Below are 144,179 nucleotides of genomic sequence, written 5' to 3'. Positions count from 1 at the left end.
GTGGATTAAGATGAGATCAGACTGAGTCCTGTCTGTAAGATGGGACTGGATCTTATCCTGTCTTGATGTTGGGTCTTTGTTAATAATAGAACATAGAGTACGGTCTAGACCGGCTCTGTTTGGAGAGAGTCTGAGGATAACGTTTGTTGTGATTTGGTCCTATATAAATAAAGATTGATTGAATGATGGAGGGCTCCAATTTTTAAAATGGGAGGAGTTGGAGGTGCAACATCTGTATTTGTATATATCCAATCAATGTCACATGCACAAAACCTCCACATGCATCAAAGACACACAGGTTTGCAAAGATTAGACTTTTTATTTTAATAAACAAACAGTTCCTCTCCGATCCAATAGGCGTATTTTCTGCCGGAGTTCCCTCGTATATCTGGAGCCTCTTTTTCTCACAGCTTCCTCTGTCACATCCAGAATCTTCTGACTGACATCAATTGGACCTGACCTCTTTACAGCCACTCTGCGAGCTCACAAAGCGAGACTTTGACTCTTAAAAGAGAGATTTTGTGTAAAGCACCACTTAAAGCTGCAGTAATGTCAGCGGCAGACGTGCGTACTGTGCTCTGCTGAAAGAGAGACAGAGACGAAGAGAGAGAGAGAGAGGGACAGAGAGAAAGAGAGAGAGAGAGAGAGAGGACCTCGATATCATGATAGCTGAGGGGCGAGCGTTCTGTCGCCCGTCCTGTCCTGTATGACAAGCAGCGAGTGTTTTGAAGCCGTTGATGGCTAGTGATGTATCCAGATCAGGCACTCGTGTTGTGCTGATCCCAGCGAGGCCCAGATGGTAAAACGCCACGCTCTGCTGCTCTCGCTGTCAGGGAACGCCTACTGGCCCTTTCCCCGGCTCGGAGACCTTAAATAAATGATAATAAGCGATGGAATCAGGCCTAGTCATATCAGGGCTGTGTTTGTGACGACTGGAGAGTCTGGGAGATTGTGTAGGAGTGAGAAGTGGGCGACTTCACCTGCCAAATGGGATCAATGTCTAATAAAAAGCAATACTGTAATCTGCTGGCTCCCAGAGGAGTGTGAGTGCAGGCGGGGAGCGAGGGAGCGAGGTCCAAGAAGAAGAAAGAAAGAGTGCAAGCGTGTTTGAAAGACAGAGCACTGCTGTGTGTGTGAGTGCTGAAAGAGCTGCACACTCTCTCATACGGATACGGTAACCCTGCCTCTGACTCATGAGCACCTGAGGGCTTCCACCTGGCCCTCCTAAGGATGGGCGACTCTTTAAAAAGCCCTCAGCACCGTGGGCAGCCCTGCGCGGTCTGAGCAGAGTGCTCCGTCGTTCATCAAACATTTACGAAAGCGGTCCCTCCTCGACACCAGAATTACATTTGAAATCCCACCAGTTACATCACAGCCTCCTAAACATGGCAGCTGGAGCTTTAAATACCTGTGTGTGAGGAGGAAGAGGAGGAGGAGAAGGAGGAGGAGGAGGAAGGGGGCTTCCATCTGCAAGAGCAATTGAGATGAAATTTTCCAAGATGTGTTCTTGAAAAAAAGAAAAAGAGCTCTGCTGGCTTTACGAGGTGTGAAACTGGGATTTCATCACAACAAGACGGGAGCTTCAGGTGATGCGTTCACAGCCAAGATCACGTTTATGTACAGTACCATCTGCCACACTCACAAGCCCACCCACTCCAAACCGTAACTGTGGAGTTTTATAACCGACCGGGGCTTTCACAGCCTGATCCAGCTCTTATGAAAACTCCTGAATGCAGCCGTACAATCTCAGAGGAGAAGCGTGTTTCCTTCCCGACACAATAAGATGCAGAGCGAGTAAAGAGGAGGAAAGCTAAGCCTGTTTGCAACGTGACAGGGTTTTTTGTTTTACTCTGGGCAAATCCAGATAATTAATGCCTAAAAGAGACTAATGCACAGGGATTAGAGGAGGGAGCTATCACAGGGAGCCTCTGGTTTCAATTTATATCCAAACAAAGAGAAGGAGAAAAGTTATTTAAGATCAAATGTCTTCCTCCTATCACACCCGTTCCCTGCTTTCTCTCTGTCTTTATATATTCAAAGCTTCAGTATGAAAATATTACAGACGTTAGGGTGTAAAAGTGCACCCAACCATTTCAGTACGTTTCAGTGTGTTTACGTATTTTAGTATTGTATTGTATGCTATGTTTGTCATTTGTGCTGCTTTTGATCTGTACAGCACTTTGGTCAACCCCGGTTGTTTTAAACGTGCTCTATAAATAAAGTTTGAGTTGAGTTGAGAGTACGACCCCTCTTAATCAGTGCACATGAATCTGAAGACTAAAGGCTGATTTATACTTCTGCGTCTCCCCTACGCAGCAGGGGCTGACGCGGACATGAGCCCCACATACTTGTGCGTCGGTGTGTCCGTGTCGCGCAGCAATTCTCCGCCGAAACGCCTGAGGGCAGTGCGGTCTCTCTGATAGCCGGTCGCCTGCTTCCGGTCCCGCTACGATCTCTGTTTACTTTTCCACAGAGATTCAGAGCGTGTTGTGTTAATCTACAGCTGATACATGTTGCTGTTTATTATACAGACATGATTACATGAAGAATAGAGAGGAGGAGATGAAATACACGGCCGATGTGCGGCCGATGTCCGGGATCCCGGAAGTGTTGTAAATGCGGGAAAGACAAAGCCGCCGAGCGGACCAATCACAGGGCTTGAGGTCCGCGTCGGCTCTACGGGGAGTTACATTTTGGAGGAGGTGCACGTCAGCTACGTGCGTAGGCCTCGGCGTAGGTACGGGAGCTACGCAGACCCCCGGCGTAGGGTACGCCGTTGATTCAACGCAGAAGTATAAATCAGCCTTAAAGGTGCTTCAAAGACAAGGTCCCAATAGGGATGGGCAATGTTTTCAAATATTCGAATATTCCTTCACTTTTAAAAAATCTAAGAGTTACTTCGAATAATTTCTCATTTTAAAAGTACAATTTTTCAGCGATTTCACCGGTGCCTGGTTGTAATCAAGCGGCAACCTCCGGTCTAAAATTATGAGTCCAATGCGGAAGTGTTAAAAGCTGCAGTTCATCGAGGATCCGCTTGAGGCTGGCTCCGGAAGTACCGGAAGTCACATACACATGAATGGGGAAAAGACGATCTTTGCAGCGTTATGAAACATGTTTACAGCCTGGTACAAAAGATGAGTGTAGTCTGAATAGCTAATTTCTCGATGTCCTCTCACTGTGAGGGGGGTGAATTTTTTTCTAATTTGGTAATTTAGAAGATATTGAGATTACTAGTCTTCCAATGAGAGGCACAGCTGCCTGTGGGAACACTGCAGCTGTTGGCTAGGAGGCTCAAAGCCCGCCTCTTTACGTCACACTGGCTCGACAGAAGCAATATGGCTGCCGCAGCCGATTGGTCTCAAAACAGCTCTTCAGAAACAGATGGGTGACGTCACGGATACTACGTCCATATTTTTTACAGTCTATGGTTGTAATATAGTATTCCTGCCAGACGGTGGCTATAGAGCGTCTTAAAACTGTTTGCTAACTGCATTAAATAGCAAAAGAATAAGAAAACATTAGCGACAGTCGCGGCGATTTTCTATTTCTACTATTCAAATAATTGTCGAATAGATGCCAATAATTATCGGATCGTATTTTGGCTTGAAATGCCCATCCCATGGACCAGGAAATGGGAGCACACCACACACTTTCTCATCAAATCACCTAAAAACCATAAATAAATCCGAAATCTTAAAGGCATTCAAACTTGGAAAAAAAAACAATAAAATCAAAGTTAAAATTAAATAAAATCACAAAATAAAACCCTCACTGGAATTTCTCTGAACTGTCAATCAATCATCTTTTTAAAATCAAAACCAATGAAACTGAACTTCTCAGATAAATAAACCCTTGGACATAAATCAGCATGAGATGAAAGTTTAAACCCATGTTCCATCTGTTAGAATGGAGGAGGCAGGATTTAAGATCTATGCTGAAGCCATAGACTGTATAATAAATGGATGTAATATCCGTGACGTCACCTATCCATTCCTGAAGCGCTGTTTTGAAGCCAATCGTCAGTGGGTGCCATATTGGAAATGATGAACTCAACCTTACTTCGTCCGAGCTAGCGTGAAGTAAAGAGGTCATATTTCAGGACTGGAGGTTGCCACTTGCTGAAAACACACTGATTTTTAACTATTTGAACCTGTGATCAGTTTTGGGCTGTGAGCTCAAACAGTTGTCACCTGTGATCATCAGTGTGTGTGCAGGAGGGGCTGTACGGAGCATTAATCAAGCATAGAAGAACATACATGTCAAGCCTCTTGCAGGGCCATAGAGGACAAACTTAAGTTAGCAGCCCTGCCATAAAGTCTTGACCCTGAAAACCTGGTTTCAGCAGGGTAGCTGTCGTCCGGTGTAGTAAACACTGGTGTGAATTTGTCTGTGTGTGAGCAGAGGAGAATGAGAGAGAGAGAAGCTGCAGCTTCACCAAAATGGGGCAAAAACTCAGCTAAGTTATTTTAGTAACGGGACTATTTTGGTGCCAACATTTACCCCTGAAGTGGCGAACAGCCCTCAGAAATTTACTCGCAGAACGGAACTTGCTACTTGCTTTTTTCATTCAATGCTCTGAGACTTCAAAGAGGGATTCACTAAGAATGTGTTGCAGCTGCCAACAGCTCCAGAATCTGCACATGGATTACTCCCACTGTCTGCTCCGTCTCAAAGTCTGATTCACAAAGAATATCGAGCTAATGAAGTCCACTTCTGGGTCTTACTGAGCTGTGCTGTGTCCTCTCATCCTGACAGAACCTAAATCTGTCCACATATAAATGATAGTCCGACTGGTGTGTCCCTCTGTCTTTATGGATCACCATTCATCAGCCCAAGCCCACTATATATGGGGCGCCGTTTGTAAAGTTGTGCACACCGAAATTAACAGCAACATTTCTCCACATTTAGCTCCAAAACGTCATAAAAACGTCGAGTGATTTTTTAAAAGTCACTTTTTTATCACATTTAGAGAAATATTTGTGATCTTCTTCACATTTAATTTTGTTGTGAAAAATATATTAAGTTGAAATAATTGTTAAATCCAATGTTAAATCTAAATCTAAATGCTAAATCTAAATCTAAATGTTAAATATAAATCTAAATGCTAAATATAAATCTAAATGTTAAATGTTAAATCTAAATGTTGCTCTGCGATCCTAAATATTTAGCTGATATGCAAATTCACACTGCAGCCCAGCGGAAATACCAAAATTAAAAGCTTCAGAAAGAGATACAGACTTAGCAATAGCAACTTAGCTTGTTCGTACCATAGACTGGGTTAGTTCTGTCTCTGAGCGTTGTGAAATCCCTTTATAGCCTCCAAAACTGCCTATCCAGCATTTTTACAGCGGGCAGTCCGGCTATAACCCGTAAGAGTCAGTACTGACAGAATATGGTTAGGATATATTTATCAATTTTTGAAGCTTTTATTTTGGTACTAACAGCGCCCAATACAAATTCACACTGCCGCCCGGCGGAAGTACCAAAATAAAAGTTTCATAAAGCGATACATATATCCCAACCATAGTCTGTCAGTATGACTCCTACGGGTTACTAGCCGGACTGCCCACCATAAAAATGGTGGATAGGCCGTTTTGGAGGCTATAAAGGGATTTCACAACGCTCAGAGACAGAACTAACCCAGTCTATGGTACGAACAAGCTATGTTGCTATTGCTAAGTCTGTATCTCTTTCTGAAGCTTTTATTTTGGTATTTCCGCTGGGCTGCAGTGTGAATTTGCATATCAGCTAAATATTTAGGATCGCAGAGCAACATTTAGATTTAACATTTAACATTTAGATTTAGATTTAGATTTAGCATTTAGATATATATTTAACATTTAGATTTAGATTTAGCATTTAGATTTAGAGTTAACATTTAGATTTAGATTTAACATTTAGATTTAGATTTAATATTTAGATTTACATTTAACATTTAGATTTAGATTTAACATTTAGATTTAGATTTAATATTTAGATTTACATTTAACATTTAGATTTATATTTAGCATTTGGATTTAACAATTATTTCAACTTAATATATTTTTCACAACAAAATTAAATGTGAAGAAGATCACAAATATTCCTCTAAATGTGATAAAAAAAGTGACTTTTAAAAAATCACTCTACGTTTTTATGACGTTTTGGAGCTAAATGTGAAGAAATGTTGCTGTTAATTTCGGTGTGCACAACTTTACAAACGGCGCCCCATAACTATATACTTATCTAGGCATCACCTCTCCCCCTTTAATCTATTTATTTATCTATTTTTGTTGTTTGCTTTCTCTCCCCATCTCTCTCCCTTCATAGTTCACATATTTATATCAATCATAATCAGACATTAACGATAAGCACCCACAATCTAATATTTATTTTCTTCCTTATAATCTTCCTTATAAGCTCCGACAAGATATGCACTCTTCAAACCCCCACACACACATTGGCTTTCTCACGACACAAAAAATTATGTTAAACCTCTGGGAATTCATACGTACCATTAGGGCGATAATTCGATAACGATAATTATTGTGATATAATTTTTCTTTATATAAATACGACAAATGTTCGATATAAATAAACTTGTAATTACACCTCCCAACCACTGGAAAGGGAGGGGGTGCTAATGAGCCTTAAACACTAGTTGCCTCCCAACATTAGACAGAAGAAGAACCGCCAATCATGTTGCAGATTTGCCTGTGGCTGTTTCCGAAACGGCCTGCTACATACTACTTACTAATGTAGTAGGCAGTAGGTATTGCCTACTACATACTGCGTTTGAATTTAGTATGTAGTATGACTGTTCTGTCCGATCTGTCATGCAGCATGCTGAGCCAGACTTCGCTAGATTTCCGGTTTCGGAAAGCGGAAGTAAACAACGGCGAAGCCGATAAATAAAATGCTTATTTAGCATCCATTTATGATTTAAAAAGTTAGGAAGTGGTTTATATGTAATTTGATAACTTTCACAGCACCCAAAAACAGATTTCCTCCCGTCAAAAAATGAGGAAAAAGAAAAAGCAGAACGAGCGCTGTGCATTATGGGAAACAGTACGCGAGGCAGACTGGTCCGATGTACACTGAGATATTTTCCCGAATCAGTAGACATCCGGGGAGTTTTGGCATACTGCAGATTTTGCTCTTGTTCACATACTACTTACTACATATTGAATTTTGGACATATCAGTACGTACTGCTAGTATAGTAGGCGATTTCGGAAACAGCCTAAGTCTTAAGAGATAAGATAAGATAAGATACTCCTTTATTCGTCCCACAACGGGGTAATTCATGGAGTTACAGCAGCAAACAAGAAGGTGTACAGAACAAGAATTTCAACAAGAATATATATAGAAAAGAAATGTTTATCAAAGACGACAGATTGGCCATAATTCTCCTGTCAGCCACCACCTCCACAGGGTCATTCGACCTTATCTGTTTCTTTATTATTACTACAAGGATTATTTATTTGTTTCTTTTATTTGTACTATTATTATGATTATTTATGTATTTCTTTTCTATTATTCGTCCATTTTATTTATTCATTTTATTTCTATTTTCATTATTATTATGAATATTTATTATCATTTTTATTATTATTATTTATTTTATTTCTTTATTCGTCATTAGGTAACCCCCTTTTCTTGCAAAGCACATTTCTTGCACAACATATATTTATATATAATTTTAAAATGATAGTAGGGACGTCAAAGTAATATTCACAGACTTTATATATCATTTTATGTCACCCAGAGGAGAAATGTCGATCATGGAAAGTTAGAGTCTAAGTAGTTCCTCCTGACTTCCAGCAGATGTTAAAAGTTCTCTCTAACTGCAGCTTGACTGTTCTTGCTTGTGTTTGTGAATAAGACATTTTTTGCAATGAGCCTCATTTGCGTAGAAAGAGGCTTACTTCTCCCTGCATGAAAGCGTAATGGCTCATTTGAATACCTGCAAAGCATAAAGACGCTACTTGCTCTGCAGCGCAATTTCTGCAACATTTAACCCTTTGTGAATCAGACAATGTGTTTTTGTCTCGTTCACACAGCGGGTGCAAAAAGCTGCACAATCCCATTGTGACTCGGGCGCCGAGACTTTAAAGTCACAAAATGTGCTAATTTACTTCGACATTTTATTCCATCTCTTCCAGACATACAGGTTTTTCTTGCATTCACAAACTCAGCTTAATGAATGCGGCTCCTGCTCTGCTCCATGTGCATAAAGGCCACAAGTTATCATTAGTCTCAGCCTTCTGGCAACTGTTGCTATGTCGGATCAGAGTTGTGTTGCAGTTTCTTGGCATCAGGTAATGTGGCTCAATAAGAGGACAGCAGTGACTCCAGTGCTTTATTAAAGCATCTTTTATAAACGAGGCAACAGATGAGTCAGTGATTGGAGGCTGAATCCAAGAGAGAGGAGCCACACGCGCTTTAAAGACCCTGAAGATGACCTCACATTAACATTGATCCCAGCAAAGTTTCTTCTCTTCACATTGGAGTCCTTGCTGTCGGCTTGTTGAGATGTGTTGCCTTACTTTGGACTGTAATGTTCAAATATGTGATTAGATTGTCTGATGATCTCAGTATAACAATGACAGCACTATCTTAGCCCACAATATTCCTTTATTGTGATTTTATCCCTATTAATTTCATTTTTTTAAAGTTATATTTTGGGGGGTTTGTTTGCCTTTATTTGATAGGATACCTCAAGATAAACAGTACACATGGGAAGCAGAGTGTTGGGGAAGAGTCAGCAAATGGTCGCAGCAACCCCTGCGACGAGGTTTTATAGCCTCTGTTTATGGGGCCACTTGGACCATGGGGCCACCAGCGCCCCTTATATCTATAATGATTACATCTATTATTATTTTGTACCAATATAAACCCATGTGTCTGAATTAAGTCATTAAGTATCCAACACACACTACAGCACCTTGGTGAAAGGATCTTCATGACTCCTTGTGTTCTGTTTTGGGAACAAACTGAAGACATGTCTTCAACACAGTCAAGGAATCAGTTGTCGCTTTGAGAGAAACTTCAGCTAACGTCCTAGAAGTTTGTTTTTATGTACAAGAAAGGCTAGCATAAAACATATTAAGCTAACAACAGTTAAGAGTCAACTGACACCTCTATACTTGCCTATGATAGGGAGTTTAAAATGGCTACCAAAACGCTCGTCACAGAGTTACTGTTTCAGAAAAGTATCAAATGTAGATGTTAGGGCCTGTGTCCACTAACAGCATTCTTTGCACTGATGCACCTATTTTCTAAACAAAAACCAATGCAGTTCAACTTTGCTGCACCTGTCAATGTCACCACCTCATCTCCGACATTCAAAACCAAGGAACAGGACTCTATATGGATATCAACTTTGCTAACAACAATGGCGGGAGTTTGTAGTGAGGAGAAACTAATCACAAGGGTACAATTTGAAGATCTAGCACTCAGGTGAACGGAACAAGCATCGTCATGTTTCTTTGTGTTCTGTTTTTTTTTTTAAGTTATATTTTTTGGCCTTTTTGCCTTCGTTCCATAAGACAGATGAAGAGAGACAGGAAGTATGGGGAGCACAGAGTAGGGGAAGACATGCAGGAAATGGTCGACCGGTCAGGAATTGAACTGGCGACCCCTGCGACGAGGACTGTAGCCTCTGTATGTGGGGCGCCCAGACCGCTAGGCCACCAGCGCCCCATTGTGTTCTGTTTTAGGGATGACTTATAGCTCCAACATAATCAGGGAATCAGTTGTCGCTTCGAGAGAAACCTAAGCTAACATGTCAGAAGTTTCTTTTTTGTACAAACAAGCCTAGCATAAAAAATATTTAGCTGACTACAACAGTGAAGATTCAGGTCGATTGACATCTTTCTACTAGCCTAACTGTTTTTGGAGACTGAGAAAGATGAGACTTACACAAGAAAACTTTATCATTATTAGACCAAAGCACTTGCTATTTCAGAATAGTACCAAATGTAACAGTTAGAGCCTGTGTCCACTAACAGCATTCTTTGTATTGACAGCACCTATCTCTGAACAAAAAACAATTCAGTTCAACTTTTCTGAACTTGTCAAAGTCACTACTTCATCTCCAACCATTCAAAATCAACTTTTCAACAACAATGGAAAAGAAATGGTGAGAAACTTATCACATTTGATTTTTAAGGGTACAAATTCAAGAACTGGAGCTGCGACACGATTTCCATCAGTTCTTTTTACATGTTTCTTGTTGAATATAAGAATATTTGAAGCAGACAAAGCAATTTGAAACAGATTTAACATTCATTATAAGGGCCCTCTCATTTGGAATCATCTACCAGTCAGGGTCCGGGGGGCAGACACCCTCTCCACTTTTAAGAGTAGACTTAAAACTTTCCTTTTTGATAAAGCTTATAGTTAGAGCTGGATCAGGCTTGGACCAGCTTTTGTCATGCTGCTATAGGCCTAGACTGCCAGGGGAACTGGCGCACTGACACACTGGGATCCTAGCTCACCCCCTTCCCCCCAACCCCTTCATCACTTACTTTAACTCTGCCTGTCCCATTAAAGTTACTAACCATAGACCTTTCTGGAGTCCCTGAGCTCCCTTGTCTCGTAGATTCCTCTGAGCTGCCGTAGACGTCCTCCTGCTGCGGATGATCTGGACTCCAGCTGATACGGACGTGCTGGACTCCCGCGGCAACAGCTTCTACTACTCATCTCATCACTATCACTTCTCTCTCTTACTCCCCTCTATCTGTCTTTCCAGACCCAACTCGGTCGAGGCATGATGGCTGTCTAACATGAGTCTGGTCCTGCTCAAGGTTTCTGCCTGTTAAAAGGAAGTTTTTCCTCACCACTGTAACTAGCTAAATACTGTGATGTGCAATGCTCATTGTGGATTAAGGTGGGGTCAGACTGAGTCTTCCCCTGTCTTGAAGTTGGGTCTCTGTTCATAATTTGACATAGAGTGGTCTAGACCTCCTATGTTTGCAAAAGCGTCTTGAAATAACGTTTGTTGTGATTTGGCGCTATACAAATAAAGATTGATTGATTGAAGGGGAGCAAAGTGCTGCAGGAAAAGTGCTCTGAAATTGAGATTGTAAGTGGTGCCAGGGCAAAAAAATTGCCATTAGTGGACACAGGCCCTAAGACTATTTTTTCTTTTTTTACATTTTCTGCCATTTATTTTAATTTCAAATGATTCAATTTTAATAATAGCCTCTGTATTTTCTCATACACCTGTATCAAGAACTAGTGTATTAGATTTGTAACACCTAAAAGCACATTTTCACTCATTGAGCTCCCTCTGAATGAGTGAAAATGTGCTTATCAGAGAATAATACACATTTTTGGTTGACTTGGGAGTATTGACCCTCACATGGTTAAAGCCAGCCTCCGTTCAGCCGGCTCCACATGAGCACTGGTAGGGAGAAAACCCTCTCAGCGAGAACCCCTCCTCACCTTCCTGCCTCATAGAGTCACCGAGGTCCTGACTGCGGCGTGGGCGGTCGCTCCCTTCATGTAACCTCACCTAAGCCCATTAGCTTGACATTTAGCCCTTCAGCATCAGAACAGGTTTTCTCTCCGTTAATGCGGTGGCGGTTTTCTGTGGAGCTCCGCCTAATAAAGAGGTCCCCTTGGTAAACAAAAGGTGCATTAATGAACGGCACAAGCTCGTCCTGCAGGGAGGATAACAGCGGATCAATAAGGTCAATGGAGTCTGAAGAAAACTCTAAGCTGCTCTGATCAATCCACCTTTGAAGCACCTGAGACACTCTTTAACTCGCAACGATTTTCTCAGAGCCGCTGTGTGTGTGTGCGTGTGTGTGTGTGTGTGTGTGTGTGTGTGTGTGTGTGTGTGTGTGTGTGTGTATTTCTGTGGCATGCTCAGGGGGAACTATCTCCTATAATGAACTAAAGGAATCCTGATTCTCTGAGCGATAGTCCCATCACCAGCAGTCCATGTACGTTTTACAGCAGAATCACAGGGCTCGAAATTAACTTTTGTACTTGGTAGCATCGATGCTCCCTGCTTCAAAAAGTTAGGAGCAACACCAAAACTTTAAGAGCCCCCCCACCCAACATACAAACACTTCATTTTATCCTGACGAATAAAACCTTTAAGAAGCAAACCTGATTCTGAATCCGTCTTTGACTCACATTGATCCCAGCATTTCTTGTGTTTGGTACTCTGCTTTTTGTCAAGCCTAAAATACGTGGCTATTATGGTGAAGGCAGTGTCACCTGCAACCTCCGTCCCCCAGGCTTTACAGTGAACGCATTGCATTGTGCTGTTGCGATGGCGAAGTATCCACATTCCCCACATCAGTACCACCATCACTAACTTGAGGAATTTATTTTCAGAAACGTTATGCAGCCTCAGCATTCTCTTCTTCTCTCTTTAGCTTTTCTGATTTTGCGCTAGTTATCTCTTTGTTACGTGACCATGAAGCACAGTGAGGAGAGTGACTGCAGGCTTATAATAATCAATCTAAAATCAGCACTGAAAGTTATGAATCTAAAGATGACGTTTGGCTGGTTTTGTAAACATCGGATTGAACAGAACGGTGTCTGCTAAGAGGCACACTGATGTCACAACTCAGTCTCTTAGCAGCCATTACTAATCAACCGGTCACTGTATGAATGGACAAACAGAAAATATAACTTAACGTGGATTGTCCTTTTACTTCCTTTTTTTTAACCTTTTTTTTTACCTCTGATCTAATAAAAGTACATTTTAAAGCACCCTTTAAAATAAAAGCAGGTTTTTTTTATCATTACAAAATAGTGAAACACATACGCAGAACACTAAAACACTTCACATCCTGGACGAACCTGAAAAATATGTCATACCCACCCTTATGTCCGAACTTGAAAAAAGTCTTCATAACCCCCCTTACATAAGTAACCTGAAAAAAGTTGTCTTGAATCCCCTTACGTCACAAAACTGAAATAAGGCATCAGACCCCCATCTTACGTCACAAACCTGAAAAAAGTCGTCATAACCCCCCTTGCGTCACAAACCTGAAAAAAGTCGTCATAACACCCCTTACGTCACAAACCTGAAAAATGTCGTCATAACCCCGCTTACGTCACAAACCTGAAAAAGTCGTCATACAACCCCCTTACGTCACAAACCTGAATAAGTCGTCATATACCCTCCTTACGTCACAAACCTGAAAAAGTCGTCATAACTCCCCTTATGTCACAAACCTGAAAAAAGTCTTCAAACCCCTCCTTATGTCACAAACCTGAAAAAAGTCTTCAAACCCCTCCTTATGTCACAAACCTGAAAAAAGTCTTCAAACCCCCCCTTATGTCACAAACCTGAAAAAAGTCTTCAAACCCCCCCTTATGTCACAACCCTGAAAAAGTCGTCATACAACCCCCTTACGTCACAAACCTGAAAAAGTCGTCATACAACCCCCTTACGTCACAAACCTGAAAAAGTCGTCATACACCCCCCTTATGTCACAAACCTGAAAAAAGTCTTCAAACCCCTCCTTATGTCACAAACCTGAAAAAAGTCTTCAAACCCCTCCTTATGTCACAAACCTGAAAAAAGTCTTCAAACCCCCCCTTATGTCACAAACCTGAAAAAAGTCTTCAAACCCCCCCTTATGTCACAAACCTGAAAAAAGTCTTCAAACCCCCCCCTTATGTCACAAACCTGAAAAAAGTCTTCAAACCCCCCCTTACGTCACAAACCTGAAAAAAGTCTTCAAACCTTATGTCACAACCCTGAAAAAGTCGTCATACAACCCCCCTACATCACAAACCTGAAAAAGTCATCATACATCCCCCTTACATCACAAACCTGAAAAAAGTCGTCATACACCCCCCTTATATCACAAACCTGAAAAAGTCATCATACATCCCCCTTACATCACAAACCTGAAAAAGTCGTCATAACCCCCTTACGTCACAAACCTGAAAAAGTCGTCATAACCCCCTTACGTCACAAACCTGAAAAAGTCATCATACACCCCCCTTACATCACAAACCCGTAAAAAGTCGTCATACACCCCCCTTACGTCACAAACCTGAAAAAAGTCGTCATCCACCCCCTTAACGTCACAAACCTGAAAAAAGTCGTCATAACCCCCCTTACGTCACAAACCTGAAAAAAGTCGTCATAACCCCCCTTACGTCACAAACCTGAAAAAAGTCGTCATAACCCCCCTCATAGATCCCAGACCTTGAAAAAGTCTTCATACCTTCACTTACGTACCCAACCTGAAAACAGTTGTCATACCCCCTCTTACGTGCTAAACCTGAAGAAGTAATTATACCGCCCCTTACCTCCTGCTCCTGGCCAAAGCCATCATCCACCCTTACATCCCAAACTTTAAAAAGCTACGTCATAAGCCTGAAAAAACAGCTAAATAAATCAGCACATAAAACCTGATAAAAATGGTCTAGTTAAATCACCATCGTGAATTGTATCGTGAGTTTCACAAATACTCATAAATCTTAATAACAGAGGTGTCATCTGTCCTTAAGGCACAGCCAACGCCAGAAAGAAAGTATATTCAAAGGACGGTCTCTCAAAGAGATATCAAATTATCAAGTTCCAAATTACAACACTCAAACTCCTCCATAATGTGCTTTTCCTCAGATATTCAGAAATCTCCGTCTTATTCTAACCCTCAAGAAAAACTACCGCCATTAAGACACAAAAGAGCTCAGCAGAAAGACACTCCTAATAATCAACTGAACATCTTCAGTGCCGTCCACAGCAATCAGAGGGATGAAGGAGAGTGGTTATGCAAAAGATGAAAGCAGAGGCACAGAGGGGGCAGGAGGTGAGATGGTTAGTAATGTGATGGAGCCATGTCAGATCTCTGAGGGAACCAGGCACAGCTACGGTGGCGAGCTGGTGTCTTAATTAGGCTGAATGACTCCTTCAAAAACTCATTAATGCAGCCACTCAGCATGACCCCCACTGGGCCTCCTGCGGTTTGGACCCGCCGCATGAGATCAACTTGATCTGTTGGTTTACCCTCTTTTTTTCCAGTGCTATTGAAACGAGGGAGGATAAGTCACACCCACAAATACATCCCAGGTAGTAAAGAGGGATGCAACGCTGGAGACAGGAAGTAGGAGACACAAGGGAATAAAATGAAAGCTGTGTTTGAACTTCTTCAGTTTTAAGCCGACAGCCTCAGAATTAACAAGAGGAGGCTGAGTTAAGTGGAAATGTATGAAACAACAGGTGTGATTAAAGATAGATAAAGAATAATAACACAGTGGAGAATGTGATAAACAAGCTGTACCTGAAGACACTGCACACAGCCTCAGAGCGCCTCTCTGCTCTGAATCTCCCTGGTGACACAAGTGTTGTTTTAATCATTCTGGTCTTGTGTTCATTACACAGTGACTCAACCATTAGCTGAAAGAAAGCTGCAATCTCAGCATCAGAGGGGAGAAAACATTAGATAATACTATTCAAGAAATTATGAACGTGTTGACTGTTCAACTGGGGAAACCTCCGTCAACATCAGATTGGTGCACGTTGGAAAAATACCAATGTTTTTGCAGCAGGTTGGTTTGTTAGATGACTTACTGAATAGATGTTACTGCTTCTGTACCTGTTGCATTAATTATTATTCCATGTCTTGGTTGTGTAAAGTCAGATCTGTGTCTTATTAATTCAGTGAAATGTTGTGATAAACTGGTAATGAATAACATCTCCTGATACAGCCTCTGTGATCCCTTCAGGATATTTACCTCCTGACACCTTCAACGTGAGAACAATCAACAGCCACAACTCAGACGGGAGAGAAGCGGGTGTGTGCATTGTTGTCTCATCTTTCTTATCTGTGCATCAAACTCTCAGAGGTTTGGTTTGTTCTGCAGGGCTTTTCACAAACATATGGAGTAGTCAGCCAGTGGAAAAAAGGAGCCAGCTAGAGGGATCTGGGGGGTTGACCCTTAAAGAATAATTTAAGCTGTACAAGCCCAAATTTCATTAAAAAATATTGATTTCAAATTTCTCTTACCAGGTTGGTCCCACTGCAATTCAGAATATATATTTTTTTATTTCTAATCAGATTTTTCAAGGGATGGTTAGGGTTAAGGCTGATTTATACTTCTGCGTCGCCCCTACGCAGCAGGGGCTGACGCGGACATGAGCCCCACATACTTCTGCGTCGATGTGTCCGTGTCGCGCAGCAATTCTCCTCCGAAACGCTTGAGGGCAGTGTGGTCTCTCTGAAAGCCGGTCGCCTGCTTCCGGTCCTGCTACGATCTCTGTTTACTTTTCCACATCGATTCAGAGCGTGTTAAGTTAATCTACAGCTGATACATGTTGCTGTTTATCATACAGACATGATTACATGAAGAATAGAGAGGAGGAGATGAAATACACGGCCGATGTGTGGCCGATGTACGGGATCCCGGAAGTGCTGTGAATGCGGGAAAGACAAAGCCGTCGAGCGGACCAATCACAGAGCTTGCGGTCCGCGTCGGCTCTACGCGTAGTTACATTTTGGAGGAGGTGCACGTCAGCTACGTGCGTAGGCCTCTGCGTAGGTACGGGAGCTACGCGGACCTACGGCGTAGGCTACGCCGTCGATTCGACGCAGAAGTATAAATCAGCCTTTAGGATCATAGACTGTAAATAAAAATGGACAGCGTTGCTCCGCCTCTTCCCGTTGTACGGTTCTGAAGCCAAAAAATCCCTCTCCTGGGCGCCGCCATTGTGCAGCCAGAGCCTTTGAAGCCACTGTAATAAGCTCCGCCCTACAGCGTGACGTCACAAGACGCTGTGTGTCCTTTGAAGTTTCACTCCACGGCGGCTGTGAATCAAAGGAAACAGGAAAAACCCCGTTTTTTAAACTCTAATAACTAACGAAAAATAAACTTTTCAGGAAAAAGAGGCCTTGAACACAAAACACTCAAATACTAACTACATATCACCACAGCATACAGCTGTGAGAAACATTCATATGACGTGTATTAATTTTTTTAAGTTTGACTGCCATTCAAATGAATGGGGGAGATGGATTTTTTGACCTATACTGCAGCCAGCCACCAGGGGGCAGTCACACTGCTGAAAGCCTCACCACCAGCCACCGGAACCTCTCCCTTGGTTAGGATCAAGGGCCAAGACAGTCAGCAGCAAAGTCACACACACTAAAATCTGTAATAAAAGAGAAGCTATAAGAGTAACATCGGGCTTCAACTAGATCCTTTGTGGTCCGGCTCCGTGATCTTGTCCATCAACACCCACTAGCTGCAGCCCGGAGCAGGACCGCTGGACAGCTGGAGTCATGTGACCAAGGTTTTCCCTTCAGTTTTAATTACTGAATCAAGGATTCTCCTCCTCCTCCTTTCCTCATCCATGTTGTCTTTCTGGTCCTCTGAAAACCTCTGACCTGTTGACTCCAGGCCTGGCTCCGCTCATCATGACTTTGGTTTGTTGTTGTAGTTAAGTGAAATACGATCTGGTGATAACACAGAGTGTTTTATTCTGAAAATTAACCGGATGTTTTCATTTTGTTTTGGTGAAACCTGACTCCCTGTCCCGCTCCATCTGCTCTGTTGAGATGGATGCGTCAACCGACCTGCCGGATCAGAGATGGAGCGGATCCAGTGGAAGCTAACACACTGACTAGAATAGAAATCGATCAGATCAGGTGCCGTGACGGATCAGAGACTGGTGGAATTTGTTATGAAAGTTCTGAAACCAGGAACGCTAAAACCATCAACGTCCACTAGAATCTGCTTCAGGTCACCAGAGATGCCATCAAGCCTGGTCAGTGGCTTCTAGCACAGTTAAATACCACTATTCAATCACATACACTGATTAATGTTTGTACCATTATTGCACATTTTTGTGAGTTTGTTATCCAAATTCCAAACATGTTTCACAGTGTACAGATCATGAGACTGATTGGCCAATTTAAAGTAAAACGTCATATCTGCGATGATGTTTTGATTAGTTTGGATGTCTGTCTATTACTGAAAATGGATCTTAAGACTCTGAGCTGCAGCTAAACAATGACACAACTTAAGCTACAAACTAACTACTCTAATGTTTAATTTAGTGAGGACTTTAGACCCTAATTAAGGACACATTGCATGCAGAGCTGGTGCAACACTCCCCTGATTTTTAAGCATGTAATAGTGTCTGTTTTTGCAAATTGGCGACATTAAGATGATGATAAATGAGCCGACAGCAGATCCTCTTTCAACAAACCCAGAAACTACCACTGGTTCCCTTGATACTGAAGTAAAGATTAAATGCGTGATGATTTTTAGGCAAGTTCTGGAGTTACAATAGCATCTCTTTAGAAACTTTAATCACAGATAATGACATCCCAGGGCAGGGAGAGCCAGACTGTTATGAGTAATAACTCTTAGGAGGAGAAACTTTGACACAAATTGCAGCGATTGGGTCCGGCTGGTTTTTAATGGGGTGTCACAGCCACTGATGGTGTCCTGACCGTATTGTTAACCCGGCTAAATCAGCATCCTAAAGTATAAGAACGAACTGTTTCACACATTCACACACACGCACCTCTTTTTCTCCTCAGCAGTATCTTCCCCTCTCATCTCTCCCACACTCCTCTTCTCTCTCTTCTCTCCCACACTCTTCTCCCTCCTCTTCTCTCTCCCACCCCACCGAGGAGCCTCCCCTCACAGTTGGAAACCTCTGGTGTAAAATATCCGAATTAGCCTCGGAGCAGCCGTACTCAGGATGCTGTTTAATTTAAAGATCACTTTACAGAGTTGGCAGAATGTAGCACCGCGGGGACCTGACCAGCCGTCACACAGACAGGCAGAGGTCTGCAGATTCTGCTGTCAGCACCAACCAACCACAGCCAGCGGTCAGCAAATGTTTGGAGCTTCTGACATCAGAGGAGTGCCGAAACAAGGGGAGGGGATCCTGTGAGCCAGAGGAGGAGAGACGATGGGAAAACAGACGGCCAGATGAAAGATAGAGTTATAATATATCAACTCTAAAGGACTTAAATGTCTGATACTGAAGTCTATTCATCCGTTGCATAAACCACTTATCCTGATTAGGGTTGTGGAGAGCTGGAGACTATTCAAGACGTCGTTGGGTGAGAGGAGGGAAGAGCTAATCATAATAATGATGATACTTTATCTATATAGCACTTTTCAATATAAGTAAAGTGCTTCACATGGGGCAATAAACAAAAGTGGATGCAAAGAAAAAAATGAAGCAATAAAATAAAACTTAAAATCATACAAATGTAGTCAAAAAAAGAATAAAATCAAAGTAAAATTGAATAAAATCACAGAATAAAAGCCTCTCTGGCGCCTCTCTGAGCTGTCAATCAATCATCTTTTAAATCAATTAATTCATTGAAACTAAACCTCTCAGAAAAATTATCATGTGGACATAAATCAGCATGAGATGAACTAACTATAATGACAAAAACATATTTGTGTTTTAATTTTTGAAGTTTAAACCCATATTCCATCTGTTAGAATGGAGGAGGCGGGGTTTAAGACCTATGCTGCAGCCATAGACTGTGTAATAAATGGACGTAGTATCTGTGACATCACCCATCTGTTTCTGAAGCACTGTTTTGAAGCCAATCGTTGGCGGGTGCCATATTGGAAATGCTGAACTTCATCTGAGCTAGTGTGAGGTAAAGAGGCGGGCCTTTAGCCTTTTTTGCTAACAGCTACAGTGTGACCCCCTGTCCATCAAGTCAGCCATGCCCTTATTTGGGCAAAACCCATAAGTTTAATATCTTCAAAATAACAAGTTATGAAAAAATTTGACGCCGTACAGTGTGTGCTGATAGAGAAATAAGCTATTCAGACTAAACTCATTTTTTTAACCAGGCTGTAAACATGTTTATTTCTGCTGTAAAGATCGTCCTCTTTGAATGGGTGTGTATTTGGTTTCTGGTGTTTCTGCAGCCAGCCTCAAGTGGACGCTTGATGAACTGCACTTTTGAGCACTTTGGCATTGGGCTTCATATTTTAAGCAAGCGGCAACCTCGGTCTAAAAATGAGTCCAATGTGGAAGTTCTAAAAACTGCAGTTCATCGAGGATCCGCTTGAGGTGAGCTGCAGAAACACCGGAAACCACATACACACCCATTCAAAAAAAGACGATCTTTACAGCAGAAATAAACATGTTTACAGCCTGGTACAAAAAACGAGTGTAGTCTGAATAGCTCATTTCTTGATCGGCACACACCATAATTTCAAAGATATTAAGTTTACGAGTCTTCCAATGAGAGGCACAGCTGACTTGATTGACAGGCGGGAACACTGTAGCTGTTGGCTAGGAGACTCAAAGCGCGCCTCTTTATGTCACAATCGCTAAACAGCAGCAATATGGCTCCCTCCAACGATTGGCGCTTCAGAAACAGATGGGTGACGTCACGGAAACTACGTCCATTATTTATACAGTCTATGATTTTAAAGGTGACATATCATGCAAAATCGACTTTTTAATGGTTCTCTACCTGAAATGTGTCCCTGTCTACAAACCCCCCGCGAATGAAAAAAATCCATTCTGCCCCTGTTCTGATTTCTCCACCTTTCTGTAAATGTGTGTGAAACGAGCCGTTTCAGACTTCCATGTTTTTGTTACGTCACAAAAATATCCGGTCTGTCACGGAGTCAGAGCTCGGAGCTTGTTCAGCCCATAGACTGAAAAAATACAACTCAACCCCTCCTCTGTTTTTCATTACCTGCACACGTGTGCTAACAAGGAGCTTAAGAAGGAGGCATGCTAGTTGTAGGCTGTCTTAATAAACACAAAGGTCGGTTTTACTCCCCACGTCTGCAGATTTGAAGATCTAGTGGATGATTTTTATTTGTCATGGAAAAGTGCTAGCGCTAGTTAGCATAGCCACATAGCTACATGTCGTAGCTGTGTACCAAGACACACGTCTACATACTGACAAATAAAACAACAAGAAACACTAAATCTGTGACCAATCCTTCAGAAAGGTCCTGCTGCAGGTGCCTCTCCGTCAGGATCAGATTCTGGATCAGATTCAGAGGGTTGAAGTAACGCAGGTCTGTGAGCAGCCGTGTATATTCAGCCAACATGTAAACATTAGATCAACGTGCTGGAGAGCCAAGGCCACAACCACTTCCTGAGGGGGCGTGGTCAGAGAGAAAACAGAGTGTTCTGAGCAGGGCTGAAGAAGAGGGCTTTTCAGGCAGACCAAAATCTGATTTCAACGTGTTTTTTTGAGCATAAACTTTAAAGACATGTTTAGGGGACCTCTTAGACCAATATATGTTGATGAAAAAGAGCCTAATATGTCACCTTTAAGAACAGATGTTGCCACTTGGCTGCAGCCGGTCAGCAGGGGGAGCTCTAGATCTTTTGGCTTCACAGTCAGTGAACACTTTGGGCGTCTGTTTTAAATACACAGTGTATGGATAAACTACATGTACAGTAAGTGTGATTGTATGCATCTTAAATTAGCATTCTGACATCTAATGGACTAACAATCAGCTCCTACGTGAAGCTGGAATGTAGTTTTCCCATCAATAGTTTCACACTAGTGCAGATTCCAAATTAATGGGTATAACTGTGAGTCTAACAAATAACTAATCAGGCATTTTAAGGCACATTAATTCAAAAAAGCCTTCAAAATCCATTAAGGGCTGAACAATTCATTGAGAAAATGTATTAATCATCATAAAAATGATCATTAGTCGCAGCCTTTTCTCTGGATTTAACTCCAACTGTTATTAATCAGTGACATCCTCATCCTCTTCTGTTGCTTTCTCTGCTCCAGCTCACAGTTGCGTCATCCGTTTGTGTGTGTGTGTGTTACAGAAACACCAAAAAAACGTGCACACAGAATTCCTCCTCTGCTCCAACAACTCCGTCTGTCTCTTTCTTCACCTTCCTCGTGGAAAGTGCAACATTGGCTGTGACACATCGACCGGCCTCTCAGCGGGTCAGCGTCCGGCTTCAATACAGCCACATCACAACACGTCAATTCTTCGACGGGATACACTTCCTACCTTTTGTGCCCAAAGGTCACAGCTATCTCTCCGCTGTGGACCGCTCAGATCAGATGACAGCTGCACAGATGTGAACACCCACATTTTAGTGCAGAAACATTCAGTGAAAGCCTCCAAAGGTCCGCCTGCCTCGCTGTTTGCCGTCCAACGCATGCAGCTTTAACTGCGATCTGTGTTCGACTGTGTGTTTGTGTGTTCATCATCAAGGCCGGGTGATGAAGAGTGATAGGCACTCATCAGTCAAACGTCCGGAGCGCCGCAGCAGCAGCAGACTGGGGGGATTTTCTTCTCACTGATGCACAATATTGGACTTGAGTTAATCAATCTGTCAGTTCTCCTGCTTGACTTCACACGTGATGAGAGCGGAGATGGTTTGGATTTATTGAGTGAAGGAGGGCTTTCACTGAGGGATGGGATCTATCTAGAGTGAATGCCTCAGTAGATTTAGAGGCATGCAGAGACATCGGAGTGGGGAAATAACACCACATACTACATCAGGGCTGTAAAACCACGTTTGTTTCTTTGGGTTTAAATAATCAAATGAAACACTTAAACACAGGGTTGTTGTTCAAGGAGTTAAAAATACACCGTTCACTTTGTTTACTTTGTTTACAGATCCAAGAGAGACACACAGATGGCCGCCTTGGCACTGTGCTCTCTGGTTCTGTCTCAGGAATATTTAGTTTCTGTTTTAGGGGAATTCAACTTTCTGAGTCAGGACATTGTGAGAAATATGAATAGTGTTTTTAAACATACCTTGCTAATAAAGCTGATTCTGATCCTAATATGTTTCGTTAATTATATTAAAGGTGACATATCATGCAAAATTGACTTTTTAATGGTTCTTTACCTGAAATATGTGTCCCTGTCTACAAACCCCCCGAGAATGAAAAAAATCCATTCTGCCCCTGTTTTGATTTCTACACCTTTCTGTAAATGTGTGTGAAACGAACCGTTTCAGACTTCCGTGTTTTTTTAATCATGTCAGGTCGCTCGCAGTCATGTTGGAATAATTTTCCAGGACAATTCGAGATTTTCCAGGACATTTTACTTCTTCTCCCATTTTCCAGGTGTTTTCCAGTACTGGAAAACTGGTCAACTGTTTTCCAGGTTTTCCAGGACGCGTGGGAACCCTGCATATTACACGACAAGAGACGACACAACACGACACGACACGAAATGTCACAATGCGACGCGACACGACACGAGACAAGACGATACGTCACAATGCGATACTACATGACGCAACGTGATACGACCAAGCGGCAACCTCTGGTCTCAAACTATGAAGCCCATGCAGAAGTGTTATAAACTGCAATACATCAAGAATCCACTTGAGGCTGGCTGCAGAAACACAGGAAACCACATACACACCCATTCAAAAAAGACAATCTTTGCAGCAGAAATAAACATGTTTACAGCCTGGTTCAAAAATCGGCTTGGCCCTACAAAGCTAATCTCTCTATCGGCACACACTGTATGGGGGGTGAATTTTTTTCTAATGCGACGGTTCAGGAGATATTAAGATTACGAGTTTTTGCCCAAATAAGGACATCACTGACTTGATTGACAGGCGGGAACACATAGCTGTTGGCTAGGAGGCTCAAACTCCGCCCCTTTATGTCACACTCTGCCTGGTTGAGTTCCACTTTTCCAACATGGCTGCCACCGTCAATTGGCTTCAAAACAGCACTCAGGAACAGATGAGTGACGTCATGGATACTCATCCATTATTTATAGTCTATGGATACAACGCGACATGATACGACATGATGCAATACTCATTCCACAACAAGAAACGGTACGACACGACTTTAACAACACTTTATTGTTCCCTTGAAGAAACTTGTCTTGAACTTAAGTGCTGCACACGCTCAACAGTCTCCACTATAGTAGTGTTACAGTATAAAAACAACAATCCACAAGCAGACTGGGAAAGAGAACCACAATATCTGCAGCCACCAGGTCTGCCAGGCTGGGCGTTGTATAGGGTCAGAGAGAGAGAGAAACGTCTGAGGGAAAGACAGCTGAGGAATAAAGTTTGGATCGACTAAAACTCACTTCTGATGAATTAAAAATGTAATGTACGCTCATCGCTGCATCACACTATCACATACTGACACTCCTCTGTGAGAGCTGACTTTGATATATTCCTTCATCACAGGTCATTTTTTTACCGTGTTCTTTCTCCGCCTGGACTCGACATAAAGCCAGAAATAAAACACGACTTCACGGTCCTGTGACTCACTTCAGAAGCATTAAAGAAACGTTGCTGCAATTTGTCAAAACAGTGCCTCTGCATCCATACCACCACAAGTTCCCATATGCTGGGTCACATGGGTCAGAGCGTCCGCATTGTGTTTGCATGCATAAAACGCTGCACTTTGTAAGAAATTATAAATGACTCATAACTCGTCTCTGAAGGGAGGAAAGCTTTTCTTTCATGAAGCCGTCATTTCATTTCAACAGAACAATTATTTTGTCCTGTTGGTGGCTTCCTCACTTTGGACCAAACATCTTCAAAGACTCAGATCTAAAAATGGTTAAGGTCATTACCAGAGCGACTTCTTCTGTTCAGTCATTATCAGGCTTTTATCTCAGAGACATGTAGAAACACAACATCAGCTGCTCGGCTTTAGGTCAGTGGAAACATAGAACAGTCCAGAAGCTCTGTGCTTCTGTTCGGGACGTGTGGTCATGAAGAACTTCGTGCTCCAGATGGAGAATACGGGTTCTAAAACTACAGAGGGGTAGATCTATCAAATATTACAGTGTCTTTAAGCAGACAAACACATCAACATTTTCAGCATATGTCATGATTTCACACTGTATTCAATAATTAGATCCACTCTGATGGTTTAAGAAGTACAGGTGCTTTTAGAGATTACTCAATAACTGGATTTATTAATCCATCAAAGGTTTCACAATCTTAAATTTGTCCGTTTTCAAAGAAAAGATGCCAAAAATCTGAACCATGGAGCTTTCCATTCGATGATGAGAACTTGCAGACTTTATTTATTTATTTCTGTAGTTCTGGACAGTTAACAAGCATTAATAATTATATAAATAACCCACAAAGACATCGACATAATAATCAATAATGAAAGTAATCGATAGTTGCATCCATTTGATGCTCTCCGTACTTTCCTTGTACAAGAAACCCAATCTAATAACCCTGATTTTACAAAATATTAATGTCCAATTTCTGCATTTTATTGACTCACAGTGACAATTTTCAAAGAGAGCAATCTGCAGAGAAATAGAAATATTAATAATTAAAAGATAAATGTGAATTGCTGTCCGACACTGACGCTCTTCTTGGCGCTTGTGGAGCAGAAACACTTAAAATGTGCCGTCTATTCATAGATAGATAGATAGATAGATAGATAGATAGAGTCATTAAAGTCGCTCCTATACACAATGAGTAAGAATATCAAATAATATTAATAGAAGAAGTAATTAATAAGATATAAATACCAATACAATGAATATAATGATAAAAGTATGTACAGAAGACAAAATAAGCTATGTAGAAAATACATGGTTGAAGATTTAGATAGATAGATAGATAGATAGATAGATAGATAGATAGATAGATAGATAGTCATTAAAGTAGCTCCTATATACACAATAAGTAAGAATATCAAATAATATTAATAGAATAAGTAATTAATAAGATGAATATAATGATAAAAGTACAGAAGACAAAATAAGCTATGTAGAAAATACATGGCTGAGGAGTAGATAGATAGATAGATAGATAGATAGATAGATAGATAGATAGATAGATAGATAGATAGATAGATACTGATGTACTATAACAATAAGCAGGAGTGGAGAGGATGGTGCCCAAATCGTAAAAAAAAAAAAAAGAGAGAGAGAGAGAGAGAGAGAGAGAGAGAGAGAGAGAGAGAGAGTAACCTGCACTTCCCAAACCCTCCATGCTCCACCTCCCAACATCAAATGTCAAAAACCCGAATCTACAACCGTGCTCTATTTATTCCCAGCCACTAACAGTGTCTATTCCCTGGGTTAAAAGCATCAATTCCCACAGCTCTACATGTGGCAGCAGTATCAGAGCTCAGAGATGTGACAGTACAGTGGAGACATGACAACTCTGACCTCCATCTGGCCATCATCCAAAGGCAAGCTGCTGCCAACCGACGCACAAAATTAGCTGTTTCTCCCTCCAAGTCCTCAATTCAAGACCCTGTGTCATCCTTTAACCAACGCTGCTGATGATACAAGGACAGAACTGCTTTCATTATAGCCTCATATTAATGATAATATAACTATATTTGTGTGACAGAAACAGGCGTGTTGTTTTGAGTGTTACAGGAGTGTGTGGTGCGTTACTCTCCTCCACATCCATCCACTGGTGACTCCTCATGGAGTGTGACATACAGCACTACATAAGATCAGTTTCACACATGCAAACACATCGTCTTTGTGCTTAAAGGCGCATGACTGTGTGAGGAATAAAAGCACTTTGCACTCACCTGCAGGAAACCGTGAGTTCAACTTTGGTGGCAGGTATCGCAGCGGTGAAAGGGTCCGCGTCCCCGATACACGCCATATTCATCGAGCTGCCTCCTGGTCGATCACAAGGCGCCCCGAATCCAGCGCCTTAACGGCGGCATGAGAGGAAGAAGAAAGGAAGGACTGAATGTGAATGTGGGTAAATGAATAGGAAGCCTTTGCAGAAAGAAGACAAGAAGCAAGCAGCTCGTGTTTTTTCTGGAAGCGCAAAAAAAAGCACCGGAGAGAAAAAACGCGGACGCGGAGCTCAAGCGCGCCTGAGTCGCGTCTCTGTGCGCCTCGGTGCTCCGGAGGAGAGAGGACGGAGTAAAGGGGAGGGAAGACACACAAACTGAGTCACACACACACACACACACACACACACACACACACACACACACACACACACATACCGACAGGCATACACACAAAGTGGGAGTGTGCAGTGAGCATCAGCATGAAAATGGCTTGGCAAAGAAAGCACAACATTTTCTCTTTGGGTTCAAATGATTGAGATTCTTATCAGGTTAAATTCAGGTTTATCAATCAATCAATCAATCAATCAAGCTTTATTTATAAAGCACCTTTCATACAAATCAAATGCAACCCAAAGTGCTTTATGGAGATTGAAAAACAAGAAAGAAGCAGAAATGAAACAATGGCAAGACCTAGGGGAAGATAATAATAAGAACAATGTTCTTCATACTGTGTATGCTTGTTTTTAAATAACCTGGTGCAATTTTTATGGTGCAATAACTTACCTTATCTATTTATCAGATAAAAGTGTGCATAGTGTGTATATATCTGTAATAGTTGCCACATTTTATTTTATTTTTACTTTATATTATTTTATTTTATCTTATTTTATTATATTATATTATATTTTATTCTATTTTATTTTATTCTATTTTATTCTATTTTATTCTATTCTATTCTATTTCATTTTATTTTATTTTATTTTATTTTATTTTATTATATTTTACCCTTGCCATTGCTATTATTATTGCTATCATATTTTTTAACTATGTTAGTACATTGTTGTATTCCCCTGTCCCGTGTTGTAAGTTGTTGTAACAAAAGAATTTCCCCCAACGGAGGACAAATAAAGTATATCTTTTCTTATAAGAACAAGAATACAAATTAAAAATAAGAACATAAAATAAAATAGAGACTAATGCACACCAAAAATAAAATATGTGTAATTAAAATAAGTTAAAGCATCAAAATTAAGAATAAAAATAGTTAAAATAAATAGATTTAAAAAGGGTGAGGATAAGAGTTGAAAAATAAAACTAAGGCTAAAAATATCAATAAAACTGAGTAGATAAATACAAATTAAATAAATGAATGAATAAATACATAAAAAATAGAAAAAGATAACAGTTAAAATTACTAAAATAATAAAGCAACATTTAAATTAATATTATAGTAATAGGTAGGTAATAAAATTGTTAAACCCTACATAAAAGCCAGACTGAATAAATACGTTTTAAGTTTACGTTTAAAAGTCTCAATATCTCTATCAGGTTTAGATCTTAGAAATGAAAAATATACTGTAGGTTTAATGTGCATAATGTATTAGGGTACTTTATAACAATAATAAGGTGCAAAACTGTCAGAAAACCTGCAGAAACACGCAGAACATGCACAGGAGAGTCATGCAACGATGTGTTCAGGAAAAGTCGGAATAATAATATAACAATAGCTACCTGCGAAAAGTAAAAGCTGAATGGACAAGTGATATGTCTTAAAAACATTGATTACCAGAATTTAATTCACATATTGCACTAAAAAAAATAAAAAATATATCGGACTGTTGCTTTGATAGCCAATGCTGTTTATTTCCGGTAATTTAAGAATTGTAAATCGACATTTTAGCTAATTTTTTGATTGTAAAATGGTATATTTTACTCAGAGATATCTCTAAATCAAGCTAATTTTTTATGCCCCAAGATAACAAATTAAATGAAGCCTCCAGATGTAATTGTGGACGGACTTCAGTCGATGAGCAATTTGAGAGAATGGGAACTCCGAGCATCCGAGGAGCACTTGAACGCACAGAGACATTAGCATACAGTCGGTGTTAGCATCCATGGAAAGGTAACCAAAACATGTCAGAGAAGTTTCCTCAGAACACTCACCGCTGTCCTGACAGTTCTTTAAGCATCCCCGAGGACACGTCTAGTAATCTGGACGGTATTTTTGTTGTTGTTGTTTACTGAACAAATAAAGACTCTTGAATGATTTGTCAAGTTAAGTGATATTTTTCAGTTCAGCAGGTCCGCCGTCTTTGTTTTAATAGAACCGGAAGCAGAACTCCAAAATGTGACAATTTTTTTTGACGGACGTTGGGAGTGTAGTACTACGGAAGAGGATTAGGGCCACTGAAAAAAAATTAAAATTTAAAGGTCAAATTTTTTTTTTTAATTATCATTCTGATATTAAAGTCAGAATTCTGAGAACAAAGTCAGGATTCTGAGAATAAAGTCAGAATTCTGAGAACAAAGTCAGAATTCTGAGAACAAAGTCAGAATTCTGAGAACAAAGTCAGAATTCTGAGAACAAAGTCAGAATTCTGTTATTAAAGTCAGAATTCTGAGAACAAAGTCAGGATTCTGAGAACAAAGTCAGAATTCTGAGATTAAAGTCAGAATTCTGAGAACAAAGTCAGAATTCTGAGAATAAAGTCAGGATTCTGAGAACAAAGTCAGAATTCTGAGATTAAAGTCAGAATTCTGAGAACAAAGTCAGAATTCTGAGAACAAAGTCAGGATTCTGAGAACAAAGTCAGAATTCTGAGATTAAAGTCAGAATTCTGAGAACAAAGTCAGAATTCTGAGAATAAAGTCAGAATTCTGAGAACAAAGTCAGAATTCTGAGATTAATGTCAGAATTCTGAGATCAAAGTCAGAATTCTGAGAACAAAGTCAGAATTCTGAGAACAAAGTCAGAATTCTGAGATTAAAGTCAGGATTCTGAGATTAAAGTCAGAATTCTGAGAACAAAGTCAGGATTCTGAGAACAAAGTCAGAATTCTGAGAACAAAGTCAGAATTCTGAGATAAAAGTCAGAATTCTGAGAACAAAGTCAGAATTCTGAGATTAAAGTCAGAATTCTGAGAACAAAGTCAGAATTCTGAGATTAATGTCAGAATTCTGAGAATAAAGTCAGAATTCTGAGAACAAAGTCAGAATTCTGAGAACAAAGTCAGAATTCTGAGAACAAAGTCAGAATTCTGAGATTAAAGTCAGAATTCTGAGATTAAAGTCAGAATTCTGAGAACAAAGTCAGAATAATAATTTAAAACAATTTTTTTACCTTCATTTTCTTTTTTTCAGTGGCCTCCTCTTCCGTAGTGTAGTGTTTATTTTAAAACCAATCATTTTTGATATTCTAACATCTTACAATTGTATTTATACTGATTAGCAATATGTTAATAACAGCATTAGTGTGTGATACTGGTAGGGTTGCCAACTTTCCCGTATTAGCCGGGACATCCTGTATATTGTGCTAAATTGGTTTGTTTCATACGGGACCTCAATTGTCCCGTACATTGAATATTAACTCTTGTAAATACAGCAGACTGCACTCTACAGATCTTAGATCAGATACAACTGCAGTGGCAGATCATGTGCCAATCACACCGCCTGTCATCCAATCACAGGCCCCCTCACGCTCACATATATCAGTTGTATACAGTGCAAATGTCCTGCAAAAAAAGTGTGGGGAGGATTTTTTTCTCTGAAGGCCATTAAATGGTCAGACTCAAGAAACAGAAGGACAAAAGACTGCTTGAGTTAGTCAAAAATGATCCATGGAAAAAGTACATTTAGTGACTCATGCTCCTTTTTTTTTGCATTTAATTTTTTCTTTTACCTGTTTTTTTATGTAAAGAGCAAAATTGTGGTTTCTTTGAGGTTTATTCATATGATGTTACATAATGATACAGTAAGGATTAAAGGGAATATACACACTTTCTGCATTGTGAATCAGAATCAGAATATACGCTGAATTCACACATCATGCTCACACCACCATGGCACCGTACACCTGTCCCTTATTTAGTAGTGAGAAAGTTGGCAACCCTATACTGGGGACCCTCATCCTGTTGGGTTATGAAGTGAATGAAGGTGAAGCTTGGCAGAAAGGTAGTAGCCTACTTTTATCATAAAATCATAAAATGCTATGGCAGAACTAGTACCTTGATATTAATACTAAGGGTGACTTTCTTAGCTTGTCAACGTGCTAATAAAATTTGCACTTAGAGCAGTTTGATCGGAATGTGGGGACAGAAAATGGACAGATACAAATTTGTACCTGAAAATGATGGATTTATATGAAGTGGCACCAAGTCATTACAATCCATCCTCTTGGAAACACACATACCTTAATCAAAGTGTTTGTCAATTTAACCTCCATGGATAAATTAAGCAGTTGGATCCAAACCCGAAAATCAACCAGCTGTTGTTGGCAGGTGTGAAAAATGACACCTTCACATATTTGAAGTTTAACAAGTAGACTTAAAGGTGACATATCATGCAAAATAGACTTTTTAATGGTTCTTTACCTGAAATATGTGTCCCTGACTACAAACCCTCCGAGAATGAAAAAAATCCATTCTGCCCCTGTTCTGATTTCTCCACCTTTCTGTAAATGTGTGTGAAACGAGCCGTTTCAGACTTCCGCGTTTTTGTTACGTAACAACAATATCCGGTCTGTCACGTAGTCAGAGCTCGGAGCTTGTTCAGCCCATAGACTGTATAAAATAATACTGAATCCCTCCCCCGTTTTTCATTACCTGCACAAATGTGTGCTAACAAGGAGCTTAGGAGGGAGGCATGCTAGTTGTAGGCTGTCTTACTAAACACAGAGGTCGGTTTTACTCCCCACGTCTGCAGATTTGAAGATCTAGTGGATGATTTTTATTTGTCATGGATAAGTGCTAGCGCTAGTTAGCATAGCCACATAGCTACATGTTCATAGCTGTAGCTGTAGCTGTAGCTGTGTACGAAGACACATGTCGACATACTGACAAATAAAACAACAAGAAACACGAAATCTGTGACCAATCCTTCAGAAAGGTCCTGCTGCCTTTCTGGCAGAAGTCGGTTTTACTCCCCACGTCTGCAGATTTGAAGATCTAGTGGATGATTTTTATTTATCATGGATAAGTGCTAGCGCTACTTAGCATAGCCACATAGCTACATGTTCGTAGCTGTGTACCAAGACACACGTCGACATACTGAGAATTAAAACAACAAGAAACACAAAATCTGTGACCGATCCTTCAGAACGGTCCTGCTACAGGCGCCTCTCCGTCAGGATCAGATTCTGGATCAGATTCAGAGGGTTGAAGTAACGGGATCTGTGAGCAGCCGTGTATATTCAGCGAACATGTAAACATTAGATCAACGTGCTGGAGAGTCAAGGCCACATCCACTTCCTGAGGGGGCGTGGTCAGAGAGAAAACAGAGTGTTCTGAGGAGGACTGAAGAAGAGGGCTTTGCAGGCAGACCAAAATCTGATTTCAAAGTGTTTTTTTTGAGCATAAACTTTAAAGACATGTTTTGGGGACCTCTTAGACCAATATATATTGATGACAAAAGCGTGATATGTCACCTTTAAAGAAGACAACTCCAACATGTCTGTCAAAGGTTGATAAGGGTGCTGATCAACAAACTCATTGATAATTTGGCTTCCCTCTCATTCATTAAAATTAGGACCTGAAACTTACATTTAAAACTCATATTTGGAGCTCATTCAAAGCAATAACTTCCAACTTCCCCCTTTACTTTTTAATTGAGACTTTATGTGCCAGCAGGATTTGTGGGGTGAAGAAGCTCTGTGCCGCTGCAATTAAATTATCTCTTTCACAGCAGCAGTTTGACAATTACTGGTCAAAAAAATGAGCCGTGTTTTTTAATTACTTGTTAACACTAATGTCATTAACTCCTCTCATCATGTGGATGAGGGTGAGTTAGCCAAAAGCTAATTTTCCTAACAATCGTTTAAAATGTTATGATCATTGAGAAGGAAAATAGCATTAAAAGGAGAAATTTGGCTCTGCTGCCATATTCATTTCAACACACAGGGGAGCCAATTGAGTTATCCATGTGGGTGGAAAAAAGCGCAGATTGCAGTGTGGAGTATAATTGAAAAGTATACTTACTTTAATAAACTTACAAAAGTTAAGGAACATTTTTTAATTTTGAAACAATTAAAGGAGTGCAATCTCCCAAAATGAGGCTTCAACTAAACATAAAGAAAAAAATATTGTGATTTATTACACTTCTGTTTATCAGCTACTTTTGCAGCACAATACACCAGGCTTCTTCCTTTCATGACTGAAGCCAGGGCGATAACATTGAGAATGGCCAGAGATGTCACACTGAAGCCAGATGACATAGACCACCTGAGCAGGACAAACTAAATCAACCAGCCCAGCATGAAGCTGAGGGCTAAAAATGGGAATATGTCTGTCAGCTTCAGTTAGACCAGAGGAGCAGACTTACAGTTCATTCTGCCGGCCAAACACCTGTCGAGTTTAATGGATAAAAAATGAAGTGTTTCCTGCTGGGCTGATGGGTTCCACTGATTCAGTTAGTTTCTGTGCATTGTAATAATCCTAAGAAGAATTGGTTCCAACCCCTTTGAGAAATTACACAGTTACTTGTGAGCTTTCATCACAGATTCCTTCCATGATGAGTGGAGCTGGTCTAAATTTTAGAGGCTTAGGGGGTACAGTAATTTGGTATTAAAGGTGACATATCATGCAAAATGGACTTTTTAATGGTTCTCTACCTGAAATATGTTTCCCTGGCATGTCTACAAACCCCCCGAGAATGAAAAAAATCCATTCTGCCCCTGTTCTGATTTCTCCACCTTTCTGTAAATGTGTGTGAAACGAGCCGTTTCAGACTTCCGTGTTTTTGTTACGTCACAACAATATCCGGTCTGTCACGGAGTCAGAGCTCGGAGCTTGTTCAGCCCATAGACTGTATAAAATAATACTGAATCCCCCCTCCGTTTTTCATTACCTGCACAAATGTGTGCTAACAAGGAGCTTAGGAGGGAGGCATGCTAGTTGTAGGCTGTCTTAATAAACACAAAGGTCGGTTTTACTCCCCACGTCTGCAGATTTGAAGATCTAGTGGATGATTTTTATTTGTCATGGATAAGTGCTAGCGCTAGTTAGCATAGCTACATAGCTACATGTCGTAGCTGTAGCTGTAGCTGTAGCTGTAGCTGTAGCTGTAGCTGTAGCTGTAGCTGTAGCTGTAGCTGTAGCTGTAGCTGTAGCTGTGTACCAAGACACACGTCAACACACTGACAAATAAAACAACAAGAAACACAGAATCTGTGACCAATCCTTCAGAAAAGGTCCTGCTGCCTTTCTGGTAGAGGTCGGTTTTACTCCCCACGTCTGCAGATTTGAAGATCTAGTGGATGATTTTTATTTGTCATGGATAAGTGCTAGCGCTAGTTAGCATAGCCACATAGCTACATGTTCGTAGCTGTGTACCAAGACACACGTCTACATACTGATAAATAAAACAACAAGAAACACTAAATCTGTGACCAATCGTTCAGAAAGGTCCTGCTGCAGGCGCCTCTCCGTCAGGTTCAGATTCTGGATCAGATTCAGAGGGTTGAAGTAACGCGATCTCTGAGCAGCCGTGTATATTCAGCCAACATGTGAACATTAGATCAACGTGCTGGAGAGCCGAGGCCACACCCACTTCCTGAGGGGGCGTGGTCAGAGGGAAAACAGAGTGTTCTGAAGAGGACTGAAGAAGAGGGGTTTTCAGGCAGACCAAAATCTGATTTCAAAATGTTTTTTTGAGCATAAACTTTAAAGACATGTTTTGGGGACCTCTTAGACCAATATATATTGATGAAAAAAAGCGTGATATGTCACCTTTAACTTACTCAGAGACAGAGAGGATACAGTCATTCTGCTGCATAGAGGCTGTATCTGGAAAGAGCTTGTATGCTAAAATACAGATTCAACACTACAATGTTCAGCAAGTGTCATGTTGCCATATGTTTACCAGCTTGGCTTGTAAGCATGCTACTGTTTGCTAATTAACCTTAACCACAGACTGTATCAAACATGGACGTAGCCTCCAGCCTGATGTCCCCCATTGGTTTCTGAAGGTACGTGTGAAAGGTCTAAAGTGGATACAAATGTTATTGTGTAGACAATATTTGTCTGAGCTTCAGTGTTGGTTATTTACTGTAGGAGATGCTGTCACCAACTGGATCATGGACTGAGTTTTTTCAGGCTTAGAGCATAGCATAGCTGCTTGTATACATATTTAAATAGATACACTTATTGCATCTAGTGGTGTCACCTCCTGCTGGCCACTCAAAGTAATGCAGGTCAAGTACTGGCTGCACTCCCCCCACTGCAAATAATTCGGCACTCGCCAGGATTTTAATTCTTAGATTGAGACATGTTAGATGAATGACCTTGTTTTTAGAGTTATTAACTTAGAGTTATTAACCTTTGTATGTATGGTTGAATCTTAAATTGATTATGAACATGTCTTTTTTGTCTCAATTAGTCTGGGAATCTTAAATTGAGTGAATGAATGTTAAAATAAGCTACACTGGTTGTCTCACCGAAAGTCCAAGTTGCATGATTTAAGAACAACACATGAGGCATCTATTCAAGACACAATTCAGCTTGTATCTTATTGATTGCTCATTTTTCTGCTGTGCAAAATGGTAATATATTTGTTCTGGTTTGGCTCTAAAGACTGTTTTAAATGTCTTAAAGAAAGCATCAACCCTGAGCCACTATTAATAATGTTCTTGATGTTATATGTTGTTAATCCTGACATTTATTAAATGTTGCCAGTAATCCAGCTTGCTGTTTTGGTTTCTGTAGAAACATTTATGAGGTTCATTCTAAGAATAAGAACTGGTTTAAAGATTTTAGTTTTAGTTTTAAGATGGATTAGGGTTTATTTTAAGATGAGCCAGCTTATATCAAGAAACAGCGTTATCATAGTTTTCTAATAGTGAGTCATTTTTTACTTAAATTGGTGTTTTTCTTACCCCCAGGCCTTAATTTGCTCAAATTAAGTATACAAAATAAATAAATGAGATGTTCTTTGCTTATATTCAGTATATTTCACTTATAATTGTGCTGTAGGAAGTTTATTTTCAAGTAGTTTGAGCTAAAAATCAGCATATTCTACTTATTTCAACCCTTTTTAATACTTTTCAGAGCCACTTATTTCTAGATTTAACAATCTTGTTTTAAGATTTCTTATCAAGTAGAAATAACTTGCTGCATGGACAGATCATTTCAGTAGTAGTAGAAATCTTCACCTTGAATTAAGTTTTTTTTTTACCGTATATTTAAGCTACCCTTTTTTTTGCAGTGCGCACCTGATGGTTTGTCACCTTTGCACAGTTTATGACCCTTATGATGGCTTTATATTACAATTCAGGGAGTCACAGAGGTTGTGCAAATATGTCAAAGGGAGAATGAGTGTCTGTGCCAATATGAAAGTACATCAACCCAGGGCTGAAACATTAGGATTTATTTTAGGTAAATAATAAGCTTATAAAAGTATCACCATATCAAGTCTTAGCTTTTTCAGTGATATTAATGCCTGTTGTGTTCAATGGTTTTCTTTAAAGTAAAATGTCAAGATCAAATGGTCTTTTAAAAACAACCCCCCATAAAAAATGAACTTCAAACACTGTAAACCAATTTATATCACATGATGTATGATACCCGGCATGGCCTAAAGGTGTGCAGACATCCAGAGAAAGCATGTGGACACTCCTGCATTCAAAAACCATGATAACCGATCTGCTTCCATAAGAGCTGTCACCGGCCTCCCCATCCTGCATTGGATGTTTTTGTCACAGAGCTACGTGACATGAAACCGCAATCTGTTTGACTATCAGAGCTCCAGCCATTTTTCTCTGAGTCACTTTTGGGATGAAAGAACTGAATGTGACTTTGACAATTTCTGTGTCCTTTTCTGGCTAAAATGACACCCAGTTACACTCCAGCCTCTCATCTCTACCTGAACTCTGAAACTGGTAGTTTGATGGATAAGATGACACACAGGATGATCTGACTCACGTATTCCTTGAAGGCATAAAAAATAAACAAGGAAAGACGGATCACTACTAATTTCGCTTGGTTCTGTCTCCTAACGGCTTCATCACAGACTTTTATCTCACTCTCAGGTTTTTAATTTCAGGTGAAAATAAGAATCACATGTGTTCAAGGCAACTTCTGCTTCAACCAAGGGGGATGGAAGGCATTTGAAATTCAAATTAAGTGTGAAAACAGAGGTTCACACTTTTAATGACTGTTTTTCAGATGCATTTGTTGAAAAGAATATCGTGTTCCAGATAAGTTTCCTTTTCTTTTTTTTTTGTTGTAACAAAGTTTACAATCCTCATTAGCATATAAACACCTCCAATGTGTGAATCCAGAAAAACAACCACAGCTGTTTTGGCTTTCTCGCCTCTCAGAGGGGATCTTAAGCAAAGAAACAGCGACAAAACGGCAAACAAAGAGAGGATTTGTTTGAAGGAACGTGTGACGTGTGTGTGCACAAGCGAATCAAGCTTTATTTTTCAGTAGTTATATCTGGAAATGAGAATTGTGTCTGTACTTGTTATGTACATTTTGCTGATATGAGATATCTTTTGCTGAGATAATAATCTTTTGGTTCATTGTATGGACACAATGTTGGTCTTGTGATGAAGTCCTCTGACATCCTTTATTGATACAAAATCATTAAAAATCTCAAGATGACACTTTTTTTATGATAAATGAACAGTGCCTGTGTTTTTAAAAAATGTTGTTTTGTGTTCATGAATTGCACTTTATTTGCAAATGAGTTGCACTTTTAAATTATTGATTGTTTCTACATACTGTCTGTATGTATGCTCCATTCTATTGAACTGTGCTATTTATTTTGACGTGTGCTCCTGACCTCTTGGCAAGGCCGCCCTTGTAAAAGAGGTCTTGATATCAAATGGGTTCTCATCTGGTTAAAGCTCCTGTGAGGAACTTCCTGTTTGTGTTGATTTTGATGCCCCCCTGTGGACAAAGTGATCTTGCTTATTTTGCGTTGTACATGTGTAAATTGTGTTTTCTGACAAATAAATTCTCCTCCTGCTATTTCACTCATGAAGAACATTTACAGCAGAAAAAGCAGAGGGTTTTTCTTTGACGTGCTGTCAAAGTATCACCTCGTCTGACAGCTACCCTCTTGCAGCGATTTTAAAGGTGACATATCATGCAAAATGGACTTTTTAATGGTTCTCTACCTGAAATATGTTTCCCTGGCATGTCTACAAACCCCCCGAGAATGAAAAAAATCCATTCTGCCCCTGTTCTGATTTCTCCACCTTTCTGTAAATGTGTGTGAAACGAGCCGTTTCAGACTTCCGTGTTTTTGTTACGTAACAACAATATCCGGTCTGTCACGGAGTCAGAGCTCGGAGCTTGTTCAGCCCATAGACTGTATAAAGTACAACTCAACTTCTCCGTTTTTCATTACCTGCAAAAATGTGTGCTAACAAGGAGCTTAGGAAGGAGGCATGCTAGTTGTAGGCTGTCTTAATAAACACAAAGGTCGGTTTTACTCCCCACGTCTGCAGATTTGAAGATCTAGTGGATGATTTTAATTTGTCATGGATAAGTGCTAGCGCTAGTTAGCATAGCCACATAGCTACATGTCGTAGCTGTAGCTGTGTACCAAGACACACGACGACATACAGACAAATAAAACAACAAGAAACACAGAATCTGTGACCAATCCTTCAGAAAAGGTCCTGCTGCCTTTCTGGAAGAGGTCGGTTTTACTCCCCACGTCTGCAGATTTGAAGATCTAGTGGATGATTTTTATTTGTCATGGAAAAGTGCTAGAGCTAATTAGCATAGCCACATAGCTACATGTTCATAGCTGTAGCTGTGGCTGTAGCTGTGTACCAAGACACACGTTAACATACTGACAAATAAAACAACAAGTAACACTAAATCTGTGACCAATCCTTCAGAAAGGTCCTGCTGCCTTTCTGGTAGAGGTTGGTTTTACTCCCTAAAAATGAAAAATATAAAAACAGATGCACAGAAAGCCTAAAAGTTGATAGCTCTTCTTGTTAAATTCTACAACAGTATTCCTACATCATTATTGTCGTTCATCTTTAATCATTTTCCTCTTTTCTGAGTTGGAAACGTCTTCAGTCAGACAATAAAAATGAGTGATACTGCCCCCACTTCAACTCATACTCCTCAACCTTATCTAGAAGTCTGTATGATAAATGTTCTAGGGCAGCAAGCTGACGGAGAGAGGTGTACCATGAGGATAAAACTGGTGCTGAAGACGCACTTCCATTCCATAACCAGTTTTCTTCCTAATATGAGGACAGGCTGGGTCCAGTCTGCAAGTGGTGGAGCTAGGTTACTTAGAGCAGAGGGGGTCACCTAAGATAAAGAGGCTGGGAGTGAAGGGGATATCCTGGCCAGTCATTTTTTCTACAGTGGTATCCAAACTCCTGAACCCTGGTGCAGCTCCAGAGCACATGTACTAGAGTACCATCTTTATCAAGACACCTCCAGCACACTGGGGTGTCAATTAGACCCACTCTATGCAGCCTGGATGGCCTCAAGTAAACTCTAATCCTGTGCACAATTCTCTTGAAATCTTATTTCCATGCCTCAGAAGTCGACTGCAGTCTGTCTCTGTAAAAGACAAGATTGCACTTTAATAGAGATAATGTTCAAAATATTTACAAGTTGTTTACTTTCTGAGGCCTGGTGGTTAACATCACGCACCTCATGTACGGAGGCCATCGCCCTCAAAGGAGGCAGCCAGGGCCATCTCTATCCCCGGTCCTATCCTCTCTGAATACAAATATTGGTTTTATTTGTGGAGGTCCAAAAACAAATAATGCATCTGTAAACTGAGCTATGCATGTAGTTTGGTTTCCATCATCATGCTTGCCTGACTTTGGTGTGTTTCTTTTCTACTTTTACTTTAAGCAGCCGTGTAGTTGGACTGACTTAACTGTATTAAATTCATGCCTCGGTGCATCAAATGGATTTCAGATCATGGGAGCTCTGACTGCTGCTAATGACTGTCACCTCAATCTCACCTCTTCTTGATATCCTAGAGAGAGACAGTCCTGCAGTTAATGATGCTGGCCCACAGAGTTTCTCCATCACATATCCACTGGTGGATCTTTTATTACAATCTTTAACAGTGTAGCCGAGAATTGTTCAAAGCTGCAGAACTTTGGTACAGTCGCTTGTTAGGATTGAAGACTTTTCCAAGATCTCATAGGTCAAGTCTGAGTTCAAGAAAACAGTTGTAGTAATGGACATGTAGCTTTAACTGTTTTCATTATCAGTGAATGTCTTGTTTTGTTTAACAAACTATCTAAAAATACCTGAGTTTGTGCAAAGTGTGATAAAGGCAGAGCAGCAGATTCTCAATCAATCAATCAATCAATCTTTATTTGTATAGCACCAAATCACAACAAACGTTATCTCAAGACGCTTTTACAAACATAGGAGGTCTAGACCACTCTATGTCAAATTATGAACAGAGACCCAACTTCAAGACAGGGGAAGACTCAGTCTGACCCCACCTTAATCCATCATGAGCATTGCACATCGCAGTATTTAGCTAGTTACAGTGGTGAGGAAAAACTTCCTTTTAACAGGCAGAAACCTCAGGCAGAACCAGACTCATGTTAGACAGCCATCATGCCTCGACTGAGTTGGGTCTGGAAAGACAGATAGAGGGGAGTAAGAGAGAGAGGTGATAGTGATGAGACGAGTCGTAGAAGCTGTTGCCGCTGGAGTCCAGCACGTCCGTATCAGCTGGAGTCCAGATCGTCCACAGCAGGAGGACGTCTACGGCAGCTCACATTCTCACATTGGAGCAGCTGAATAAATGAAATGTTTTGCAGCTTTTCTTGGAAAATGACCAAAATAATACATTTACTGTTGTAACTGTATTTGATGATGACTAGAAAACAGATTAATTCACCTATCTTTGCAACTAATAACAAAATATAATAGTAATAATCTTTATCTATATAGCACTTTTCAAAAGAGGAATACAAAGTGCTCACAAATAAGAAAGAAACTGAAAGACAAATAAAAGGAAATAAAACAATGTTGCATGAATTAAAACAACAGAAGATCAAAGATTAAAACAATCGTATAAAAATATAAAAATTTTGAAAAATAAAATAAATTATGAAAAAAATTACAAGCAATATTCTTCAGTTTGTGGTTAAGTTTGTTTCAATTTAAAGTGTATTTAAAGGAAACAGAGACAGATTTAATTTCCCAACTAATCACAGGATGAAAAGACATCTGAATGGAATGATATTTGTGTGATTTAGACATCTATAAGTTTTAATCATGGGCTGTTTAAAACATGGACATAGTCTCTGGGACATCATCCATTGGTTGTAAAAATATGTTATGTACATAGACTGTATAAAATATGGACGTAGTATCCGTGACGTCACCCATCTGTTCCTGAGAGCTGTTTTGAAGCAAATCGACGGCAGCAGCCATATTGGTAATGCGGAGCTCAACTAGGCAGAGTGTGACGTAGCGTGAGTCTCTTAGCCAATGGCTGTGTGTTCCAGACCGGGAGTCACGTCAGTCATGTCCTTATTTGGGCAAAACTCATAATCTTAATATCTTCTGAACCGTCACGTTAGAAAAAAATTCACCCCCCGTACAGTGTGTGCCATTAGAGAGATTAGCGTTGTAGGGCCAAGCCGTTTTTTGAACCAGGCTGTAAACATGTTTATTAATGCTGCAAAGATCGTCTTTTTCCCATTCATATCTATGTGGTTTCCGGTGTTTCTGCAGCCAGCCTCAAGCGGATTTTCGATGTATTGCAGTTTATAGCACTTCCGCATTGGCTTCATCGTTTGAGACCGGAGTTTGCCGCTTGGTTATGTAGCATAATGAGAGCTGTCGAAGCACTGACTCAAGCTAACTTTCAATTAATTTAGACACAGGCATGCAGGGTGAGAGTTGATAGTCGGGTAACCAGGAGGATAATGCATAGAGAGGGGGTGGCTATACGAATTTACATCGGGGTCATGCTCAAAATTTGTCCACCTGCTCACTAAACTATCCCCCTGACTTAGCAGAGAGTTTTATTATATCATTATTAAATAGTGAAAAAAGGGGGGCGAGAACTGAACCCTGTGGGACACCTTTTCAAAAGAAGTAAAAACTCTGATTTTCTATTCTTAGAAATATATCTGTCACAGGTGTTAAGGACTGCCCTGAGTAGAGATAAGAATTAAAGTTTAACGCCAAGAGAGTGGGTCAGCTCACCTGCACACCGATCCACCAGGTTTTTCTGGATGTAGGTGAGTGGTGAGCCCAAGCTTCATTTATGAGTTCAAGTTTCTTTTTTTTATTTGGTAGGGTTAGTTTTTAAAAGATAAGGACTGGTTCACTAAAGTTCATGGGTGTCTTATCCAAGTCAGATCACATCACAGCTGCAGTCCATCATGTCAGAATTGTGACGTCATTTAAAGGAGACCAAGCACCTTCACTGTGCTCCCCTCAGAAAAGGTGCATTTAAAGTATCGGTCAAACATTAATGAACCCATTCCTTATTTCCCAATCCAATACAAGTAAACAGAAAAGAAAGGGAAGAAGAAGAGGCTTCAAGTACCTATCAGTCCTAAAACAGGGGTCATGAAGTACTTTCTGTAACTGATTACTAATTTTAATTTTTGTTTCTGAGCCAACCCAATAGAATTCCAATAACGCTGTATTTTAGACTTGTTGCAATTACCTCAAGCATCATAAAACATCAAATTCTGTTCTCCAGAATTTACAGACAACATTTTGAGAAACATAAATCAAAGTGGCTGAGTTCATGAACATCATTAAGTCTTGATATTCAGTGTCTAACACCTGTTGAAGCCCTCAAACAGACACGTTGTTGAGCTGCTTAATGATCGGCTCAGGAGGACATCAGGGTTTGCTGCAGTTAATCTACAGGACTGTCTGACAGGAAGCAGCAATCACCGGCTGCCTGATGTGTATGATGCAATGTTGGGTCTGTGGAAGTCACTGAGGTCGTGATGGGGTGAATCCGCAGAGTTAACAGATGTCCACCAGGTCAGTAAATCACCTCTATTACACACACACACTTACTTCATGTTAAACAAAGCCTCCAGCCTGCCTGGCGTTCCTGCTGACTTCTTCATACATCACGTGTGTTTTTTGGTCGGTTGCTTCTGTCTTTGATGTAAGTCTATAAATCCTCATTTAAAAACAGCACGAGCAGCTGTTTCACAACATGCAGGGATGTGCACTTTTATTAAACCGGCCCTGCTGCTGGTCGTTGCCGAGCAGATCTCCGGCCCTCAGAGAGAGATTTTGACCTGCATCAGCACAAACTACATCTAAAGGACCTTTTTCAACAGCGGGTGGAATTAACTGGAGGTGGATTCCTTTCTTCACAGCATACCATTAACATGACAGCAAAATGGCTAATTAGAACCAAGCAGGGAAACAGTGTTGATAAATGAGGCCAATGAGGGAACATAAAACTGCAGTTCCTCAAGTGGCCACTTGGGGCTGGCAACAAAAGCCAAGGAATCACCACTAGGTCCCACATTCAATCAATCAATCTTTATTTGTATAGCGCCAAATCACAACAAACGATATTTCAAGACACTTTTACAAACAGAGCAGGTCTAGACCACTCTATGTCAGATTATGAACAGAGACCCAACACCAAGACAGGGTGAGACTCAGTCTTAACCCATGTCAGAAAAATACGCTCTTAAAACACCTCTGACTGGTGGGCCAACGGTGGAGAGACGACAGGAGAGTAGAGTCTTTTCGAAAGCTTTACTTGCAAGTGAATGAGCGCTATACTTCAAGTATGAATGTACAGTTCTCATTGAACACATATCCATAAGTACAGGCTTATAGAGAGCAGTCTATCTGAACAACATGTAACACACATATATGTATATAGAGAATCATAATGATAATATAAAAGCATAATACATGATTTTCTTCACAACCCACTTTAATCTACTATGAGCATTGCACCTTGAGTATTTAGCAAGTTATAGTGGCGAGGAAAAACTTCCTTTAACAGGCAGAAACCTCCAGCAGGACCAGACTCATCTTAGAGAGACATCAGCTGAGACTGAGTCGGGTCTGGAAGGAGGGATAGAGAAGAATAAGAGAGAGAGGGATGGCGATAGTGATGAGACGAGTAGTAGAAGCTGTGGAGTCTGGAACGTCCACAGCAGGAGGACGTCTACGGCATCTCAGAGGAATCTACGAGACAAGGGAGCTCAGGGACTCCTCCAGAAAGGTCTATGGTTAGTAACTTTAATGGGACAGGGAGAGTTAAAGTAAGTGATGAAGGAGTTGGGGGGGGAAGGGGGTGAGATAGGATCCCAGTGTGTCAGTGCACTAGTTCTGGGCAGTTTAAGCCTATAGCAGCATAACTAAGAGCTGGTCCAAGCCTGATCCAGCTCTAACTATAAGCTTTATCAAAAAGGAAAGTTTTAAGCCTACTCTTAAAAGTAGAGAGGGTGTCTGCCTGTTTTTACAGCAGGAATTAACACATTTACAGCATCATTCAGAGAACAGTTTTTGGTGTGGAGCTCATCTATTTATTCGTATGCACATAAATAAGTTGACACAAAATGCTGATTTAAGAAGGATTGATTTATACTGCTGAAAAAGGAGTCCTTCTGATGCCACGGTCGATAACAGTGTCAACCTTTATGCAGATGATACTGTACTCTACTGTTTTGCTGAATCTGTAGAGCTTGCAGCTTTCTTGTAATTCCATCCATCATACAGTACAAGTTACCCAGTGTCATATGACTTTAAGATTACAAAAACACACCATGCAGGTCACAGTCATTGATATTAGTCAGATGTTGAAGAAGAAATCCCTCTGACATCTGACTCAGACATCTGAAACCTGATTTTTTTTAAGGGTCTGATTCCAAAAACAGTTTCAAGCACTTGTTACATTAAAATACTCTGTTTGTTTTCCAGATTTAATATTTGTGTTATTTTAGATCAAATCAGAAGAGGTCAAAGCGAGTGCGGCTGCAGGCCTTGCCGTCGGGTACAGAGTTATTGTATTTGAATAACTCCATTCCTCCACTGTGCTGGTGCAAATATATTACCATTGTTTCACACATGGCACGGTGGTGCAGTGGTTGCCTCGCAGCGAGCACATTCCTGATGTGGATCCCTGGCCGGGCAGGTGGAGAGTGAGGAGTTTACATGTTCTCTCCAGTCTCTCCGAGTACTCCGACTTCCTCCCACGGTCCATGTCGACTCCAAACTGCCCCAGGGTGTGTGTCAGGTCCAGGAATCGTCACAGCAGAGTCAAGGAACACACGGACAACTTTTTCAGCTATTAGCTCGCTTTTGCAAAAGGGAAGACTGATCCAATGTTCACCACAAAGCGTGGTCGATCATCTTCAAAGTCTCCTCTGTTGCTAAGCTGTTTTATTGAAAGCATAGGCGTGATCGTATTACAAAGGGCGTGATAATATTTCATTGGGTTTGCACAAAAATCAGTCACAAGTTGCTGGGCAGAATCACCTTGAAGATGTTTCTCTCAATGTGCTGCTACCTCTTATCATATCCTGAAAGAACACAAAGTGCTGGCAGATGATAAGAAGTTTGCACAGTTCTCACAGTGTGTGTGTGTGCAGGAATAGTTGTGTGATAAACTGACCCCTGTTCAGGATCTCCCCCTGCTCTGAGCTGACTGAGTTTTCTTTAATTGTCTGTTAGTTGTTTGTGAAAGAGTTAATGTGTTATTTTCATCATCAGCATCAAGCTTCACAGACCTCCTTTATGAGTGTAGTGTTAAACATTAATGCAATGATTCCTCGTGCATACATTTGCTTTGTGTTGATTTAAAATCAGCACCGGAACTAAATATTCTTAATTTTGCGTCATTGATTTCGGCCTCGGGGCCTGCTCCTCACTAAATGACTTCCCATATAAATAATGTAGTTTATTACTGAGCCTGGCTGGAGGGCTCACATCACTGAAGAAGTTAATCACTGTGCCGCTGAAACACACTCTCCACTACGGTGCAGTTGTGTGTTACGAGCTGCAGGGGAACTTACGGCACACTGGAGACGTCCGGATCAATATCAGAATGATCAATGCTCATTTCAAAACATCAGACACTTCAGGTCACCGTCTATTAAAGACATGAATAATACATTCTGTTTACTGATTGTATCGAAGGTCCCTGTCAAAAAATATGTTCTGTGTGGATTTCTGCTCGACAATAAGAAATGTAAACATTCATGTTGCTGATTTGATTGTTTTAATCCAGTTTAATTATGTTTAATCTGAAATGTATTATGCTGGCTTCTCATATGATTAATATGATTTACTTAAATTACACTATCTGTAGGTATACTTATAATGTAAGGATGAAAATGTTACATAAACACCTGTCCCCATGAAACAACAACATGATCTTAGATTACAGCGAAGCAGGACAACATGATGGATCTGATGCTGAAGAAGTGCCCCACTCTCTAAAACCCAAACATACTCCACTACAAGTTAAAGTCCTGCATTTAAAACCTTGTTTATGTACAATATATATATTTGTAAATCAATCAACCAATCAGATTTTATTTATAAAGTGCTTTTCATGACATTCAATGACATTGCAACACAAAGTGCTGTACATAAAAACACATTAAAGCTGGGGTTGGTAATCAGATTTAGATACACTTTTTGTTATACTGGTTAAAATGATCATAATGTCCTGATGGTAATCATTACATGATGTGTTCTTAAAAAAGAGTGAAAAAAACTGCTATCTACAGCCGGAGTAAACCTGGGAAAACACCAACCAATCACCGTTTTTTGGCTCCCCAAATTTTAAACCAATCAAATCCCGTCAAGCCGTTCTGCCCGCCTCCTGCTCGTACATTTCCCTGGCGTGCACTCCTCCGAGTCTCCGTCTCCTGCCTCTACTTCCCCTGACTCTATTTACTGCCCCTCTCGCTCGTCCTTGGGCCTGTCCCCTCTGACCTGATGAGGTGCTTTGCTCAGGACTGTAGTCCGGATCAGAATCTAAAAAGCTCTCACCAACAAGCAGAATAATTAATGACGTTCAGTAAGTCCTACAGAAAATATATATTTATTGTAGCGTCCGTCCGGACGCTGTAGGGATGACGAGCCGATTGGTGAACACGTTGAGTTTTAATAACCGGTCACTGTCGGCCGTGATCACGCCAACCAACAAAACAACAATCAATGTTTGAATGAATGAAGAACTTCTCCTCTTGTCTCTCCTCTCTCCCGCTCACACACTCTACACCTCTCCTGATGCCTTCACTGACCGTCAACACTGTAGGAATTAAGAGCATCTACACTGAACATGTTTAACAAACAGTAGAGCTGTTACAGTATTATATATGTGTTATAACTTTTCTCCTGATATCGTGTCACCGGTACAACTGGATAATGCTAGCATGATAGTTGTGAGTACTAACAGCAGCCATGTTTGTTTGTGTTTTTAACTTTCACTATGAGAATGTTTTGGTGAGGACCGGTTTTGAATCAGTCACGATCATATGGTCGAGAATCAGCGGCGCTCGTGCATGTGAGCGGGGGGGCGTCGTTTTGGAGGAGCTCCGAGGGGAGGAGGGGAGGGGTTAGACGGAGTCATGAGGAAAAGCTACATTCAAATTCATGCTGGTTTTCCGAGACTACCAACCCTAGCTTTAAAATAGAATAAATTAAAAAAGAAAGATACATATAAAAATAAAAATAAAAGACGCCCCCATCCTAATCCCAACCCCAGCCCCGACTCCAAACCCACCACACAATTTTAAAGTTAAAGCTAGGGTTGGTAGTCACGTAAAACTAGCATGAATTTGAATGTAGCATTTCCTCAGGACTCCGTCTAACCCCTCCCCCTCTCCCTTGGAGCTCCTCCAAAACGACGCCCCCGCTCACATGCACGAGCGCCACTGATTTGCGACCATATGATGGTGACTGATTCAAAAACCGGTCCTCAGCACATCGTTTGTGTTTTGCACTACATCAACTCATGTCTCACTCAGCGGTAAGAAAACACCAAAACATTCTCATATTGAAAGTTAAAAACACAAACAAACATGAAATGTACGCTTTGCAGGAGGCGGGCAGAACGGCAGGACGGGATTTGATTGGTTTCATGATTTGGCTCCTGATGGCAGGGATTGGTTGGTGTTTTCCCAGGTTTACTCCGGCTGTAGATAGCAGTTTTTTTCCACTCTTTTTTAAGAACACATCATGTATTGATTACCATCGGGACATAAAGATCATTTTAACCAGTGTAACAAAAAGTGTATCTGAATCTGACTACATACCCCAGCTTTAAGATCACAATATATGCAACAATGATAACAATGAAAATAAAATAGATAAATAAAAAAGAAAAAATAAGTTGCTGAACGAACTGAGGAAACGCTCTCATGATATCTTAATGAGGAAACACTGGAGGTAAAATAAGATGTTAAAACTCAACACAAGAAATTAAACTCACCAAAATAAAATAAATTAATAAGATAATAAAACACAAAAATATTAAACCATTAAAAGAAAATAAGATGCTATACTTAAAACAAATAAATACATAATTAATATTAAATAAATTAAATAGAAAGTGACTAAAATTTGAACTAGATAATAAATAACTAAATAAATAAAGTAAGTTGAAATAAAACTGTTATATAAGAATAAAAAAACACAGTAAAAACACAGTGTTCAGTACAATACTGCCATTACTTCTTCTGGAGTTACAAATTAAACTTAACTGCACAAAAGTTTGACACAACATAGTGGAGGAACAATTAATCTTACACATCTTTGACTCTAATTACAGCCTATTTTTGTTGCATTGCATGTATTAAGTTATTGCAAACATGTCATTTAGACCTACATTTATTGATTTCTCTATTCTTCTACAGATACTCAATGTTTCCTGCATGCATTTGTCTTTCCAGTTTCCACCAGTCCAGACTCTCATAGGCCCCGTCACCTCCACTCTCTCCATGTCAGTTTGTTTGTTATAATCCAGCAAATCTGTTGACACATCCAGCACTAACACGGACTCTTGTGTATAATAATGTGATTTAATGTAAAGGGTCTCTGCGTCTAATTTGACACGGTGTAAATGCCCCATGTGTCTCCGTGCTCTGCAGACTCCAGCAGGTTAAAATGGGAGCAGTCGGGACAGGAATCAAAGCTCTCTGCTGTTTCTCTTATTAGCCAATTACACCAAATGTCAGTGAGTGTGTTTTTGGATGTTGACAGCACTGATGAGGCTCCCTGGTCAGTCTTGTGGGTGCTGCTACTGCCATCATGTGGTCACACGTCTGAAAACAATCCTTCTTTCTCCTCTCTTATACCTCCTGAATCTGCATCATGGGAAGAAGACTCACTTCTAGACTCATTGTGTCTTCCTGATTGCTCACAGATGAATGAAATGATAGAGTAACCTTGATTCTAAAATAATCTGTTGTTGCATTCAAAAAAGGATTATCAAAACATGAGGCATCCTAAACTTTAGACATAGAGAGTGATGCATTTTTTATTTTAAAAACTTTGCAATAAAAAGTAAGGAAAAATACAAAAAGTGGGTCAGCTCACCGCTCGTGTTAAGCTCTTGTTTCTGGTAAAATACTGTCAGAATTACTAAAAATAAATAACAGGACAATAAAGACAACCCTTTATTTAAATCCACTTGTGAGGATTTTGTATGGAAGCTTTTAATAAATGGTGAAAAAAACATCATAATGTTTGTGTGAGCAAAGAACACTGAGACCTATGTGCTTTACCTTGTATGCATCTGTAACTGTGTTGTGACCCCTTGAAATTGAGATGTTGCATCTCAAGGGCTTCGCCTTCAATCACTTCAAATATTTCTGATTCAAACTGATTAAAAGCTAAAACACAGCTGTGATAATACAAGTATTAACTGCCTGTACATCAACAAGCTCCTAAACATGACCCTATTATGTTTGTTATTGTAACAGACGACCTACTGGAGCTCAGTTTGTCGTGCATGGGGCTGCGTAGCTGCAGATCCATCAGGGTGTCCATGCTGACACCTGTCCACCACTGAAAGCGCCCGATCTCAATTCAATTCAATGGAAGCCCCACCTTTCATCATCCAGGACTTTAAGGAGCTGCTGCTAACTTATTAACATTCAGATACCACAGCACACCTTTAGAGGTGTAGTGGAGTGTTTTAGCAATTGAGAAATACTGTAACATGGTCAAAAAATGTATACTCCTGCACACCATCTACTTTGCAGAAATCCATCTATTTGTTAAAGGTGACATATCATGCAAAATTGACTTTTTCATGGTTCTTTACCTGAAATATGTGTCCCTGGCATGTCTACAAACCCCCCGAGAATGAAAAAAATCCATTCTGCCCCTGTTCTGATTTCTACACCTTTCTGTAAATGTGTGTGAAACGAGCCGTTTCAGACTTCAGTGTTTTTGTTACGTAACAACAATATCCGGTCTGTCACGGAGTCAGAGAATCCCTCCTCCGTTTTTCATTACCTGCACACATGTGTGCTAACAAGGAGCTTAGGAGGGAGGCATGCTAGTTGTAGGCTGTCTTAATAAACACAAAGGTCGGTTTTACTCCCCACGTCTGCAGATTTGAAGATCTAGTAGATGATTTTTATTTATCATGGATAAGTGCTAGCGCTAGTTAGCATAGCCACATAGCTACATGTTCGTAGCTGTGTACCAAGACACACGTCGACATACTGATAAATAAAACAACAAGAAACACTAAATCTGTGACCAATCCTTCAGAAAGGTCCTGCTACAGGCGCCTCTCCGTCAGGATCAGATTCAGAGGGTTGAAGAAACGCGATCTCTGAGCAGCCGTGTATATTCAGCCAACATGTAAACATTAGATCAACGTGCTGGAGAGCCGAGGCACATCCACTTCCTGAGGGGGCGTGGTCAGAGAGAAAACAGAGTGTTCTGATGAGGAATGAAGAAGAGGGCTTTTCAGGCAGACCAAAATCTGATTTCAAAGTGTTTTTTTGAGCATAAACTTTAAAGACATGTTTTGGGGACCTCTTAGACCAATATATATTGATGAAAAAAGCGTGATATGTCACCTTTAACTAGTCTGGTCCTAGACCTTCGTCAGGCAACAGAAAATGATCCTCAATAAGGACTGTCTTTCTAAAGTAGAGGGCCATTTCTATCAAACTGTCTGATGAAGGTCTAGGATGGTCTTGTGCTACTAAATGAACAGATCTGTGAAATAGATGTGCAAAGCTTAAATTGAGATATTTTTTAAAGTGACCAACCTGCAGAAATGTTACTGGAATAATGAGTGTTTTTGAATGACTGGTAGACGGAGGAAAAGCACACAGAGCTGGTTGTTTTTGACAGATGGCGTTTATTCTCATCAGGCATCTGACATTAGAATCGCTACAGAGTCCGCCACTCTGGAATGGCTTCTAAAACTCCAGAGAGGGAGGGGGACGCCCGGGAAATGTGGAACAGGGAGCGCATAACAAACAGAACAGAGGAATTAAAAAAAAAAAGAAACTAAGTGTAGGCCACTAAACACAACCTGCCAGCTCACCGGAGGGAAAAACTCCATCCTCAGCTTTCACTCTGCTCGCCAATTCTGGTCCTCTCGGCTCCTCTCGAGTGTGAGACTGCGTTCAGATCGGTGGTCCCACGATACTAACATTCAGTCTGATTCTTTTTAAATACATTGTTTACATACATTAGATATGTCCTTAATAAATGATGCCTACAGCTGCTGTTTCACCAAACATTCAAAAGTGACAGCACACAATCGCGACAGTTACATCAGGGGAGACCGCGAGTGTCTCCAGGAAGGCCCCACAAGGATCAGAACTGGGAGACAGACGAGGGTTAGGCTCACAACACCACGGGCAGAAGTCTGAAGGCCTCTCCTCTCCAAACAAACAAAAATATACTATTACACTTATATACAAACACATTGCTCGGTAGTGATTGGACCTCACCCGGAGTCCGTGACGAGAGAGAGCCCTCTTATAGGGTTGAAGAAGGTGAGCACACGACGTAGCAGCACGGGAGTTAGACCACATCTCAGTAGTGAAGGTTCAGTGAGCGCTAACTGCAACATGTGAAGAGTGAACGTACGTTTATACACACGATGAAACATGGACAACAAGTGAAGAATATATATTGAAGGCTGAACCGGCTCACATTTACCAAGGAGGAAGGGTTTCAAAAAGAAGAATCGTGTCAGTTTTCACGAGTGCTCAAGAGTGACGGGCAGAGTTTGACATCTTCTGATGAAGGTTTATTTACCGCCTTGTGGAGTTACATGAAGAAACAGCAGATAGTTAGCTTAGCTTAGGAGAAAGACTGGAGGTAAGGGGGAACAGCTAGCCTGGCTTGGGCTTTGGGGAACCTGGAAATTACTGCAAGCTCAAGAAATAACTCTGTGTGTCTTTGTTTTTACAGATCCATACGTCTAAAAGGTGTAAAAATAAACTAGGAGAGGAGTTTACAGTCTGGTTGAGATATAATCAAGCACATTGTATCTGAAGTCCCTGTTTTAAGACATAAGCACACCTGAGAAAAGGTTCTCATGAAAAAGACGACAGTAAATTCAGCCTTTCTCTATTTGAATGAATATCAATGATGTGTCTGTCTTAAATCAATCCATCACTGTTCTCTTGGCTCTCAGTGAAGGTTTGGATCTGCTCTAAATATAGCCGCTCTGATGTCTCCGTGTCATTTCGACCAGCCGTACGATTCTAACACACTTGGCCAGCTGACGTCGCTACGAGCTGACTGCTGCTGAAACAGACCTTATGTTTGAAAAATCAGCAACTGGTGACTCGGCGAGCGTCTTCACAGGCAGCAGCATCAGCGGCTCGGCTCATCTGATTACAATGCTGCTACTATTCGCTGTCACGTCTCTATTAGGAGTGAAACTTTCGAAGGAACTGAGCTGCAAAATTGTCTTCCTTGATTCACTTTATCTGCCATTAAAATGATTATAATGTTGAAGAAAGTGCTGATTTTCCTCTGTTTTGATCCTCCCAGTAAAAACCACAAAACATCACTTTTAGATGTGTTTTGTTTTGGTGCATGGATTAATCAGAAAGTCAAATATGAATAAGTAAACTTTGAAGGAGCAGGTTGTCAGATTTTGCAGTTTTCTGAGCTGCATGCAGCTGCAGCCCTGGAGCCAAGCCCCTCATGTACCAGAGCTCCTGGTGTGCCGGGAGTGATGGATGTGCTATTGTTTATTTATTCAGAAAACACTGCATGATGCCAGTCTGTTGATGTTACTTTCAAACTTCTGAGTTTGAAAAAGGGGCATATACATGGGTATGTGAAGGGCTTGGCTCCAGGGCTGTAGCTGGATAGTACTCAGTCTTTAAGATAAGCTAAGCTATCTTAACTAGCTGATTACTGTGGTCTTGTATTTCTCAGACAGACACAAGAGTAGTGAGAGGAAGCAAAATAAGCCGACCTCACAAGAGGTCAAACTGTTGCTGTGAGTGAGTCTGCTACTGTAAGGTGTGATGTGTTCACGAGTGCAGGACAACAAAGACGATCAGTTTGCACGATTTTGGTCGCTGGTTTGAAACAGCTGCATAATCCAGGAGGGGAGGAGCACAAAAACAGAGGGTTAAGGGGAGCGATGATTTGTCTTTTACACAGACAGTAAAGCCACTTTTGTTAATCTTAAGGGAAGAGGGAGTGCGGGGACATTGGCTCTGCTTCAAGTGCAGAAAGAAATCTCAACAATCCCATCAAACCGGGTTGAGGAAGACCAGCTACCAACCCGTAAGCTCGGCCGCCTTCTCTCCTACTCCACTCCGTCTGTTTACTTCTGTTGCATTCAGGCAAAGCGCCGAATAAAGCTCACAAGCCGAGATCTTTCCCATCTTAGTCGTATTCAACTCTCAGATTATCAAACCTCCTACAGCGCAAAGAGAAAAAATGCTGCAGTTAGTTAATATTAACAGTACATGAAACTAAAACTTACTAGCACGAGTCTAAGAAAAGGGAGATAGAAAAGTGCTAGCACTTGGTTGACGTGAAATGACTCTCCGGTCGGCTCAGTGTCAAAGGGTTTACGGCGTGGAAGGTGTCGAGAAGTTAGGGGGTCAAAGTGCAGGGACGCAGCATCAAGAAACGCAGTTAGAGTCACACCCAGCAGGGGGCGCTGTGATCAGGTACTGGCCGCCTCGTCCACATTTTCAACGGGCTCCAGGTTGCTGTCGAGTCCTCCGCGTGCACGCCAGATCTTCACGGCCCGGTCACTGGAGGAGAGAAACATGACAACAAATAAAGGATTTAAATTATGTCTCAAATAGGAATCTGTGTGTTTCTATGCAAACTGAGGAATTCACAAAAATCTGCCATCAATTCTGAGTGACTGAAATAAATATAAATAATAAACTAATTGATTACAGGCTTTGTGATTTATTTATCAAATGTAGGCAAAGAGGCAGAGTTTGGGCGGGTGTTCAGTGTTCCTGCCTGTCAGTCAAGTCAGCCACGCCCCTTATTATGCCAAACTTATAACCTTAATATCTTCAAAACTACTGACTTCTAAAAATATTCAACCCCTGTACAGTGTGTGCCGATAGAGAAATGAGTTATCCAGATCAAAATCCTGTTTTGAAGCAGGCTGTAAACATGTTTATTTCTGCTGTGAAGATCGTCTTTTTTGAATGGGTGTGTATGTCGCTTTAAGGGTTTTTGGGGCCAGCCTCAAGTGGACACTCTGGGAACTGCAGTTTTCAGCACTTCTGCATTGGCTTCATTTCTCGACACTGGAACCCCTTTTCGACTGAGGCAGTTTCAGGGACGGCGCTCAATTGAGAACCAGTTTTTCGTGTTCCGTCTGCGAGTGAACCGGCTTCTGGCCTGGAAAACCAGTTCAAGAGCGGATCCAACTCTTTGCTGGTCTAGAACCACGAACAGCTTACGTCAGGGGTGGGGGACGGGGTTGCCATGACCAAAAACACAAACCAAACATGTTTCCTCCATTGTCCTGCAGCGCAAGAAAACAGAGTGGGCAGAAAAACAAACTGGTGCCATGTTGGTTCAACCAGCTCCGAACCAGCACGAGCACCAGCCCAGAAATACAACCCGGTTCGCATTGGTGGAAAGGAGGTATGGGAGTTGCCGCTTTGTACAGTATAGTGCTAGCTCCTCATAACCTCATTCACTCATCTATGTAGACTATTGCGCCTAGGTATCACTATCATAAGTGCGTATCTTCTACCTCTTTTACTTCTACTTTTTTACCGTTTGGTATTTTCTCTTCTTTTCTGATGCAAAATCCAAAATCCAAAATCAGTCATAAATTCTTCTTGACCAGACCTTCTGATCATAAACCAGATCTCCTTTCACTTCCTTTCCGTGAGTTCAGTAACAGAGGAGAAAAGTGAAATTGAATTATCTTAAAAAGAGGTAGTTAAAGTTGAACTTTGCATCATGCACCACAGAATAATGCCAATAGGAATGAACCCTCTCAGCCTCAAACACTGTCTCCAGTCCATCCATATTGTGGACTTATCTTAAAAGTGCACTAATCAGAAATCTAATGGCACATAAACCCAATGAAGCAACCTTGAAACGCAAAGACATGGAGAGAGTGTGAGTCTGTTTGGTGTGAGACTCACTCGGAGGCGGTGAACAGGTGGCTGCTGTTAGTAGAGATGCTGTTGATGGGACTCTCGTGACCCTTCAGCTCCCCCAGAGTCCCCAGAGTGTCTGTGTGCCACAGCTTGAGAACCCCACCTCTGCAGCCGCTCAGCAGGGCGGGCGACCCGGGGACAACACCGAGCGCACATACCCAGTCACGGTGGGCGTTCGGGACTTGCTGTTGGAGAGAGAAAGTGAAGGTTTAGATTCTTGATACTGGATCCTCTCGACGGCAGAGATTGGAAGGAATTTAAAGGAGCACATAACGGCACACTTAAACCTTCAATGCTGAAATGTTCTCCTGTTATATCCACCTCAGGGACACATCAGTACAAACAGACGAGTAATAAAATCATAAGTTGTCTTTTATGGGCCATAACACTTGTATTTATCTCCGTCCACGTACCGTCGGACCACCAAAGACCCATCTTAAAACCCAATATAAACAAGGCCATACGGGCAGATATACAGCTACTTAATTATAGATGTTGGGATTACTTTGACAACATTTGCAAAGTCAGAAGTAATAAAGCAAAACATTATGCAACAGATTTCTAACAGGCATTAAAAAGAACTTCTACATAAAATAGTTTTCTTGTGTTTGAAATATGGACGAAATAAAACCATGAACAGAACAACAGCTCCCTCAAAGTGAAGCCAGATCCTTTAGAGCTCCCCCTGGTGGCTGGCTGCAGAATAGCACTATAACGTTTTCTTTATGGGTCATAAGGGGCTTTATGGTGCTATAAACGGCATGCCGTGGAATTAATGTTGGACTAATGTTGTGTTTAGGGACTATTGTGTTGTTTGTTGTCTCATTTGTTGTATTTTGTGGGATGTGTTTGCCTCAGAGAAGCTTATCTGGGGCGTCCTTTTCATGCGTCTCTATTTTTCTGCAGCTGATTTGATGGATTGGCGTGTGTTTCTTGACGTATTAAATAAATCAAATCAAATCAAAGAGGTCGTAAAGCCTGCCTTCTCCATTATAACAGATGGAACATGGGACAAATTGGAAAATTAGAATACACGTCAAACACATTTCTCTCAAACATACTTGCTGTGATTAAAGTTAGTCCTCCTCGTTCTGATTTATGGTGCAAGCGTTCACTTTCCAGAGAAAGTTTAGTTTCAATTAATTATCCAAAGCTAAAAAGAGGAGAAGTGACATCATGATTGACAGCTCTGTTGACCAATGTGGGCTCCAGCAGCGTAGAGGAGGAAGAAGCACTGACACAAGTCATCAAACTCTCTGCTGCAGACTGGGCCCAACTCAGGGATCTTAGATATTTTGCAGGAAGTTAAATGTTTGTTTTGGGTAGCGGTAAAGGTGTGACGGGACGTGTGCATGCCTTGGCTCTAACAGCGTGCTACATCAGCGCCCATTGAGGCGGTATTTTGGCCTCACATGTCATGATATTTTGTCTATCCATCTCACCATCATATCTCTCTCTCTCGCCACTGTAACTTGCTAAATGCTGCAAAGTGCTCTGCTCATGGTGGATTAAGATGAGATCAGACTGAGACCTGTCTGGAAGATGGGACTGGATCTTATCCTGTCTTACTGATCTCTTACCTGCAGCAGGTCTTTGCGGTCCAGGTCCCACTTCTTGATGCCGTTGTCTCGAGAGCCGCTGAAGAACATGTCTCCCTGGATCACCAGTGACTCGATACCGTCGTAATGTGGAGGTTCAAAGTTGTGTGTGGGGCTGATGCTTCCCAGAGAGCCTTCAGACACATCAAACAGCTGGAACGACAGACAGAAAACAGCATGTTGGAGGTGTAATCTCAAACATAAACTCAAGGGATTGATGTTAGATCATAAATCGACTTCCACAGATCGTATCACATGCTATAATCATCTATAAAATCTCTGGCTTGGAGGCTGCTGGAAACTCACCTTGATGTAGTGATCCTTGGACCCGGTGATCACCATGTCTTGGTTGTTTCCAGACTGATCCACAGTCAGGCACATCACAGGACCCAGGTGACCAGTAAGTTTCCCAGTGGATGCAAATCTGACAAAGAGATGAAAGATAAATAAACCATGAAGAGATAAAAATACTCGAGGCATCATGCAAGTAAAAATCAATCCATTACATGACATTAAATCTCACTTTAACTCTATAAAGCAGGACGGTTATTACGCTGATACCCAGGATAAGAAGTGACATGTACGTAAACATGTTTTTGAATCAGGTTAGGAAGTTTAATCTCACTTCATATTGATCTAAAGTTATTTCAATTATCCAGACATCCACTTACAAACTCCCCGGCCTTTCCAAAAACACAAAGAAGCTATTCATCAAAGCTCGTACAGGTTTCAGTGACGGCTGACAGCGTTAGATTGGATACCTGTCAGGTTTATAATGAATCAGATCCTCCAAGTGTGCAGCCGAGAGAAACTGGGCTTTGATTGAATTGCTGTGTGTTGGGCGTCAGGTAAATGTTCAGTGACGTTAGGAGTAAAGATTGAACGCAGTGCAAAACTAATACTTTATACACAACATTTGAAGTATATCAAAGATGTTATATATTGACTGTGAATTTAAAAAGTTATCATGCAATGGAAGATTAAATGACATTGATATGTCAGTGAGAGTTCTCCATCTTTTAATCATAGGAGCCGAATCCACGAACACAATGCTGGTTTAACGCTGGGAGCGCCCACAACCTCAATTTCAGAGCGCTTCTCACCAGTGTTTACTGCTGCTAGGCTATGAAAGTAGTCCCACGTGCCACCCCCCTAAGTAGGGTCTGTTTTAAAATGCTCTGTATGCCTCTTCTACTTTCTTTAATTCAACGGCATTTTGACAAGAAACAGTAAAAACTATAGATGGAAATCGTGTCAGAGCATCAGCAGCAGCTCTAAACTCAGAAATTATACCTTGAAAAAGCTAGTGTGATAACTTTTCTCCTACGTATGGACCTCTGCCATTGTTGTTGACAAAGCTGATATCAGAAGTCCCGCCCCTTCTTGATTCTGATTGGTTGGTGATCAAGAAAGGACGTTAATGAGTTCAGTGGTGTTCCAAAAGTTGAACTGTTTCTACCGAGAGCCCTGTGACAAAAATCTAGAAAATAGATGCTGACAGTGCAAAAAACGGTGGCAGTGGACATGGCACATACTTGACCATGATTCATAACAACTCTAGATTTGTGGGTAATGTCTGACAACAATGGTGAAGGTACGTATGGAGCAGAAAAGTTATCACACTTGTTTGTTTAAAGGTGACATATCACGCTTTTTTCATCAATATATATTGGTCTAAGAGGTCTCCAAAACATGTCTTTAAAGTTTATGCTCAAAAAAACACTTTGAAATCAGATTTTGGTCTGCCTGAAAACCCCTCTTCTTCAGTCCTCCTCAGAACACTCTGTTTTCTCTCTGACCACGCCCCCTCAGGAAGTGGATGTGCCTCGGCTGTCCAGCACGTTGATCTAATGTTTACATGTTGGCTGAATATACACGGCTGCTCAGAGATCACGTTACTTCAACCCTCTGAATCTGATCCAGAACCTGATCCTGACGGAGAGGCGCCTGCAGCAGGACCTTTCTGAAGGATTGGTCACAGATTTAGTGTTTCTTGTTGTTTTATTTATCAGTATGTTGACGTGTGTCTTGGTACACAGCTACGAACATGTAGCTATGTGGCTATGCTAACTAGCGCTAGCACTTATCCATGATAAATAAAAATCATCCACTAGATCTTCAAAATCTGCAGACGTGGGGAATAAAACCGACCTCTGCCAGAAAGGCAGCGGGACCTTTCTGAAGGATTGGTCACAGATTCTGTGTTTCTTGTTGTTTTATTTGTCAGTATGTCGACGTGTGTCTTGGTACACAGCTACAGCTACAAACATGTAGCTATGTAGCTATGCTAACTAGCGCTAGCACTTATCCATGATAAATAAAAATCATCCACTAGATCTTCAAATCTGCAGACGTGGGGAGTAAAACCGACCTTTGTGTTTATTAAGACAGCCTACAACTAGCATGCCTCCCTCCTAAGCTCCTTGTTAGCACACATTTGTGCAAGGAATGAAAAACGGAGGAGGGGTTCAGTATTATTTTATACAGTCTATGGGCTGAACAAGCTCCGAGCTCTGACTCCGTGACAGACCGGATATTGTTGTGACGTAACAAAAACACGGAAGTCTGAAACGGCTCGTTTCACACACATTTACAGAAAGGTGGAGAAATCAGAACAGGGGCAGAATGGATTCTTTTCATTCTCGGGGGGTTTGTAGACATGCCAGGGACACATATTTCAGGTAGAGAACCATTAAAAAGTCCATTTTGCATGATATGTCACCTTTAAGTTTAGAGCTGCTGCTAATGCTGTGACACGATTCCTATCAACAGTTTTACAGTTTCATGTTAAAATGCTGCTGCAGAGAGAAGACAAGGAGGGGAAGATAATAGTGGTCCCTCTGCTTACCTTCGCAGGTCCCACACTCTGACAGAGTTCCCAGCGGCTGCGTACAGAACCGAGCCGTTGGGGTTGAGAACGATCTGGTTGATCTGGTTCTCTCCTGCAGGGATGGTGACCGTCCTGCTGGTGTTAGCCGAACAAGCATCCCCGACATTAACCTGACCAGAAGACCTGAACACACATGGAGACATCTCTTTAGTTTCTACATTATCTTAAAACCAAAAGACTTTCCTTACGCTCCTCTGCACCGTTAAATCGGTTAAACTCACGTGAGCGTTCGAATGCACTTGGCAGAGTCCCGGATGTCCCAGACTTTGATGTAGGAGGTGGAGACGGTGAAGACTAAACTGGAGCTGTAGCGTACCGACACCACGTTGTTGGGGTGACCAGACAGGGACATTATCTCCTGACCCGTCACCAGATTCCACACCTTACAGGTCCGATCTGCAGGAAGATTCAGAGTCAGCATCCCCATGTTTTTTATACTTCCAAGAATAAATAGAAAGCTTTTATTTCTGCTTCTTTCTTCAATCACTGTAAAGCACTTTGAATTGCATTTGATTTGAATGAAAGGTGCTGTATACATAAATTGATTGATTGACCTCCTCTGCAACAAGAACTTCTGTCTTAAAAACAGGCATTAAGGCACTCCAGATCTCCTGTACTTTCAGTCTCTGATTAACCAGGAGACTGAAAATATAACATTTCTCTTACTGCCAGGGTCTCTAACACTTATAGCCTTGATGTAGCAGCCTATTGACTTTGGTAGTCCAGGCTGTCGTTGAACTACATTTAACAGGACAGACTGTAAAACATAACGCATCAGACACGGCTGTCTCCAGCAGAGAGGCGTTAAATCAGCAGCTCCGGGGGATAAATGAACAATTCACTCTGATTGCCGATACATCAACCTCCATTTATTATTATAGAAGGCTCCTTCAGTTTTACTGTATGTGCAATGTCAATTTCATTTCAACTCCTGGTTTATCCACACACTGTGCACATGCCAATCTTCATTAATCCTGTCAGGTTTTATCTGCTGTTAACAGCATAAGAGCATGTCAAAGTGGAATAAATTACCAGTGCCAGTGAAGCAAGCAGACATGTGAGGAATACTGATGAGGCAGAGAGGAAGAGGTGAAGGAAGGAAGGATGGAGTGATGATTGTGGGTGTTATTAACCTTTGGATCCGGTGAAGAGGAGGTCATCGGTGCAGTCGACACACAGAACGGCTTTGCTGTGTCCCTCCGCCACGTGGACGCACTGCAGCGTCGCCGACCGGCTGCTCTTGGTGGCCGGCACAGGGTTAATGACGCCCCTGGAAACACACGCACACACATCACTATGAATAGATGCAGCATAGACATAACACTGCCTAATAATCAGAGTGCAGCACAGAAATAAATCACACCCACGCAACCAGAATCATGCACAGCATGCAGCTTTCGTGGCTGATTAGCATGATGCTGCAAACCAAGAATAGAAAGAGATGTCAGGAACAGTCCAAAGAAAGTGAAGAGACAGCTGTTTTAAAAGTCACAGTGATTGTGCTAAAGTAAAGAAAAAGTCTAAAAATAGCCTGAGACCCCTTCAAAAGCTTCTCTTCTCCAGCCCATAATAGATTAAAAAACACCCGAGGAGATAAAGGCAGGTGATCGTTGAAACAAGCGGTGTCAGATCGTTAGAGACCGGCAGTCTAATGAGCATAACATCAACCCTGATCGATCTCTGATTGGCTGCTCATGTAGACAAACCAACCTCAGGTAGTGTAAATGTCAAAGCCCTTTCCACTACTACAGTTGTAGCTTTCATTATCAGAGGAGCAGGAGGACAAGCTGAGGGTGAACCACAGATTCAGACGCCGATAATGAAGAGTTTTTGAATAAATGAGCTCTCAAAGGCCGGCTGTGTGCAGAATGAAAGAGACACTGGAATAAAAAGAGGTAATGAAAGGAGAGGATTACTGAAGGTTTAGAAGCTGTAATAAGCTTAAACATGAGACTTGTTATAATTATCTATTGATTGCTGATAAGAGTTCTATTCATTGTTTTAATTACGTCTGTCTGGTTCATCCAGTGTTTAACCCCTCACAGGTAACAGGACTGATGCATCGCCCTGCATCCAGAGAAACAAGCTCAAGTGTTCAGATATGTCAGGCAGTGTTAGTCACAGAAGGTTGAAGCCACACCTGGAGTGTCTGTGTTATAAGATCCACCTCTGCCCTGTACACCCAAAGTGAGATTCAAGTGACCCTTAAGGAGAATTAAAAAACATGAAGAGTTGTACTTGGGCGGGTCGGGGAGAGGAGGAGAAAAGGCACGGTGGGTGTGGTGGGTGTGGTGGGTGTGGTGAGGGGGCAGGTGACAGCATCCATCTGTACTGAAGGAGGAGAGAGTATCAGAGATTCACTCATTATTAATCAAACCTTTCTCTTGACATGTCTTAGTATTTATTCTGTCACAATCACTCCATGTTTGGTAGATGCAACTTAAGTCTGACCAAATGTTGCTCCTTATACTAGAAAACATTCAATACATCCAGCACACCAACTCATTCATTAGAAGTTTGTCCATAAATACTGTGCAACACCAGACAGATGCTTCCAAATGAAGCTCATAGAGAGTCCAAACGGTTCTAAATGTCACCAGGATACTGATTGCATGTATGTCTAAGTCTTCTGGGAATGTCCTGTGGTTCAAGTGTCTTGAAAATATTCTTACATTTCCAATTCTTAAACCACCATCCTGACTTTTATTTAATGATGACTCTGCTCTCAGAGATGAAACCAGATTGACCTTAAAGAAAATCACGTTTTCAGGTTTGACTGCTGCTAAGAAGACTTCATGACCCGGCTCTCTTACCGATCTTCTGGTTGTGTAAGATGCTTGATTCTGATTGGTCAACACCTTTAGACGACGGTTATTAACTTTCACTATCATGAGTAACACCAGAGGGTTCTATTCCCTATAAATACCCACTAACCATACATTACCCCTTACATAATGCATTCCTGGTTCTCTACTGAACCTCCGTCTTTAAAAGGGTTTAACTAATTCAGAGATATTGCTCTTATAGAAAGATCATCATCTGTGATTCTTAAGGCATGAGCATCCACTACTGAGGCTTGAGATCTCCTTCTTGCTTCTCTTTTAAATCCCCTTCTTCTTGAAAAGCTATGACTGGTGTTTATTTTAATAGAATGTGAAACCTACACGTATGAGCTGTCCTATTAGTGCAAAAATCCTTTCACCTTATCCTTTCATCCTTATATTTTTGGATGAATGCATGAACTTGTGTCACCTCTCTTTTATTGATTTATTTGTTCTCTGTCATTATTTTGAATTTATAATATCTTTACAACACAGCCTTGGTGATATCTTATTATTTAATGCTTGATGATGATGTCATCTGCTGTGAAAAATTCAAAAAAAAGAAATAGATCCTAGAAAAAAACGAAAAAACATGACCTTATCTGTACTTAAGTATGCCTTAAATACAAGGTGCTGGTTTAGTTTAGTGGATAAATCACATGCCCCATGTATAAAGGTTTGTGGACCAAGAAGCAGTGGATTCAAATCCCACCTGTGGCCGTCTACCGCATGTCATCTCTCACTCCTTCTCTTTCCACAGTCCTTTCCTCTCCCACCTTCCATGCAGAAAATGACTCCAAATCAAATCACAACAAGTTGGATTTCAGTCTAGCTCACTACATTTACCTTTCGTCACACTATTTAATGTCTGAAGTCAGTTTCAAAGTGTTTCTAATTGGTGGCATTAAAAGTCAGGAGAACTGCTAGCCTCAAACTCAACCACTAAGTGTGCAGGGTTTGTCATTCTGGACTACCGTTGAAACAAAGTGTTGCAAATCAGCAGACTGCATGAAACAGACTTTTTGAAGAGATAAACTAGTTTCTATTTTTAGGTGATGAGATTCAAATGAAGACATATTAAATGTGAATATTAATACAGTTTCTGACAACAGATCTCTTAACACTACACATCAGATGTTTAAACATCATGTAAGGAGTTTTGACTGGTTATCAGACACACTGCCACAAGGTCAGTGTCACATAGCCCATGAACAGCACACCACACAGCTGATGGTTACATTTCCACATGTCTAGAACAAGATCAGCAAAGAGACAGACGTAAAGCTTTGTCCACAGGGGGGACGCCAAGATCAACACCAAGCAAAAGTTCCTCACTGAAGCTTTAAGTGCCCCAAAAAATCTTACAATGTGATGAAAGAGCCGTCCACGACATCTACAGTACATTTTGTAAGACATCCAACAACACTGCTTTGAAACTGATGGATATGTAAATGAGCACTGGGCAATGAATGCTATGTGTTAGTGCAGAGTAATGTAATGGCACTGCTGTGAAATCTGAGAGTGCTTTCAACCATCAGACCAGACTATTCAGAGTTTGCTTTGAGGAAAATAATGCAGGCACAGTAATGTTAGAGGCAGGTTTTTTGAAAGCACTTCCTTGATGCACTTAATCAAGCTCTAAAAGTCTTGATTTGTGAGCTGCCTTGAAAATACAATTTGCATCTAAAACTGGTTTCTCATCAGGAAATCAAATCCAGAAAACGAGGATGTGATGAGGAGGGGGATTTCAAGCTTGCTGTTTCTTGGATTAAAGACTGCCTCAGCAGCAGATTCTTAAAAGTCTATGTTTGTTCTTCTGCAGCTCTTCACGTACAGTTCGCCTCGTGTTGACGTCAACTTGCAGAAATGCGTCAGATTTTCAGAGTGCAATGCCACCGCTAATCCTCACCATCTTCCCCTGACTCTAATCCGGCTGTCTGCCAGGTTTCTGTCAATTTGACTTATCTCCTGTTTCTTACTCATCCTGCAGGACGTGTGCAGCACGCCCCACGTAGCCTGTCACGCTGCTTAACGTGGCTGCTGTTCGTATAGCGTGGTTACTGGGACAGGCATTAGGGAAGAGAGGAAGTGGTGGGCTGCATCTCGGGCTCCTGATGACTGGGCTGTGAAGGAAGACAGTAGGGCTGCCAATTAAGCAGCAGCATAATTAACGTGTGTGCTGAGCTGTTTACACACTAGTGGCAGGAGTGTGGGAGGACTGCATGAGGGCAGAAGGGAGACGCATATGCTGCATTTACGTTGTATGGGGGGAAACTGTGAGGACGGCTCGACGGGGAGAGTCTCACGTGTTCAGTCCCACGTGAGGCCGTAACTGAGGTGTGCTGATCTGTTGGGTTTTTCAGATTCATCAGTCTATTAATGCATGGTCCTTATTCAACAAGAGCTTCAGAAAACACGTCTTTTTACAACTTAAAGCTGGGGTTGGTAGTCAGATTTAGAAACACTTTTTGTTATACTGGTTAAAATGATCTTTATGTCTCGATGGCAATCAATACATAATGTGTTCTTGTGCTACAGCCGGAGTAAACCTGGGAAAACACCAACAAATCCCTGTTTTGGGGTCCAAAATTATGAAACCAATCAAATCCTGTCCTGCCGTTCTGCCCGCCCCTCTCGCTAGACCTCAGACCTGTCCCCTCTGACCCGATGAGGTGCTTTGCTCAGGACTGTAGTCCAGATCAGAGCCTAAAAAGTTCTCGAGCCGATTCATGAACACGTTGAGATTTAATAACTGGTCACTGTCGGCCGTGATCACACCAACCAACAAAGCAACAATCAATGTTTGAATGAATGAAGAACTTCTCCTCTTGTCTCTCCTCTCTCCAGCTCATACACTCTACACCTCTCCTGATGCCTTCACTAACTGAGCTTATTATCATTCCAGCCAGTCCCACTATGGACCCACTGATCAATATCCAGTTTGGATCACAAAACCTCATGCCCACTAAGTCTGCCCAAAATCTGGGTGTCATGATCGATGACCAGCTAACCTTCAAGGTTCATGTTGCCTCGATTGCTCGGTCCTGCCGTTTTTCCCTCTATAACGTCAAGAGGATTAGACCCTACCTGACAGAACACGCAACACAGCTCCTGGTTCAGGCTCTTGTAATGTCACGCATTGACTACTGCAACTCTCTACTGGCAGGCCTCCCTGCATTCACAGTTAAACCTCTGCAAATGATCCAGAACGCAGCAGCAGCACGTCTGGTCTTCAACCAGCCTAAGACAGCTCATGTAACTCCCCTGCTCATTTCGCTACACTGGCTTCCAGTTGCAGCTCGTATCAGATACAAAACTCTAATCATGACTTACAAAGCAGTCACCAAAACTGCTCCAGTTTACCTGGAACCCCTCATCCAGGTCTACTGCCCTTCTCGCCCGCTACCCTCAGCCTCTGAAAAGCACCTAGTGCTTCCAGCACACAAGGCCTCAAAATCACCAGCTGGACTCTTCTCTTCTGTTCTCCCTAAATGATGGAATGAATTGGCCAACTCCATTCGATCTGCAGAGTCCCTCTCTACTTTCAAAAGACAGCTAAAGACCCAGCTCTTTAGGAAGCACTATGCACTTAGCTAGACTGTTCTCCACTGTTGTCCCCCAGTGGCTAATCATGTCTTCCAGCTACAATTGACTCGCACTGTCCTGCTCTACTCTGGGAATCTGTGTTCAGGTCTGGAGTGACCCAGCACTTGGTACTTTGGTCATTATTGTGGTGAGGTTAATTGTTGATGAAGATAATGGAAGGTCTTAAATGGTTTGGTTGCTTCATTGTAGATGTTCCATATTTACTTTTGTGCATTGCCTTCACACTGCTTGGCAGTACCTGCACCCAAATGGACTTGAAGCACTTTGTTACTCTTACTGATCTTGTTTCCTCTTGTCTAGATCTTTGCTTGTGTTGTTCTTGTTCTCGTATGTACGTCGCTTTGGATAAAAGCGTCTGCTAAATGACATTGTAACATTGTAACTAACTGTCAACACTGTAGGAATTAAGAACATCTTCACTGAACATGTTTAACAAACAGTAGAGCTGTTACAGTATTACATGTGTTATAGCTCTTCTCCTGATATCATGTCACCAGTACAACTGGATAATGCTAGCATGACAGTTGTGAGTACTGACAGCAGCCATGTTTGTTTGTGTCATAGTCTTTCACTATGATAAATGTTTTGGTGTTTTCATTGTTTGTGTTTTGCACAAACGATGTGCTGAGGACCGGTTTTGAATCAGTCACGATCATGTAGTCGCAAATCAGCGGCGCTCGTGCATGTGAGCGGGGGCGTCGTTTTGGAGGAGCTCCGAGGGAGGAGGGGAGGGGTTAGACAGAGTCCTGAGGATATGCTACATTCAAATTCATGCTAGTTTACCATGACTACCAACCCCAGCTTTAAATGAGAGCAGTTGTTGCATGCTGTTCTGTTTTAGTCTCACTCCCAAGAAAATACAGATAAGAAGAAAGAGACTACCTCAACAATGTGGATCATAAGTGGATCAGCAGCAGAGCATTGAGGCTCATTAGCAGGTTGAACACTGAATTTAAGTCAAGACTATAAGGAATTCAAAGAAAACATCCCCATTATGGCTCAAAGAGAGACATAATACTCAGTTAGTAACAATAAGACTCTAAATTCAGCGTACAATTTTGCAGGGTAAAGGTCATCACACCGGGCGCAGAGCATTTCTGATTGAGCTGAGATTACATGCTTTCTCTAAAGCAGGAAACTGAGAAGAAGAGTATTAGTAACGCTGAATTGAAGTTATTCTGCTTTTCTGAAAGGCCTTGCAGCCACAATGTCGGCAGCAAGCTCTTACTGTTTTAGCTCCTTGACCTTTGCCCTGTCGGATGCTGCTTGTGACTTGTCATAGGTCTTCCTGCGAGAGAGCGGGGAGGGCTCCGGAGCTCGCTTCTCCAGCCCTGGCGAAGTTCTGGAGCCAGAACTGATCATTCAGTTACAAACATTTATACACAAAAACAACACAAAAGAAAAAAAATGAAACAACAGAAGGATGTGAAAACAACACAACAAATGGCAACAATGGAAGATGGAGTACACGCAGGAACACAGTTACCTGATGTTTAAAGGCCCAAACTGAGGTAGGTCTTCGCCAAGCTCATTTTTAAATGCTAAGGATTTTTTCTAAACTTAAAATATATTTATATAACTCAATTTTCTGAAGGATAACTGTCAGCCAAGGAAACTTGAAGCACTGCCTTCCACAGGTCAGTTAAAGTGATGTAGTTAGTATCTCTGCAGGATTAAGGAGTTAGAAAAGCAGCTCTTGCAGGAGGTCGTAACACATAAGCAACAGAATTGTTTATACTGGCTTGTCTCTACATGCTTTTCTTCAAAAGGACTCATCAGGAGAAGGAAAGGCATGGCCATTTGATGTAAGGATGCTCATGAATATTGTAAAACATAAATTAAATACAGCCGAGGATGTAGCAGCAACATCAAACATGCAGGAAGGAAGGAAAAAAGGAATTAATTATTGTGTTAGTAAAAGAGTGTCGGCCCTGGACTTACATGCTGCCCATTTTAGAGGAAAAGCCGGGGGAGAGAGCTGTGAAGTCCCTGACTGATGAGCCTGACGTGTCCATGTCTCCTCCCCCATCGGGTGTTTCGGCTAACGGCAGCATCGGACTGGAGAAGTCGGCAGTGGGTGCATCGGGGGCGGAGTCACTGTTTGCGTACAGCAACTCCATCTGAGTGGTAGTCCTTCTACGAGCCTGTATAGCAGACATAAGGGATTATAGAGACAGGACTTGACTGGGGAGTGTATGCAGATAACAAGGCATGAACATGCTTAACACTGTAATACCTTGCTTCTTGTTTTGGTCTCTCCACAGAGTTTCATGAGATCTGAAGCCAAGGTACTGGAGGGGATAAATAAACATTATAAGTGAAAGCTCTTTTGGTTGTTATGGCATAAATATATTATAACATAATGTAATGTAGTGCAACGGCTCAACTTCACCTTAAAAAATGATACCATGAAAATACATTAGATAGAATATCATGACATTACAAGGTTCATGAGAACATATCAACATATCATGACATAATATGTAACAGTAAGGTAACATGACATGACATATCATGATATATTGTGACATGCTGTATATTTGATGATACAAAAAAATATTATATGACAAGACAGCATATAACATTTCATGACAAACCATATATAAACATATCCTGACAGAACATACCATGTCATGACATATCATGACTTGCCATATCGTAACATATGACAATATAAACTATTTCATGACATAACCTATCATGACACAACATCTCATATCATGACACAATATACCATATCATGAAATAGAATACCATATCATGACATATCATAGAAAAACCTAATAGCATAACATATACAATGTCATAATGTAACCTATCATGACATAACATTGCCTATCATGACGCAATTTACCATATCATGACATAAGTTATCATGGCATAACATTGCATATCATGACAATGAATATCATATCATGACATAGAATATCATATCATGACATAGAATACCATATCAATAACTAATCTAATGACATAACATTTCATGACGTAACCTATCATGACATCATATAAAATGTCATTAGATAGGATAACCTTTCATGACATTACATACCATATCATGACATAACATACCATGTCATGACATATCATGACTTGCCATATCGTAACATATGAAAACATAAATTATTTCATGACATAACCTATCATGACATAAGATACCATATCATGACAAAACATCTCATATCATGACACAATATAACATATCATGACATATCATAGAAAAACCTAATAGCATAACATATACTATGTCATAATGTAACCTATCATGACATAACATTGCCTATCATGACGCAATTTACCAAATCATGACATAAGTTATCATGGAATAACATTGCATATCATGACAATGAATATCATATCATGACATAGAATACCATATCAATAACTAATCTAATGACATAACATTTCATGACGTAACCTATCATGACATAATATAATATTTCATTAGATAGGATAACCTTTCATGACATTACATACCATATCATGACAGAGCATACCATATCATGACATAACTTATCATGACATATAATAGCATATCATGACATAGAAAACCATATCATGAAATAACCTAATGACATCAAATATAACATTTCATGACGTAATCTATCATGACATAACATACCATTTCATGACATAGGATAACCTTTCATGACATAACATACCATATCATGATATAGCATACCATATCATGACATAACATACCATCTAATGACATAGCAATACAAATCATGACACAACCTATCATGACATAACTTATCATCATTTGACAGTCATGATTTGTCAAACCACATTATATTGCTGTAACATATAATGATTATTCATGTCATGATATGTCATACTTTAACCCTCAAAAACGTGTTTCACATAACAGGCCACAATGTAACATGACAAAACACTTTGTATGAAATGACTTAACATAACACAACATGATACAAATAATTGTGATAGAATATAATAAAAAACTGAAGTTACACGTCATGACATAAACTTACGTTCCCTCTGCAGATGGGCTCTGTGCTGACTCATCACTGCTGCTGTCATCCCCGTTCTCTGTCAAATGAGATCAATAATGATATTAGACCCAAGAGAATTAGCCAACAATACTTGGATGTTGTTTCTGACTCTCTTAATATAATTTTAAATACAGCCTGCTTCAGAATAGACAATTACTCTGTCTTTTGCCGTCTCTCATTTACAATTGAGGCAATTAATTAACTCTTTTTTTTTTAAGCTGCACAAAATGGATATGGAAAAGATGAATAACTGCAGAAGACGAGGGTGATATCAGCGCAGCACCATGCTGTTTTGTCAACAAACAAAAATTTGGTCCTCACTGAGCTCAATGGGATCAGATGGATTGAAAAAAGGTCAGAGGTCAGACAGCGGCCAGGTGGTGAGGGTTATACAGAGAGATGTGTGGGCAAGTAGAAGAGTCCAATATGGGACAAAAGGGTGTAAGGAATCATTAGTCCATCGCTCCAGGTGGGGTCAGCTGACCTACAGGGTCTGACAGACCTAAAATATCCACGATGTCTGGCTCCTGTGGAAGGGTCAGGAGTTAGCAAGGTGCTAAAGCATGGAGGCTGTAGCACATGGTGAGCTAGTACGGGGTGGAGGAGGTATAGTGTAACCAGATGAGGGGGTGGAAAGAGGTCAGCGGACAGATGGAGGAAAGCCTGGTTGCATTGCGCCTCATGCACCTGCTTATGTTACGTTCAGTTAGTTTTCAAAGTGCAAAGGGGGAGGAACCATGCATTCAGATAAGAGTCTAATGTGGTTTCACTTACCAGGAGGGATGTTACCTAGCTCTGTAAAAACAAAAGGAAACAAAAGAAAGAAAAACATGGGGGAACAGAAAAGAGGCAACGCAAAAATCAAAACCACAGTCCCCCAAAATACTCAAATTAAACACTCAAAGGAAAATAAAGTGAAGCTACTGTAAACAGAGCATCCTACTGAACAGAAGCTGGTGAAAGATGACAAATTACAGACATTTTGTTGTATAAGAACGGTGAAAATAACCAAAATAATCAAGAAAAAATTGTTCTACCAGAATTAAATTGGTTGAATTATTTCTATTTGGTATAATAAGTAAACCAGCTTTTATTCAGCAGAAGGCAACAGGCAAGAGCATCTCCAAAGGCCCCATCATGCATCTGACCAGTAACCCAGTCCACCTCCTAACAGGCCAAATTCTGTGTCATAAATGTGTGGCGCAATCATACATAACATAAACTGAAATTAACAACAAGAATCAAAGGTAGAATTGTTTTACTGACACTCTAGGAGGTGGTCAGGGTTCAATCAGGGGTCTGGTCCGTGTTTTGGAATCCTCATCTCCGCATCTTAACATTACAACCAAAACCGCATTCAGTGCAGTTACCTTGCAGAGCGTTCCCCAGCAAAGCATCCAGCTCCGGGTTGAACTCGGCCTTCTCCTTCAGCATGTGAAACAGCAGCTGGTTCTGTGTGGCGCTCGTGATCTCTGTCTGCTTCAGCCGACCCTCCATCACCTTCACCTGAGACTCCCTCTGAGCCGCCTGGAGACCCTGAAGAGTTAAGACCACAGATGTTGCACCCTTAGATTACTCAGCTACACTTTCAATCGCTCCAACATCAAATATTTGTTTTAAGTCAAATGCAGAGGTGACATTTGTAATTGCAACTCTAACGACCTAATTCCACAAGATCTGTGTCCGGTCCATCTCTGATCCGTCACAGCACCAGATCTGATAGGTTTCTATTCTAGTCAATGTGTTAACTTCCACTGGATCCACTCCGTTGCGTTCCAGCTGCGTCTCTGATCCGGCCGGTCAGAGCCCTCTGGATCAGATACGCAAGACTTCTGTTTCTGCCGGAGCATGACGCATCAAGCTCAACAGGGCAGATGTAGAGGGACAGGAAGTCAGGCACCAAATCCAGGCCTGGTGTCAACAGGTCAGAGGTTTTCAGAGGACCATAAAGACAACATGGATCAGGAGAGGAGGAGGAGAATCCTTGATTCAGTGATTACCGCGGGAAAACCTCGGTCACATGACTCAAGCTGTCAGACGGTCCTGCTACAAGCTGCTTTCTGAAAACGCAACTGGTGGATGTTGACGGACCAAAGAGCACAGAGACCGGACTGGTGGAAGTCCCCTGTTAAACGATTACAAAGGCGGGTACCTTGTTGATAGCCATTGACATGAAGTGATCCAAGAGAAAACGAGTTTCAGTCAGGGTACAGGAACCGACCACAGCAGAGACGTCCAAGATGTCGCCTTCCTCCTGGAAAAGTGAATAAACACAACCTTGAGTAAGACACTTTAGTCCCCTCATAAAGTTTGGTCCATCAGACTCCGCTTTACCTCCTCCTCCATCCAAACAAGCTAAAGCACACATTTAAACATCCAAATATGTCCCTTTTAGGTTCCCAGCTCTTCCGGCCTCACCTTTGCTTCCTCCATCTGCATGATGTTGGCCTGACAGTCTGCGATGCTGTCGTTGATGTAGTCGATGTTCGCCCCCAACGCTTCCACTTCCTCATTCAAAGGAAGCATCGCCTTCTCCACCTCTGGTCCCTCCTTGACCACCCGGTCTCTCTTCCTGATCACCTTCTCTTTACGCTTGGTCAGCTCCTCTCGTTGCTGTGAACACAAACACACACACACATTAGATTCCCAGCTTGCAGTCGTACAGTAAAGAGAAACAAGCAAAGTCTTGCGTTTGTTTATTCCAAAATAGTAAAACAGTAAGTAAAAGACTTCTACAGCACAGACTAGAGTCGGGTTATATTTAGATTGTGCATGATGATGATGATGATGATGATGAATCACACAACAGATGATGATGAAGTGATTAAAGCCTCCTCCAATGTCAGGATTTAGCAGCGTGTTCTCCTTCAGTTCTCATCGGCTGCAAATAACACATACATTTTAACAGCCTTCACAGACACCCACTGAATCTTCTCAGGAAATCTAAAGCCAAAACATATTGATTCAACTGAGAATGTCATGCAAAATCATGCATGTGTATCATAATTACCCATACACATGTATACTGCTATTTCAGTCACATAGCTCTACAGGCCTAACAGAGAGGATGGATCAAATGTAGCACAAGAACTACTCAAAATAATGTGCAGACTTTGTAGTAGAGTGGTTGTGTGCAGGCTGTATGTCCTCTTGTTGTGGTTTTGTAATTTGGGTGTTATATATTCTTATTACCCAGCTTTCTTAAGATGCTTGATTCTGATTGGTCAAAACCTTTAGACCACGGTTATTAACTTTCACTAACATGAGTAACACCAGAGGCAGTATGCATTACATGCTGCATACTACATACTGCGTTCGAAGATAGTATGTAGTATGACTGTTCTGTTGGATCTGTTCTGCAGGATGCTGAGCCAGGTGTTGCTGGATTTCCGGTTTCGGAAAGCGGAAGTAAACGACGTCCAAGCTGATAGCAAACTGTTTCTTTAGCATCTATTTATGATTTAAAAAGTTAAGAAATGGTTTATATTGAATTTGACAATTTTCACGGCACCTAAAAACAAAGTGCCCCCATCATATACGCAAAAAAAAAGAAGGAGAACGTAAGCGCTGTGCATTGTGGGAAACAGTACGTGAGGTAGACTGATCCGATGCATACTGAGACATTTTCCTGAATCAGTACGACATCCGGGTAGTTTTGGCAAACTGCAGATTTTGCTCTTGTTCGCATACTACATACTGAATATTCACCAAATCAGTACATACTGCTAGTATAGTAGGCGGTTTCAAAAACAGACCTAGTTTCGGTTAGCATGCTAAATCAGCAGGCTATGGACATTTTCATATCTGGATCCTGTCCAGCAATATGATCAAGGAGTGGATCAGGTGAGAGAAACTTTAGGTTACAGATCTCTACAAAGAAACTTAAACCATGAACGGTGGTGATGATAGCAGCAGGATTCAAAGTTGTGACATTTGTTTATTCTTAAAGGTGTGTGAACCGCAGAGCTCAGAGAGTAAGGAGAGCTGAATGAGGACAGGTTCATGTTAAAACCACCAAAACAGGCAGATAAGAATCCATCGTGCCGAGGAATCACTAGGACTATTTTCTTTAAATCCGCAATTTAGTCATAACCCACTTTTGTACTTAAATCAACAGACAAACTTCTACATTAGTGTAATAAAATACGACTGTAGCTGCCGTCGTCACGCCCATCCTCAAAAAACCTGGACTTGACCCAAACATTATGTCAAATTTCCGGCCCATTTCAAATCTTCCCTTTCTGTCAAAAATTCTGGAACGTGTTGTTTCTGCACAAATCAAATCGCACCTCAACTCCAATGACCTGTTTGAACCATTTCAATCCGGATTCCGCACCCATCACAGCACCGAAACAGCTCTCCTTAAAATCACCAACGACCTCCTCCTATCTACAGACTCTGGCCATCTCAACATCCTCATCCTTCTGGACCTCACCGCAGCTTTTGACTCCATAAACCACACCATCCTCCTCTCCCGCCTGGAATCCCACCTCAATATAACTGGCACTGCCCTTTCCTGGTTAAAATCATACCTCTCTGACAGACAACAGTTCATCCATATCAACAACTGCTCCTCCTCCACTGCCCCTCTGTCACAAGGCGTCCCCCAGGGTTCGGTGCTTGGTCCTCTGCTATTCATTCTCTACATGCTCCCCCTTAATCACATCATACGCAAACATGGTTTCCATTTTCACAGTTATGCCGACGACGTCCTAATTTACATCTCCACCAAATCCATCACCTCCGCAACCCTCACCACACTCACTGACTGTCTTACCGAAATTAAAACCTGGATGCAAAAAAACTTCCTTCAACTAAACTGCGACAAATCAGATATCATCATCATCGGACCCAAATCCCTCACCACAACCACCCAAAACTTCTCCCTCACATTTGATAACACCACTCTGACTCCATCAACCCATGTCAGAAACCTCGGTCTAATTTTTGACACCAACCTCACCTTTGAAAAACATGTCACTAACATCACCAAAACCGCCTTCTTTCACCTGAAAAACATCGCCCGACTCCGCCCACTACTCTCCTTCGCTGCAGCTGAAACCCTGATCCATGCTTTCATCACCTCCAGAATTGACTACTGTAACAGCATCTTATATGGTTCATCATCCAAAGTCCTCAATAAACTCCAGTACATCCAGAACTCAGCTGCCCGCCTACTCACTCACTCCCGTTCCCGTGATCACATCACCCCTGTCCTCCAAAACCTCCACTGGCTTCCTGTCCCCCAACGCATTCACTTCAAAGCCCTCCATCACCTGGCCCCCTCCTATCTGACCTGCTTCACCCTCACAACCCCTCCCGTGCTCTCCGCTCCTCTGATGAAAACCTCCTCTCCCCACCCCTGTAGGACCAAGCACCGAACCTGGGGCGATAGGGCTTACTCCATTGCTGCCCCTGCCCTCTGGAACTCCCTCCCCACACACATACGCAACTCCACTGACCTACAAACATTCAAATCCCACCTCAAAACACACCTCTTCAGAACTGCTTTCACTGTTAATGTTTTTATTTCCACTGTGTTTTTAACTTGTTTCTTTTATTGTGTGCTATTTGTGAAGTGTCTTTGAGTTCTGTGAAAAGCACTATATAAATAAAATGTATTATTATATTATTATTATTATTTACCTTGAGGAGGCGGTTCATGTCGGCCTCCATGTTGGAGATGGTCATCCGCTGCATGATGATGTCAGAGACCCGTCGCTCCAGAGACTGCCATTTATTGCGAGCTATTCTAGTGGAATAAAGACCGGCTGTCCGTCTGTAGGAGAGCCTGCACACAAGGTATCAGTCAGTGGAGTATACTTTGACTGACTCATTGAAGCACAGTCAGGGATGTTAGTGTAGAAACACCATGAATGATTTACACTTATATAACACATGGTAAACCTTATGAGCACACTTTGGCAAAAACATGTTTTCACACAAACAGATCCATCTTTCCTCTTCGCTGTAAGAAAGGTGTTATCATCTAAAGACATGCTGATGCTTCCACACTTACAAAATCTGCCTTTAGTACATGAATTATTAATAACAGACTGTTAAGATCGACACTTCTGTATCTCAACATCACTGTAAATGAAGGAAACCTTGATGATCGTCTTATATGAGGGTTGATGATGAAGTGAGATCTTAAAATTGTTCCAGGGGGGTCTGAGTTTAAATTTGATGCTGCATTATGCATGAACTTCCTACATCTTAGTGGGGAATTTGTAAAGAGAGATATATAGGAGAATGTAAGGGACTGGAGGAGATTACAAGTCTTAAAAATAAAAAGATGAAGTCATCAGTTTTCTGTTTTATAACTATTACAGCTCCTTTTTATTGGTGTTCAAAATGTGCATGTGTAAGTATCCTTAATGGCTTTCTTTTCTTTTGTCTGTGAATCAAAAATACACTATAAAAAATATGTATGTTTATATGATTGGAAGCTTTGTTTTACACCTGAATATCTTGAGATTTGAAAGGGGGCCGAAGCCTTCTTAGGTTTGAAATGCTGATTTAGAGGAACTCAATGTTTGTGCCGACCCTGCTTGCCCACACAGACTCACCGGGTGCCATTGGGAGCAGCGTTGCCCGAGGAGTACATGCGTCCAGATGGAGGTCTGTGAGGAGAGTCCTGCACTGAATCCGACAGATTGACCTTCCTGATGACTTTACCTGAGGTGGGCCTGGCCTGCCTCCTCAGAGCCGTCACCTGTCACACACGGTGAACAGAAAAGTGAGAGTAGCCCGGCACTGAATGAACACCACGTGTATTTCTGTATGCATAATGTAGAGGAAGTATTCCTGCATGCATAATGCATGAACACATCCATCTGCTGCTGACGCTCACCTCCTCAGTCTTTCTGCGCAGAATGAGCTCCTGCTGTCTTTTCTGGGCCTCCAGTAACTTCAGTTGGTGCTGCAACGACACAGGAGCAACAATTTCAATATTCAAATCTAGAACTGTGCAACATGATTAAAAAGTCTTGCAGGGACAAAGAATTAAGACTTTAACCATTCATATCAACAGACTTAGTCCATAACTACATTTTATTTTACCCTCCCAGCAAGAATTAAGGCAAGCAACTAAACTTTCTTCATATATTCTTTACAGTTATAGTCTAATCTTGTTATATTCCATAGAAAACTTTATGTGAACTTTGCAATAAGAAGGTAAAAACTTCAGGTGTTCTCTATTTGATTTAATTTAGCAATAATAATCTTTTTATGAAGTTCTTCCTCCTCATTTTATTGGATTCTTTCTTTGTTCTGCTTTTGTGGAACACCTGTCATCATGTTTTATGTGTTTTATTATAATTAAGAAGAATTCATTTTAATCAAGCTGACTTTTTAAAGCTTTTGTTTTGTATCGATTCTGGCGCCCCCCTTGTGGACAAAGTGACACCTCTTATCTCTTTTCCTATACATGCAAAAGTAGTGTTTTCAACAAAAACCTCACCCTGTTGTCTTTTAACAGTCAACTTTATCAGGCAATGTGATTATTTTCCATGAAAACAGTCAAATAAAGGCTGTTTCTGAAGAGGGATGTCCATCATCTGGTCTGACACCTACCCCCCCGGGCGGTTTCATGCATTAAAATGACAACAGAGAAGGTGTCAGTGTTGTTGCTGATGGTCTTGTTTGCTGCTGAAGGTCATAAAGAGGCATCAGTATCATTTTCAGTCTGTTTCTCAGCCAGTTCAAAACTCCTCACAGGGCCTTTAAGCATTTAAACGTCAGTGATAATGATAATGATAATCATAATACATTTTATTTATGGGCGCCTTTCAGGAAACTCAAGATCACCTTACAAATGTAACAATAATAAAACAGACTTAACATAAAAAGTACTCGACAAAACAAACAATAAACAATACACAATATATAAAGAACATCTAAGATACCTGTCAGATCTGGCCCTCCTAGTATAAGTGAACCCCCTCCCTGTTGGCAAGAGTCTAAACTCTGAACAAAGGGGGTTGTGAGGGTCTTCAAGGATGGCCTTTTCCTTCTGAGTGGCTCTAACTTGATAAAGATGACCAAGATCATTAAGATTAACGCCAACGATCTCTCAGCAGACTTTGACGACATAACCCAGCCTTGTTTTTGTTAAAAGTGCTGCAGTTACCAAACCAAGAGGTCATTGTAAAAGTTAAAATAGACTCAATAAAAGATGAATACAATATTTTTAAAAGTGATCTATCAACATTAAACTCCTCAGCTTCCTCAAGAAAAAAAGTCTCTGATTGGCCTTTTTGCTAATGGCATCAGTGTTGGCATTACAAGTCAGTATGTCATCAAGAATTGTGTTTATACTTTATGCATGATATCCAACATTCACTACATGCTTTTTAGAAAGTTTGCAACATTTTCCAATTAAAAAAAACTTTAACTTCATACTCTGATATGTAGCATCATCTGGATTTGAAAGGATTTATATTATGAAGTGGGATGTGGGTCATGATGCAACGCCCTGAATTGATGGTATCGACGTATATCAACAAGCTGGTAAAGAAGGCCCGCTCTGTGGTTGGTCTAGAACTGGACAGTCTGGAGTCAGTGGCTGAGAGGAGGTTCGATGGACAAACTGCGAGCCATCCTGGACAACCCCTCTCACCCTCTCCATGATGAGCTGTGGCTGATGGGGAGCTCGTTCAGTCAGCGCATCATTCCACCACGGTGCAAGACTGAACGCTTCAGGCGCTCCTTTGTGCCCACCGCCATCAGACTGTTGAACAGTAACGGAGGCCACAGACTGCACCATGCTGACCACTGACAAGTGGCCTGTCACTACTGAATCATTTTTTTTAATACTATTTGTAACATTGTATATATCTAAATTGTACTCTAGCTTTATTTATCTATTTTATTTTACTTATTTTTATTTTTATTTTGTACTTATTTTGTACTTATTTTGTACTTATTTGTACTTTTTTGTACTTTTTTGTACTTATTGAAACTTCTTTCTTGATTGTACTCATGTCTGGGTTGCTGTAACAACTGAATTTCCCCCCCGAGGGATCAATAAAGTAATATCTTATCTTATCTTATCTTATGATGATGCTACTGATGTTACTGATGTCACTGACCTCTTGCTTGCGCTGGTCTTTCTTCAAGGAAGCTATCTCTCTGTTTCTGCGAGACTCGTTCATCCTGTTCTTCTCCTGCTGCTCCTTCATCTGCTTCATGAGACGAACCTGGAACGATAAAACATGAAAGATCAAACAACATACTCACATTTGGCTTGAGCTGAAATGTCAAACACTTTATCTGGACCAAAACTGCCCAAGCCCTGTGTCACCTTCAGGTTCATTAATAACACATTGGTCTTTCTTCTGTCTAAAGTGGGGTTGGAGAGAATGGAAAAAAGGAGGATTGACCAGCAGTCATCGTATTTACAAAGAGATTAGATTGACTTTTTGAAGGAATCAATATGTGATAGATCATGCACATAGATCCAGGAGGTTCGTCAACACCTGCTGCAATGAATCATGGCAGTCTGGTTTTACAGAATCTTAAATTCAGAGCAGCACAAATAAAAATGTAGAATCATGTTTTTATCGTTTAGAAATATTTCTAAAGTTTGATTCATCTCAACTTTTAAAGACATAGAGACGATTTGAGACGCTTTTATTTCATCAAGCCTCTATTATTGCAGCAGCTGGTTTACCCCCCAAAACCAAAAGTCTAATGATTGACTCCAGACTGCACAGATAATATTGGGACGGGATAATAAAGGATGATATGTAGAGGCTCAGAATCAAACCTGGGTCACTGCTGAGGACTGTGACTTCTGTATATGAGTGAAAGAATCAAACCTCTTCACTTAACCGGCTCCTAAAGAAGTATTAAACTACACAGTACTCATCCAATCATACCTTAGTCTTCTTCATCTCGGCCACGTCCATCTGCAGCTTCCTCAGCTGCTTCTCGTACTGTGATTGGTTCTTCAGGAGGCGTGCGTGCTCCTTCTGAGCCGACTGAAGCTTCTGCATCTCTTTGTTCATGACGCTCAGCTTCTTCTCGTACTCTGCCTTGATTTTACGAGACTTGTCTTCTGTGCCGCTTTCGACTGACGCTGAAAGTTTAGGAGACAAAAAAAATGATTAGCATAAAGAGATTTAATGCAGTCACTCTGCAGACGTCTTTAAATGTGACAGAACTGAATCATTTTTACTCTAATAGGTCTAAAAGTCAGAGACCTTGATCTCCGGCTGTTTTAAAAACACTTTTATTCTCCTGCATGCTTTAAACTCTGCTTCAGCTTTGATCCATTAGTGCTGATAAACATGAATGCAGCTGTCATCGACTGTCTGCAGGAGGAGATATCTAACAGGTGACTTTAAAGGACTCTCTGAAGAACATACAGTCTGAGGCATTCGGCTGATTTTCTTTAGATTTCTAAGGTACTAAAACTCTGATGAATCATGCGGGTGAGATAAAAATACATCAAACCAAAAGTAGGTCAAGAGAGAGTGAAAATATACACCTCTTTAAGACTGAAATAACCTGATACGAGTGTTTAAAGTGAAACCCACCGATCATATTCAGTCAGTGTGTCTGAACACGACTGTAAAAATGTGGTACAGTATAAAAATAATGCTGTTCTCTCTGGGTGACTTATGATTCAACCCCTCTCTTACTCATGTTGTGGAGCACGCGGTCCCGCTCCAGCTGGGTGTCCCGGATCTTGCACTGCAGCATCATCAGCTTCTGCTCGTACTGCTGTTTGAGCGTGTGCAGACGCCGCTGGCTGTTCTCCAGCTCGTCGATCAGCTTCTGCTTGATGGCGATCTCGCAGGTGATGTTGGCCAGGTCGGCCTGGAAGTTCTCTGTTTGACACACAGGATCAGAATCATGTAGACACAAACTGACTGTTACTTTAAGACCCGTTGATGCACTTATTTTAAGTCTTTCTTTATTTTGTTGCATGTGTTATTTCACTTTTTGCTTGTACTTTCCATTCCTGGCATGTTTTGTTTTTGTTTTCAGATTACTACACACCCAAATTTTGATGCATCTGCTGTGAGAACATCAGAACTGTGCAGGACTAAAAGTAGGAGTGACATCATGAGGTGCAACAGCTCCCCCTTGTGGATAATCATCCTCTCAAGGTGAATAAGTGATGAAGACCACACGCTGTCCCTCACCTTTTTCATCCGACTCTGAGTCAGAATCATCTGAGCTCTCCTCCACATCCATCTCCTCTTCGTCCTCGTCCTCTTCCTCCTCTGCCTCCTCATGGTCGCTGCCTTCCTGGACCTCCTAAAAGAAACCAATATTTTATTGTCTTCTGGAAACGTTCATATACAAGATCAAACTGGAACAGACTTTGATGATCCAATTTTGAGACTATTTATAAGTGCTTACCAAAATGACTCAAATAAAGGGTTTATAAGGGATTTATGATAAAGAAACCACAAACCACAGGATGTGTTAAAGAGAAATGGGGGAAAGAGGGTCATTTGTTGATACCAAATGAGGTTTGGTTAGATGTGTGGAAACTCCAGTGGAAAGGTACCAATTCTCATGTATGGCGTGATTTTGGATGGAAGTGTTTGATAAATGGGATTAAACCAGGAATTTACTAAATTGAAGGTTGGCTCTTAAAGCTGGGGTTGGTAATCAGATTTAGATACACTTTTTGTCATACTGGTTAAAATGATCTTTATGTCCTGATGGTAATCAATACATAATGTGTTCTTAAAAAAGAGTGAAAAAAAGCTGCTATCTACAGCCGGAGTAAACCTGGGAAAACACCAACCAATCACCGTTTTTTGGCTCCCCAAATTTTAAACCAATCAAATCCCGTCCTGTCGCTCTGCCCTCCTCCTGCGCGTACATTTCCCCGGCGTTCACTCCTCCGAGTCCCCGTCTCCTGCCTCTACTTCCCCTGACTCTATTTACTGCCCCTCTCGCTCGTCCTCGGGCCTGTCCCCTCTGACCTGATGAGGTGCTTTGCTCAGGACTGTAGTCCGGATCAGAGTCTAAAAAGCTCTCACCAACAAGCAGAATAATTAATGACGTTCAGTAAGTCCTACAGAAAATATATATTTATTGTAGCGTCTGTCCGGACGCTGTAGTGATGACGAGCCGATTCGTGAACACGTTGATCTTTAATAACCGGTCACTGTCGGCCGTGATCCCGCCAACCAACAAAACAACAATCAATGTTTGAATGAATGAAGAACTTCTCCTCTTGTCTCTCCTCTCTCCCACTCGCACACTCTACACCTCTCCTGATGCCTTCACTGACCGTCAGTACTGTAGGAATTAAGAACATCTACACTGAACAGGTTTAACAAACAGTAGAGCTGTTACAGTATTATACATGTGTTATAACTTAACTCCTGATATCGTGTCACCGGTACAACTGGATAATGCTAGCATGACAGTTGTGAGTACTAACAGCAGCCATGTTTGTTTGTGTTTTTAACTTTCACTATGATAATGTTTTGGTGAGGACCGGTTTTGAATCAGTCACGATCATATGGTCGAGAATCAGCGGCGCTCGTGCATGTGAGCGGGGGGGGCGTCGTTTTGGAGGAGCTCCGAGGGAGGAGGGGAGGGGTTAGACGGAGTCATGAGGAAAAGCTACATTCAAATTCATGCTGGTTTTCCGAGACTACCAACCCCAGCTTTAATGGGAACTAAAGGGGAACTTAAATATAGTTGGGGAAAATATATTTTAGCATAATCCTGACTAAAACAACCAGATTTCATGCAAGGACAGTTGAATTATTCCTCAATTACATGCACACACTGCTTACTATTGAGACCACGCCCCCTACATGCACTGTGCATTCCTCCATCACATGAAGCACAGATGATTTCTAGAATCCTGCAGAGGCTTGAGAAGCTTGAGGGAAGATGCTTTTTTATTTGCATGTTGAATGGGACTTTGTTGGAATTGCACTTATGTTAATTTTTGAATGGGTTGGGTCGGGGGGGGGGTGAGTAATATTTATCTCAACATTCATGTTTTTGTTCTTCAATGAATATTTAACACTTGATAAAGTTCTACTTACAAATACATCTGTTTTAAATGTATTGTTTTGGATGGATGTCTGCTCATAAAGAAAAAATATGTATGCTTGGATATGATACCTTTCCATTAATTACCCTCAATTCTCAGTTAATTCCCATGAAAAGTTTCCAATTTGGAATATTTCCAAAATTCCCAAGCTTAACATGCCACGGAAATTTACCAGAAATTTTCCACCCCTTTGCAACCCTCTTATCTCTCCCTGAAATGCTTCTGGCTCACTTGAATGTAAACATATTGTCTCCCCAAGGTTGTATTTAGTTAAAGGTGACATATCACACTTTTTTCATCAATATATATTGGTCTAAGAGGTCCCCAAAACATGTCTTTAAAGTTTATGCCCAAAAAAACACTTTGAAATCAGATTTTGGTCTGCCTGAAAAGCCCTCTTCTTCAGCCCTCCTCAGAACACTCTGTTTTCTCTCTGACCACGCCCCCTCAGGAAGTGGGTGTGGCCTCGGCTGTCCAGCAAGTTGATCTAATGTTTACATGTTGGCTGAATATACACGGCTGCTCAGAGATCACGTTACTTCAACCCTCTGAATCTGATCCAGAATCTGATCCTGACGGAGAGGCGCCTGTAGCAGGACCTTTCTGAAGGATTGGTAACAGATTTAGTGTTTCTTGTTGTTTTATTTATCAGTACGTCGACGTGTGTCTTGGTACACAGCTACGAACATGTAGCTATGTGGCTATGCTAACTAGCGCTAGCACGTATCCATGATAAATAAAAATCATCCACTAGATCTTCAAATCTGCAGACGTGGGGAGTAAAACCGACCTCTGTCAGAGAGGCAGCGGGACCTTTTCTGAAGGATTGGTCACAGATTCTGTGTTTCTTGTTGTTTTATTTGTCAGTATGTCGACGTGTGTCTTGGTACACAGCTACAGCTACGACTTGTAGCTATGCTAACTAGCGCTAGCACTTTTTCATGATAAATAAAAATCATCCACTAGATCTTCAAATCTGCAGACGTGGGGAGTAAAACCGACCTTTGTGTTTATTAAGACAGCCTACAACTAGCATGCCTCCCTCCTAAGCTCCTTGTTAGCACACATTTGTGCAGGGAATGAAAAACGGAGGAGGGATTCAGTATTATTTTATACAGTCTATGGGCTGAACAAGCTCCGAGCTCTGACTCCGTGACAGACCGGATATTGTTGTTACGTAACAAAAACACTGAAGTCTGAAACGGCTCGTTTCACACACATTTACAGAAAGGTGGAGAAATCAAAACAGGGGCAGAATGGATTTTTTTCATTTTCGGGGGGTTTGTAGACAGGGACACATATTTCAGGTAGAGAACTGTTAAAAAGTCAATTTTACATGATATGTCACCTTTAATGTTTAAAAACGGAGGACTGCAGAGGAAATGAACATTATTCTCTCTTTCATATCTCAATACTCTGTAAAACAAACTGCTGTCCAATAACAAACATAAAGAATTTCATAAAAAGATCAAACTGGAGACGGGAACTCGTACCATTTCTCCATCCTCGTTGACTCGCTCCGTCATCTCCTTCTCTGTCCCCTTTTCTTGATCGTTGTCAGGAACTTCCTCCTTGGTGGCACTGAAATATTGAGACATGGACAAAAATCAGCTGCATATTTACCTCCACAGGTACTTGAACATACTTTTAACCCTTATATTATGTTAAGGGTCAATTTGACCCTTTTCAGTTTTTGTGTTGACCAAAGTACTGGTTATCCTTTCTTTTTCTTCATGAAATTTTGTGACTTTTCCTCATCTAGGGTCATGAACTAGTGTGTAAAATCTGGACTCTTTGATGTGTAGTGGAATGTCTGTGCGGAGTTTGTATACAAAGATGATGTATAGGGTCATTTTGACCCAGACGCTTTAATATGGGTAATTAGCATAGACTGTAAAAAATATGGACGTAGTATCCGTGACGTCACCCATCTGTTTCTGAAGAGCTGTTTTGAGACCAATCGGCTGTGGCAGCCATATTGCTTCTGTCGAGCCAGTGTGACGTAAAGAGGCGGGCTTTGAGCCTCCTAGCCAACAGCTGCAGTGTTCCCACAGGCAGCTGTGCCTCTCATTGGAAGACTGGTAATCTCAATATCTTCGAAATTGCCGAATTAGAAAAGAATTCACCCCCCTCACAGTGAGAGGACATCGAGAAATGAGCTATTCAGACTACACTCATCTTTTGTACCAGGCTGTAAACATGTTTATTAATGCTGCAAAGATCGTCTTTTCCCCATTCATGTGTATGTGACTTCCGGTACTTCCAGAGCCAGCCTCAAGCGGATCCTCGATGAACTGCAGCTTTTAACGCTTCCGCATTGGACTCATATTTTTAGACCGGAGGTTGCTGCTTGGTAATTAGTAGGGGTGCAACGATACTCAAAATCCACGGTTCGGTTAAGTTCGATACGTTTTTGTCACGGTTCGATACGTTTTCGATACAGAAAAAGAGAAATTTCCATGACTTTTTTTTTTACTTGTAGTTTATTGAAATTTCCAACATTTGTTCCAGCTCAAAAGCAGTTTTTAAATTAAATTAAATGTATCAGGGGCAGCTATACCTGGCACATGTTCTGCTGTGCATGGGGGGGTTGCGTGTGTGTCTGTCTGTCTGTCTGTCTGTCTGTCTGTCTGTCTGTCTGCGTATAGACCTGATCTATGAGAGAGGGGAACCTTAAATCACTTCTGCTTTGACTTCCAAGGGGGGGCGGGACCCGACGGGTGCGCCCCCGATGTAACGGCAGAAAAACACTGCCCGGTATCAGGCTGAAGTCTACAGAGCATGCAGTATAAGACCACAAGTAATGCATAAACGCACTTTAAAAACATATCATCCAGACTAGCATCACTAGAGGACCACGGAACAACTCTGCTCTGCAACCAAAGCGGATCACTCGTGCTTCCCTCTCGTGCGGGCGGGCGCGCGCTCACACACACATACGTGAACATATGAACCCAGCAGAACGTCGTGTGGTGAAATATATATTTCCATATGAAGCACAGTTAAAACAAACGTGACCAGCTTGGACTGAATGAATGAGGGAGGAGCGCGCAGTTCAGTGGACCTGCGCTCGACAATGCAGCCCGGAGGAGTCGAGCGCAGATCCGCTGAACTTTCAGCACAGAGCGCCTCATCAGAAGTTGATCAAATAAATATAAAATTGCGTATCGTTCGGTTCATAGGGCGTACCGAACCGTGACCACTGTATCGAACGGTTCGATACAGATACACGTATCGTTGCACCCCTAGTAATTAGCTGTTCTGATCAAATATACATGTCTCTTTGATGTACTTTTTTTTGGGTGCCTTTGAATAGCCATTCAGACCCAGAGACCCAGGTGTGTGTAGAGGAGAAACTTTCTCTCCCTTGTCCTTTTCACTGTTCTCATGTCATCTCTTTGACAAATACACCAAAAATGAGCTCCAGAAGGATTACAGCTGAAGAAGCTTTATCACAGATTTTGAACTGGGATAGTGATACAGAGGAAGAGATTTCAGAGACAGAGGATCTTTCAGAGGCTGAGGACAATGTTATTGATGATCCAGATTGTCAATTTTCCTACGATGAGGAGGATTCAGAGGACGAGTCTGCCGTTGTCTCTCCATCAGATGAAAACCAAGGAATGCAGCGATCATCATCATCAAAATTTGTTTTCACTGAGAAAGCAACATTTGTTTCATACTGCCCCAAAGAGAAACAAGAATGTTCTTGTAATGAGCACAATGCACAAAGATGCATCTCTGAGCACAAGAGAAGACATGAAGCCACTAAAAAAACATTAACTAAATAGTTCTTTAGTATAGTGTTGGAATTAAAAATGTATTGTATGTCTCTTTTCTAAATGTTTATATAATATAAATTAGAGTTGTCATTGGTTTAACCTGTTTTTTTTTTTACTTTTTTGAGTGGATTTTCACAGTACGGGTCAAAATGACCCGCAACATAATGAATGTAATTTTTTTTCAACATAATACAAGGGTTAAATAAGACAAACACTGCCATTAAAAGGTCTGTGGGAAATAAAGACAGTTACACTTCTTTTAGTCGGTGCAGCTTTTGAAATAAAATAAAGCTCAGCACAGCTTTCATCAAAGAATCACACTGTCTTTTTATCAAACAAGCCTTTTGAATACCTGAAAATGCATGATTTACATTCATCAAAACACTCACAGGAAGCCTCAAGAGTTATCTTTAATTGCTGTGACGCAGCTGAACACTCAGATTACACTGCTTCGACTTGTTTGTGGAAAAGACAGCGTATTTGTTTGTTTGTCAGAAAAGGAGGGAGGCAATCTCAGAGTCCGAACAAAACCAGAAAGAGCAAAAGAAGCATGGTGGGGTTATGCAAAACATAGGTAAATTATAAAGCTGTAGTTTGTTGGATAAGTATTTTATCCAAACACAGAGGGTGAGCGACACGGACGAGGGGGTCTGCCGGCACAAAAGCATCAGAACGAAATGACAAAGAAAGATTAACACAGGAGAGAGGGATTTAGAACGTATCCTTTCATGGTGCATCGCTGTGACATGTTTTAAATCAATACACCGTTTTGGTAACACTTTATATTAACTACACGCTTTTAAGCATTAATTAAGCATTAACTAATACTTAACTCATCATCTGTAAAGCATTGTTCATACATTAATACTCATTTATATATCATGTACAAACACAGTTATAAATGTTTTATTATTCATGAATATGACTCTCTATAATGTGTTAACTAACTCTTTGTTCATACTTTATAAATGACGGATTCACCAAATACAAATGAGCTATTATGGTCATTATAAACCAGTTATAAACACATTTACAGGTTATGATTCTAAGATTTAGTAAGGGTTAGTGAACACCTTATTACACAGCACATTCATTAATGAGATTTAAGACCAGCAGCACCTTAAAACACAGATTCCAAGTTATTTTTCAGTTTTGCAGCTGCATTTTAACTTGTGTTTACAAATGGTTTTATACAGCCAGAGTTTAAATGTTACTGTGTCTTTTTATATATTTGATATGTCATATTTTATTTGAGTTTTTCCACTGTGAGCACCTTAAGTTTGAGAGATTTTCTTTTTCAGTTGCAGAGTATTTCAAGTTCATATGAAGAGTTGTTTTGATAAACGCGGTTTTATACAGAGGTTGTTTCCTTTTAATAAATACAAGTTTAAGTGCATGTGTTGTGTCTGTTTCTTTATTCTGTTGAATCAATATTTGTGACTTCTGTGTTTTAAGGTGCTGCTGGTCTTCAATTTCATTAATGAATGCTTTGTAAAGCATAAAAAGTCCTCACTTTAGATCAGCTCACAAAACCATGAACAAGCAGCTTATAAGTCCTTTGTGACTACCTTGTTTAATCATAATTTGCTATGTATTCATGAATAATAGTTGTAGTTAATATAAAGCGTTACCACAGTTTTTAATAATAATGGAAGATTGATTCTTTCTTGTGCACTTCTTTTTATCTTTCAAGCTCCTCCCTGCTCTCTAAATACAACCCTCAAGTATCTCCTCCCAGCACTACACGTGACGCACAATGGACTACACAAAAGAGTCATTAAATATCAATCAATCTTTATTATATAGCCCCAAATCACATCTCTAGACTCTTTCCAAACAGAGCAGGTCTAGACCGTACTCTATGTTCTATTTCTAACAAAGACCCAATATCAAGACAGGATCAGATCCAGTCCCTTCTTCTCCCTTCCCTTCAGTCTGATCTCATCTTAATCCACCATGAGCAGAGCACTTTGCAGCATTTAGCAAGTTACAGTGGCAAGGACAAACTTCCTTTAACAGGCAGAAACCTCCAGCAGGACCAGACTCATGTTAGACACACATCTGCCTGGCAAATGTCAATGTTCTCCTTGAATATAAACGTCTGATATGTACAAATTAAGCCAGAAATCTTGAAGGCTGGATGAATTTATACACACTAGCAGTCAAAAGTTTGGACACACCTTCTCATTTAATGTTTTGTATTTATTTTAATTATTTTCAACATTGTAGATTAATACTGAAGACATCAACACTATGAAATAATCTGGTTTTGCCATAATCTGGATTACAACAGGAGTCAAATAGGACTATCCATTGTGTGCTAACCCTACCTCTGAACAACACAACTGATGGTCTCAAACACATTAAGAAGTCATTCTACAAATGAACTCTTGACAAGGCTCATGTTAATTAGAAACCAGTCCAGGAGACCACTTCATGAAGCAGACTGAGAGAATACCAAGAGTGTGCAAAGCTGTCATGAAGGAAAAAGGGGGCTACTTTACAGAATCTAAAATATAAAACATATTCTGCTTTGTTTAACACTTTTTTTGTGAATTAAATAATTCCATATATGTTGTTTCATAGTTTTGATGTCTTCAGTATTAATCTACAGTGTTTCAAATAATTAAAATAAATACAAACCCTTGAATAAGAAGGTGTTTTAAACCTTTTGACTGGTAGTGTATGTATTATTTCTGTCTTAAAAGGCACAGTAAGGAGTTTTTAACTGATTCTGAAGCATGTCACTTTTATTCTGACGTCTCTTTATAGCCTACAAAGTAGAACGAGGTTATCAGCAACAAGATTGGCTATTAACTTTATTTTATTTTCAGGACTAAAACAAAACATGCAACAGATTTTAATTTCCGTGCTGAACACCAGGAGAAAAACCTTCCTTAGGACCTGAGGACTCAAAACATTGTTGTTTACCCACATCTTTCCAATTAATGAGACACACAGCTTCTAATATTTCAAATATTTCATCTTTATGTTTTCAATTATGTTTTTATTGTTTATATTATCCCCCTAGTTTTTTCTTTTTAATGTGTTTCTGTCTCCATATAAAGCATCTTGATTATCCTTGTGTCTGACAGGTGCATTAAAGCGTCCCTGGACCTCAACACTTAATCTGAACAGGAGAATCTTCCCATAACAGAATGAGCCTCACTCTGTGTTGAACATCTGTCATAGAGGACACTTTTGTAGTTCCATGTTGGGTTATTACCGATTAAAAAAGCAGTTAAAACATTAAAAGATGTGAAAAAGGCGGGGATGTAGCGTGAGGGGTCAGATGAGCTAGAGGACAATAAAGAAAGAATAAGGCTTTCAAAATGTGTTCATGGAAGAAAAGTGCTTCTATGGGAGCCAGTCTCACTCCAGGCGGGTAACACCTGCTAGAAATCAACCCTAAGTCAAATAAAAAGCTGAATTAAAGGAAGCAAAGGAACGGGAATGGCCGACAGGAGGGAGGATGCTCTGACAAACCTGGCGTCCTCAACCTCTTCCACCACCTCCTCCCTTTCCTCCCTCTCTCTCTCCTCCAACAGCAGCTGGAGTCTTCAGGGAGGGGTGAAGGGTGGTCAAACGAGAGAAGGAAGCAAGAGATGAACAAAGGAAGGGAGGAAGAATGGAGGGGAGAATGGTCAGAGGAAGCTCGACACCTTTCATCCATCTTTAACGTGCCGGCTCAACGAGCACGACTCAACCGGATCTGACTCTAGAGCTGCAGATCGTCTGTCAAGATTTGCTCACTCATGTTTATCAGCCTCAGAAGTTTGTAATTTCTGATATAAATGTACATACAAACTATTAGTTGTTTCATGACTGTAAACAAAGTCAGTGAATCAACAATTATCTATGCATCTATTAAATGCATTTTGTTTCTAAAGCTCTGCAGGCATTTGAACACACATCCTCCAATGCACGACATCTAAAACTGAAGCCAAAGTTTTGATCTAGATGTAAAAATCCATGCATGTGATTGGCAAAGTTTATGAAGTCATACCACTTCTCCATTACTAAAGTTTTAAATTGCACCAATTTAAAACAGATATATAAATGAAGTGAGACCATACCTGCATTTAAAGCTGCACTTGCTCTTTAAATGTCTGCAAATAATTGAGCTGCAGCAACAAAGCCGAGGGGAAACTCTGACCATCACACATTTAATTTCCTGCAAACCTCTAAGGTGTTTTGCACCGATGTGGGCCTTTCCATATGTGTGCATATATGTGTCCTGTGTGTTCATACGTGTCCGGTGTGTGTATATGTGGGATGATGTGCACCATTGCTGTGAGGCTGGGTGGATGTTTATTGTTTATTTGTGTTTTATACATGTATTCTTGTACAGACGGTGACAACAAATCTCCTTATTCAGGACAAATAAAGATCTATCTATCTATCTATCTATCTTCCTCCAAAATATTATGATGCTGATTTCCTCTTGTGAACTTCTCTGTGTTTAATTAAGGCGAGGTAACTTCTTCAGGCGTGCACATGGTGAAATGTCATACCAGTGATTAACTAGATGGTTGCACTTACTTTATATAGGTTTTAGAAAGATTTGGAACTCTTTCAATTCTGTATTTGTAGCTCAAGTCGAGTACATACACAGAATGGACTAAGAAAACTGACATTAAAAAAGGGAGGAAGTGAATGGTGATGCGTTTACATACTGCTGAGAAAAACTGGACAAGCGAGCAGTCTAAGATCTGATTAAATTGTGAAGTAAGACACAAGATACCCTGAACCACACCCTGAACAATAAAGAACAGTCGGTCCTGGATGGGAGTTTTTGTCAGTAAAATAACTACAGCTTGGTACCTTTTCTTTTTCTTCTTCTCTCGCTTCTTCAGTTTCTCCAGGTCTTTCTTGGCGAGCTCGATGATGTCGGAGGTCTCCTTCTCGGGGGCCATCATCGTGGAGGAGAAGGAGCCGGGCCCTCCGTAGAACGACTGGCGATTGGAGGCACGGGACAGATTCTTCCTCAAGTTCTCATTCACAGCCTCGCTCTCCAGGAGTTTGGCTCTGAGAGTGAAAGAAAGAGACACAGTCACACAACTCAGGGTTTGAAAATATTTCTGACTTTTGGTGCTAAATAGTGAACTAAATGTGTTAAACAAAAATCAACAACTAGATTTAACCTCAACCTCTATCGACCAATCATCCTGCTGCTGCCAAAAATGTAAACCTCTTCTCCTCGGCTCCACTTTTAGATAGCGTGTCAGCTCAAGCATTGCAACCCTCCTGCACCCCTGTCACATTTAATCCATCTCAGAATCCAGCTCCTCAGCTCATCCTGCATCCGTCCTTCCCTCACCACCATCACCAGTACTTAGACTCCACAGGGACACATCCTATCCTGCTTTTTGCCTCCCTACCCCGTCGAGTATATGAGGACTGCACGATGGAGTCTAATCGTCAAAGATATTACACATTTCTCATATTTTCTGAACTTGTAAAATAAGTAAGTGCTCGCTCATAATGAAGTCTCTCCTGATCTAAATAGAGTAATCAACAGTAAGAAGTCTTTACCTGAGGTCCTCAATCTCTTTGATGTAACCCTGAATCATGTTTCCAATTTCTTCAGTTCCGCCCTCACCTGAAGGAGAAATAAGATTCCAATGTCACAAAACACTTCCTGTTTAATAAAAATATGACTCTAAAACAGCTGCAATAATATAGACAATGGCATATAAGGCTGATGAAGACAGAAAGATATTTTCTAACACATCTTACATTTATAAACTTACACAGGATGACTTTGCATTAAGCAGAATCAAGCACCAAAACCAAAGACCGTCACAAAAGGTTGATCAAGTTTAGGAATCACTCTCTTGGATACTTTTGACTCCACAAGTCTTTTTCTGTCTGAACCCACCTGCCCGGGCGAGCGCCTGGTTGGCCTGGTCACTGAGCACCTGAGTGAGCCTCGCTCTCTGGGCGTCGATCGTCTCCTGCATGGCCTTCACCCTCACCCTCAGGTTGCTGTTCTCCGTCTGCAGCATGGAGTTCTCGTGGAACATGTCGCTGAAGCTCTCTACGCCGTCTTCACCCATCAGGCGTTTTCCCTGCAGAGAGGAAGAGGAAGAAGAAGAGACAACACCAAGGAGAGGTGGTTTATTTCTAATTAAGGATTTAGTGTCTCAAGTTTCTTCGTCTGAACTCCTCGTGCCTCCTCACCGTCTTGTACTCCATCAGCTCAATCTGCAGTCGAGCGATCTCCGTCCTCAGGACGCTGATCTGCTGGCTGGCCTTGTCCTGGTTCACCATCACCTTGTTCTTGATGTTTCGGGCTCGGTTGGCGTACTTTAACGTGTTCAGAGTCTCCATGAAGTCACGGTCAGACGGGCTGATGCACGCAATCATCACTGTTTGGCTGAGAAATGAATGACAATGTTTACTTTGCACCTCTCCTGCTGATTTGCTTATTTCTTTAAAAGCCTTCGAGCTGTTGAAACACGATGAATTCTCTCAGTCTGAGAAGTCGCCCAGCTAAAGTCTGCAGGATCTGGCACAGATGTGGTCAAGGAAAGAAGGTGAACTCAAGTGTCACAATCACTGACCTGTTTCCTCCTAACGAGTCCTGCAGAAGTCGGGTCAGTTTGGAGTCTCTGTAAGGCACGTGTGAGCTCCTCTTGCTCCGGTCACCCAGAGCGCTGATTACATTCCCCAGAGCGAGCTGCATCAAGAGGGAACAGGGCGAGATGATGTCACGGCTCAGTATCAAGATAAAGGGACTAAAAACTATAAACTTTTAGGATGCAAACAAATAAAAACCCCGAACATGATCACATCAGCCACACAGATGTTTGACCACATGAGGGTTAATAACTGATTCTGATACGGTTTGAGGCTGGAAGTTTATGGTTTTAAGGGGTTGAAAGATTCATAGTTTGATTTCAGATGGTTTTGCATGAGCTGATAAACTCTTGTCCCCTAATCTCTTCCTAAGGAAAGACACCATGAGATACTCAGGAAGCCATATGTTAAATAAAACTGTAGTAATGTTTAAAATACTGTGCAGGTATAGTTTATTAAGGAGCAGAACAATGTCACTGCAGTTTAATGTTTTATTATGATATTCAAAGCCAAAGCAAAGACCACTATTTTTTAATTTATTAAATGTCTGTTGTTCCCTTCTCTACCACTAGATGGCAGCAGACTCCACTGAATGGCTGTCTGAGATCTTTCACTGAGTGACTTTACAGATACTTTAGAGTGAGGGAGGAGAAAGAAGGCGTGAGGAAGAAGCTCACCAGTCCACAGTTGATGGAGATGCCCTCTTTGGCTCGGTCTCCCGTCGCTCCGGTTCTCTTCAGCCTCTCTGAACCGGCGAGATCCACAAAGTGAAACTTTGCTGTCAGCGTCTCGTACTCGTCCATCTCAGAGTTCCCGTTGGAGACTCTGTTATCAGTCTCAGTGTCTTGCTGTGTGATGATGACAATCAGAAACAACATCAGTCATTCATACTGGGATTTCTCTGCAGTATATATTTTGAAGAATTAAGACTTAAAGTACTGACATTGTCGGAGGCACAGACGCGAACTTGGCACAGGTGGATGGTGAAGATGGCGTGGGATCGAGAGCTCTGGACGTTCATCTGAGTGCTGGCTGTGGTGCGGGACAGAGCGCCCAGCTTCAGGCACTGCATCATCTGAATAAAGGAGACAAAAAACTTTTAATACTGCAGGAAAAACAATACAACAACTTACAGAGAGTTATTCTAACCTTTATTTAACCATGAGATGCTCATTGAGATTAAAATCTCTTTTCTAAGAGACTCCTGGCCAAGATAGGCAGCAGCACAGTTACAGAGTTACAACTTTACAATAGGCATAAATACAAATAGCAGACACATACAACAGCTACACAACAGGTACCTCCAGAAAAACAGCATGTCACATTTAAAGACAGATGCTTCAGCCTCTAAGTCATTTAAGGACCACTTAAAAGCATTCAAAGATATCATATTAGACAGTTTCAGATCCTTTTGTAAAGCATTCCAGGTCGAGGGAGCAGCAAACCTGAAGGCCTTTTCTCCCAAGTTCAGTCTTGACCCTCGGAACAGATTCTAATAAAAGATCCTGAGATCGAAGTTTATGACTTCCTGAGTTCTTTTGTGCAATATATGCAAGGAGGTAAGAGGGAAGTAGTTCTAGGATGCATTTATAAATAAGAAGATGCCAATGTTTTTTTCCTGCGTGACGACAGGGAGGACCATCCTACTCTCGAGTACAGCACACAGTGATGAGTCATCGAGAAAGACTGAGCGTGCTCCTTTACCTCAGCCGCGGAGGACACGGTCCGTGTGGTCACGCCGACCGTGTAGATTCCCCCGGTGGCGTCCTCGTGGATCTTTATGAGGGATTTCTGCTTCATGTCTCGTGTAGAGTCGAACAGGTCCAGAACTTCCTCGTTATAGAGCTACACAGAACCACAAAACACACACAATCAATAAGAAAATCAAAACATTCGGACCTTAAAGAAACAGATACTGGATGAATATATATAAATATTTCAGGTGACTTTAACTTCACTTTGAAGCCATTTTCACCTCAATGTTTAAATGAGCACCAGATATAATCTGTAAAATAAAGGAGGTGTCGCATTGTTGAGTGTTTCTGCATCAGCATCCTGTTTTTTGATGCTCTTTAATTTACAAAGAAACAACTTCTAGTCTGCAACATTTTAAAATCTGAAGAGTGATCATTTCAGACATTATTCTCAGAGTGTTTGATTCCTCGGCTCCTCCTCCACCTCTCCACTTCCAGGTCTCCTGCAGGAATTTAAACAATGTCACACTTTGATGGACCAGAACAACTGTGAGCTACATCATTCCTGTGAACTTCCTGTCCCGGCTGAGACTCCACCACCACCTCCCCCAACACCTCCTAACCCCCCGATGACAGCTGCTGCAGTTCAATTGTCAGTGAGGATGTTTCCAAATGATGGAGCGCCGGTGTCAAAGCTTGTTAAATGAGCAGTGTCAACAATATAAGCCTGACCCCTGACATCTCTGTACAGTCAGTCCTAACAGGACTAAAAATCAGGTGTTTTAGTTCATCATTCTGCAGTGAACTATGATGATTACCTCCAAGAACTGGGCGTTGATTTTGAACTCGGGTACGGGGCGTCCCTGCTCCTGGGCGGCCTCTCGGCGCTCCTCGATGCCCTTAAAGAGATGGTGGACGGCACGGGGGATGATGCCCAGCTCCTCCTCTGAAATGTTGACATCAAAACCCGTCCCCATGGTGTACGTCTTCCCTGAACCCGTCTGGATGAGAAGGAGAAAATAAATTAACATTCACATGAGGTTCATATTGATCTGATGTCATGCTCAGGATGGGAAACAGAATTGTTATGATGATTGTGAGTCTTCTTTTCCACCTAAGATATCCTAACCCTTAATGATGCTGAGGTCCTCGTCCATGCCTTTGTTTCATCCAGATTAGATTAAGAAGAGTTCAAGAGGTCTGCAGTTAGTGCAGAATGCATCATCTCGTACTCTGACCTGATCATTCAAATGTGAGGCCCTAACTCCAGTCCTCTCCTCTCTTCAGTGGCTGCCTGTTCAGGCCAGAGCAGATTTGAGGGTTCTGCTGTTGGCTTATAAAATAGTAAATGGCACAGCACCCTCTTATCTGACTGACCTGGTGGACCCATGTGTGCCTGCTCAGGTGCTCAGGCACTACGTTCTCAGGACTCTGGTCCTCTAAGTGTTCCCAAGGTCAGAAAACAGACTCTTGGTGAGCAGGCTTGTTAAGTCTCTTGACATCAGACGGGCTTGTTCGGTTGAGTTATTTAAAGCAGAGCTGAAGACCTGCCTGTTTACTGTTGAGTTTGATTCCTGAGGTACGGCGTGTTGTGTCTTTGTATGTTTGTTTATCGTGTTTTAATGTTCTTATTATTGTCATCTATTATAGACTTTGAATCTCTGTAATGCACTTTGATTGAAGTTGCTCTGTATATAAAGTATTATTTAACTATTATTGTATTGTTATTATCACTGTCATTATAATTATATCACATTCTTCTTCTTCTTATCATTATTTTACTATGATTGTATTATTTTATTAATTTTTCTTTTATTGTATGATTATTATTTATTTTACTAATATTGTATGATTGTTATTTTTTAAATTATCAATATTATTATCACTTTACTATTATTGTTTATTTACTATTATTATTTTACATTACCGTTTTGTTATTTTTATTTCACTACTATTGTATTATAACTGTTATTGTACAATATTTTTATTTTTATTATTATTATTGTACTACTATTTTGTATTGTTATTACTATTATTATTATTATTATTATTATTATTATTATTATTATTATTATCATTATCATTAAAATTCCAATTCATTATTACATTATTATTTTACTATTATTTGTTTATTATTATTTGTTCATCATTATCATTTTAATTATTATTATTATTGTCGTGGAATTTTCATAATCTTATATATGCGTATGTAAGAATGTTTAACTATTCTATTCTTTCAGTCTCAATGTCAAGTAGAATAACTTGATTCCTATGTCATCTGTGACGGGCGAGATCGTGTCAGGGTAGTAGTCAAGGTCTCTCCCCCTGCTCCTGTCTTTATCTGTGTGTTATGGCCGACTTACTGTCTCCAGAACTAGAGCACAGGTCTTCTTCCTACCTGTTGTGTTCCTATTGTCCAAACATGGTTATCTAACTTTAGTGTCGTCTTCAGAGGGAATAAATACCTTGCCAAGGGTTTTGTCTGTCAGAACTGACTTGGCATTGCACTGCACTCTCCTGCCTGTGTACTGTTATGTTATTTCTCCTTGGCCAAGTTCTACATAAACTATTTCAACGTAAGCCGTCAGAGTCTCCTGAGTCTTCTGTGTCCAGTGTCCAGTTTGTTGCTGAATTCCATCACAATTATCATTATTAAGATCCAACCTGTTCTGCCCAAATAGAGAAAAACGACGAAGACCATCCCTCCCTGAGACATCCCCTAAGGATGGACAGAAACTCATTGCATAAACTTCAGGGCTCTATGTGCAGTCAGACTACATTTTTCCAGTAAATACAGAAGGATGAAGTCTTATTATGGCAAATCAAGCCTGTAAGTTGAAGAGATTTTAGCAACCATTATAATTTCCTTTCCTTTCCTCTTCATTTGGTTCTTATTTTAAAAACACAGATCAGACATGTGAGAATGTAGCACACTGTACAGTATTAAAATGATGCACTTCAAATAGCAAAGTCCCTCTCTCCTCTCTCCATCACTGCTGTCTGTTTATATCTGCAACCCAACCAGGCTGAGTTCTTGTGATGCAGCCGAGTGGGTCGATCTAAATCTAGATTAGTCCCCTTTAAAGCCACAGAAGCAAACAGGTCTGATCCAGGCCACAGAGACCGCCGGCTCTGCTCTCAGAAGTAGGCCAGCACGCACAGCAGCAGTAACTGGGGAGAAATGGGTTAATACGGGCGCACATTAAAGATGTATGGACGTCTAAAATAGGTGTTTGTGCACTTCACTTCACTCTGAATCGTGTGCGAGCCTTTCAGCGGGAGCTCTGTCACCACAGCAACCATGGCGGAAGGGGAGGTGAAGGGGAGGAATGAGGCCTAGGCTTGCATGTTATTTCCATGTGGTTAACTTGGTGATAGAAACACAGAGAGAGGGGGAAGAAGAGGAGAAGGGAGCTTTAAGTTTATGGAGATTGGAATTTTTAGATCACATGTTTGACCCAGGAATGTAAAATGGTTAAAAATTAAACCTTTAAGAATTAATAAAAGACATATTCATTACAAGGTTTTACTAAAAACAGTTCAAAATCCAGATAATATATTAAAATGTGAAGCAGGATCGAGCCATTTCTGGCCACATTTTGAAACTTCATTAACAGAGCTCATTTATTTCCCCATTGTTGCTGCAGAATTAAAGCCTCTCTGTCCCTTCACTGTTGGAAATGACTCTTTATTCAAATGAGGAGTTTAGGGTTCGATAATGACCGTGAATCCCTCTTAGGTACATTTCTCTTAGTTGGTCTTTGGGGCCATTTTGCCTTTTTGGAAATGCAGTAAAGAGTTGAGGCCAAGAGTCAAACAAGGGATCACCAAGAGGACTTGGGCGTCAGTACATGAGCCAAGACTTCAACTACTGAGCCAAACTAACACCTGAGGCTTCAAACTTTATTCTAAGCTTAGTTGACTGTCTCCATGAAGCAAAAGAGGATTGAATATGTAATTCTTGTTTTCAATATCAACTCATTTGCAGATGTTTTTTTACTCAATTTTCTGTAACTATTTTTAGAAAATGCTTATTACAATGTGGTAAAGCAGAGGTGACATCATCATCCCAAGTTGTGACTGAGCATGATCTGATTTTACAAGACAGAGAAAAGCTGCAAACAGGAATCAGAAAATCTTGGATATTTTCACTTAAAACAGGATTTAACTCTATTTTTGTCAATTATGTTTCCACTTAATATTAATACTGTAATTTTTTTTAGTCTTCAGAGTTTTTCTCTCACACAAATCAGGAGTTTGAAGTCTTTATCTGGGGGCTTTTCTCCCTGTATTGAGAGGATAGGACCGTGGATATTATAACCACTAACATTTATTCATATTATTTATTTAGTTATCTATTTAATTATTGTATTTATCTGATCTTTTCAACATTAACTGACTCTTAATTTTGCTTTCTACCCTTACTTATTTTATTAATTTTACTGTGTTGATATTTTTTTATCTTGAAGAATTTTTCTAATGATTCTAATGTCTTGTAGCTGTGTACCAAGACACACGTGGACATACTGACAAATAAAACAACAAGTAACACTAAATCTGTGACCAATCCTTCAGAAAGGTCCTGATGCCTTTCTGGCAGAGGTCGGTTTTACTCCCCACGTCTGCAGATTTGAAGATCTAGTGAATGATTTTTATTTATCATGGATAAGTGCTAGCGCTAGTTAGCATAGCCACATAGCTACATGTCCGTAGCTGTGTACCAAGACACACGTGGACATACTGATAAATAAAACAACAAGAAACACTAAATCTGTGACCAATCCTTCAGAAAAGGTCCTGCTACAGGCGCCTCTCCGTCAGGATCAGATTCTGGATCAGATTCAGAGGGTTGAAGTAACGTGATCTCTGAGCAGCCGTGTATATTCAGCCAACATGTAAACATTAGATCAACGTGCTGGAGAGCCGAGGCACATCCACTTCCTGAGGGGGCGTGGTCAGAGAGAAAACAGAGTGTTCTGAGGAGGACTGAAGAAGAGGGATTTTCAGGCAGACCAAAATCTGATTTCAAAGTGTTTTTTTGAGCATAAACTTTAAAGACATGTTTTGGGGACCTCTTAGACCAATATATATTGATGAAAAAAGCGTGATATGTCACCTTTAAATTTATATACTGAGACTTGCCATTTCCAGCCTTTATGCTAAGTTAAATAAACGGCCTGATGGCTCCATAGGAAGTGAGGGTAGCATAGATTCTTCTCGTCTAACTCTCAGTAAGAAAGCAAATAAGAGATTTCCTAAGAATGTCAAATGATTTCTTTAAAGAAAACACTGCAGAGGTTCAGATTCCACAACAGGCGTCTCCTCTGGTTTCTTTTCACCAGAATGTCAACACTTTCCACCTCTCAAACACTAAACCCTTCTTTCTGTCCTCAAACCCACAAATTCACTGATCTGTTTCCCAACATCCACCCAGCTATAAAGCACCACCAGCGCCGCAGCTGTTACGCCGAAGACAAAGACTCGCCTGTCCATATGCAAACACGGTGGCGTTGTAGCCCTCGAAGCAGCCCTCGATCAGCTTCTCGGTGCAGGAGGTGTAGATGGAGTCCTGCTGGGAGTCCATGTCGAACATGTAGTCGTAGGTGAAGGACTTGTCTTTGCCCAGGATCACCTGAGGCTCCCCGGGCATCACATATGTGCAGATGTGACATCCTTCTATTTTCTCCCGGGCCAGCTGAGGACGAATCCTGAGGAGAAATAAGAGAGGTGAGAGCTTGTTAGGGTGATAATGAGGAAACAGACTCCCTCAATACTTTCAAAACAACACCTCCATAATGAGTGCAAACTCAACACACTAAGTGCTGCTGCAAGCTACTGACCAATCAGAATCAAGTAGTGAGCACAGCCAGGTAATGAGGAGTCAAAAGCATCATGGATCAGTGATAATGAGCATGTCCCTGACATTAGAACACTACATTTAAAGCTGCTGTGAGGAACTTTTAGCTTGTATCGATTCTGGCACCCCCTTGTGGACAAAGTGATACCTCTTATCTCTTGTCCTGTAAATGCAAAATTAGTGTCTTCAGACAATAACCTCATCCTGTTGTCTTTAAACATTTAGACTTATCTTACAATGTGATTATTTGCAATGAAAACAGCCAAAAAAAGGGTGTTTTTGCAAGAGGTCCATCATGTGGTCTGACACCTACCCCCTCTGAGTGGTTTAAGGCATTAAAAATGACAACAGAGAAGGTATCAGTGTTGTTGTTGATGGTCTTGTTTGCTTTTGAGGGTCATAAAGAGGCATCAGGACCAGTTTCAGTCTGTTTCTCAACTGGTGAAAAACTCCTCATAGTGCCTTTAAACAAGACTAAAACATAATAAAAATGATACTGAATATGATATATAACTGTATATTGCTTATGATAAGAAAGCTTGTACTGCACAGGAAAAATAAACAAAATAAAAGTAATAATTAAAGATAAAATTGCTCTTCATATGAGAAGTTTCAGGTTTAAAAGTTTTACATGACATAACAAGTTTTGCATCTGGTATAAAAAGTATTATTTCACATGATATGAAAAGGATACTGCACAGTTCTGTGTTGTTTTTTTATTTTGGTTTGTTCAATGTCAGGATTTGTTGTTTTTGATTGGTTTGTTTATTTCGTTACTGCAAGTCTTAATTAATTACAGAAATCCTGCACACTGTCCAACTTGCAAAAAATACATTTATGTTTTTGAACTTCTTTATGTTTGTGATTGGACAGAAGTTTTTATACAGAGTATTGAGATACAAAAGAGATAATGGTGTTAATTTCCTCTGCAGTCATCAGTTTTTAAAGGTTATTAGAACTAAATACAACCTGGGGGAGACAATGTGATTTCATTCACACACAAAAATCATGCAATTAGCTAAGACAAGACAGCATCACAAGGCCCTTGGATGGTGTCCTCCACAAAATCTGCCTGTAGTTGTTTTACAGTTAGTCCATTTTGTCCTGAGTTTAATGAATACATCTTTCTGAAGTTGCAAAAAGGAAGTTATCCTTTCCATAACATAAATAAAATTTACTATATTAATCCACATCCATATTGTGGGAGTTTCAGGATGCAACCAGTGCCTCATAATGGTTGCTTTGCAAGCACATCTCAAAATGTCAAACAGGTATTTATCAATAGGCCTAGCCTGAAAATCTACATCTCCCCAGAACAATGGAGTAAACTGTAGGGTCAGGTCAGTACTAAATATACTTCTTAATATTCTATGAAACTTGATCCAGAAGGGTCTTAACGCTGCGCATTCCCAGAATATATCCCGGTGGTTTGCTTCCTGAAATCCACACAGCCTAAAGAATACATTTATTGTGAATGTTGTGGTCCTAGAGCTTTATCAAACAAACAGGACTTAATTACTGTAAGTTTTAAAAATGGTTATATTGTAGGGGTGACCCCAAATAGTCGAATATTCGACGATTCGTTCTAACGAGCCTTAGTCGACTGCCAATCTCATAGTCGAATATTTGCATATGAAACGTGGATCATTCCATTCAAACCATGGGGGTGCTCAATGTCTAATTTTACATTATTTTCCTGTTTCCCTTAAAAATAGTGTCTCGTGTAGCCTATTTTTATATAAATATAGACTTATTTAATGTAATTCTGAGAACAGCTCTTGAAGTGTTAAATCTCCTTAAAGTGGTAATTAAATCTCCCCTGGTAATTAAAGGTGGACTCTCCCATTTAGCTGGGACCTGTGGAGCAGACGTACCTCAGCTTGCCTTTAAATCTTTCTACGTTCATAGCAGCTCAAAATGTCAGGAAATAAAACTTCAGTTGATTCTAAAAACTAGTGATGAAGATGAGGAGCAGCTTCATGAAGAGGGCTGTGAGATCAAGGATTACCGGACCACACAAAAACTGTACGGGGCCAAAAGAACGAGGAGGGATACCCAAAGCTGTCTGAAGCCTCAAAAACAATCCACATCATCCCATCCACCTCCACACCATCAGAGAGGATATTCTCAAAGACAGGATTTACAGTCAACAAAGCAAGGAGCGCACTTCTGCCCGTGAACACGATGGTTTTCCTCACGTACAATTTGAAAAGACTCAAGAGATTTAAAAACCCTTTAGCTGGTTCAGGTTTGATTTTGAACATTATACAAATGTTTAGTCTTCAGCTGGACAAACTACCCTCTGCAGTGCTGCTCTCTGCTGTGTGAACACTGTTTAAATATCTCCTGATTCTTTACTCTATAACGGCACGTTGTTCCATGTTTAATGGATGGTGGCCTTATTTGAGTTTTCTCTCCTTCATCACCTCGTTGTTTTTGCAATATAGATTTAAAAATCTAAGTTTTATACTTATAATATTCTGTTGTCCCTTTTACTTTAAGCTATGAGTCTCTTAAGTGTAAATGGTTATGTGTAATATTGTCATGCGGTCACCATCATGCAGACTTTGGGTCAATAAGGAAAAACAACAAACATTCCACTATTCGTCTAATTCGTTTCTAATTAACTAGCTTTTAAAAGACAGATTTTGTTAAAGCTTTCCAGAAGTGTTATAAAGTTGCCAGATTTCACATAAAATGTGCGATGCTAGTTCTACAATTTGTGCACAACAAGGTTTAAAAATCATACATCAACAAATCTTCATTCAAATGAAGCTCTGATGTATAATGAAAAAATAAACAAGACAACCCCTTTAATATTTCAAAACATCAAATAAAACATAATTGCTGTTCCTTTTAAGATATCACAGCTTATCATGAGAGATGATGTTTTGTTTTACTTTAATGAAATCTGGAGATGATCCTGAAGGAGTGGGAGATGTTGGCGTTACACAGAAAGTAAAGATTCCAACCACACCCAAAGCTCTGAGTCGAATCAAAAATAACATCAGAGTATCAACATGATTCAAGTTCGGCTGCCAAATCTGATTAAGTGTGAATACTTCAACAACATGAAGAGAGCAACACTGACGCAACCTCTCATCAGGAGAGAGAACAAAGCTTACAGGCAGAGTAACGGCATGTGCACACGTTTATTTAGGATAATGACAGTTCAGAAACAAAGACTACAAACACAATGAGGCTGATGGATCAATACCAGCTTACATAAATCACAACACGTTTACTTTCTTTATGATCTTATCTGTGTTGGTCTGACTCAGCCCTCTGCTGCTGCTGCTGCTGCTGCAGTGCTCGTGGAGGATTTGGCTCATTGCGGGAGTGAAAGAGTGTTTGAGTTTTTCATGCACACTGGAGAGAGTTCATCTGAGGCCAAGTTCAGATTGAAAGCCCAAATCCCTTTTTTGGGCAAATATCCAGATTATATCTAGATTAATCTTATGTCTCATGTTTAACTGTCTTGATCTTAAACCATGTGTTGGTTTTTTAAGTCTTTAAAAAGATCCTCACAACAGAAACAACACAAAGTCTGCAGCAGCAGCAGGTCAATAACAGATTTGATTACACAACACTTTTTTATGCTACAAGGTTTCAAAGCTCATTTTCATCTGCATACAAACATCAGCTGCATGTGTTTTTACTGCAGTGACCACTGACTTCTATAGGGTTGGCATGAAGTATATTGAGGACTGCATTTCCCATGAGCACCATCACCTTCTGCCAAAGCATGCATTTGTTGTGGAAGCAAATAAATGAATACAGATCTTCTCTTTAATACTACTACCATAGACTGTATAAATAATGGACGCTGTAACTGTGACGTCACCCATCTGTTTCTTAAAGGTGACATATCACGCTTTTTTCATCAATATATATTGGTCTAAGAGGTCCCCAAAACATGTCTTTAAAGTTTATGCTCAAAAAAACACTTTGAAATCAGATTTTGGTCTGCCTGAAAAGCCCTCTTCTTCAGTCCTCCTCAGAACACTCTGTTTTCTCTCTGACCACGCCCCCTCAGGAAGTGGATGTGCCTCGGCTGTCCAGCACGTTGATCTAATGTTTACATGTTGGCTGAATATACACGGCTGCTCAGAGATCACGTTACTTCAACCCTCTGAATCTGATCCAGAATCTGATCCTGACGGAGTGGCGCCTGTAGCAGGACCTTTCTGAAGGATTGGTCACAGATTTAGTGTTTCTTGTTGTTTTATTTGTCAGTATGTCGACGTGTGTCTTGGTACACAGCTACGAACATGTAGCTATGTGGCTATGCTAACTAGCGCTAGCACTTATATTTGACATAGTGTGGTCTAGACCTCCTATGTTTGTAAAAGCGTCTTGAGATAACGTTTGTTGTGATTTGGCGCTATACAAATAAAGATTGATTGATTGATTGATTGATTATCCATGATAAATAAAAATCATTCACTAGATCTTCAAATCTGCAGACGTGGGGAGTAAAACCGACCTCTACCAGAAAGGCAGCAGGACCTTTCTGAAGGATTGGTCACAGATTCTGTGTTTCTTGTTGTTTTATTTGTCAGTATGTCGACGTGTGTCTTGGTACACAGCTACAGCTACAGCTACAGCTACAGCTATGAACATGTAGCTATGTGGCTATGCTAACTAGCGCTAGCACTTATCCATGATAAATAAAAATCATCCACTAGATCTTCAAATCTGCAGACGTGGGGAGTAAAACCGACCTCTGCCAGAAAGGCAGCAGGACCTTTTCTGAAGGATTGGTCACAGATTTAGTGTTTCTTGTTGTTTAATTTATCAGTATGTAGATGTGTGTCTTGCTACACAGCTACAGCTACGACATGTAGCTATGTAGCTATGCTAACTAGCGCTAGCACTTATCCATGATAAATAAAAATCATCCACTAGATCTTCAAATCTGCAGACGTGGGGAGTAAAACCGACCTTTGTGTTTATTAAGACAGCCTACAACTAGCATGCCTCCCTCCTAAGCTCCTTGTTAGCACACATTTGTGCAGGTAATGAAAAACGGAGGAGGGATTCAGTATTATTTTATACAGTCTATAGGCTGAACAAGCTCCGAGCTCTGACTCCGTGACAGACCGGATATTGTTGTTACGTAACAAAAACACGGAAGTCTGAAACGGCTCGTTTCAGCACACATTTACAGAAAGGTGGAGAAATCAAAACAGGGGCAGGATGGATTTTTTTCATTCTCGGGGGGTTTGTAGACAGGGACACATATTTCAGGTAGAGAACCATTAAAAAGTCAATTTTGCATGATATGTCACCTTTAAGTCGATCGTCAGCGGGTGCCATATTGGAAATGCTGAACTCAACATAACTTCCGTTGAGCTAGTGTGAGGTAATGAGGCAGGCTTTGAGCCTCCTCGCCAACAGCTACAGTGTCCCTGTCAATCAAGTCAGTCATGCCCTTATTTGGGCAACACTCATAATTTTAATATCTTCTGAACTGTCGCGTTAGAAAAAAATTCACCCACTTACACTTAAATTAGCCATTCAGACCAAAACCGTTTTTTGACCCAGGCTGTAAACATGTTTATTTCTGCTGTAAAGATCAACTTTTTTGAATGGGTGTGTATGTGTTTCTGTAGCCAGCCTCAAGTGGACATTTGAGGAACTGCAGTTTTTTAACACTTCCGTATGGGCTTCATATTTTGAGTCCGGAAGTTGCTGCTTGATTTGGTACTACTTTATGTGTTGATTTATAGCGATGACAAATTAATAACTGGAACGTTTCAACGGCTAAACTTTGTAACTGTTCATTACTGTTAATTAGCTTATAATGGGTGACAGATGTACCGGTTCACATTACCCATCACAGCCCCAGTGTCATGATGTGAGCTCTGCTGTCCAAACAAATGTCTGAATAACATAAATATGCACACGGTTTATCTCTTTAGTCCTCATAGAGAAGTGAAATGTTCACACACCGGCATAAACATTAAATCCTGTTCATAGACAGTCAGCCCTTTAAACTAGAAAAGCCAAGGTTGCAGAGGTTCTACATGGAGATCAAGTTTTGTCATACACTAGGCTATTACAGTTGTAAACATGCACCTGAATACGTTCATGCACATATAAAGCAACTTGTTTTAGCAGTCCAGGCGAGAAAAAGAGCTTGATCACATGTGAAATCAGTAATAAGGTCAAATTATTTCAAGTAAAACTTGTCCACTTATTATTGTTGTAACATTTTTGTATAGCTGCATAAAGAAACCACAACAGCACAGGGTCAACATCCTGCTCTGAACCAATACTGTGTCCCTTAAAGCCTTCCAGCTGGGTTAGTTTGTACTGATTTAGTCCGTCTGTCTGTTTGAGGCTAAGCTGATGTTAGTACTGATGTCCTGAATGTTGCCCAACTGTCTTAATCGAGCGGGGATTATCCAGTTTAGTCTGGATGAGAGAGAAACAGAAGCACTCTATGAGACCACTCTGCAGTGAAAGTGAGCATTCACTTCTTTTGTGACGTAATGATGAGACAAACATTAAAACATACACACACACACACACACACACACACACTGTCATTCTTTCCTCTTTGGTCCAGCTCACAAACATGCTTGGAAGGAAAGCACCTGAAAGAAAAAGTGAGCCTCTCTCTCTCTCTTTCTCTCTCTCTCTCTCTTTCTCTCCTTCTGTCCTGCGTGGAAAATAAAAGCCTCATTGTGCCTCCAAGTTCAGGGCAGAACAATGCTGTGAGGGGAGTACAGTGCGGCCATTGTGCCCGTCTGTGTGACACTGGATCCCGGTGCTGACACCAACGTTACGGCTGCAGGATTACACGGCCGGACGGAGGCGAGGGAGGAGAGGTAACGTCCTGCATGAAGGGCATGACATCTCCACAAATAAATAACGGCCAATAAGCAAAGCAGCAAATTAAAAGACTACACTTCAACCATTTGTTAGTCCAGTTTTTGATATTTTTGGATGTTGTTTTGGATCAATATCAAGCACACTGTTCTTGGGATTTACACCCACCTCCATTTTTTCATGCAGAGGAAGCCGAAACTGTAAATCTGCATAAGGCCTTGACTGTCATGCCCAAAAGAGTATTAAAATATACATCCTAAATGAATTAGTCTCAAGTGTTTATCCACCGCCTGCAGGAGCTGCATTTAAAGTAACATTGTATTACCACGATGAACCCTGTGAGACTACTTAAGAGCAGGAAGGAGAACACTCAGCAAATTAAGTCGCTGCGTCAGTATAAACTGAGACTTTTATTTTGAAAGGGTTGCAGAAAGATGTCTCGGGGGGGACTTTAGCCTGGGTCAGGAAGTCGAAACTGAATTTGGATGTTGGTTTAAATCTTTAAGTCTTACTCAGCAGCAGGTTTTACTCTAATAAAGTAGAGGAAGTCGATTCTTTGATAAGTGGACTGACGGAAACACAATGTGCAACTGTATTGACATTTGAGGAACTGTTCTCCAAGTATGTGATGTTCTCAAATGTGATGATAACCCAGTTTTCCACGCCATCTATTATCTGTGTTTGTTTACATCCAGGTAGTAGAGCATTATGGCATCATGACAGTAGCCATTAACCAGAGCTACAGCCCAGGCTAGTGGTGGTGGCTGTTCTACAGTTTAGATCAGGGGTTCCCAAAGTGTGGGTCGGGACCCCCTGGGGGGTGGAGTGACACCAATGGGGGGGTCGCAATATGTCTTCCAGTTTTTTTTTTGTTTTTTTTAATAATTCAAACTTGCTTATTTTACCAATTATTGTAAAAAATATAGACAAAAATAGTAAATAAAACCCTGCAATTAAGTACATTTCATTAGTTTTCTGCCTTTCTTTGTTGCCAGATGACTCCTAAAGTTAGGGTCAGGGTTAGCTAACAGTTGATTAACAACAGGATCAGTTGCAGCAGGCTAATTCACAGCAGCACAGAAAACACAGCCACATGTGCATATAGGTAAACTCATTTTGAAGCAACATTTAACCACTTCGAGGGACAGTGGGGGTCACAAGTATTTGGTACCTATATTTTGGGGGTCGGGGGCTGAAAAGTTTGGGAACCCCTGGTTTAGATAACATCTGAGCGGCATTTCAGGACTACAATAATTTGTCAGTCCCTCGAGGAAGTTGCGATTTCGCGATCGCAACTATCAACACAAATTCAACCAATCAGCGTGATTTTTTCGCGGCCTTGCAATTTTTTACCTTAATCTCAGCCCCTGTACGTCATCGGTAATGTCATCAATTTGACTTCCTTGGAACATAAACGTAAGTCCTCACTTGATCGGCACTTTTCAACAATAAAACACGCACAGAGAACGGGTGAAGAGAGGGGACAGCAGGCAGGACAAGTGACCATGACAACGTTATTATTTATAGATTGAGGGGCTCAGTGTTAGCTTGGTCTCTACCTGCAGCAGGTGTGCTTTATGAACCAGCTCTCCTCACCTCCATGCATCTGTCTCATCTTCATTGATGATTTTTTACCCCCGGTGTGCGTTAGTGACAAAGACACAACCGGGGGGACGTCTGTTTACTATTTGATGTTTGACGTTGTTGCCGTGGTTACCGTAAAAAGCTCTGCATCTACAGCTTGATTTAATCCAGTTTGGTGAAACATCAGACACATTGAGTAAGTTTTGATCAACTCCTTGTCATCAAAGATGCAGATTCATTTCAGAGTGCCGTGAACTGACTGTGCATCAGTCGCAGCGAGGTGCATTCAGGGACCGTCGTAAATGTGCAATACAGTCCTTTCATGGCATTTTTCTGTGAATCAAGAGAATCAAAATACAGTCAGTGGCCACATCAAGAATGTTTTCTAAAAACAACTGTAATTTAGCATATTTACTTGCCCCTGAGATGTTATTGGGGGACAAAAGAAAAAAAAAAACAATCGCAACTTTCACAGCAATTTTTTCAAAAAGCTGTCGCAAATTCAGACTTTTTGGGGACGCAACAATCACAAAAAAATCCCGCGAAATCCTGGAGGGACTGAATAATAAGAATATGAATAATAATTCTTTTTGGTTTTGTTTTTATTTCTAAAATGTAAAAACATAGAAAAATAAATACAAGTAAAAAAGAATAAATAACAAAAAAAACTAAATCAATCAATTCCATCAGCAAGCACTGAAACATTTTAATATACATGTGCGAAAAGGAGTAGGAAGAAGTTAAAATGTATCTAATCCTACACCTTTATTCACTATTTTCTGGCATCACATGAATGCATTCACCCACAAAACAAATCTTCATAACTTATCTCCATATTTACAATTAAAGTAAACCCCTTGAGATTCTCATCACTTTTCTTCCTCCTTGCACCTCATGAAAATCATTCTTTATACTTATTCTTTAACTGGATTATGTTTTGGCATTGCTGTAGCTCTATTAGTTTAACTGACTAGTAATCTTGGTGCTGTTTAGCAAGGCTGACGGTGTCTAATCATTAGACTGAATTTGTATGCGTGAATATATTCAGTGCAGTCTACACGTTGCCGTACAACAAGCAACAAATCAGAGATCTGAGTCTAAAGACAGCCAGGAATAGCTGCAGGCGACATCTAACAAGTGACTGCTTCCCTCCACAGGCTCCACCGTGAGCTGCCCTTGAGCTCCTGAGTGGTAACAAAGCACTGAGTAGAAGTAGGACGATACAAAGTCACAACACACCCTGTAATCCGTTTCAGTTGTTCCACAGAGCACGTGTTCTTTTGTGTGGATCTCTGATGAAACGAAACAAAAACCTGATCCTGAATCAGAAAATCGGTCGTCTAGCATGTCAAATCAGCGTATTCAATCAATTGTATGTTTCCGCAGCTCATACGAGTGTTCCAGAAATCTAATCCTCCCAATAACCACAGGGGGGTCTTTGTTTCAGACAGTTTAGCGCACTAATTGGGTGTGTAATCCTGTCTGTTTCAACACTCTCCCGCAGCACTCTCACACCCGGGACTCTGCTGCCATTTTCTCAATTTACTCTCTTTTCATCTGCATGTTTTAACAGCGCGGCTTCGTGCTTTACCATCGAGAATTCTAGAGACAGAGATGTGAAAATGCAAATATTAGAAAGAAATAAAGAAGAGCGGTAAGTCAAAGTAAAGATGAACGGTATTTGTCAGGTTTTTGCTCTATTTGGGTGGAAATGTGGGATAATTTGTTTCCTAAATTGGGACTGGCTGAGATTTCCACTGACTTGTCAGCTTTTAGCAGCACTTTGGTGTGCTAGGATTTAAAAATATTGTGGTTATATATTAACAAATAAAGTGTTTTCTAAATAAATGAACAGTTTCAGAAACAAAGAGGGTTTTCTCTTTAAGACATTTTAGGGAAAGATGTGTCAAAATGTTGCATAGTATAAATAATAAAAGAGATGGTGCAGAATAAAGGCGTCTCCTGGATATCAAACCTCTGTTACTACCAAGCTGCAACCTCCAGTCTTAAAATATGAACCCCTAAAAGCTGCAGTTCATCGCACGTCCACTTGAGGCTGGCTGCAGAAACACCAGAAACCACATGCACACCCATTCAGAACACAGATTTGCAGGCATGGCTGACTTGATTGACAGGCAGGCACCCTGTAGCAGCCTCTGTACCTCACACTAGCTCAGACGCTAATTAACGGTTACAACGTTTAGCCGTTGAAACATTCCAGTTATTAATTTGTCGTCGCTATAAATCAATACATGACGTCATCACTCTGCGTCCCGCTAAAAGAGGTCTTGAACAAATAAAGCAGTACCAAATCAAGCGGCAACCACCAGTCTCAAAATATGAAGCCCATGTGGAAGTGTTAAAAACTGCAGTTCCTAGAGTGTCCACTTGAGGCTGGCTGCAGAAACACTGGAAACCACATACCAACTGAATCTGTTCCAAACTCTCTTTTATTTGTTTTTATGGATCACTTAATTTTAAAACAGTTACAGGCAGCTGGACCTTGTCAAAATGTCATTCATAACTCTTTAAAAAGTCCATCTTTGAGGATTCACACCATCTGCTGTTCGTGTCGTTTCTTCTGTCTGGCTGCAGATTCATCCTCCATCCTAGAATAACCTTTTTAATTTTACCTTTATTTCCTTAAATTTACTAAATTATCAAAGGCTTAACATAACCTAGTGTCACTGATGGAACTTACTAAGGATGCATAGTGTCAGTCTTTGTATAGGTAGTAACTATAGACTGTATAATGAATGGACGTAGTATCCGTGATGTCATCCTAAGCGCTGTTTTGAAGCTAATCGTCAGCGGGTGCCATATTGAAAATGCTGAACTCAACCTAACTTCTGTCGAGCTAGTGTGAGGTAAAGAGGCGGGGTTTGAGCCTCCTCGCTAACAGCTACAGTGTTCCCACCTGTCAGTCAAATCAGTCATGACCTTATTTGGGCAACACTCGTAACCTTAAAACTTACGTACAGTGTGTGCCGATAGAGAAATGAGCTATCCAGACTACACTCGTTTCTTTAACCAGGTTGTAAACATGTTTATTTCTGCTGTAAAGATCATCTTTTTTGAATGCAGCCAGACAGAAGAAGCGACATGAGCAGCAGATGGTGTGAATCCTCAAAGCTGGACTTTTTAAAGAGTTATGAATGACATTTTGAAAAGGTCCAGCTGCCTGTAACTGTTTTAAAATTAAGTGATCCATAAAAACAAATAAAAGAGAGTGTGGGAACGGATTCATTAAAAGAAGAATAAAACATTTTCTCAAAACGGCATCAACATGACACTCAAAAGCCAGATTTTTTATAAACAGCACTGAGTTATGTGTGCTGGTGCACAATCCAGACACACTTATCACCACACCACAAAGGGAGGTGAAGTTTATTTGATGTTTTTCTTTTGTTAAATACAAGTGAAAAACTGTAGAAGAAGAAATGGAGGCCAAATTTAATAGAAGCACTCTGAAGGTAGGGACGATTAGTTGGGGAAAGCGCATGCATCTAAATCTCCCAACACACCAGAGGTTTAGGAACATATAATTTAGAATGACGTCATCCTTATAATGCAGCAAATTATACAATTAAGTTTTACTATCAACACACAAATGTCTCAGAGAGTCTTTGTGGTGTCTACTTTGTGAGAATCCCAGTAACCAGAGCATCACTGTATCGATACCACAGCCGTTAAAAAACAGCTGTGGTTTTTGAGCTTGAGGGGAGGAGCCTAGGTCAAAGGTCAGAGGTCGGGAGAGGGTGAAGGTCAGGGTCAGGGGTCGTGAACGTCTCCTCTGCAGAGACGTGTCGTCTAGATATCAGATATGGACACGGGACGCTGCAGAGACATTTACGGCTACCTCTTTAAAGGTCATGAGGACAGTTTGGACTCGAGAGGAGAAACACCGAAACAACAATTACAGATTCATAAACATCATTTAAACACACGGTACAGATTTCTTTATTGTTAGATTGTCTGCACTGTATGTTTCAGAGCTGTTCAGTGTGAACACAAGAGCACGCCTAAACCTGCTACCACACCCCCCCACACTCCCTCCAACCACCACATACAATAAATCATTACGGGTGCAGCACTTCACTTCAGGTGTGTGTGTGTGTGTGTGTCTGAGTTGCAGTCTATTAGAAAGAAGGAAAGAATGAAGTGTTGCATATTGTTAAACGCCGACTAACAACACACACAGGAAGGTAGTGTGATTTGTTTTCAGTCTGTTTCTTCAGTTTTCTTCAATTATAATGTCTAAAAAGAAAGACTGTGGTCGTGTTTAGTTGCATATATTTGACATGCATTGAGTTATTGTCGTTCTTATCTTCTTTTTAAGTCCAGGTGCATTTGGCCCATTTGCAGCATGACACACAGAATTTTGATCTTGGATTCAAAATGAAAGCTGCTTTGAACCACAGCAAAAAATTAAATAACTCCTTGGCACCCAAAGTACATATTTGACATCCATATTATATTTGATTTCTGCACGCATAGAAAAGTCGTGTCATTGTGCAGAAGCGTGAAGCCCTCTGTCAACAGTCTGCATGTCAGGACTGATGGAGAACATAAAAGGAGAAGGTGACATCGCCATCATCGACACGAACGTAACATGTACTTCTTCATGAGACGCCAAAGGGACTTAACAGAACATCAGTGTTTGCTGATCTCTGAGTGATGAAGAATTAGCGGTGTTGGAGCAGACACACAGCATCTTCAGCAGTCAACACATAATGTGGCACCTTCTGTGTGTTTGTGCAGGTGTGGACGTGATCACAAGTTCTTAACGCTGTAGAACAATCAGATAATAACGTCTTAATTCTTTATTTGACTGCTTTGTCTTCTTTACCTGTGCTCTCTCTCCTCACTTTAACTCTATGTCGATTGAACACAGCTGCTCTCTCTCTCCCTCTCCTTCACTCTAAGCAGCTTTAGCTTAAAAATATGACTGTGGATCAGATTTTTCATAAAAACAACCTCAGTACTTTTAAAAACAAACAGAATGTTAAAATAAAGGAGATTGTTTTTTTTAACATTAATACTACTTGTGTAAAATAAAGACTAAAACACAATTCCTGAAAACTGGATTAAAAATAAACAAATGGATTTTCTGAATTTTAACAATGACAGGGAGGACATTTTCTCAATAGAATTTTACACACACATCAGAAAACAGAAAGGACTCATGGGTTTTGGTGATTTTGGTGATTTTGGTGTCCCCTGTGGACAAAATCCATATGTTTCTGGCAGCTAATTAAAGGGACATGTAGCATGTTTTCCCTGCAGGGTTCCTCTAAGCTTGAGGAAGCAATAATCCTGCAGATGACTCTGGACCACCTCAATGGGAGGGAAAGGTTACAGATCTGAGTTTGTTGATTTTAAGAAACTATTTTCTAGTCTTTTGTTTTCTATAGAACATCGTCCATAAATTGTCTCTCAGCTGTTCTTAAACCTTCCATAAAGTCGACCCATATGGTCACAAGTCAGAAACCAAAAATGCTTATCCTTTCTCTTCTGGAAAGAATACAATTTTTTTTCACTTAGAGATATTGAGATTAACAAATACTGTCACTTTTAAGGTTGTGACAGTGACATGAGAACATCCAAGCTTTAATTTCTGTCCACAAATAAGAAAATACATATTTCAAGAAGTGATCAGAGGTCAGATAAATCTTATTCCTCTCTTTTCTGACAGTAACATTTGATCATTTTCAACTATTTCCATAATTGATAAACTGGTTTGAGATTTTTTTCTGACAAATTACAATGCAAGTTCTCAGATTCACATTTCATAACTTGTTTAGTATCTTAATAACAGATCTGTATATCTCTGGACAAAGAAATGACTGAAATTTTATGCATCCGTTTCAGCAGATGTGTGTCTAACATGAGTCTGGTCCTGCAGGAGGTTTCTGCCTGTTAAAGGAAGTTTGTCCTTGCCACTGTAAGTTGCTAAATGCTGCAAAGTGCTCTGCTCATGGTGGATTAAGATGAGATCAAACTGAGTCCTGTCTGTAAGATGGGACTGGATGTTATCCTGTCTTGATGTTGGGTCTTTGTTAATAAGAGAACATAGAGTACAGTCTAGACCTGCTCTGTTTGGATCTTGTCTTGATTGATACTTCTAGTTCAAGAGATAATAAGTGGTCAGAAAACTGTTATTCTCATCCACTTTTCATTGCACTTGCATAAAAATTCTGCAACACATTTATGGCATTTACTTATTTCATGTCTCATATCTTTGAAATTTAATGACCACCAGTGATGGAGAACTACATTTTTAAGTTGGTTGTTCCTGCAGAGCGGTTTAGGTTTTCCTCGCAGACAAAGAGAACCTGGCGGAAACAACAAGCCTTACAGCAACCTCTCTTTCCCCCTCACACGCAGCCAAAAATTCAAAGCCACGCACACAGAAGCTCCACTCCCAGCGATGGCTGCAGACAGGAGAGTAAACAGGCCGGACCTTTATGTGCAGATTTGCTGAGAGCAGCAGTGCGGCTGTCTTGGGATGATGTCACCTGCTGCCAGGCTGCCCACTCCACTTCAAGCATAACGTCTCACTGTCCTCCACAGAGGAGACGATTAAAGGCTGCGTGGAGGGCGGAGAGGGAGAGCGTGCGGAGCAGAGAAGGTAATAAAAGAGAAAGTGTGTCTTTGTCACACACTTGGCTCCGTGCCAGACTCCGACAGGCCGTTGTGTACGTGCTCCTGCGTGGTTCTTAAATGTTGTGAGGCGCTCTGACACAAAGCAGCTTCTGAAAATCATTTTAACGAGACACAATGTGCCAGAAGGGCGAGGTTTACTTCGCTGTAACACATCAGGACGGTTCAGAACTGGTCCGGCAGGTTGCAATTCACAGGAACATGAACTAAATCGCCTTCAAAGCAGTTCACTATTGTTCATCTTTGTCTCTCTGTCAATCACTGAGGAAATGAAATGACAGAATCCTGCAGGGGGAGCTGCTTTGGACCTCGAGTGAGGCCACAGGCTGTATTAAAGATGAACAGCATGACAGCTACTCAAAAAAGAAGCCTGGACATCTGGAGCTCTCGGTCACAAAGCCGGCCTCCTCCATGTGAACAGATGGGACATGACTCTACAGTGCCAACATTTCTGTTTCTGTCAATTGAGTCAGTTTAAGTTCAATTCAATGATGTTTTTAATACTATAAAAAGAGGGATCGTGCCAGGATTGGCAGCTGTGTCAAGTGTCATGAAAGCCAGATTATCAGAGAGGAGGTACGGGGAGAGGAAACATGACAAACACTAAAACAAGAGTCATTGAACTTTTCATAACTATGAGTGTCTGCTTCAGACGGACACAAGAATCTGTCCTGCTGTGGACTGACCTGAGGGATCTTTGATGTTTTATCTGTAAGTTAAATGTGTTTGGTTGATGAAATATAGTTGGCAAAAGTGGTAGGAGGTGCCTACCATAAAACAATGTATATAAAGTAAAAATTAAAACAGATAAATAAAATAAGAATAAAAATTAAAAGGTATATTTAATGGTAACACATGGTATAAATAGTTGTAATTGTAGGCAGTAAGAAAATGTTATTCAGAGGTGACAGGTTGACATGGTGTGATTATGGTGTGGTAATGAAGGATTGTATGTAATATACATAAAGAAAAATATATAAAAGGGGTATGTAGATATGTTTGTATACAGATATATATATATATACTATGATCAGTTGTAATAAATAATTTTCTAACATAATAATAAATCATGTTTTGTTTTATTTTATTATATTATACGTATTTATTTTGTGTTATTGTACAATATAATATTATATTTCATTTATCTTATTTCTTTTATTGAATTTTATGAGAATTAATTGTATTATATAATTTTATACTTTATTATATGATATGATATTTTATTTATTATAACAGTATATTATATTTTATTATGTTGTATCATATTATATTTTATTGTATTTTATGTATTCATTTCAATTGAATTCTATTGTCTTATAATATATTAGATTATAATTTATCATCTTATTTATTTTACTTTAATTTATGATATTATGTTATATTTTATAGTATGACATAATATTTGATTTTATTCTATGACATTACATTACATTACATTATATTATATTATATTATATTATATTATATTATAATATAAGAGCCGATCCCTCCAAAATCCTCCCCAGCACATGATGTCAGCGCCACTCCCTGGGAGTATTTTGTGCTCCATTTATCTTTATCTACAGCCAGTGAGTGAGATTTAAAATACCTCACATCCCATAATGATGCTGTAGTTTCAGATATTAGTGAACACAAAAAAGGAGAGGTCAAAGGTCAGATATCAGGAGGAACTGACCACTCATATACCACAATGGCAGAATAATACATCAAGACTTTCTTTGCATGTTATATTAAACACCATTAATTGCTTGTGATATATCAAAGTGCTGTTACACTGAGCTTTACTGCTCGTCTACTCCCAATGTAAAAAGAAACTGCATGCTGACATGTTATACGCAAGAAATCACCTCTGTCTGCAGTTTGGGGATTAGTGCAACAGAGCTAAGCTGGTGAGTGTGTGTGTGTGTGTGTGTGTGTGTGTGTTGATGGGGGGTTGTGTGCAGGTTTAAAGAGATAGACTCAACGCTGTAGGAGCTGGAGTGATATCTGTGCAAGACTTAAAGCTTGTTTTGCAGAATATTAAAACACAGAAGTGAGCGTTACTGTAGAAGATGTCTGCTGAACTTCAAATAAAACCGTCTGCAGTGACGGTGCAGAACAAACCGAGTGACAAAGATCATACTCTGCTTTAAAAGGATGCTTCAAAGGTGAGTTTCAGTGTGATGAGACTGTTCTTTTTTTAGTACCACACGCCCTGCTGGAAGTGGTTTCATGCTCTGCACCGTCAGCCTCACAGGACCACCTACTGCAGCAGACAAAGAGCTCACAGTCAAGTCTCATAAAAATGAACACCAGTAAAAAAAGAAACATGCAGTCTGAGCCTCTCGAATCCAAATCTCAGAGAAAAGAGAGAGCTGGAGTTTCTTTGTTTCTGTCACATCTCATATTCTCTGATACTGTACCGACACGTCTGTGAGTCTGCGCTCTGAAACACTCTGCGTGACATAGAGGATGGAGTTACCATGGTGACCGGTAATGGAAGCCAAGAATTAAAGTCATAATCCGATCCCAGCAGGATATAACGCCGGTCTGCTCGAATAAAAAGCAGCAGAGGGGAGGGGCAGCAGAGAGAGAGAGACAGACAGAGAGAGAGAGAGAGAGACTCAGTGTCCCGACACCCGTCTCAGACTGCAGGAGGTTAATTCACCGCCAACCTGAGCGCTGCATTAAAAACACATTTTCAAGCCCCAGCCTCTGAAATGGTTTATCATTTAATTAGTTTATACCCACGGGGAGAATTTGCAACCACTTAGTCAGGCTTTAATGTACGCTACGGAGGCTTATACTGGACTACTTTAATATTTACAACAACAAATGTTGCTTTAATATCAACAGCTGAATGAACTCCTCTGACTTTAACAACTAAATGTTGAACAGCTCTACTTTTAAAATATCAAAAAGGCCACAGAGTGTGTTAAACACTTGATTCTGATTGGTCAAAACCTGATAACAACAGTGATTAGTGACAACTGTTGACACTGTGGCAAAAATGTTAAGTCCAGGAACTCTTATTTATTTTATCATTTATTCATAATTTATATATTTTACTATTTAATGACCATTTATTGTTGTTTTCTTTTCTTTATACAAGTCATGGTAGGTGTGTGTGGGAGAGCTTGTGGTTATGATAACGACACGACAGTACAGTAGTTGTTGTTGTTTAGTACTGCAACTGGTGCACACACTCCTGTTCGTCTCTCCTTTTTTACACTGACACTGCTTATATGCACAGTAATTAAGAAATGTGAAAGAAAGAGAGTCCATGAATAAGGACAGTTAGTGGGCACAGATGTGACAGCTGCCTGAGGAGCTCCACCATCTCTGACAGGAAGCAACATTCAGTCCTGCAATCCAGAGCTGGAGAGAGCATCTCTAAGCTGCTGATCTCTACAGAAGTCACTTAAATCAGAAGAGGTAGTGATAACAGTAGTGATGGGAAGTTCGGCTCTTGTCAGAGAGCCGGCGCTTTTGACTCGGCTCTTTCAACTCCCGAACGGCTCTTAATGTAGGATCTTTTGTAGCCGTATGTTTTACCTTAACTTTACAAAAACTAACGGTTTGTGTTGAAATCCCTTTTAAGTACAGTGTTTTTATGAGAAGTCTTATAATTGCCCAATTTTGTGCATTTATTCTGTCACAAAACCATTCTAACTTTTGTTTAGTATTTTAATCAAACTTTTTTATTGTACAAATTAATAAAAAACTGCAAACATATCCACAGAACAGAACCAGAACCAAACTCAAGCAAACAGAACCAGAACCAGAACCAAACTCAATCAAACAGAACCAGAACCAAACTCAAGCAAACAGAACCAGAACTAACTCAAGCAAACAGAACCAGAACCAGAACCAAACTTAAGCAAACAGAACCAGAACCAAACACGAGCAAACAGAACCAGAACCAAACTCAAGCAAACAGAACCAGAACCAAACTCAAGCAAACAGAACCAGAACCAAACTCAAGCAAACAGAACCAGAACCAGAACCAACCTCAAGCAAACAGAACCAGAACCAAACTCAAGCAAACAGAACCAGGACTAACTCAAGCAAACAGAACCAGAACCAAACTCAAGCAAACAGAACCAGAACCAAACTCAAGCAAACAGAACCAGAACCAAACTTAAGCAAACAGAACCAGAACCAAACACGAGCAAACAGAACCAGAACCAGAACCAGAACCTAACTCAAGCAAACAGAACCAGAACCAAACTGAAGCAAACAGAACCAGAACCAAACTGAAGCAAACAGAACCAGAACCAAACTGAAGCAAACAGAACCAGAACCAACTCAAGCAAACAGAAAACCAGAACCAAACTTAAGCAAACAGAACCAGAACCAAACTCAAGCAAACAGAACCAAACTCAACCAAGCGGAACCAGACCCAAACTCAAGCAAACAGAACCAGAACAAACTCAAGCAAACAGAACCAAACTCAAGCAAACAGAACCAGAACCAACTCAAGCAAACAGAACCAGAACCAAACACGAGCAAACAGAACCAAACTCAAGCAAGCGGAACCAGAACCAACTCAAGCAAACAGAACCAGAACCAACTCAAGCAAACAGAACCAGAACCAAACTCAAGCAAACAGAACAAGAACCAAGTCAAGCAAACAGAACCAACTCAAACAAACAGAACCAGAACCAACTCAAGCAAACAGAACCAGAACCAAACTCGAGAATACAGAACCAAACTCAAGAAAACAGAACCAGAACCAAACTGGAGCAAACATTATTAATGTCCTCAGGTTGGCATTGAGAAAAATCAGATGCCTCAGCTTGGATGGGCTGATCTGATTTCTCCTCTCAGAGAGTATTTGCCTGGTCTTCAAGAAGACTCTCTCTGTTGCAGAGGAACCTCTTAAAAGAACAATTTTGCTTGTTGTTTTTAACATTTCAATGATCTAACATTTGAGAAGTTTGTTTTCTTTCCCTCAGAGGTTTTCTTTAAAATCATATATTTATATGGACCTCTGCTCAGGATCATAAAAAAGTGTTCTTTTAGTTTAAAAAGTGAAAGACAGAGATCACTTTCTGGCCCTAACTGAGAGCTATGAGTGAGAAAGCATGTTTATGTATTAGTAATCTGTATTGATCCTGCACCGCTCTGGGTCAGGTTTATAACTCCATAAAGAGGTCATGTGATCGGAGCAGTTTGGGTTGTTTTCATCAGGATTATGAAAAAGTACGGGCCTGATTTTTATGAGACTTCATGAAAGGGTTCAGCGTGAGGAAATGAGCAACATATTTAATCTGTTTTTGATCGCATGCTGTTTTATTGATGATGTTATTTCACTCAAAGCTGTTTGTACTCGTACATTCAGGACTCGGGGCTGATCTGACTGACATTCCTTTCATTGAGGGTTGGACTGTTTGTCTTTGATTCAGATTGTTTTGTAAATGGTTTTTATCCACAGACCTGTCACTTAATGTGTTTCAGAGAAACAGCTGGGAACAAATCTTTCACATATTTGAACATATGAGGTCAGAGCTGGCAGGAGTAAGACACACGCCCTGGTCTCTGCTGGGACACATTAGCTGTGTTTTATAACCTGGTTCATGGACGCTCACACACTGATCTGAGCTCACTGGTTCATCTTCTTCTCATAACGCTCTGGATGAGCATGAAAATCCCGCTGATCCCAGACCTTGTGAGCCTTTTGGAAAATGTGCTTTCAAAAACAAACAAGGCAGCGCCAAGTCCCCGTGGCACGCTGATAACGGCTTTACTGCTTCCTGCGGGTCAAAGGTCAGGGAGCAGACCACCTCGTCATTATCGGGGGGCGGGGGCGGGGAGGATGAGGGGAGTTTAGGCAACAGGAGGTGTCAGCAAGGGATCATCCGTAGCTGTCAACATGGAGAGGAAGGACAGTGAGGCCGGCTGGGGTCAGTGTTTGAGGGAACATAGACCCTTTCTTCCTCTCAGGGACACGTGTGATCCGACACTCACATGCTCATGAACTGTTCAATACAGAGCGTCCAGCTGGAGAGAACATCTCTGAGTGTCCAGTTTAGAGGGAAGAGTGGAATAAGATTAACACTAATGTATGTCACTCACATTTAATTCTGTATTTGATTATGCTAGCTTGTTGCATGTTGTGATTAGCACTGATTGCAAAGCTTATACGACAACATGTGCTAGAATAACATCCTCTATTCATGTTAGCAAAGACGAATATCAACAGAGTGAAGCTCAACATAGTGTGCTTTATATTTGGGATTCTTAGGGTTATTCAAAAAAAGACTTTCTTCTTGACAGAGAAATGAAACTTTTGATTTGCATTTAACTGCATTTTCTTTGCAGGGACTTTTTCTAGAGACTGGGGACCTTTAGTTTCCACTGCAAATAAGTTTTAGGTACATTATCTTCCCCTTCATTACTTCCAAGAGGTTACATGAACTAAGAGTGTCTTCTGCAGTGAACACCGCATATATAGAGGCCTCATCACAGCGGTCGCAGGTTCGACTCCCGGCCTCTACCATTTGGTGCATGTGACAGCAAACACTCTACTCCCCACATTTCCTGTCTCTCTCCTGGATTTCCTGGTTCTAGCTCTGGACTGGTTCGGAGCATAGACTGTGAATAAAAATAGACAGCGTTGCTCCGCCTCTTCCCGTTGTACAGTTCTGAAGCCAAAAAACCCGGAAGTAAGACCCCGTTTTTTAAACTCTAATAACTAACGAAAAAGAAACTTTTCAGAAAAAAGAGGCCTTGGACACAAAACACTCAGATACTAACTACATATAACCACAGCATACAGATGTGAGAAACATTCGTACGACGTGTATTTATTTTTTAAAGTTTGACTGCTCCTCCATTCAAATGAATAGGGGAGACGGATTTTTTGACCTATACTGCAGCCAGCCACCAGGGGGCAGTCACACTGCTGAAAGCCTCACCACCAGGGCCGTATCCGGCACGCTTGGTTCGGAGCTGGTTCAGATTGCGAACCAACACGGTACTAGTCTGTTTTTCCACTCGCTCAAGTCCTGTGGAAGAGCCACGTCATGACGTCACTTCTACGTGACCGCTTTTCCCAGCAGCACTAGCACAAACTTTCCCTAACAATAACAACGATGGTGGACAACGTAGCATGCTTGCAGGTGTTGCTCCTGCTTTTTCGTAATCACATGAGGTCCAGAAGAGCACTTATCCAACTTTACCAACACTTCTATGTTACTCATTGTGCTTTACAAGGACGGCAACTTCACCCCTGGCCCCTGAAGTAAGCGGTTTGTGGTTCTAGACCGGCAAAGAGTTGGTTGTTTTCCTGGCCAGGAGCTGGTTCTCTTGCAGTCAAAACACAAACCAAACCAGCCCTAAAACTGCCTCTGTGGAAAAGAGGTAGCATTCAATTAAGGCAAAAATGCCCAAAAACATAGCTAAAAAAAAAGACTACAAATACATTTTTAAATTTTACTCAGCAACAGTTTTGCTTGGACCAATCAATGAAGCCACAAAAGAAGCAGATACCCACAAATAATCCAGTAACAAATACTGGGGCAACAGTGGCTCAGTGGAAGAGTTAGTGGTTCAACCTCAGCTCCTGCAGTCCAAACATCAAAGTGCCCTTGGGCAAGACTTTGAACCTCAAAGATGCCTGAATACAACGCCAAGGGGTGTGTGAAAGCACAATCATTTTATGGTGGTGCATCTCTCAGTTTGCAGGTGATGCTGCCTTGATGTACAGTACACACACTGTTAGAATTACAAAGGTAGTTGACCTGTTTGATTGATCTTTGGATGGATTTGAGTTTGCTCCTTCTTGGAAGAGGATTCCATACTGTGTAGAGAAATGATTCAGCCGGCTTTGCATCCAAAATACTGTGAAAACCTTTGTTTACAAAGTCGGACCCAGCCTGGGTCATTGTAGGTTAGAAAAGAGGGCGAGAAAGCCAAAGAGACCTTCTTAAAAAACATCCCCAAGTTACTGAGATGCTGATTTGAAAACTGAAATATGAAAGTTGTGTGAAAACTGAAAGAACTGCATGTGAGGAAGCTTTTGTATCAACTGGATGCCTGCCGACTGATTATCTTTCAGTTTAGTCAATCGAAATATGTTGTACTAGTGTGTAAATCATACTCCATTCCAATCTATTAGACATCTTTAAAAAAAAGGTGGCGCTTTTAAAGTTGTGGATGGACTTTACAGAGGTTTTTTATTTCAATGTAAGATGGTTACTTCCTTATACAAACATTCACCCTAGCAGTTTTTCAAACCACGTGTGTTTTTAGTTCTGTCTATTTCTTGGAACTTTCTTTTAAATTTCAACCTTTTAATATGTTTTTTCAGAAAATGGACGTTGGTTTGATGGTTTGCAGGGGATGCTGCCTTATTGTACACACACTGTTACAACTACAAAGGTAGTTGAGCTGTTTGATTGATCTTTGGATGGATTTGAGTTTGCTGCTTCTTAGAACGGGTTTCGTTACTGTGTAGTGAAATGAATCAGCCGGCTTTGCATCCAAAATACTGTGAAAACCTTTGTTTACAAAGTGCGACCCAGCCTGCGTCATTGTAGGTGAGAAAAGAGGGCGAGAAAGCCAAAGAGACCTTCTTAAAAAAACAGCCCCAAGTTACTGAGATGCTGATTTGAAAACTGAAATATGAAAGTTGTGTGAAAACTGAAAGAACTGCATGTGAGGAAGCTTTTGTATCAACTGGATGCCTGCAGACTGATTATCTTTCAGTTTAGTCAATCGAAATATGTTGTACTAGTGTGTAAATCATACTCCATTCCAATCTATTAGACATCTTTAAAAAAAGGTGGCGCTTTTAAAGTTGTGGATGGACTTTACAGAGGTTTTTTATTTCAATGTAAGATGGTTACTTCCTTATACAAACATTCACCCTAGTAGTTTTTCACACCACGTGTGTTTTTAGTTCTGTCTATTTCTTGGAACTTTCTTTTAAATTTCAACCTTTTAATATGTTTTTCAGAAAATGGACGTTGGTTTGATGGTTTGCAGGTGATGCTGCCTTGATGTACAGTATACACACTGTTAGAACTACAAAGGTAGTTGAGCTGTTTGATTGATCTTTGGATGGATTTGAGTTTGCTCCTTCATGGAAGAGGTTTCCATACTCTGTAGTGAAATGAATCAGCTGGCTTTGCATCCTAAATATTGTGAAAACCTTACAAAGTGCGACCCAGCCTGCGTCATTGTAGGTGAGAAAAGAGGGCGAGAAAGCCAAAGAGACCTTCTTAAAAAAACACCCCCAAGTTACTGAGATGCTGATTTGGACTGGATTTAAATTATCAAAGAACCTGAAATAAGAAAGTTAATTTGGCCTGGAATTTTACTTTGCAAAATTTCAGACATAGATAGTTTGCACAGGATTAGAACACAGACATCCTCTGCAATTATTATGAATGATTTAAAGTCCACAGGTGTTAATCCTGTGCAAATAGAGCCGATGTACTCATACAAAAAAAGGCTTTCCCTTTTTAATAGCTCAGTGGACTGTTAAAGAGAGAGGTTTAAAGACCTCAGAGAAACTGAAACCACACTTTTGTTTGGATTTGTTCTGAATGTAAAGTCAGATTTAAAGTCAGGCTCATTATGTTTCACTGAAGTTCATTTAGAAAACACCCATTAACCAAATCCTTCAGTCACCTTATATATAAATCACATCCTCACAAGTGCAACAACAAATCTGACTAAAGCATAAAAAGCCAGAGATTGACTCAAACACTACCAGACAAAGAAGAGATAACAGATCTGACATGCTGCATGTCATCGTACTGAAAACTGATACCTGTGCAGTAATTACAAACCCTCATCTTTTTCTTGTCTCTTTATTTGCAGACACATTGCCGTGCTATGAATGATGCATCCTTTTCAGGAGTGGAAACACTCAGTCAAACACACAAACACACACACACACACGTTAAACCTGATACGAGGGATGTTTAATTAAACTCGGATCATCGAGCACGACAAATAAACTCTGACTGTTAACTGTGTTTGTGTCACCGCTAAAACCAGGGCTGGAAACATGATGTCAAGTGTCTCAGAATAGAGATAGAGCCTGGAGCTTAATACAGGTCCTTTATAACGGTCACAGAAGGTGGTGCTGATGCTGCGGGGCATTAAAACGTGAACATGTGCACGCATGTTGTGCAGCTTCAAGCCCAAACCAGACTGGCGAGTGCAATAGAGCTGAATATGCACCTGCAAAATATACATTTTAACAGATTCAGCATGTTTTCTTTCAAAACGATGACTACAGACCTCTCCGCCAGACATAAAGAAACATTCAATCATCTTAAAGGTGAAGGTAAAGGAGAGAACTTTTGAGATATTTGATGATATATATGAAATGTCCCGTTTAAGTCCTCAATGTGCAGAGTCTAGACTGCCGTGTCATTCAACCATGTGCTGTTGACACAGGAGTCCCATCTCTGTGTCAACCACCAGCCAGCAACACAAAAGCTAACCCTCGAAATGTGGAGAGGGATAGTGTGTGTGCATGTGTGTTTATGTGTGTGTGTGTATGTGCGCACACTTGCACGGGTGAGGGACACATCAACCAGCCGCCATCTGCAGCTTTCAAGGCAGTCAGATAGCAGATAATGGGTTAGACAAACAGCAGCGGAGGTCGAGTGGAAGTCAGACGGGCTCCGTGGTTAACCATTTGCTTCTCTGTCAGAAAAAATGCGATGCCGGTTTTTTGGACATTATTTCACAGCTGGTGGCCAATCAACACTTTTACAAAGACGACGCCCACGACGAGCGTTTACACCTGCAGCACATCTCCACTTCCACACAGCTCATGAATATGCTGATTTACAGCTGCTGCACCGTGCCAGCAGGTGTTCACGGTTCATTTGCATACCGTGCCTTCAGCAGCAGTTTATTCAACGCCTGCATTTTAGGTGCAAGATGGTCTGACGGAGGAATATTTGTGACAACCTCTGTGTGAAAACTGAAATAACTGTGTGAGGAAGCTTTTGTATCAACTGGCTGCCTGCAGACTGATTATCTTTGGTAGTATGTGATCAAAATATGTTGTATTAGTGTGTAAATCGTACTCCATTCCAACTTTTAGACTTCTTTAAAAAAAGGTGGCGCTTTTAAAGTTGTGGATGGACTTTACAGAGGTTTTTAATTTCAATGTAAGATGGTTACTTCCTTTTACAAACATTCACCCTAGCAGTTTTTCACACCACATGGGTTTTTATTTCCATCTATTTTTTTCTTGGCACTTTCTTTTAAATTTAAAATATTTTAATGTGTTTTTCAGCAATGATGCTTTGTCTCTATCCCCAATTTATCCAGTAATTCTTAAATTAATCAGTTTATTTCTGTATCACAAATTACTAATAAACGTTGAGTAAATTACATAAATCTACCCCAAATCTGGCTTCAAAAATAACAAAAACAAGTGACTAACTATCACAATGGAGGCCCAATCTTCTATTTGATGATCATCTTCATCATTAACATCTTCATCCTTGCTCGCCGGCACCAGAAGTACAAGTCGGTGAAGCTAATAAGTTCTATTCTTTATCATTTTAGGCCTGAAATGTCCATCATATGTTGTGTCTATGCTGTAGACACTTCTGCATGTAAGCCCATGCAGAAGTGCTAAAACTGCAGTTCATCAAGCGTCCACTTGAGGCTGGCTTCAGAAACACTGGAAACCACATACACACCCATTCAAAGAAGACTATCTTGAAATAAACACGTTTACAGCCTGGTTCCAAGGGTTTAGGTCTGAATAGCTCTTTTCTCTATCGGCACACACTGTATGGGGGTAGATTTGTTTATAACTTGTTATATTTGAAGATATTAAACTTACAAGTTGTGCCCAAATAAGGGCATGGCTGACTTGATTGACAGGCAGGCACCCTGTAGCTGTTACCGAAAAGGCTAAAGGTCCGCCTCTTTACCTCGCACTAGCTCGAACAAGTTAGGTTGAGTTCAGCATCTCCAATATGGCCGAGGACTGGCTCCAAAACGGCGCTTCAGGAACAGATGGGTGACATCACAGATACTACGTCCATTTATTATATTGTCTGTGGTCTATCCAAGAAAACCAGAAACCAAGTTTTGTCAAAATAACAAAAATAACAAAAAATAAATCATCTTTCTTTTTTTTTTTTTTTAAGGCTTTATTTTTGCCTTTATTGACAGGACAGCTGAAGAGAGAAAGGAAATGTGGGGAGTGGAGAGTGGGGGAAGACATGCAGTGAATGATCAACCAAGCTAATAAGTTCTATTCTTTATCATTTTAGGCCTGAAATGTCCATCATATGTTGTGTCTATGCTGTAGCGCACTGGTTCCCAAAGTGGAGTCGAGGCACTGATGGGGGGTCGCTAGATCCTATCCAAAAAAGGGGTTCTTTCAAAATCTTTTTTTTTCCTTCTGAATGTCTAAAATTGTATATTGTATCCAATATTATAAAAATACCAATAAAGATATTGGTTAAAATGAATGCAAACTTTTATTCTGCTTTCAACCTGTTTGAATTAACTATGAAATAAATTGATGGTGTTTTGGCTTTCAGTTTCTTATGCCTGTTTTTGGATTGGCCTATTAGTGCTTTCCCATGGCTGTAAATAACATTTAACCAACCTAAGTAACAGTGTGGGTCCTGAGTCTCTGGCTCCATTATTTTGGGGGTCCTGGGCTGAAAAGTTTGGGAACCCCTGCTGCTGTAGCTCTGGTTATTGGCTACTGTTGCAACACTCTAATGCTCTACTACCCGGATGTAAACAAGCACATGACAAGCCTAGAACACCTGACCTCTACTTCCTCCCCCCTCTGTTTTTGGACTTCATTTTTTATTTTTCGCACTTCATGGAAAGCGACTTTGAGTGCTTAGAAAAGCTCTATACAACTCCTATCAATTATGACATGATGGCATCTCTATGCACGGCTTGCTTTTTCAGTATTTTGATTTAGAAAATAGAGATAAAGTTGTGAGTAGGCTGTGTCTGGTTAAGTTGACATATAACCAATACACTGGAGCAATGTGTAAACAGCAGAGGCATGTGGACGTTAACCTTCAAGGAGAACCAAAGCTGGTGTTGCTAGCTCTGCTAAGCCTTCTTTATTTACCTGTAGACTCTGTGCTCCTGTGTTTGTCCCTGTTTAATAAATTGTGCTTAATATTGACTATTTGAGTGTTTTCTTTCCTTTAGGCAAGTCGGTTAGTCTTTTTAATTTGTATTTAAACTAATAGGTAATTAGTTGCTTCGGAGCATCCTTTGTCACTACCCTCTTTCAGATGTTACATGCTTCAATGGGGCCATTCAACCATGAGCTTGAAGACCATATAAAAATGAATCATCCATCATAATAAAACTACATACAGGACCTCATATCACATTTTAATGGACCAACAGACTCAGCCTTTCAGTTTTATGGAGCTCACTTAACACAGATAATAACGTCCCCACTTATTAAGTGCAGAGACGGCCTCCTGTCATAAATAACAAGGTGGCAGCTCACTGTGCAAACAGAGCTATTTGTGACTGTCTGAGGACTATTTCTGACGTTCTGCTGGCAGTTTGATGATGGAAGTTAAGTTACATCCACATCCTATTCATGGGGACCAGTTTCACATTTAGACCTCATCCGTTATAGCCGAGCCCTTAACTGGACAGATCTGCGTAGGGAGGAAATGCTGACAAAATAAACCGGACCAAGGAGGAAGAAGAAAATAACAACATGCAGAAGCTAAAAGATCAACATATTTGCATGGGGTGTGGCAGACATATAAGCGACTCTATAATTACAACCAATTTATTCTGCATGACCAGCTTGTTTCTTAAGTGCTTCACAATGAGGGTAGAGAAAGAGAAGGATATCCACTCCTTGTCCTAAACGTGTCCACATGTGGTGCGTGCGGTGCGGTGCGGCGCGGCTCTCTGCAGCGGTGCGGATGCGTCTGGCAGAAATGTGCTGACTCCTCAGAGGCCGTGATATAGATAACTGAGGTCTTTCAGAAATGCTGCGGCCGGACCAGAGTCTATTTTGGGGGCAAGTTGGGTTTAAGTATAGGCTGTGCTTAGTGTCTTCTTGGAAGGGAAGAGCCTTCTGTCTAGAAAGAGGGTCATGACGGCTGAACACTGGAGAGGTTTCAGGGCTTCACTCAAATTACAGTGTCAGAGGGCGGCCTGTCACCATGACAGAGTCCGTTACTAAAGATAATCTGAATATCTGATAATTAGGACTCTCTTTACTGCACGGAGGAGTCTGTAATCCTGCGACACAGCTTTTCCCAGCTATTACTTTAAGGTTTGATTTATTTTAATTAAAACAAAGAGGCGCTGGTGGCCTAGCAGTCAAAGCGCCCCACATACAGAGGCTACAGTCCTCGTCGCAGCGGTCGCCGGCTCGATTCCCGACTGGTCGACCATTTCCTGCAAGTCTTCCCCCACTCTCTACTCCCCACATTTCCTGTCTCTCTTCAGCTGTCCTATAAAATAAAGGCAAAAAGGCCAAACATGACCTTAAAAATTATCTCTATGATGAGTTGTTTGGTCTTTCCAAAGCGGAAACCTCCGGTCTAAGAATATAAAGCCCATGCAGAAGTGCTAAAAACTGCAGTTCATCAAGCGTCCACTTGAGGCTGGCTTCAGAAACACTGGAAACCACATACACACCCATTCAAAGAAGACTATCTTTACAGCAGAAATAAACATGTTTACAGCCTGGTTGAAGAAATGGTTTAGGTCTGAATAGCTCATTTCTCTATCGTCACACACTGTATGAGGGTGATTTGTTTATAACTTGTTATATTTAAAGATATTAAACTTACAAGTTGTGCCCAAATAAGGGCATGGCTGACTTGATTGACAGGCAGGCACCCTGTAGCTGTTACCGAAAAGGCTAAAGGTCCGCCTCTTTACCTCGCACTAGCTCAAACAAAGTTAGGTTGAGTTCAGCATTTCCAATATGGCACCCACCGGCGATAGGCTTCAAAACAGCGCTTCAGAAACAGATGGGTGACGTCACGAAGACTGCGTCCATTTATTATACAGTCTATGGTCTATCCAAGAAAAACAGAAACCAAGTTTTTGGCTTTTTTGCCTTTATTGACAGGACAGCTGAAGAGAGAAAGGAAATGTGGGGAGTGGAGGGTGGGGGAAGACATGCAGTGAATGATCAACCGGTTGGGAGTCGAACCGGCGACCTCTGTCACAAGCACTACAGCCTCTATACGTGATACATGGGGTGCTTAGACTGCTAGGCCACCAGTGCCCCAAGAAATCATCTTTTTAGGTTGGAACCAAGCGGCAACCTCTGCTGTCAAAAAATGAGGCCAAAGTGGAAGTCCAAAAACTGCAGTTCCTCAAGTGTCCACTTGAGGATTGCTGCAAAAACTCAAGAAACCTCATTAGCATGTTGTTTACAACATATTAAGATAAGATAAGAGAGTCTTTTACTCGTCCCACAACAGGGAAATTCAAGTGTCACAGTAGCAGAGTAGACAGTGCAAAAGAAATATATAAAGCAAACAAGAGCCTATAAAGTAACAATTATTAAAAAGTTATTAGCAATTAAAATTAAAATTAAAGAGATAAACTTTAACTTACACACACATATATATATATTATTGGTTATAATGCACATCCTCTCTGCTAAGAATAACTTCATCAATCAGGCACTTCCAGGGGCGCTGGTGGCCTAGCGGTCTAAGTGGCCCACATATAGAGGTTATATGGTTCGACTCCCGGCCGCAACCATTTCCTGCATGTCTTCCCCCACTCTCCACTCCCCATGTTTCCTGTCACTCTTCAGCTTTCCTATCTAATAAAGGGCAAAAGTCCCAAAAGTATATAACTTGAATCAGGCACTTCCAGCCTGAGCTATGAATGCATGTATAGTGACAGTAGGCGGATTCGTGCCTGCTTCAAAATGAGCTGAAAGTCAGGCTGAGTCAGCATTTCCAAAGGCTTGATCACAGGTGCATCAGAGAGAGCATGCACATCCATCAAAACTCGAATGCTTCACTATAAAACAACACAGTCTGGCAGCCTGCGTGGACTCTTTATAGCAGGACCATAAAATAGTAAGTGTGAGTTTATTTTACTCTTTAATGAGCGAGTCTATTCAAAGCAGAGCTCAGTCTTTCTTGTTAGAAACACACACTCCTCCTCCGACTACTGCTGCAGGCAAAGTAGGTGTTATTCATAGCTTCAGAGAGGGTAGCTTGGCCAACACTTTAACACTTTTGCTAACACTAAAAAGACATGTGACATATGTGGTGCAGCGGTACAGCACGGTGCGAGCTCCCCTCAGGCTTCTTCTCTAATAAAAGCTTGAGGATCATAGCATGAGGACCCAGAGCGCCGAGGAAACAACAAAAGGTCAGAGGCAACAATCATCATCGCTGCAGACAAAGAGCAACCCAGACTCCCCAGAGGCAATGTGGAGAATCTAAGCCTCAGACATCCGGTTTTATTGACAGCATAGTCAGGCTATACCTGAAGCAAAGTTCTCCAGCTCTGCTCTACCTCTACAGTTTGTTGTTTTAAATAAAAAGGGTTTACAGGGTCAAACATTCACAGAAAACAACCACTAAAAAAAATTCCTGCATCTCTTTTTGCTTTTTTTAAATTGATTCCTTTCCAACCAAGAAATACAGTTTTCATGTCCTAGAGATGACTACTGATTATGCTTGTAGGCTGCTTTATTAAAAGATAACTGATACTTAAAATAAGAAGAACTGAGGCTCCTCAAATTTACTTCTTTATTCATCAAAGTGAATATTTACCAGGCGTGCAAAATTCTAAACAATTCAGTGACACAACAGACAACAAGTGTTAGATATTTGAATCTAGTAGTCTTGACATAGTCCTAAAAACATAACTATATGTCAGTTGAATCAGGCTTTTAAAGGCTTGTGTTGAAGAATGTTTGTGAAGAGCTCTGTTAATGAGATGCATTTGGAGTCGTTCTGCTTTGAAATGCACAATCAGGGCCTTGGCAAAGTGAGGAGTAGAACATTTATAATATGCATTGTCCCATATCACAATACAAGCACTATGTTGTGTGCATAGTGAGCAAAGAATACAAACAGTGGATGTATCACGGTCTCAGCAGATGCGTGTCTAACATGAGTCTGGTCCTGCTCGAGGTTTCTGCCTGTTAAAGGAAGTTTTTACGGACTTGCCAGACTCCAGTGGCAACATCTACTACTATCCGTCTCACCAATATCATCTCTTACTCTCCTCTATCCCTCTCTCCAACCCCAACACGGTCTCAGCAGATGTGTGTCTAACATGAGTCTGGTCCTGCTGGAGGTTTCTGCCTGTTAAAGGAAGTTTGTCCTTGCCACTGTAACTTGCTAAATGCTGCAAAGTGCTCTGCTCATGGTGGATTAAGATGAGATCAAACTGAGTCCTGTCTGTAAGAGGGGACTGGATCTGATCTTGTCTTGATGTTGGGTCTTTGTTGTTAATAGAACATAGAGTACAGTCTAGACTTGCTCTGTTTGGAAAGAGTCTTCAGATAACACTTGTTGTGATTTGGGGCTATACAAACAAAGATTGGTTGATTGGTCAAGGGTAGCATCTTCAATGATTTAGGTGAGTAAACATGCAGAATGTTGTCATGCATGTGTAACCTGGGGGAATCTTTCTTTATCCACTGTAGTTTAATGCTGAAGATCATTTTTCTGGTCACTTCACAGCTCATAACTTTGTGTTTGTTGCCCTTTCTCTGTCTGTCAGTAGGACAACAAGGCACCGCTGGCCTTGTTGTCCTGAAACTTGGTGTAAGGCTTGAGCGTGGGCCAAAAAAACACATCACATTTTGGTCCAGATCCAACAAACAAACAAGGTCTTGGCTGAGGTCTGGGCGCTGTCTCAAATGAGCCAGTTCAGTGCAAGAAAAGTTCACAAATTCATAGATCCCTGAGGCATGAGGTGACGTCTTCAGATGGTTTGTTTTGTCTCAGCTACACCGCAAAACTTGCCGCTACAGAAGACAGAAAGGCAGAAAATTCTCCCATTTATTAACATATATTTATTTTGTACCCAACTTTAACATATTTACCTTTAAAATCTGTGTTTATACTTTGTTAAATAGCGTTTCTTTATCCAGAAAATCTGAAGAACCTTGAGTTGGATGTAGTGACACATGGGGATGTGTGTCTCATACCAACAGCAGGTGTTTAAAACAAGTATTCATCTCAAAGTGTTACAGAACACACAGGTACGAGTATTAAACTACATAATGGATGCAACAATGAGAGGAAATGGAGACCCCCACACACTCTTACCCGCAGATTCACAGGACCATGGGTCAGTGGCTGCTCCTGACAGACAGACTTGGCTCAGTGGATGTGAACAAAGCTTGAGGTCTAGAGAGGCTTTAGACCCGTCGGGCTTTTGTGTTTGCACAGTGATGCCATGGGTAACCAACGTCACTCATCTGAGCTCCCATGGTCCTCTGCCAGTCCTCCACTGGGACGCCTACATTCAGAGATCTCTCTGCCTGGAGAAGTATCCTGCTACAGCTTGTAAAAATAAAACAACCATGTTGTAGTTTTTGGATGCGAGTACTGACAAAAACAGGTACTGATGTTTTGACAGAAAGAACCTTTTAATTCAGATTTTTTCTGTCCCATAATCCCTGAATTCATTAGAACTGTTTGTTGTGTTACTGACTGTGTTTTGACTTGACCTTTAGCTTTGTTTGCAAAAGACTTAATCTATCTCAAACGATGCATTTGCAAATTCTGTATACCAAAGCCCAGCAAAGCAGAAAACAGTCTGTGCCATAATATACAACTAGTTAGAAAGTTAAGGAAATACATTAGTTCTTTAACTTTGATTTAAAGTGCTACATGACACTTTTCATTTTCAGGAAAAACTTCTCTTGAACAGGCAGAAACCTGGAACAAAACCAAACTAATTTGAGGATAGCCATCTGTCACAACTGGCCTGTTACCGGCCAGAAACTAGGGATGTTCCAAAGCGACTTATTCCAGTAGCTTAAAGAGAAATTACGACTTGCCGCCGCTTGGCTAAAGGTAAGAAAAGTCTGTAGGTCAACAATATGAAATGGTTTACTGAGTGTGGCTTAAGTTAGCAGAGCTAGCACCACCAGCCTTTAGACCTCCTTGAGGGTTAACGTCCACATGCCTGAGTCCAGTTGACTGCCAGTTTAACCAAACACAGCCTAAACACAACTTAACAACATGCTACATGATGTTATCCGTCATCTATGATTGTTTACATCCGGGTAGTAGAGCATCAAAGCATTAAGGTAGTAGCAATAGCTGGAGCTACAACCTTGGCTAGTAACGGTTGGTTGAACTACAGCTTAGACACAACATATGACAGGCCTTTATTAATGATGATATCAAAAGTTTGATTAGGGGCACAGACCTAGCCTAATGGTTATGTTGCGTTCCCATGTAGCGGGTGGCCCGGGTTCAAATCCAGCCTGCAGTCTCTTTCCTGCATGTCATTCCCCCACTCTCTCCCAATTTCCTACACTACCCACTGTCCTCTCCTCTATAAAATAAAGGTGTAAAAGCCCCAAAATATAACTATAAAAGTTTGTCTAGTCAGTTTGACTTCTAATTCTGGTGTTGACTTGTGAGGGTGACAACATTTCATTGTTTGGTTGACCAAAACACTGTGCCACTTTTTGACCTAAAGGAAAACTTCTATCAGACAGGTAGAAACCTTCAACAGGACCTGAATACTTGATGGAAAGTCATCTGCCTTGACCACTAGAGGCTAGAAACCACAACAAATCATCATGTGTATGATCACTTTGAAGATAATAGTCCAAGTGTAAGGCCAAAAGGTAAATTCTCTGATATTTTTAACAAGTTGGTAGCATCACTGGATTATTATGCAACTCAAGGAAGATTCAAACCATGCATAGCTTGGCTTCAAGATTCATATTTTAGCTGACTAGATAACAGGACATAAGGATCCCATAGTTTATCATACTTTCACTCTTCTTACCTTTATTCTAATCGTCCTCTTAGGTACTAATGTTTCTGTCCAGTTGATTAAAGTCACTTGGTACTCAGCTCTTTCCCCTGTTAGTAGTTCATCCCACCATGCAGACGCTTCTGGTAGTTTTTCTGTCATTTGCAAGTAAACTGGAGCGACGAGGAGTCACCTTCACATAGCTTAGAGTTAATGGAGAGCATGAAGTGTTTCCCCCTCTGGTGTGGGCGGGACATCATTTCCCTGAATGGAATCTCCTTGGGTTAAAGTGAGGATAAGTAATTAAACATGAAACTGGGGTGCATTTTTTACCTTTAAGACATACAGAAGAGCTAGCTTGGACTGTGTGAGTAACAACATACTTATTTAAGTGACATTTGGGAGTCCTCCTCTTCTTTTCCCATGAGTTTTCATTCTGCACCTCATGTATCTTCTCCGCTGGGAGGCCCCTCTCCTCTGTTTGCACTGTAAACCCCCCACAGCCATTGTCAGCTGCTGTCTCTTGTCATGTGAGTTAAAGCCGGGCCTGGTCCGGTCATTAAGTAATAGCAGATATCTGCTTAATCGTGCAGCTCCATTTAACAAGCTTCTCCTCACACAGTTAACCCTGCCTCTACAGCTGGCTCATGAGCTTTAACCTGGAGCTTAGACTCAGCCACTTACACCAGTCGCTGCATGCCTCTGTGTCATTACATTAGAGCAGGCCTGTAACGTAAGCCTTAAGAGGTTTAGGGACAGGTTTAATTTCATTACCGTCATTGTTATGCCCTTCAGCTGAGCATCAAAATTCCACGCAGGAGGAAAAACAAAAAGAAACTGACTGATTTCATGATGTAACACGTCTACGTCTTGTTTTGAGAGCTTAATGAGCTTGGCAACAGCCGCTAAACTACAGCACACAAAGTTGTTACGGCAGATATGAACAGAGTCTAAGCCACTCCCTCCTGCTTTGATCGTCTGTCACTGCTCTGACAATAAATGATAGCTGGGTTATGTTTGTTGTAGTGAAGTAATCTTCCCAGCAGGCAGGTTCAACAAGTCCTCCACCTGAGCCCTTCCCCACAATGTACACCGACCACTCAAGACAAACTCCTGTGACGTCTTGCACTGTGCAAACAAGCCGCCTACAGTATATAAACTGTAGTCAGGAAGGTCACATGAGCTGTGTGAGTATTTATCAATGCCGAGCCATTCTGTGCATGAGTAAACAAACACTATGGACGCAAATACATGTAGAAATGTTTTGAGCTGTGTTGTCCTTTGCAGGTATTTGTAAGAACAGCATGGTCTCTGTTGAGAAAAGCTGGGGTCTTAAAAGGATTAAACAACCTCAAGAGGACCCGCTCAGTCTTTAAGCGACCGGTTTCCAGGTAGTATGCAATCCAGGATCAAGCATTATGTCTTACAGACTCTGGAAGTTTGCACTGAAAGAGTGAAAAATCTTATATAATACAAAAGTTAAGGGTCGCTTTGGAAATTTGGAACATTTGTTGTAGTTGTTTATACGTAGGCAGTTCTTAGTTATGCTGCTATAGGCTTAGACTGCCGGGGAACTGACACACTGGGGTCCTGTCCCTCTCTCTCCTCTCTCTGCCTGTTACTTACTTTAACTCTCCCTGTACAATTAAAGTTACTAACCATAGACCTTCTGAAGTCCCTGAACTCCCTTGTCTTGTAGGTTCCTGCTGCTGTGGATGTGCCAGACTCCAGTGGCAACAACTACAAATAACCGTCTCACCACTATCATCTCTCTCTCTTCATCTCCTCTATCCCTCTTTCCAACCCCAACTCGGTCTCAGCAGATGTGTGTCTAACATGAGTCTGGTCCTGCTGGAGGTTTCTGCCTGTTAAAGGAAGTTTGTCCTTGCCACTGTAACTTGCAAAGTGCAGCATTGATCCTACATATGTTAAGTTTTTACTTAGGGCTGGCTAATGGTTTGGACTAGTTCTTAGTTATGCTGCTATATGCTTAGACTGCAGGGGGAACTGACTAACTGGGGTCCTATCCCTCTCTCTCCTCTGCTTGCCACTTACTATAACTCTTCCTGTCCCATTAAAGTTACTAACCATAGACCTTTCTGGAGTCTCTGAGCTCCCTTGTCTCATAGGTTCCTCTGAGTCACTGCCTTAGACGGCAAGCGGCTACAACTACAACTATCCGTCTCACCACTATCATCTCTCTCTCTCTCTCTCTTCATCTCCCTCTATCCCTCTCTCCAACTCGGTCTCAGCAGATGTGTGTCTAACATGAGTCTGGTCCTGCTGGAGGTTTCTGCCTGTTAAAGGAAGTTTGTCCTTGCCACTGTAACTTGCTAAATGCTGCAAAGTGCTCTGCTCATGGTGGATTAAGATGAGATCAGACTGAGTCCTGTCTGTTGAGTCTTCAGATAACAATTGTTGTGATTTGGCCCTTATATGACATTGTTATGGTTTTGGATCTAAACTAAATTGTAATGTTTTAAATGCATACTCTTGTGGACTTGAACTCAAAGTTATATAGTTCAAAGCCTGCTGTAGATTTGGGTTTCCAGGGACCTTCAACCAAACACTTCAAAACTCTTGAGATAACCAAAACTTGAGGCCCTGCTTCAGCTCAGTAGTTAAGCTTAGCCCTTGAAGCAGGCAGCCTTGGTTCAAATCCAACCTATGGTCCTTTGCTGCATTTCTATCCTCACTTTCTCGTCTCAGTTCCCTGCACTATCCAATGTCCTATCCTCTAAATAAAGCCTGAAAGTGAATCTTTTAAAGATAACTAAAGCTTTTCCAATTACTACATTTCAGGGTACAGTTCACGCACAGCTCCTCCTGCTCAGTGTATAGCAGGCATGCCCAAATATAACAGAGCTACAGCTGAGTTTATTTGGATTTGAAGCAGCTGAGAGAATGAACGGTCACACCCAATTTGAAGCGGTGGAGCACGTGCACGGTGAGACTTGTCAACAACAGTCTTGACAAGCTATTTTGCCAGTTGGTAGCAGTTACAACATGCCACAAGAGCTTAGCGTCAAAGAGGAGGGGGGGGGGGGAGCAAAGTGTGAACGCCATGCTGCTAATTACAGCGCTACTTTAACAGGTAGCATTATTATATCCTATAAACCACAAAATGTAGATTATTAGAGGAGTTTAAAGACAGAAATAGTCTGAAGGGGTTTAACTGAGACATATTTACTTCCTTGGGTGTGTGCCAGAAAGGAAACTGCTTTAGCATATGACAGAGGGAAACTTAGCATGCTGTATTTAGGGATCTCTTATTTTAGTTCCTGGAACCAGAACCCAAAAGAGCCACCTCTTACAGTATGGATGGTGTCCAAACTCTCTCACCGCAAGATTGCAATCACTTTGGATGGATTCTTTTAAAAAATGCAAGTCATTCTTTTAAAAAGTGCAAGTCATTTTAGGTCAATTTTGACCAATTTAGACTTCCTGTTTCAGAATCAGGTTTGGAAACTGGTTTTAATACCAGTTATGGTTCTCATGTGAGTAATGAAATGTTTGACACTTCATTTGGACTGATGTTATGTCAGTTTTGAAGCTTTTGATTGTCATTTTGTGGAATCATGAAGCTATATTTTGTTCTCAGATGCAACAACAACAGATTAGAGCCTCACACTGTGCAAACTAGAAACACTAAAACACCTTCGCTTTCACAGGAGAGTTAGTCTTCAGTTCATTGCATCACATTTCACTGATACAGGCATTATTATTTTATATTCATAAAGTGCTACCACCATGAGGTTTCCGGTCCGTCACAGTGCCAGATCTGATAGATTTCTATTCTAGTCAATGCGTTAACTTCCTCTGGATCCGCTCCATTGCGTTCCAGCTGTGTCTCTGATCTGGCAGGTCAGAGCCCTCCGGATCAGATACGCAAGACTTCTATTTTTTGACGGATGCAGGAGCACGACGCATCAATCTCAACAGAGCAGATGGAGCGGGACAGGAAGTCAGGCACCAAAACAAAATGAAAACATCCGGTTAATTGTCAGAATAAAACACTCTGTGTTATCACCAGATCGTATTTCACTTAACTACAACAACAAACCAAAGTCATGATGAGTGGAGCCAGACCTGGAGTCAACAGGTCAGAGGTTTTCAGAGGACCAGAAAGACAACATGGAGGAGGAGAGGAGGAGGAGAATCCTTGATAACTACAGCAGGAAAACCTTGGTCACATGACTCCAACCTAGGACTTCTGGTGGAAGTCCTGGGTTAATGCTGGTTGACTCTACATTTTTGGAGTCACCTGACTGATCCCAGGCTTCCTGTCACTCCTAAATCCTGATGCTCTCATAAACTGATCACACTGGAAATAAATGTCATTGATTTGTGATTTGAAGATCACCACTGATAGCTAACAATGTGACATTTACTGACCCAGTTGGAGTGATACTAGTGCTTTACCAATGTCTCTTTACCAATGAATGTTCCCTCTATAACTGTGACATTTTGAAAACATATGACCTCTAAAGTAGGGATTACAGATATGATTTTTCTTTCATCCAATGCAGTAACCCTCTCATGAGGATTTTTTGTCTTTGTGTTATAAAAGAAGTCCAGTACCTAAGCCACACAGTCAACGCTTAAAGAGTCTATTGCAAAACATGTGCTGTACATTTCCATCAAGCAATACAAACATATATATAGATACACCTCTTCTTTTCTCTGCATGTTTACATTAAGTGAGAGTATGCTTCTTGTTCCTTTGTATGCAAGCATCTTTTTCAGCACTATGACATTTAAAGGGCAGATACAACGCCCAATATATGTTGTGCATCCCTAATCTCTTCACAAAAGCCATTATTCTTAGATGTTTTGACATTCTTTGCAAACATATATCCTTATTTTAGCATTTAACATCTTCCAGATAAACCACTTCAGTTGGATGGCATCACATCCTCACATTCTCTCCTTTTGCAAGGCAGTGCATCTCAAAATAAAACCAGAAAATCAAAGCCCACACAAGTCAGCTGAATCACTAATAAGTCATCTGCATCACTGAGTAGTTGTTGGCAAACAGAGGGCTGAAATAAATCACACACAGCTCTCCTTGGGTCAAGAGCAAGGTAAAGTACAAACTGTTCCATGTTTGTGTGTTGTGTTTTTGAACAGGGGTGTGTAGAAAGTACAAGATGCACCAAGAAACAAACCTGGAAACATGTATACCAACATAAATGAGGACAGATAAAATATAGTTTGCAGTCCTAATCTCTGACCCTGACCTCAGATATCAAAACCTTTCGTTTGCTAGTGATTGTATACGTTTTAAAACATTGCATCCACCATGCTTGGATGTAAATATCTCAGGGTAAAAAGAAAAGGTTGAAAAACAAAAGCCTGAATCAGTAATCTGCATTTTTTTAAAGAGCATCAAATGTGGATTTTGGGAAATGGAATCAGGAAGCTCTGGACAAAAACACATTCCACACACACAGAGACACAAAATGATGCTGCAGGGCACAAATCAGCAAACACACGCATGGAAAAGATGATAAATATGTCAATACAGCCATTATCCATGACTTCATAACCATTAGAGGGTCTCTGAAATGAGGTACTGGTCTCCCATTATGCCACTGTCACTGTGCCACCTCACCAGCTGGGTGGGAGCGGCCTACTTCAACACAATAGCACCTCCAATGTGAGCACTGTGCAGGATAAGTGAGGCTGATTCTCTTTTCTCTGCTGCAGAAACATACAGGACTGAGTGGAGCTGTGAACAAAGATCAGACCTGTCAGTGGAAGAGAAGAAGCTGCTGCTGCTCTTTGCTTAAAACCTGGCTGTCAGTGAAGCTCCTCTTTCATTGATTAAGTGTCTATCTACAGGAGGCTTTGAGGAGAGGAGAGGCTTCCAAAGGCACACTAGCTGATTGTTTCTGAAGCACCCCCCCTTCCTTTCTTTCTTTCTTTCTTTCTTCCTCTGGTACAAAAGATGATATCATCCTCCCTGGCTCATGCACAGCTGAAGATAACCCATGCATGCACTTGTGAAAAGGGGTGTGATGCTTTCTGGTGCTGTGCTGAAGCAGAAAAAAAGCACAGAGCATCACTCTCTCTCTGTCAAAGTGCAAATCCCAGCGGGGTGTCACTCACACAAAGACTGACAATCAGGCGTCAAAAGCAGGGAGCAGCATCCAGGAGGATCCCGCATGAAATCAACCAGGCAGAGGGTTTTCTATCTGACATGAATCAGCTGAATCAGATGCTGCTGTTGATCTGCAGGTGTTCTCTAGGCCCGCGGCGCAGACTGACAGGTGGCACCGGGCAATTAAGACACAAGCTACGCATTTTGCAAAAACTGGATACATTGTAGTGACTTACCTCAGAGCCACACGGACCGTGCTTTCATCCTGACCCGTCGTCATGATTCCTTTAGTTTGTAGTCTCAATAGAAAAAAGCAACAAAATAAAATCTGCTGAGTGTGTTCGTCCTGGAGAGAGAACAGCAGAAAAGTGCGCACAGTCTCCTCAGGCAGCAAGGGAGCTGCTCACCTCGACTTCAGCGTCGCCATTTCCAAACAAACATCAAAGATTATCTGAGCGGTGTGTGAACCATATGAACCATATGAACCATGATCACAGCGTGGAGGTGAGGCGGTGCCGTCCGCATGTCGCGTCTACGTGCGCCGCATCTCTGCGCAGTACGGCCCGGATGCTTCAGCCTTCAGCGCCGCTGGCTCGAGCCCACATGCAGACTCACTACCAGTGCTGCTGCTGCTGCTGGTGATAGGTGAGACATTGCCGCGCGCGTGCACACCACACACACATACTGATATAAAAAAGAAAAAGTACGCACACGCGCCGCCGTGGCTTTTTACGCACCGGGGTGGGAGCCGCAATGCGTCAGCAAGCCACGCCCCTCGCTGGTGGAACTTGTCTACGAGGTGACGTCATGAAGGAGTGCACATTAATATGTTAAAGTCAGAAGCCACTTTATTTGTTTAAAAAAATTAAGATTTAATTGACAGAATACAAACTTTTAGTATATTTTAAGGAAAATTCATAATTCTATTCTATTTATCGGATAGAAGTGTACATAGTGTTTATTCATCTGTAATAGTTGTCATATTTTATTCTATTTTATTTCATTTTATTCTATTCTATTCCATTTTACCTTTATCATTGTTATTATATTTTTTAACTATGTTAGTACATTGTTGTATTCCCCTGTCCCGTGTTGTAAGCTGCTGTAACAAAAGAATTTCCCCCAATGGGGGACCAATAAAGTATATCTTATCTTATCTTATCTTAATAAAAAAAAAACTCTAATTAAAGTTAAACATTTCCTCCTTATGTGGAGATTTTATCCTCTAATAAGAAAGAAAGTTGTATTTACAGATGTAAATTAGCTGCTAGCTAACTCTGGTACAACTAAATGGCTGTACACTGTCCCTGTTGAAATAAATAAATAAATAAATAAATAAAAGACTTGGTAGCAGGTCTTTTCTTTATTTCATGTATCCGTTTGATATCCTTTGTTATGGATTTGATGTTTTTTGTATAATTTAGCCTACTGATATTTGTAGTAATTCAGTATTCTTACAGATCTTCAAATAAAGCCTTGATACAAAACCACTTAGTGATGAGTGAGCACGCTTTTCTGTCCTGCCTTTAACAAGTAGACAATTCAGATGTAAACCTAAACTTTTATTTCCTGCTTTATGACTTTTTTTGGAATAAAAAACATACAATAGCTCTTGTGTTAGTAGTCTGATGAGAAAAGACAATGATATTCACATGATACTAAATGGTAAAGTACATCAAAGCCTGTTTATTCTAACTTTATTTCTTTTTTTTTGCAAATTATTTTTCAATTTTGCATCAAACATTTCCATGGTATATATACATCATCTCTACCTTCACAACATAGGTTTTAAAATCATCATTCCAAAAGCACATATATACCAACAGAATTAAATAACAAGACAGAAACTTGCTCTGACTTGTGATTAACAAGTGCCATAGTCTTTTCCATATTGTAAATGTCCACCTATCCATGGGCTCTCCTGTGACAACCATTTCCTGGTTACCGCCTTTTTAGCTGCAACAAGCAAAAT

The 144,179-nt window shown here is 40.9% G+C and overlaps 2 protein-coding genes across 6 annotated transcripts in view; both read right to left on the bottom strand.

Moving 5' to 3' along the window:
• The window catches only part of LOC117814061 (copine-5-like), a 141,494-nt gene extending 112,729 nt beyond the window's left edge, over positions 1-28,765 (bottom strand). The window contains exons 1-2 of the mRNA XM_034685170.1: positions 28,613-28,765; positions 26,453-26,579 (exon numbers count right to left, since the gene is read on the bottom strand). Of these exons, the coding sequence (XP_034541061.1) occupies positions 26,453-26,535 (83 nt within the window). The 5' untranslated portion in view covers positions 26,536-26,579; positions 28,613-28,765. The remainder of the gene's footprint in view (positions 1-26,452; positions 26,580-28,612) is intronic.
• A 22,171-nt stretch (positions 28,766-50,936) lies between these two features.
• LOC117814329 (kinesin-like protein KIF21A) lies at positions 50,937-142,897 on the bottom strand. Of its 5 annotated transcripts, XM_034685597.1 has the most exons (35): positions 142,444-142,897; positions 100,738-100,960; positions 96,071-96,253; positions 95,263-95,403; positions 94,502-94,633; positions 94,236-94,406; positions 93,543-93,658; positions 93,160-93,355; positions 92,858-93,047; positions 92,512-92,578; positions 91,801-92,004; positions 84,688-84,775; positions 81,309-81,423; positions 80,802-80,990; positions 80,037-80,236; positions 79,248-79,355; positions 77,009-77,077; positions 76,725-76,870; positions 75,802-75,946; positions 72,574-72,768; positions 72,308-72,409; positions 71,526-71,691; positions 70,930-70,950; positions 70,135-70,192; positions 68,379-68,433; positions 68,084-68,286; positions 67,371-67,496; positions 61,953-62,045; positions 60,848-60,984; positions 59,936-60,110; positions 59,673-59,837; positions 57,131-57,248; positions 56,807-56,977; positions 55,212-55,411; positions 50,937-53,840 (listed from the first exon to the last, which is right to left on the bottom strand). In XM_034685597.1, exons 1-35 carry the CDS (start codon positions 142,485-142,487, stop codon positions 53,750-53,752), a joined length of 4,803 nt encoding a protein of 1,600 aa, XP_034541488.1. In that variant the 5' UTR covers positions 142,488-142,897; the 3' UTR covers positions 50,937-53,749. The 5 variants fall into 5 exon arrangements, with proteins under 5 accessions (XP_034541488.1, XP_034541490.1, XP_034541491.1 ...); XM_034685599.1 differs by lacking the exon at positions 61,953-62,045; XM_034685600.1 differs by lacking the exon at positions 67,371-67,496.
• Positions 142,898-144,179: the final 1,282 nt, after the last annotated feature.

Source organism: Notolabrus celidotus, chromosome 6 (assembly GCF_009762535.1).
Source record: "Notolabrus celidotus isolate fNotCel1 chromosome 6, fNotCel1.pri, whole genome shotgun sequence".
Lineage (NCBI taxonomy): Eukaryota > Metazoa > Chordata > Actinopteri > Labriformes > Labridae > Notolabrus > Notolabrus celidotus.
This window is presented reverse-complemented; position numbering and strand designations above follow the sequence as displayed.

What these genes read in the sequence shown, in the direction of transcription:
- LOC117814329 (XM_034685597.1), bottom strand. Translation starts at nt 142,487, where the DNA reads ATGACGACGGGTCAGGATGAAAGCACGGTCCGTGTGGCTCTGAG. An exon ending in CCGTGTTTGCATATGGACAG is followed by an intron (nt 96,254 to 100,737) that starts GCGAGTCTTTGT and finishes CTTCTCATCCAG; the next exon opens with ACGGGTTCAGGGAAGACGTA. An exon ending in CTCAGAGTCGGATGAAAAAG is followed by an intron (nt 80,991 to 81,308) that starts GTGAGGGACAGC and finishes TGTGTCAAACAG; the next exon opens with AGAACTTCCAGGCCGACCTG.